This window comes from Equus przewalskii, chromosome 3 (genome assembly GCF_037783145.1).
Source record: "Equus przewalskii isolate Varuska chromosome 3, EquPr2, whole genome shotgun sequence".
Taxonomy (NCBI): Eukaryota; Metazoa; Chordata; class Mammalia; order Perissodactyla; family Equidae; genus Equus; species Equus przewalskii.
Window position 1 is genome coordinate 118,422,542 of NC_091833.1, and position 138,424 is coordinate 118,560,965.

At 57.7% G+C, this 138,424-nt stretch overlaps 3 protein-coding genes and 2 long non-coding RNA genes across 7 annotated transcripts; 3 read left to right on the forward strand and 2 right to left on the reverse strand.

Annotated features, from left to right (window-relative positions):
- Positions 1-13,226: 13,226 nt before the first annotated feature.
- Positions 13,227-29,566, reverse strand: TACC3 (transforming acidic coiled-coil containing protein 3). 2 transcript variants are annotated; one of them, XM_070613474.1, is made up of 15 exons: positions 29,361-29,566; positions 26,263-26,425; positions 25,958-26,100; positions 23,670-24,596; positions 22,754-22,829; positions 22,362-22,515; positions 19,912-19,964; positions 19,369-19,472; positions 18,777-18,861; positions 18,420-18,524; positions 17,333-17,453; positions 16,450-16,610; positions 13,912-14,018; positions 13,696-13,816; positions 13,227-13,446 (listed from the first exon to the last, which is right to left on the reverse strand). In XM_070613474.1, the coding sequence occupies exons 2-15, from the start codon at positions 26,422-26,424 to the stop codon at positions 13,381-13,383; spliced, it is 2,385 nt and encodes a 794-aa protein (XP_070469575.1). In that variant the 5' UTR covers position 26,425; positions 29,361-29,566; the 3' UTR covers positions 13,227-13,380. The 2 variants fall into 2 exon arrangements, with proteins under 2 accessions (XP_070469575.1, XP_008527554.2); XM_008529332.2 differs by lacking the exon at positions 29,361-29,566 and adding an exon at positions 28,332-29,087.
- TMEM129 (transmembrane protein 129, E3 ubiquitin ligase) lies at positions 28,542-34,686 on the forward strand. The gene is made up of 4 exons (XM_008529328.2): positions 28,542-29,529; positions 31,627-32,101; positions 32,824-32,983; positions 33,078-34,686. Exons 1-4 carry the CDS (start codon positions 29,325-29,327, stop codon positions 33,324-33,326), a joined length of 1,089 nt encoding a protein of 362 aa, XP_008527550.1. The 5' UTR covers positions 28,542-29,324; the 3' UTR covers positions 33,327-34,686.
- A 775-nt stretch (positions 34,687-35,461) lies between these two features.
- SLBP (stem-loop histone mRNA binding protein) lies at positions 35,462-62,667 on the forward strand. Of its 2 annotated transcripts, none has more exons than XM_070613476.1 (8): positions 35,462-35,816; positions 35,915-36,031; positions 40,169-40,273; positions 43,396-43,455; positions 43,726-43,863; positions 44,517-44,666; positions 45,818-45,899; positions 61,764-62,667. In XM_070613476.1, exons 1-8 carry the CDS (start codon positions 35,758-35,760, stop codon positions 61,776-61,778), a joined length of 726 nt encoding a protein of 241 aa, XP_070469577.1. In that variant the 5' UTR covers positions 35,462-35,757; the 3' UTR covers positions 61,779-62,667. The 2 variants fall into 2 exon arrangements, with proteins under 2 accessions (XP_070469577.1, XP_070469576.1); XM_070613475.1 differs by lacking the exon at positions 61,764-62,667 and adding an exon at positions 49,690-50,617.
- Positions 62,668-71,057: 8,390 nt separating this feature from the next.
- Positions 71,058-75,220, reverse strand: LOC139082414 (uncharacterized). Its single transcript, XR_011538387.1, has 2 exons — positions 75,009-75,220; positions 71,058-71,259 (listed from the first exon to the last, which is right to left on the reverse strand). It is a non-coding gene; the product is annotated as an uncharacterized lncRNA (long non-coding RNA).
- Positions 75,221-84,918: 9,698 nt separating this feature from the next.
- LOC103557000 (uncharacterized) lies at positions 84,919-87,763 on the forward strand. The gene is made up of 2 exons (XR_011538388.1): positions 84,919-86,145; positions 86,701-87,763. It is a non-coding gene; the product is annotated as an uncharacterized lncRNA (long non-coding RNA).
- Positions 87,764-138,424: the final 50,661 nt, after the last annotated feature.

Below are 138,424 nucleotides of genomic sequence, written 5' to 3' on the forward strand. Positions count from 1 at the left end.
TGAGGCAAAGGCAGTCGCCCGGGCTGCTAGGGTCCCACAGGACACAGCCAGCCCTCTGCAACTTCCTGGACACTCTGGGAGGGACCCTCTGCTCTGTGCCCATTTTACAGGCAGGGCACTGAGGCCAAGCAGTGGTAGGGCCAGGGACTGCCCGCAGCACTGACTCCAGAGCCCCTGATTTGATGGGTTGGAGCCCCCCAGCCTAGGCCAGCATCAGCAGGGCCAGGTGAGGGCTAGGCCGGCCCAGGGCCCATCCACCCTGGCCCAATGCTGCCAACAATCTGGAGGGTGAGGCAGTCCCACCTGCATGCCCTTGCATGCCACCCCCACGCCCTCCTCACTGCCGTCATTCTCCTGAGCCCCTGGCCTCTACCAGCAGGGCGGGGGTGAGGGTGGTCCCCAGCCAGTGCAGAGGCAGGAATGGAGTCTCAGCCCCTCCAGGCCCCTCGCTACCCCACCCATCCCCTGATCACCATGCAAGGAGCTGGGCCTGTGGCCGTCCTGAGCACTCAGGCTGGGCCAAGCTGGGGTGAGGGGTGCAACCAAGCAGGAGAAAGGGAGGGGTCCTGGGCAGATGCCGGCCACCGTCTCCACAGGAAGAGAGCCAGGAAGGCTGAGCGGGCAAATCTTATTAGCCTGCAGACTTCCGAAGCCCCATCACTGACCGCCCAGCGACCTTCCTCCTCCAGCGCCCGCCCTGTGTGTGCACTGCCCCTGGGTGCTGGGTCTTCCTGAGCAGGTAGAACCAGAGCCTCTGGCTCCCTGTCAGTGCCCTCAGCTGGGTGGCGGCCACCCTGCTCCTCGCCAGCTCCCAGTTTTCACTGCTGCCTCTGAGAAGGCAGCCGGGTCTCCAGGTACTTCCCTGCCTGAAGGGAGCTGAAGGGGCGAGTGGGAGGCCCATCCAGCTCTGGGTCCCACGCCGCAGCTGGAACACGGGAGCTCAGGCTGAGTCCCCGCTCACCTGGAGCCAGGACAGAGCTGGCATTCAGCAGCCAGGGTGGGCTTGACCCTTCCCCACGGAGATGGCACTTCCTGACCAGTGTGTGAGGGACCCACATCCCTGACTCACTGGGCTCCTGTTGGCCCCTACTGTGTGGTCTGGGCAGGCCCACCCGAGGGAGCTCCCAGCTTGGCGGGGCCCCAGGTCAGGGCACCAACATCCCTGCTTCAGGCTGTACAGCCCCGCAGGTCTGAGCCTCAGTTTCCCCATCTATAACATGGAAATCATGACCAATAACAGCCACTCCTGTCCTGGGAGTGAGCTGGGCAGTAAGCCTTGTGCCACAGGCGCCGCTGTCACCCTAGAGGGGGCCTGTCCTGTCCTGCTTTTCTCCTCCCACCCCAGCCCAGTGCAGAGCGGCTGTCGACGGGGTCCCCATCTGGAAATGATTGTGCTCGTGGCCCTCAAAGATATAATTAAAATATATTGGGTTTTTATGCTCCTTCCTCGGCTGGAGTGGAATCCAGGCTGGTTATGAAACCAGATCGTGCTGACGTTGGGTGTGGGGAGCATCCGACCCCAACCCCGGCTGCCTTCACGGCCTCCAGTGAAGCATGCAGCATGGGAGCCTCTGAGGCCCCAGGTGAGGGCTTCACTGTGCCCACTGCCCCTTGTCTCCAAGTGATCCTGTTCGTATGGAGGGCATCCTCTGCACCGGCTGCTCCCAGGCCTGCGAGCAAGGTCCCTGTCCCCAGCGGAGGCTGTTCTCCTCCAGCCAGGTCTCCTGCCTGAGTGGCCGGTGGTGAGAACGCTCAGCTTCGTCCTGCTCCTCCTCTCCCAGGAGCTCCCTTCCCTCTCCCGCTTCTTTATCCTTCAGGCTTCACCTTCCCCAGGAAGACTCCCCAGCGGACGCTCCCATCCTAGCATGGAGTCCCCTGCCCTGTACATCCCCATCTGTGAGATGTGAGGATCAGCCTGGTCTCTAAGAAGTGTGTGTGAGCCCAGGGTAGGTTTGGGGTGTGAGAGGGCCTCGGGGGGTGCCTGCTTAGCTGGGCCAGCCCATCCCCAAGCCCGGGCGCCTCCTTCAAACCACAGGCTCCAGGGGCCGATGAGCACTGCCCAACAAAGCCTCCGGAACTGGTGGCTCCTGCGGGCAGAGCCCAAGGGGCAGGCGCAGGGCTGGTACTGGGCAGGCCTCTTCCTCCAGGGAGCCCTCCCTGCCTCTCCGTCAGCCTGCCACGCCCAGTTCTCATCCTACCCTGAGCTCAGGTTCCGCCGAGGGGGCCAAGGTGGCCACAGGCCCTGTCCCCTCTCCCTACCTCAAGTAGCGGCTGCCCTCCTGGCCCCTCAGCTCGGGTTGTCTGTTGGCCTCTCCCTGGCCTGGGGCTGGCATTGGTGGTCAGAGGGGCAGCCCTGAGCATCCGGAGAGGCCTGCTGTGTCCCGTCACTGTGCAGGGCTCCACACCACAGCCCCTCCGGGAGGCGAAGGAGCAGGAAAGGATCGGGAGGCCCCCCAGCTCCCTGGTCCTCCAAGAGGTGGCTCCCACCTCGCTCCCCAGGAGCCCAGCCCAGGGACCTTCTGTGCAGGCCCCCAGGACAGGTAGCTCAGAATGGGTGACAGGCCCTGGCCTGGCTGTGCCCCCCACCTGCCCTCGGCAGCAAGGAAGCCCTGGGGGTGGATGGGGTGCTGGTCATCACTCAGGGAGAGCAGCTGGACATGGGCTGGACAGCATGCCTCCCGTGGGTTTGAGCTGAGGCCTGCATGCCTAGGCCTGGGGAGACCACATCACCCAGCCTCTGCCCCAGCCTGTGCAGGCTCAGAGACTGTCCCTGGCCATGATCACTCTCTGGGGCCTGGTGGCTGCTGCATTTTGGGCTCTCACCAGGCTTCCCCCAACCCGGCACCGGGGCCCACACCCCAGACCCAGTCCCCACAGCACCCCCAGCATCTCCCACAAGTCAGGCCCCAGAGTTCACCGTCCTCGCCTCCACTCTCTGAGATCCCTCCTCACCCCTGCTGTGTCTCTGAACTTGGGCCCCCAGGCAGGGTGCCCAGCCAGGCGCAGTGACTCACTGACCTTCCCTCCCCGCACCCTCCATCCACGTCCCCCAGCTGTGGGACCATCTCTGAGCCTCTGTCTCCTGGTCCGGGGAGTGGGGATGTGCCTGCTTCAGCTGCTGGGGGAGCCCAGGACTCACAGGCAGAGAGTGTTGGAAGGGCAGAGGGCCGTGCAAGCTGTTCTGGGAGGGCCTCCTCCCAGAGCCCCCCGCCCCCAGCAGATGAGGCCCCAGCCAATGTCGCCACACGGGGCTCAGCTGGAGGGACCACGCACAGGGCCTGCGTGGATGGGCCGGAGGCAGGAGTGTAGGCACAGCTGGCCTGCCCAGCAGGAGAGCTTGGTCTCACTGGTTATTGTCTCTGTCACCACTGCTGGTCTAGAGGGACGGTCGGTCCCTTCCCGCTGGTGGAGGTCAGTGGCCCGGGTTTGGGGGTCTGGGGACTTCAGAGTGAAGATGGGGTCCAGAGCCTGACCATGAAGGAGGGGACCGTGAGAGAGCGAAGCCCCGGCTTGGGGCCCCAGCTCTATGTCACTTGGTCCCCTCTGCTTTGTCTTTGCCGGAGGTAAGCCGTGCCCGGAGTCCTTGCCCACCAGCCACCACCCTGATCCGGCGTCCAGCCAGGCCCAAGGCACCTCCTCCAGGAAGCTGGCCTTACCCAGCGGTTCCTGGTCGGGGGAGGGGCACGTCAGGCTGGGCCTGGTGGGGCACCTGGGACCAGACAAGCCTGGGCTCGGGGTGAGGGCACATTCCTGCTTTCTGAGCATGTGGGGAGGGGGTTCCCAGAAGCGCTGAGGAGGCCTGGCCGGCAGCCCGCAGGGAGAGCCCCCGGCGCTTCCTGTTTGGCAAGAGGGTGGCTGCTGGAGCTCAGGAGAAACATGTCAACAACAACAATAACCATAACTGCCCTCCCTCATGGAGCCCTCCCTCTGCCCAGGGCCGGGGGTGGCCTCCCCTCCCAGGGATCCTGACCAGACGAGGCCCAGCCCCTGGTGTCCCCTGCCCTGGGCACAGCCTGCACCCTGTCACTGCATCTTTTGGTGCCACCGAGCCTGGGCTGGGCCCCTAACCATGGTGCCCGCTGGCCGCCCGCTGTTCTCGGCTCCCCGTCAGGGCTCTGCCCTGGGTTGTCACTGTCCATACGAGGACATGGGGGCTTGGGAACCCTTGGGGCTTTCCAGGAAGCAGAGGAGGGCGGATGATTGGGGCAGGGTGGGGAGCTGCCGAGATGGCTGTGGGACCTCGGGCAAGTCACGTCGCCTGTGGGGTGGGGTACTGCCACGGCCCGCCCTGCTGGGGTGGGGGGGACGGGGGTGAGATGAGATCATGCTGCTGGCAGGCGCGCAGGGAGCGCTCCTGGAGGGAAGCCGCACAGTGGGCACGTTGGGGCGGGTGCAGATCCGGCCCATGCCCGCCTGGCTCAGGCGGCCCTCGGGCTGGGAGGGGCCTCCCCGGGGGGGACACAGCGACCCCTTCAGCAGCTGAGAGGCCGGGCGTGTTGGGCACTGAATGGTGTTCGAAGCCTCCTTGAAGAGAGGCTCCCGCCTGGCAATGCCCACTCCCCCTCCAGAGCCCACCTCAGGAACCCCTCCTCTCAGAAGCCCCTCAACCCCAGGCTGGCCCACTGTGGTGTCCCCAGGGACAGGAGGGGTGAGCAGCATAGCTCAGTCCCCAGGCCTGGGCCTCATCAGCAATGTGGGGCGACCAGGCCTGGACACTGGGCCCTCTGCTCCACAGGCTGCAGGCTCAGCTCCATTTGCTGAGTGTCCTCCAGCGAGAGAACCCCAGAGCCTGCCTCCCGGGCGTTGCACAACCAAGACACGGTGGCTGGGGGTGGGGGGGTCTTTGATTCATTCCTTGAAGCCCAGCGGCCCAGGTCCTCCAGATGCCAGGCTATTGGGCCAGGAGGGGCACCCGCCTGTGAGCAGCCCTGACCGTCAGGCACACCCTCCAAGGGCCCACCTTAACCCGACAAGGTTGGGTGCAAAGGCATGAGGTGGAGGAAGCAAGCAAGCCAAACCGGGTGACGGAGGGGCTGAGACCAGACAGCGTGTCCCTGGTGCAGACGGGAGAGTGGGGGCAGGAGGGCCTAGCGGATCCCTGCCATCTGGGTCTGCCCTGGCTTGGCTCTGCTGGTGAGCTGCCTGAGGGCTGGACGCAGGGACACAGGGACGCTGGGCCGGCCTGGCCATGTGTTTCTGATTCCTCAAGGCCTCCCCAGCATGGCACTTATGCAAGAGGTGCCCCCCTCCTCGGGCCCACCCGGTGCTGGGTCTGCCTGGCCTGGTGCAGGACAACCCGGCCCATCCTGGGTAGGGAGCTAGCCCCTGGTGGGAGGCCGCCTTCCAGGTCCAGAGGAGCCTGAGGGTCATTGGCCCACAACCTCTGGCAGCACAGAGAGGGCATGGGGCCTGCCTAGGGTCCCAGAGCAGGGGCAGAGCTGGGCCAGCCCAACTACCAGCCTCCCAGGCCCACTGGTAAGCTGCTGGGCCAGTCAGGGATGGGGCTGCCTGCACCCCGTGGGAATGTTGGGCCTTGCCAAGGGACAGGGGCCGGCCCTCTCCCCAGGTGGGAGTAAGACCACCTTGGTCCCTCTCCTGTGCTCCCTGCTGCTCTGGCCTTGAACATACCAGGGATCCCAGAGCTTCTGCCTGGCTGGCATAGGTGGGGAGTGAGTACCCCAGCCCAGGAAGCTTAACGGAGGTGGTGAGCTCCATGGTGTGTAGGGGTTGGGGCAAGGGATGCTGTGAAGAAGCAGGCAGACCTTCCTGGCTGCAGAGAGCACCTGGAGCCCCCCAAATGACCTCTACCCTTTCCTCCCCACTCCTGCCCCCTCCCCCATGGCACTGTCCCCACCTCTCCAGACATGTTCTGATTTTGCCTGTTTATTTCTTCACTGTCTGCTCCCTTCACCCTACCCCCAGCCAGGAGGTCAGGTCCACCACAGTAGGGACTGGACCCGTCTGTCCCCCAGGGCCTGGAACAGTGCCTGGAATTGAGTAGGTGGTCAGCTCCCCTTTGTCATGAATGACTGAATCAAGTGTGCGAAGCAATCTTAAGAGTCTCAGGGTCCCACCCCGCCATTGACTGATGGGGACACTTGCCTTGGGGGCTGGTAGGAGTCTGGGTGGGGGTCTACTCAGTGCTGACAGCCGCTGCCCCACCTCATCCTCAGCACCACTGCTGCCTTCTGGAGCCGGCCCTGTGAGGGGCAGACGGGGCCTCAGCACCTGGGCATGGGCCGGGGGTGGGGGGTGGGGAAGGGGGCAGACGGCTCTGGACAGGGGCAGGCAGTCCCGAGGTCAAGAGATACTCCAGGGGCCAGCCAGGTGGCGCAGTGGTTAAGTTCGCACATTCTGCTTCTCAGCGGCCTGGGGTTTGCCGGTTCGGATCCCGGGTGTGGACATGGCACCGCTTGGCAAAAGCCATGCTGTGGTATGCGTCCCACATATAAAGTAGAGGAAGATGGGCATGAATGTTAGCTCAGGGTTGGTTTACCTCAGCAAAAAGAGGAGGATTGGCAGTAGTTAGCTCGGGGTTAATCTTCCTCACAAAAAAAAAAAGAGAGAGAGACACGCCAGGTGGAAGCCCTGGGGCCCATCAGGCTTCCCTCGGCCCCCTTGCTGCTGTGTCCCCTCAGGCCAGAGGGTCATACCCGCCTGTGGGACCTCCTGATTCAGCCCGAGGCACTGAGGTTGCCACGCCCCTCCCCATCGCCCGCAGGCGGGCATACCAGGGAAAGGGCGCCCTCTGGTGGGACCCCAGCTCGCTGTGACCCCAGCTCTCTGCCCTCAGGCTCTCCCACACTGTGTGCAGGACCCCCCCACCCTGCCCCACAGACCCCTGCCCCCTTGGAATGCTGCCCACAAGGTGGCTGCTGCCAGAACAGCGCCCAGGCAGGCCCGGGCCAGCCCCACGAAAGGATGGACACCGCGCCTTTGAAGACCCAGCGGGTGGACGCAGGCCCAGGCCATGCCCGTCAGCAGGCGAGGTGGCCCACTCAGCCCCACACAGTAGCCCTTTCTTCCAGGTCTGGAGACCCCTTGGCTGAGTGTCTCACATGAGCGCCCTCCCCCATAGTCCTACCTGCCCCGATCTCTATCCCTGCAGAGTGGGCTCCGGGAGCTGGCTGGGGGGTCCAGACAGTGTCCATGGGGCCAGGGAGTGGCGTGGGGGGGACGGACGGGCCTCCAGTGGACGAGGAAGGGCTTGCAGGGGAGGGACAGGCCTCTGGCAGGACGGGGTGCCCTGAGGACGCCACAGTGGGAACCTGGCCACTGCCACGCTGGGCACACCCCACTCACTCGTTCGCCCACTTGCCCACTCGCCCACTCTCCCAATTGCCCACTCACTCATTCACTCATTCACTCACTCACTCACCCACTCATTCATTCACTCACTCACTTGCCCACTCACCCACTCATTCACTCACTCACTCACTCATTCACTCACTCACTCATTCACTCACTCACTCACTCATTCACTCACTTGCCCACTTGCCCACTCACTTGCCCACTCACTCACTCACTCATTCACTCAGTCACTCACTCACTCATTCACTCACTCACTCACTCCCTCTCTCACTTGTTCACTCACTCTCTACCTCCCTCCCTCCCTCACTCATTTACTCACTCACACATGCATTCAAATGTCCTGTTATCCCACCCACTGTGGGCAGGGGGCATGACGCTGCCCTCATCTTACCCGCTGCCCTAGAGCAAGGGGGCCTGATGGGGGCCCCTGGTGTCCGCACATCCATCCATTCATTCATTCACCCCATGAACACCAGTGAACTGTCCAGCTTGGTGCCCAGTGCCAGGTTGGGGACAGGGTGTGTGTCTCTGATGAGTCTGGCTCACTCCTGAAGAACTCTGGAGGTGGGAGCCATGAGCCCAGCACACTCTGTGCTGAGTCCCTGGCTGGTGGTTCAAGGGGTCAGGGTGCAGCGTCCACCCCACCAAGGGGTTTCTCCTCAGAACATCACTGGACAAGGACTGGGGCAGGGAGGGAGGGGGCTGAGGCCCTGCCATGGACCTCGTCCAGCAGCCCCGCTTCCAGGCTTGCCTAGAGCCTCAGTGGGCAATGGTGGCTAGGGTGACTGGCCCCTCACCTGCCCTGGGCCTGGGCCCTCCTGCTGGGCTCTCCTACAGTGGCCAGGCCTGCCCTTCATAAGCTTGGGGGAGTCTGGGTGGTACACGGGGGTCCACTAGACAGAGGAGAGCTCGGCGGGGGGGAGGACCATTGCCCCTGACAGCCAGGCAGGGCCCAATGGGGAAGTATCCCTTCACGCCCCAGGGTAGAGATCTGGAAGACCCAGAAGACCCTGGCGCAGGAGGCCAGGCTGGACCCTCCCCAAAGGGCTGCAGCTCAGCCGGCCCATCGCCCTCTGCAGCTCAGCCGGCCCAACATCGCCCTCTGCAGGTCACTTGGCCCAACAACTCCTGGGCGGCCACAGCAGCCTGGGCCAAAAGCGTGGGGGCTGGGGCAGCTGGCATCTGGGAGGGCAGGGGTCCTGGGATATGGGGTCGGAAGGATAGAGGCTGCTAGGAGCCAGGGCCAGGATGCACTTTCCCATCCCCCACACATGGAGCCCCTATAGGCATGCTCTCCCCGTTGTGGATACACCCCAATGTGTGAGCCCCACACCCCAACACCCAAGAAAAGCCTCATCTGTGTCAGGACCCTCTTCTCTGGTCTTGTCCAGCAACTGCGGCGACCAGGCTGGCTGTTCCCCAGCACGCTCCTGTTTTCTGAGTGGCATGGCAGCCTGCTGGGCTCTGCCCTTTGGGACCTTCCTGACAGGACAAAAGGGGCATGAGCCCAGCCCCTCCAGGGCAGCCTGAGGGGCCAGTGAGGGAGGTCGGAGCCCAGGTTTGAGTGCCCAGGTCACATGGGCACCTGTGGGGACAAAGGTCACCAGCGGGTCCTTCTCAGAGGGTGGCGTGACATGGATGGGGTGGCCAACCCCTGGAGCCATCTTCCTTCACTGGGACTCTGAGGGGCCAAGGAGAATTTGGGGCTCAGCTTAGGCTGGGGGCAGCTGCTAGTGGAGGCAGCACTTGACTTTAGGGGGAGGCAATGGCTGGGGGTGACCTGCAGGTGGGCAGGTAGTGGGGTGTGGGTCCAGGGGAGGGGTGTGGCAGGAGGTGCTGTGGTTGGCCTGTTCTGACCCATCTCCCTGCACCCCATCCCGCCCCCACCCAGGGCACTCAGCCAGGGAGGGCCTGGGTGGAGGAGGGCGTGAGAGGATTACCCATACCAGCTCGGCCTCAGGGGAGCCTCTCAGAGGGGTGGGGGTGGACAGTGGTGCCCCGCAGACCTGGGCTTCTCCTCGAGTGGCTGGAGCCCCCCTGGGCCACCAGCTCAGGGTGTGGATGGCCACAGCTGCAGGGACGACAGGTGGGCAGTGGGTGGGCCTCAGGCCAGGCAGCCCTCGTCTCGGTGGGTGTCTTGGTCAGCTCAGCTGCTGTAACAAAATACTGACTAGCGCCTTAGGCAACAGACATTCACTTCTCACAGCTCTGGAGGCTGCAAGTCCGAGATTAAGGTGATGGCCAATGTGCTTCAGGGTGAGGACCTGCCTCCTGGCCTGCACATGGGAGTGAGAGATCTCGTCTCTTCCTCTTCTTGTAGGGACACTAATCCCGTCGTGGGCGCCCCATCCTCACGACCTCGTCTAACCCTGATCACCTCCCAAAGACCTGCTTCCTGACACCATCCCCGTGAGGGTTAGGGCTTCAACACACGAGTTTCGGGTACACAGACGTTCAGTCCATGATACGGGGACTCCACCGCAGACTGGGGGCCTTTGTCCAGGTCTCTGGTGGCCCAGGCCCACCGCGCCACGGGGAGGGGTTGGAAAGCCGCGCCTCCCATGCCTGGGCAGCTGGGGGCAGCCCTGCTCCTGGGAGGCAGCCCCTCAGAGGCTCGGTCCACAAGGCCTCCGAAGCTGTCTCACTGATAATTCTTCCCTCCTACTCAGCAATGGCGACTCCGAGGTGGCCCCCCAGGACAGCTGCCATTTCCCCATGTCCCCATACTGGCAGGAGGCCCCGTGGTGCTGATGGTGTCGCTGTGCAGGGCACGCAGGGGGGCGGAAGTCCAGACCTGCTGCTGTGTGCCCGGCTCGGGTCGTGTTTACCCGCAGAAGGCCAGTGCCAGGGCCCCCGCCCGGCCTTGCGGCCTGTTCACTTGGGCTCCAGGATAAACACCCATTCAGCCACACAAGGCCCCTTTGTCCCAGAGAGAGGCTCCGGCCCAGGACGGCTTGCTGGATGGCCTGTGTCCTCCGTGCGGCCAGACTCCCCTCGTGGCCTTCAACAGGCAGACTCCTGGCCCAGCTCAGAGAGGCCCCAGCAGGGGACAGGGCCCTGGACAGCTCTCAGAGTGGCCGGAGAGACCAGACAGGCCGAGCTGGGTGAGGAGGATGCCCCTCCAGGCCCCTTCAGAGCAGCCCTGACCCTGCAAAGGGAAGTGGGAGCCCTGTAGCCATGCCGCCACCCTCCCTCTGGCCAGACTCTCCCGTGGGAAGGTGAGGACCGAGGAGCAGTGGCTCGGCTGTCCACAGCTCTCCGAGCCACGGGGCAGCTGTTGAGCCCCAATGCTGCAGGCCCTACCGGCTCCTCGTCCACCCAGGCCTCTGTGGCTCCCCCGCACCCCAGGCAGAAGAGGTGCTGCCCGTTCCCTGAGCTTTGCTCGGTCCCTCCCCAGCCAATGGCGACTGGTTCCCGTAGGCCTCAGTTTCCTTGTCTGTGAAGTGGGCCTTTACAGGCTCTTGTAGTCTCCTCAGCTTCTAAGCTCCTCCTGGGTGGGAGTGCACCCTATTCTATTGAGAGGTGGGCTGAAATGTGGGGGTACCTGTCAGGAGTGGGGGGGTCCCTCTGCAGGGTGAGTGGGATGGGGAGGTTCTTGTTGAGGGGCAGGGGTAGGGCTGACATGAGGTGGGGGCAGGTGTGGGGCTACCAGGTTTGGGATTGTGTGGGCACTGCATGTTGAGGGCAGGAGCCTGGGTCCTTCTGGGGAGGGGCCCAGTGTGACGAGGGATCACAGAACCCTGAGCAGAGGAGCTGATCCGTCCATGTGGGCAGCCAGGCCTGCCTGCTGGGATGCAGTGAGGGCTAGCCTCCGCACGGGTGGAACACTTATGCCTTCTTTACAATGAGGACCCGTGTCCTGGGTCTGGCCTGGGTGGGGATGGTGGGAGGGGTCCCCAGATGCCAGCACCCCCAGCCATACCTGGTTTGCATCGGGGGTGTCAAGGAGGCCTCCCTGAGAAGTGGCTTTTAAGCAGAGAAGTGATGGTCCTGCTGGCCCAGTCCATGGGCTTGGTCTTTATACCTGGAGCTGGGAGCCATGGCAGGTTCTTGAGCACAGGAAGGATGTCATGACTCTGTTATCAAAGGACTCTCCTAGTGTCTGGACTGAGAATGAGGGCAGCAGGGGAGACCAGATGGGAAGTACCACAGGGATGGGGGAGATGATGGGGCTGAGGGGGACAGGATGGAGAGGTGGGAGAGGCCTGGAACTGCCTCTCCCAGAGTTGCCCCTGCCCCGGTCCCCATCCCCTGCCTGGCCTTTTGTCCCCATACCAGGCACTTTCCCCCGAATGCGCTGAGCACAAATGCACCCTCCACCCGTGGGGTCCTGGACACTCCACTGGCCAGCCAGAGCCCCACGGTGGAGCTCCCCAGCGAGGACGTCACCACAGGGTCCCTGTGCCTTCGCTGCAGCTCACAGCCCACAGCGACCCCTGGTGGCAGCTGGGCGCATTGCTTCTGTCCACCTGCGGGTCAGCCCTGAGGAGGCTGGTCACCAGCCCTGAGTCACAGCCAACCACGGCGGCAGGTCTGGGCCGGCACCCTCAATGGTGGGGTGACTGGGCGCGCCTCAGCCCAGGTCCCTGTGTGGGGAGGCCCCCTCCCCATTCCTGTTGATGGGAGACGACGTTGCTTTGGTTGGCAGTCGCCTCAGGCCTGGGGGTCAGCGTTTCCTTATCCGTGGCCAGGCATGTGCACTCGCCTGCACCCGTTGCCTGCTTCTTGAGGACAGCAGCACCAGCAGCACCAGCACCACCTGCCACGGGCTAGCAATGCAGATCTGTGGCCTGCACACACCTACCGGTCAGGCGCTCAGGAGGCCCCACGACCTCTGGCTGGTTCTGGAGCCACGGTGTGAGGACATGGCTCCAGGGTATGGGGCCACATCTCAGGGCCCCAGAGACCAGCATCCAGCCAACTCTCTGTCCGTCTGTGTCCAGGGGCCGGAGTCCCCTGATACCAAAGCAGGCTGGGCCTCTGCCCAGTCAGAAGGGCTCCTGGGGGCTGCCTCATGCCCCCTGTACCTGTCCCAGCCTGTGAGGGCCCCCTTCGGCCCCATGCCCTGTACCACGTGGTCAGTGAATGAGAGACCAAAGTAAGGACAGTGCTCAGGCCACTCAAAGGGTCCTCTGGAGCAGGCCCAGGGGCCTGAGATGCAGCCCGAATGCCCACTGGGGCCTGGGGTGTCGACTCGGAGACCCCGCTTGTAGAGATAGAGCTTTTGTCGTGAGTTACGAATGTCTGTTCTGCTCAGAGTTCTCCAGAGGAGCCAGATCTCCACAACCTCATCTGTCTTATCTGATCCTCCTCCAAGAGGCTTTTCTCACAGGAAGGCTGATGAGTGCACGTCTGGGGGGAAACCTGAGTCTGCCGGGCAGGAGCTGACAGCTGGAGACAGACTTCTCCTCCCTCAACGAATGCTCTGCTCTCAAGGCCTTTCAACAGACAGGACGAGGCCCACGTGATTGAGGATGGTCCTTATGACTGACTGTGTTAATTAACCCCAACAACAAAATACCTCAGCCAAACCTTGTGAGTGATCCATTATCGGGATCCTGCAGCCTCGCCAAGTGACACCAAGCCAACCACCAGCTCAGCTCGGTGTGGTTTACTTCTGTACACTACAGCTTGAGTCCCTTTGGCTTTTGCTCTGTGGTCACAAGGCAGAGATGCACCCTCCCCACCCCAGAACCATGCGGCTGATGGGAGAAGGCAGGGGCAGGCAGGGGCAGACAGGGCGGAACCGGAGCCCTTCAGGCCGTCCCTTGAGCAGGGCCGCCCGTCTGCCCACCCACTGGGCAGCTACGAGGTGCAGGGTAGGGCCGAAGGCACAGTGGGTGACAGCAGCTGTGGGTCGGCTCCGCCAAGGCTGGAAAGCTTCATTTTAATCAAAACCAGGGCAAATTCAGTGCTTAAACTTAACAGAAACTTTATTTAGTCTTCTTTTTAAAGCAAACTAGTTTAAAAGTGAGTTGAGGTTAAGAGAAGAAAGAACATGAAACCTAATAGTTGGACAGACACAGACAGACAGACAGACAGGATGGGCACGGGTCAGGGGCTTCCACGTCAGATCTTTTCCATCTTGGATATGAGGTCGTCACAGATTCTGGTCAGCTCATCGTTTTCTTTAGTCTGAAGGAGAAAAGTGGGATCCCCAGACTTCTCATGACACCCTCAGGCACAGCACCTGGCCAAGGCGCTTGTCTGGCCTGGCCCCGGGATGTAGGGGCTGAGGAGGAGTAGAGAGGCCCGGCCTGGGAGCAGGCCACAGAGGCTTTCTAGAAGGTACTGCCTGACCGTCCCTGCTACAGGGCAGGTCCCAGAAGAGGAGTGGTCCTCCCCTCCTGGTCAGCCTGGAAGCCTTGGGTCCCCTGAGCCCACCTTCTGCTCCACGGTCTTCTCCAGCGAGTGGATGCGCATCTGCTCCTTCCTCAGGCTCGCCTGGAAGGCCAGGGCCTCTGCTTGGGCCTTGCTCCGGACCTGGGCGATCTCCTCGTTTGCCCTGGAGAAGCAGAGGGCAGGGCCGAGTGCGGAGGCTCCCTCATCCTACCCGCCTGTCTCCTGCCCGCTGTGTCCTCCCCTCCCCGCAGCACTCACAGCTTGAGTTTCTCTTCCGCGTGGGCCTTTAGCGCGTGGTATCTCTGGCCTTCCTTTTCAATTCTCACTATGTAATCCTCAACGCACTTCTTCAGCGATTCTTCATTCTTTAAGTAACGCGCAGATGTTAATGGCTAACAGGGCACTATTCTGTTTGCGACTGCCCAGGCTTGGCTTGGGGGTCCCGGGGTCAGGTGTGGACAGGCCCTCTGGGACGTTAGTGGAACAGCAGCTCGAGCCTCCTCGGAAGATGAGGAAGGCCACGCGGAAACGCTTCCCATTTTTATTTTGTTAAAGACCCCTCCACACAGCCCCAGACCTCCTGTGGACGGTCCCCTGAAGCCAGGCTTGACACCAGACCCCTCGACGGCTGCTGTCACCCTCTACAGGCCCCCTGCCCATTCCCTCAGCCTGCCTGGCACATAGAGCCCACCTGTGCACCCCCCCACTATGCCCAGGCGCCGTGGGAGAAAGTGGGCCATGCACCAGGTCCACGGACAGTTCCCGCAAGCCCCCCACTTCAGGGGCCAGGTCTCCCTGCTGGCCCCAGAAGGGAAGACGACAGTAGGGAACATCTGGACACAGGGACACGGCTGTCTATCTGAGGGCCACGTGGGGACGGCCTCCTAGGCAGTCGCACGCCCGGCTACAGGTGATGACACCAACTTCGGGCAGAGGCAGAAAGTAGGCCACTCCATCTCCTTCCAAGACTCAGTGTGAAGGATCGCACCCCTGCCACCGTCTGCTCGTCACACTGCTCCATCTCTCAATGCCCTGCCCCCCAGCGTCCAGCACTTGCCCATCAGGTACCAGGTCTCAAGAACAGTGTTTGCTCGAGACCTGTGGCCTTGTCTCCGGGCTGTGGAACGTTCTCGGCCAGCTCTTTCAAAGTGAGCCGTGTGGCCCCACAGCTCTCGGTCACACGCGGGTCAGGCCTTCTCGTTGCCTAGCCCACCCCTCCCTCGTCTCCCTCCTCAGCCCCAGGGACGCGGCCAGGCCCTTGCTCGGCGGCCCCTCCCCTGCCCATGGAGAAGCTTCCTGGCGGCCAAGCTCGCCCGCAGGCGCCCATCTTAAGTTTTGGCATATTTCCCAGTTCAGAGCGTCCGTCTGGTTCTCCTCTAGTTTTGAGGTCTTGACTACAATACTCCTTTGAATACAGACAACAGCTATTTTAAAGTCTGTATGTGTGTCCTCCAAGACGGGATGAGGTGTGCGAGGAAGCCCTGGGAGGGAGCCCGCACCGTCAGACTGTGGCTTGGCCACCCCAGGACAGGGCCGGACGCTGCCAGCAGGAAGGCTGCTGGGGCGGAGCACCCTCAAGCCAAATGCACTGTCTGCCTCTCCCAGAAGGGGCCCGCTTCCCATCCCTGCCACGCACCCCAGCTGGGAGCACTGACAGACTTTGGGGCACAGCCAGGCCTGCCGACTGCTTGCGGCCAGAACTAAGGGCACTTCCACCACCGGCCTCCCCTGTGTACACTCACACCTGGAGCCCTGGGGCTGTTTCCAGTGACTATTTCTGATCTCCACTCGGACTTTCCTGTCTCCTGTGTACCTTGTTACGCTGTGTCGGACGTTATTTGGAAAGCTATCTTAGAAGAAATGGAAGGTTGACCTTTTCTTCCATAGACCCTTTGGGCTGGCTTCTGCCCGGCAGCCAGAAACGGCCACTGACCGCCCCCCAGACTCTGAGGTGAGACGCCATGAGCTCAGCTACAACCTTGCAGGGCCTGCTGGTTCCAGTCCAACAGACTTCCAGGGCCACCCAAGGGCCCTCCCCTTGTGGTGACAGGCACCACCTCAGCCGTACCCTCTGCAGTCACGGCCAGCTTCCTCCTCCCACACTTCAGGCAGCGTCTTGCAGGTCCAGCCCAGCCCTTCCCCAGGAGGCCGGGCTACTGTGCCTCTACCACCACTTCCACGAGCTCGCGCTCATTCCCCAAGCCCGGCTCAGTAACTGTGGGTCATCCCTGTGCTGCCCTCTGCTGTGTGGGTGCCCTCCCTCTGCGCTCTGGGAGGTGTATCAGCTTCTTTAGGTATCTCCCCTCACAGAGAGAACTGGAGCAATGCCAAGGGAGGCAGGGGTCCAGCTGGGGTCGGTGTGTGTGGGGAGCCCTGTCCTGGCCTCATGCCTAGGATGTGCTGTCCCTTGCCTGGCAGCCCTGTGTGTGGCCCCAACTGGGCCCAGGCCCTCCTGCAGAAGGCAGCTGCTGGCTCCTTGGGGCCCATTGCACATCTGGGCACTCCCTCAGCTGCTGTACCCTGTGGTTCCTCTGTTAACGTACCTGGCGCCTCCCCAGGCAGACGGCACCTCGCCAGCCCACTGGCCAGACTGGCCTCGCAGCCCTGGTGCAGGGGAACATGCGGCCAGGTGCCGAGTTGCGTTCCCTTCACAAAGGACCAGGGTGTGGAGACGGCCTCCAGCCTGACGGGGCTGGGGCTGTAACCCACAGCAAGTGAGGACACAGGGCAGCCCAGCACGGTCAGCGACCACTGCCCACCCAGGGCTCTGGGGAGGACAGGTGCGGCACCACCTACCGTGCGGTAGCCTTCGATCACCTCCTTCTGTTTCTCGAACCGCTTGAAGAGGTCAGAGAAAGACTTTTCCAAGGAGCTCAGGTCTGCAGTCAGTTGGTCTTTCTCTTTGAGAACCTTCTGGATCTCAGCTTTGGCAAGTTCCTTCTGTTTCTGAGCCTCCTCTTGAGAAAAGGAGAGCAGCCACTCGGGATTAGAGGTCACCCACACGCGGGTGCCGCAAACGACGAGCAGGAGGGGAGGGGAGTGGTGGTAAGGAGAGGCGTGTTGGCCGAGGCTCGCCTGGGATCCTGGTAGAGGCACGGTGACGAGGCCCCTCCCCCGTGATTCCCAGGAGCAGGGCCAGGGGCATGAGTGCCCAGAAACAGCCATCTTCTCAACACCAGCTCCAGCCGGAGCCTAAGGGGCTGGACAGGGAACCCAGGGCCCAACAGCAGAGGTCCTGAGGAAGAGGGGTGGCGCCGAGACCCACAGGGACACCGGGGGTGACTCTGCAGCTGGTCCTCACATTTGGGGGCCTCTGAGAGCCTGAGTGGTGCCTGGGGTAAGGGCCGGTGCTCCCACCCCCCAGCCCCAGCCTGGACACACCCAGTGCCCAACACCCACAGAGGCTGCAGCTGGACACACAGCCACCTGGCGGGGTGCGGGGGCTGAGCGAAGATGCAGCGCCCATGGAGGGACCCTATCTGCTTCCCACCACGGCCCCAGCTTCAGGGGCTCACCAATTTGGGGGCTGAGTAGTGCCAGCTGTATGGCACCACCTGACCGCCAGCCGTGCCTGCACTGGCCTTGGCAGCTCCTCTACAGGGGCTGCAGGCCGCGGGCAGCTCTCGCTCCCAGGGGGGCTGCTGCTAGGAAGAGGGGCCTGCGGGTGCCTGGCACTCACCCATCGCCTGGTACACCATCCTCTCAAACCCATCCATGATCTTCCCCATCTCCAGGTTCTTCGCCTGGAGCGCCTCACACTCGCTCCTGAGCGACAGGTTCTCTTTTTGTGTTGCTTCCACCTGCACAACCACACACCAAGTTGGTGCTGGGCACCCCTCCCGGGCCCCTGGTCTCTGGGGCGACGTGTCCGAGTCAGGTCAGGGGATGGGCTGCAAGGAGCCCAGTCAGGCCTTGTGCCTCACTTGGCAGATGTCCCCTTACAGGGTGGCTGCTGTGGTAGGGCCAGCAGGTGCCAAGTGAGAGAGCATGTCTCCTGGGGTGTCCACCTGTCAGAGCCCAGAGGGCTCCCCTTCGTGGGCAGGTGTGTACTAGGGGTCCCACTGGCTCCCAGGAGCCCACGCCTGTGTGTGGTGGGTATGGGTAGGGGAGGCCTCCTATTACAGGGAGGCTGGGAGAGCAGCCTGCAGAGGGGAGGGGCCCAGTGGCAGAGAGAACGCCAGACTGGACCGCAGATGGTCTGAGCTGTGAGCTGCTGGGCCAACTCTGAGCAGGCAGGTGGCCATGGGGCATCGAGACCCAGGAGGACACAGCTGCCAGTGGAGGCAGCCTGGGCGCTTCTGGGCAAGTGCATGTCCCAGCCTGGGCCCAGCACACAGGTCTACCGAGGAGGGGCCTGGTCAGACACCACCCAGGGCATCACTGGGGCAGTGAGGGGACTCAGGGGCTTGAAGCTCAGTCCTGCCAGCTGTCCTACTCTGCCATCCCTAGGGTGGCTCAGAGCAGTGCCTATGGAGGACACATGAACAGGGGCACATGGACGTTCAGACCCTCAGCATGTGAACAGGTTCTCCGTGAGAAGCTGGGTGGAAACAGGACTTTCAGCTAACTGGTTGATGGGCCGGGGGCTCAGTAAGTGGACATGCAATGGCACCTGCAGCAGCCTGGGAAAGGCCAGTGCTCAGAGCCATCCACTCCTAGCTCTCGATGGGTCTCTGGAGCAGTCCGTGGACACCACACCCAGGGCCGTAACCAACAGGTGGGGGCAGCACTCTGGGAAACCACCCTCCTCTACGCCCTGTCCTCACCACAGCATCCAGGTCCTTCTGGCTGTACTGTAGTACGTCCACGATGGGTCCCACGGGCAGCAGTGGACCCCCGGGCCCGAGGACACACAAAGGTGGGTCCAGCACCTGCAGGGGTGACAGAGACCAGCTGGGCAAAAGCTCCTCTTGCATTCACCTCTGTTTCCGACCTGTTATCAGGGAAGACAGGCCCTCGGAGGCTAGGAGGTTCCCGGGAGAGCACGGTGAGTGACCTGTGACAAGGAGCGGCCCTGCAGCCCCCAAGTGACCCTCTGAAACTTGCACATCCCTGGAAGATAAAACCCAGGCTCTTAAAACAACACACATCTCTTTACACCACAGAAGGGAGGAAGCACTTACAGGCACATCCGGAGGGCCTAGGAAGTCAAGTTCCACGAGATTGGCGGCAGGCGGATTTCCCGAGGGCGCGTCCACGTCCTGCACACTGAGAGACCAGACCAGAACATCAAGACGCCTTGTTTTCTTCCAGAGCAGGGCTCTGCTCAGGTTTTCCCCAAGGGCCAGAGAGCAAATGTTTTAGGATTTGTGGGCCACATGGCCTCTGTTGTGACTGCCTGTGCTCTGCTGCTTTAAGTGCTAAAGCAGCCACACAGATACGTAAAGGAATGAGTGAGACTGCGTGCCAATAAAACTTTATTTATAGAAAAAGGCAGTGGGCCAGACATGACCCACGGCCAGAGGGCTCACTCCTCCTGCTCACTGCTGCCTGCGCTGCTCTGACTGTGACTGACTTCCAGGTCAGAGCTCCACTGACTGTTCCTTTTCAGTCACCCTGCCTGCCCCCCAGCGGCCCCAGCTCCTCTGAGCCTGCTTTTCAGAGACTGAGCCACGAACATCCCCCCTTCACCTGGGAGTCTCTGATCGCCGGTGCACCTGGTAATGGCCGCCTGCTAGCCCGCCCACCCCAAGCCCCATAGACTGAGGGGCGCACCTGTCTGTCGCGGGGACCACGGGCGCAGGTCTCTGAGGGCTGTCCATCAGGAGCGGGTCGAACTTGAGGTATAAGGACTGCTTCCTCAGGGCTGACTCTTTAAACTGAGGGAGGCGGGCACGTCAATGGGTTTGTGGAGTCCCTGACAAACAACAGCCCCAAGGGTGTGGGGCCTCGCTCACTGGGCAAAGGGCCCGGGAGACTGTGACACACAGTGAGACCCCTCCCAAGGTGGGACTGTCCCCAGCAGAGGAGCAATGTGCTCAAGGCTGCCTCTGGGTGAGTGGCCAGCAGGGGACCCACTGGGACCACGGGATGCAGCTCAGGAGAGAAGCTGCAGGAAAAGGGGCCCTGCAGAGACCCAGACAACCATCATGGCACTGGGTCGGCCACATCCTGGTAGATGTGGACACTGCTGATGTCTGACCGGAAAAACTGCGGTGGCTGCTGAGCTGTGACAGTGGCATGGGGCGAGTCTAGAAAGCGTCCCTTTTGGAGACACCTCCTTCAGGAAGGGCAGCCGTGAAGGTGCGGGGCCCTCACCAAGCAAGTCCCGAACTGCTCCAGGTAGTCCACCTCGGCTCCTGCACCTAGAACTGAGAGGGAGCGCATCAGCACTGCCGCCACCAGCCCACACGTGGCGGATCACGGCTCTCCAGTGAAATAAATGCAAGCTCAGCAGCTTCCATGTCCACCTTGGAGGGAGCCCCACAGCCAAGTACTCAGCCTGTGCAAACACTGAGCTGTGACCCGCCCACTCCACCATCCATCCTGGACAGGGGTCTCTGAAGTGGGTTTTCTGGCCTCATGCTAATGACACTTGGAGTTGCTTGTTCTGTGGGTGGCACCCCCCAGGCATGACAACCAAAAGCGTCCCCTTGGGGGCTAAACTGCAGTGGTTGAGAACCACTGTTTCAACTACCATAGAAAAGGCCTTTAGGGGCCAGCCTGGTGGTGCAGCAGTTAAGTGTGCACATTCCACTTCAGCGGCCTGGGGTTCACCAGTTTGAATCCCAGGTGTGGACATGGCACCGCATGGCAAACCAGGCTGTGGTAGGTGTCCCACATATAAAGTAGAGGAAGATGGGCATGGGTGTTAGCTCAGGACCAGTCTTCCTCAGCAAAAAGAGGAAGATTGGCAGCAGATGTTAGCTCAGGGCTAATCTTCCTCAAAAAAAAAAAAGAAAAAAAAGAAAAGGCCTTTAATTTCTTTTTTAAGATTTTATTTTTCCTTTTTCTCCCAAAGTCCCCTGGTACATAATTGTGTATTTTTAGTTGTGGGTCCTTCTAGTTGTGGCAAGTGGGATGCCGCCTCAGCATGGCTTGATGAGCGGTGCCATGTCAGTGCCCAGGATCCAAACTGTCGAAACCCTGGGCCACCGAAGTGGAGCATGCAAACTTAACCACTTGGCCATGGGGCCGGCCCCAGGCCTTTAATTTCTGATACTGTGACCTTCGTTTAAAAAAACCTCAGGCTGCCTCATGCCATATACAAATGTGACCTTAAAACAGACCAGACCTAAAGGTAAGAACTCTGACTCTAAAGGTAAATCTTCATGACGTTGGATTTGGTAATGATTTCTTACATTTGACACCAAAAGTACAAGCAAAAGAAAAGAATAGATAAATTGGGCTTCGAAGTTAATATTTGTCCTTCAAAGGACAACACTGAGAAAGTGAAAAGACAACCCACGGGGTGGGAGAAAATAAAGGATTCTTATCTAGGCTGTACAAGAAACTCTTCTAGTAAAAAGACAATTAAAAAATGGGCAAGGATCTGAGCAGACATTTCCTCAAAGAAGACACAGGAGAGGCCGACAAGCACAGGAAAGGATACTCTGCATCAGTTGCCATGAAATGCAAATCAGAACGAGGGAACACGCACACCACCTGGCTGACTGGAATCAGAAAGTCAGAACAAGTGCTGGCGAGGGCGCAGGGATGGGAGCCCTCACGCCCTGCTGTAAAGCGACTGCTAAATGGGGCAGCCGCTTTGGAAGACAACCTGGCAATTCCCCAAAAAGCTAACCACACAGTTACCATATGACCCAGGAATGCTACATCTAGATATATCTACCCAAAATAAGTGGAAAACATGTCCACACAAAAACGTGAACACGAACCTTCATAACAGCACTATTCACGGCAGCTGAAAAGTGGAAACAGCTCAAATGTTCCTCAACTTGGGAACAAACAAACAAGCTGGGGTCCACCCACGCAGTGGAACACTGCTCAGCCATGAAAAGGAATGAAACACTGGCACATGCTACACCACGGATGAACCTGGGCTGCACTCTCAGTGAAAGAAATCAGACACCAAGCCCACACGTGTAACTTCAGGCTCCCTGTGGGGCAGGCCTGCCCTGGCGGAGCTCATCCACGGCTCCTGGTCCCACCTGCACCGTGAGGACCCTGTGCTTATCCTGCCACAGACAAATGCCTCGTTCCAGCCTGTCTTCCCCGTGCCTGCTGGATTTTAAGTGACCAAAATTGAGGTCCTGTTACCTTGCCTTACATCTTTTAAAGCAATTAAACCGCAAGTTCTCCCTGAATGCACCTTAGATTAGTGACTGTTCCATGTCTGTCGTACAGAAGCACCACACCTAACACAGCCTGCGTGGAAGACCTGAGCTGCTCATTTTGTCACTGTGGGCTCTCATCCCAGCAGCATTTCTGATGATCAGTGAGGCCCAGCTGTTCACTATGTGCCTGCAACTGCGCAAAGCCTCACTTGTGTCTTCTGCCTGTTTCTCTGAGTCTACAACTCCCATTTCTAGAAATCCCCTATATTATAAAGGTTATCAGTTCTGTTCTCCTGAAAATGCCCATCTTTTGATAAACCAGAAGTTTCTGTGTGCATCACTTAAAGTCTGGGAACAGAGCAGCCTGTAGCATGATCACCCACAAACGCCAGTGAACACACATGCTCACGGGACGTATTTTAGGCAAATTGACAGCGGGGACAGATGAGTCATGACCCAGGGGAAACGTACCCTCAGCTGGGTCTCGGAAGTGCTCGTCACTCAGGTCTGAGGCTGGCTCTGGCCCCTGCAGAGGTGGGGACGCCGGTTTAGTGGGTGAGGCCGTCAGCTCACTGCATGGACTGCTGGTGGGAGCCAATGTGCCCGAAGAATTCACAGTTCCTTCCTGGAAGGGAGGTCAATGTCACCTTGGGTGGCTCAGTTTGAGCATCTCGTGCAGTCAAGAGTCCTGGGTGGGGCCTTTGCCTCATCTAGTCCCATCAAGATGGGGGGGGGTGGGGGGTAGGGGTTGAGAGGCAGCAGTGTCCCACCTGGTCACCCTCTACCCTGTTATGATATGCAAATTGTGGTGACAGTGCAGGGATGTGCTTGTGCTTGTTCACGCACACGCATGCAATCCGTACCTTGCCGACTGCTCCTGAGGTCTCTGCTGCGGTCTGCACCACAGGTGTGTCATCTGCGGAGGCTGAAGGCACCTGCCTGAAGAGACGGGTCAGTAGGGCCTGTGCCGGTGTCATCCCTCCCTACCCCCTGAGCAGCCACTGGCACCGTGGACCCTCACCTAGGAAGGGAGGCACAAGGCCTAAGCTGAGTGGCCTATCAAAGCCACCAACCTCTCCTGCATGAGGATCACGAGCCTCGAAGGAGGTTTTGGAAGCAGGCAAGGAGCTCCGAGGTCGTTTCAACTCAGCAAAAAGCAAACCACAAGGATTCATTCATCCTTTCTACCAGGAAACTGGCAAAAGCCTGGAGGGTGGGGACCCCCTCACGGGGCAGTTCTGGGGTGGGGATGGCAGCCTGCAGGGCAGTCAGGGTCTCTGCAGAGAAGCTGCAAGTCTGAGTGCTGGCCAGCCACTGGCCAAGCTTCTCTCAGGACTGAGCACTCACAGCCACCAAGCAGCTGTCCCCAGAGAGCAGTGAGCATGTGAGGAGGTACCCACACCAGGAGACCCGACAGAGCCTTAGGAACCACGCTCAGTGCTAACAGCCGCTCTGTCAGTTTTGGAATTATATGTGTTTTTTCTTCTCTAGGTATCTTTCTAGAAATTCCAAATTCATTACAGATAGTGTTCTTAAAAACCATGATGACAGCCCCCATCCCGTGGCGGGGATGTAACAGGGTGTGGGGATGCTCTTCCCACTATTTCCCGCTAGCTGTGGCTGCTGTGAGCACCCTTCCTTGGTCTCGGGACTCAGGACGGGCCCACATGTGCCCCGAGGCCCCTTCTCAGGGGGCATGTAGGTGGCATTTCTGTTCTCGGGTGCTCCAGCACACACACCACGGAGCAGCCGCCCCCAACAGCGCCACGCCACACTCACTGGTTTGGAGGTGAGTTCTCCACGGCCGCAGGCCCAGTGCTCAGCTGTGCGGCCCCGGGCCTGGCGGATCCGTCCTGGGGGCGTTCTGAGGGCCAAGCCTCCCCACCGCCTCCGAACGGGCTGACGTTTGGGTCATCCAACTTGTCGCAGTCCAGGTTGTAAGACCCCCCGGGAGGGGGAACGGGACCCTCACCCACCTCCCTGGGGCTCTTTTCCTGCCTCCCCTCCGGCCTCCGTGAGGGAGCCTTGAGGCCAGGTCTCTTCCCCAGCTTCCTTGGTGGGGGTGGCCTTTTGCTGGCAGCCTCGTCGGAGAAGTCAAATTCTAGCCTTATGGGCCCGCTCCTCCAAGAGTCAGCCTTTTGGCTGTCGGCCTCTTCCTCCTGAGGACTTGGGGACGTGGTGCCTCCAGCCCCCAGAGGGCCAGCCTGGGTGGTATTCTCGGGGTCGGCAGGGGCCTCGCCAGGCAGGTCTGCAAGGGGCCCTTCTCCATGTGCTCCTTCGGGGGCACCTCCAGCAGGCAGAGTGGCCCCGGCTGCGGAAGCAGGGATCCTGTGCGAGCTTCCTCCTGCCACTGTGTGAGGGTCTGCAGTTCTATCTTGGGGCACCATCCCAGGAGGGTCTTCTAGAATTTCAGGGGTGGACATAATGCTTTTCTCTAAGGAATAAGAATGAACGTTTGCCTCCAAGTCTTGCTCAGGGCTGCCAGACATTCGTCCTGGAGATGGCACTTGGTTTTTAAGACTTTCCAGCGTCTGGGGAGAGCTTGAGGGATTCAAGAGGGCCAGGGGAGCTGAGGTGGGCCCGCCAGAATGCCTGTCTTCAGAGGCTGGTCTCATGTTCCCTGGAGGAGGGTCAGCATCCACCACTGCTGGTTTCTGGAGAATTCCATCGGTTGTTTTGGTGTCCACTTCTTTGGTCAACTGTTGGCTTTTCAGAAACAGACTTAGTTAATACTAAGGAACCGTGAAGTTTTTTAGCTTTTAGTCCACATGAAAACATTAGCTTAAGACAAAAAAAGAACGTTCAGTCAATCCTCTCCCTGGGATGAACTTGCACAAGTCTAGTCCCGTTAATCAAGGCTGGTGGGCAACCTAGGGACAGACAGGCTTCTGAGAGAGAGCAGAAACCTGACGGACAAATGACCCAAGTTAAGGTTTTCTGCCCTACCCTATTTCCCCCTTTAGGTTGGGGACTACTAGCTACACAGTCAGGGATGGTCAGGGCGCATGAGGGTCAAGCTCTTCACTGAAGAAGAGACTGAGAACACTGCCTTAGCAGAGCAGGGCCCCGGCTCCCAGGGCCACCCTCTCTGGGTCCTCCTGGCCTGGCCTCTACTTCTGCTCTGTGGCACTGCAGAGACCTGGCAGAGACAGGAACTGCCCTGGCCCGCAAAGCAGGTCAGATCCTGTGGCCAGGAGGTGGGGTCTGAGTGGCTGGGTTCCCTCCCTTCTTGAGGCCATTATAAAAGAACAGTATTTGAGTCACTCTAATCTCATCTAGCTGAATTTCAAAAAGGACAAAACTGAAGTTGAAAAGTAGCAAGGACACTTGGGGAGAGGGACAGATTCAGGCTCGAGGTTCTTCCACTGGGAGACAGGACCACAGCCCCAAGAACGTTTCACTTAAGTTAGGTGAAGGGTATGTTAGTGACACTTGATGCAGAGGGTCCCTGGGGGCCGCCGTCAGGTTAGTTCAGCACAATCTGGGGGTGAAGAGCTGCCACCAGGGCCCTCCCTTCCAGAGGCGGGAAAAGCCATGGCACTTGCTTAGTCGACCACCATGCCCAAGCCAAACACCAAACTCAGGGTGAGGCTGCCAAGAAGCTTCTCCAAGCCAGTGAGGTGTTTAAGACCTGGTCCCTGAGGCCACCCACATTCTGACCAGATCACACAACAGACAGCGCCTCTGCCTTTAAAAGAACACGGCTCAACGTGCAAGCAGGAGAGACACCCCAGTGGAACGAGACAAAAAAGGAAAAACCACAGAGCACCCTTCCTTGGAGACGTGACCAGGACATTCTGCGAAGCTAGAGAAAAATGAGCCCAACTTGTTGGCAAGGGTACGACAAAAGAATGGAACATGAATTTTAAACTTATTCTAAGTATTCCATTATCCATTTTTCCACTAATGACTTCTGATGCCGAATACTTGGGACCATGCACTGCACAAGCTCAGAGTAGAGACCAGGAGGAACCCAACCAGATGTGACAGACAATAAGACAGAATGTTCCTGCCAAGTCCGTCAGAGATGCTATAAATTGCAGGACACGAACAGCACCCACACTTACTTCTCTTTCTGCGTCCAGACGTGAGGAGGGTTTCCTAACCCTCTGGCCTCACCCAGAGCAAAGCAAGCCTCCGGTTTGCTGCTCACAACAGGACTTAAAACCCTGTGCGTCTGTGGGTCCCGCAGAGGCGTCTGAAAAGTCACCTGTTGGGGAGGGAGAGAACATCTGTTCAATAATTCAAGTCTTCAACCGCTATGTGGGTAGCACCCCGCCCTGCCAGCTCAGTCAAGTCACCAGGAAAGCAGGTTTCAGGGTGACCTGACATGTGACACACGGTAGATCTCACATGGGCACAACGCGCTCACCTTCACAGCTTTTGCTATGCTCTTGGGGGGCACATTTTCTTTCTGTGACAGACGAAGAACAGATGATCTTCCGGTAAGCTCTGGTGGTGAAAACAGGAAGTCACAGTTCTCTGCACTTTTGTCACCAGTGACATTTTCGTCATTGAAGATCTGCAGACTCATTCTGAAAAAGCAGACAGCCTTTGTCAGCATGACGGCAGCGACGCTGTGGTGTCTCGACGCATTAAGGTAAAAACAACAGAGTTGACCCTGCACTGCTGCCAGGAGGATGTCCACCTTCCTGTGCAGCTGGGTCACACCTCAGGCAGCGTATTCTACCAGGCGGTCCCTGTCCTGCTTCAGGGGAGCCACCACCTCCCAGGCCCAAGGGCTAGAAGGGCCTTCAGCCTTTAGGGCACAGGAAAAACAAGGTGCTCGCAATAAGTTGAACTTTGTGGGTAAGAGTCAAGAGACAGCTAAGTGGTGGCCTGGAAGAAAACCGGAAGAGGCAGAGGAGGCCAGGGTCTCCCACAGGCAGGCCTCCACTCGAGGTGCTGAGGCCGTGTTAGAATTGGACCAGGTGGCAAAGCTGGCAGAAGAAAGAAAAGCAGAAAGGCGTGGCTTGCTCTCCCCCCACGGCGCTGTGAAATGGGGACCAGCTGGGGGCGTCGGGATGGCTGAGGCCTAGAGGAGGAGCTGGTGAAAGCAGTGAGGCGCAGAATAACCGGGTGGGGAGCTTCTACATCAAGGCCTGGAGTCTGGAAATACACTACCCTCCAGTCTGGCCCAAAAGGCTCTAGAACAGATTTCCTCCCTCCCACAGTCCTCATGACGGTTACCGATGTGACATTCTCAATCTAAGTCGTCAGAGACCTGAGTATCGATCTGCCCAAGGTGGCACCATGGGCACTTGCTGGTGGCGGGGGCTGTGGCTTGAACAAGGCCCAGGTGTCTGGGGCAGAAGGAGCAAGGGGGGCTGGGACGAGTGTGAAGTTGGCGCTTTGGAGGGCATTGGGGGGTGCTCCTTGTTTGTGTGTAGGACAGGAAGTGGAGAGTCAGAGACTCCTGCAGCAGGCCTGGGCGGGCGGTCAGCCCTGGCTTGGCCAGCAGGCCCCCTGCGGTGTGTGGAAGTGGGAAAGATAGTCAGAAGTCAAAGGTGACTGTCAGGTTCTCGGCCTGAGCAACTGGGTAAAACAGGGGAGGGGGCTGGATGGCCGTGGGACACACCAGGGGGGCCTAGAGAACAGGTTTTTGGCAGTCCTCTGCCTGGGGAAGGAGGGAGAACACTGACGGTGGCCTCTGTCATGTTTGGCTTCTACTGACAATGGGGACCAGGCCGGGGCTCCTGAGCAGAGGCCGCCCCGCTGCTGAGGACTGTGGTGGGGGCGGAGTGGGAGGGGAGGATCAGCAGAGCTGGGAGCTCCAGCCGCTCTGTGGGACAGGTGCAGCGGGAGGCGGGGACGGCGCACAGGTGGGGCTGGAGGAAGCAGCACCAAGCAGCCCCCACTGGAGGGAGGCGTGGCCACGCAGAGCCGGGAGGGGCTGGGCATCAGGAATCCCGTCTTGGACACCCGGGCGGGGGGCGGGCAGCGAGCCGGGCGGCATTCGGTGTCGGAGACGTGCATTTGCTAAACCACAGCTAGAGGTGGTATTTGAGGCTGGACGAGGTCACCGAGGTGGGGGGCGGCCCGCGGGCAGGGCCCGGAGGGACTCTGACACATGGACCTTCTGGAGGACCACCCTCCAGGAGGGTGACAAAAGGGACGGCGGAGGAGCCAGGAGGGCAGGCGCCCGTCAGGCGTCTCGGGAGGCGGGGCAGAGCTCAGCCGGCTCTGCTCCGGGCTGCGGCGGGCCGGCCGGTGAGCGTTGACCCGGCGGGAAGGCGGCCCTGGGGGAGGCGGGAGGAGCCGACGGGGCGGTCCCTGGGAGGGGGCGCGGGGGGGACACGCCAGCGCCGACCTGTCGCCGGGAGGAGGGCGCGGGGCAGGAGGGCGGCGGCCGTTCCAGGACGGACAGAGGCACGGGGCCGGGCGCAGGGTGGGGAAGAGGCTGGGATGGAGGCCCGGGCCGGGACCCCGCCGCCGCCTTACCTGCCGGCCACCGCGCGGAGCCGAGAGAGCGGGAGGCGCTGAGTCCGGGAGCCGGTCCGCCCGCCGCGGTTTCAAACCCCGACGGTTGGCGCGCGCGGCCAATCAGCGGGCGGCTGGGAGCGCGGCGCACGGGACGCCGGTGGCCAATGGGAGGCCGCGCTCCAGGCCACGCCCCCGCGCGCCTGCGGCTCCGCTTCCGGAGCGGGGGGAGGGCACGCTGGGCGAGGGGGCGCCGGAACCGCGGCGTGCCGAGCGGGCGGAGGGGAAGGGCTGCTCGCAGGCGGGCGGTGATGGCGGCGCTGCTGTCGCCTGGGGCTCTCGGGCTCTGCAGACGCGGCTAGACTGCGCGGAAGGCCCGGGGCCTGAGAGCCACTCGCCTGGGTCTCGGTTTTCCTAGCTGTGAAATGGGACTAGGTGTGGCGCCGGCCCCACGGCCCCCAGGGACGCCTTCCCGCCGGGTCAACGCTCACCGGCCGGCCCGGCAGCAGCCCGGAGCGGAGCCGGCTGAGCTCTGGCCCGCCTCCCGAGTTTGTGACAAACGCACGCCTTTGTTAATTTGTTCCTGGAGTCAGAGGACGGGTCTGGAGGATCATTCGAACCCTCGCGAGGACTGTTGCTGCAGCTCACAACTTCTGGCCGTGTGCTGGGAGCGAGAAATCCATTTCCCGTAGTGCCCCCCGGGACTCGATCTCTCACAGCGCCCTGCGCCGACTTGGCGGCGGGACTCCATCCCATCTCTCAGAGCTCTCCGCGGGCGAGGACTCCACCTCCCACAATGCTCCATGGGGACGCCCATCTCCCAGAGCGCCCCGCGGGCGGGGACTCCACCTCCCAGAGTGCTCCACGGCGGTCTCCCATCTCCCAGTGTGCTCCGCGGGCCCCATCTCCCAGAGCGCTCCGCGCCCACCGGACCGGGACGCTGGGGCCTGTTCCCGGTGCCGGGGGCTGCGGGACTGTCCCGGACGGCTCCACGGCGGTGGCGGCGGCGGCGCGATGGACAGCCCCGAGGTCACCTTCACGCTGGCCTACCTGGTGTTCGCGGTGTGCTTCGTGTTCACGCCCACCGAGTTCTACTCGGCCGGGCTCACGGTGCAGAACCTGCTGTCGGGCTGGCTGGGCAGCGAGGACGCCGCCTTCGTGCCCTACCACCTGCGCCGCACGGCCGCCACGCTGCTGTGCCACTCGCTGCTGCCGCTTGGTGAGCCGGCCGCAGCCCGCTCGGGTCCCCGCCCTGTGGGGAGAGTCGGGGAGGGCGCCCGGGGAGAAGCGGCCGGCCCCGAGCGTGAGGCTGCTCCGCCCGCCGGCCGCTCGCAGGGGGCGGAGGCGCTGGCTCGGACCCCGGGGGCTCCTGGGCGACGAGGTGGCCCTGCCCCGGGCCTTGGTCGTGGGCAGGGCAGGCAGAGGTGGGTGACCCTGGGCGGGGTTGTCACAGGTGCGGAGGCCGGGGAAGGCGTCTCTGAGGCCGGCACGCTCCCAGGTTGCCCAGGGGCTGTGCTGGGCAGTGCCCCAGGGGCTCGCTGGCCTCTGGGCGGCCGGCCTGTCACTGGGTGGACGGGGACTGGCTGGAGAGTGGGGGGCAGGCGGGGGTCTGGAGGACCCGCGGGCAGAAGCCGGTGTGGGAGGGTAGCGGCTTGGCCGCGTCTGCAGCTCTGTGGTCACGGGGGAGTGTCCTCCTGGCGACGGATGCAGCAGCCTGGCCGGTGTGGAGAGCGGCCAGAGGGGCCTGGGGCGAGGCCAGCCAGTGCATGGGGCTGGTGCCTGCGGGGAAGGTGGGCGGAGAGGAGCCCACGTCAGGATGGAGACAGGGCCAGCGCGGAGAGCTGGTGGCCATGTCCCCTGGGCCGACTGGTTACTTTGCCTGGTGTTGGGGTCACCGCCGGGCTCCTTCAGCCTGAGGACCCAGCACCCTGTGAGCAGGGCGGCCAGTTAGACTGCTGCCCAGACGAGGAACGTGTGGCTCAGGGCCTGGGCTCCCATGAGGATTGTGGGCTGGCTTCTGCCCTGGGAGCTCAGGAGCCCTGCAGCTTTCTGGAGCCCCTCTAACCCACCCTTTCTGAGGGCCTGTAGGGGGCTGGGCCTCCATCCACGGATAGACAGGGAAGTCGGAACTTACGGAGCTGAGTGACTCACAGAGGCCACACCTAGAGGAGGGCATGGAGCCTGGCCTATGGTTGGACACGGGATTTTGTTTTATTTTCCCACTTGTTTTGAGAAGTATTTTTTTTTTGGTGGGGAGACTAGCTCTGAGCTGACATCCTTGCCAGTCTTCCTCCGCTTTGTACAGGGGATACCTCCGCAGTATGCCTGATGAGTGGAGTAGGGATCTGAACCTGCGAACCCTGGCCATGGAAGTGGAGCACGCGGAACTTTAACCACTCGGCCATGGGGCTTACCCACCACCCCCACCACTCCCCCTCCGCCAAAGGCTTTTTTTTTGTTGAAGCTTTGAATCCTATTTATTGGCACATGGCAAATTATCTTAAAACATGATTTCATCAACAGCAAACTTTTATTATTTATGCAATCTCAATCCTGTCTCTGCACCCCCTCGCTATCTACTTCATTCATTTTTTCTGTTTGTTTGTTTCTGAGGAAGATTTGCTGTGAGTCAACATTTTTGCCAGTCTTCTTCTATTTTATATGTGGGATGCTGCCAAAGCATGGCTGATGAATGGTGTAGGTCCATGCCTGGGATCCGAACCTGCGAACCTGGCTGCAGAAGCAGAGTGTGCCAGACTTAACCACTATGCCACAGGGCTGGCCCCTACTTCATTCATTTTGATGTGCAAAGTGGCCTCAATCTGGCCAGCAGGGGCCCCAGAGCTGGCTCCTGTGTCCTTGTCATGGCCCCCACCATCTGGCACATGATGTCCCAGGCCTGGGATGGGTCACACTCAGAGGGTGGGGTCGAGGGGCTAAGATCCCACCCTGGGGAGGGCGGCTCTGCATTTGGTGACACTAGATCCTTGCATTTGTTTTTCCCATTCTAGGTTTTGTTGCTTTTTCTCAGTACTCACTCTTGTGTAAAACTGAAGTAGTGAATTAAAAACGTTTCACTTCATGTTGCGTCACTGTTGGTGGCAAGGGCTTAGTTGGGCCATTGTGGAGGTGGGTGAGGCCCACCTGCTGTGGGTACTATGGCCTCGCCCTGGGAGCTGACCAGGGCAGAGGGCCAGGACCAAGGGTGGGAACAAGTGAAGTGCTCTCCCCCCAGGTATAGGGACAGCACTGTGGCCCTCACTGGGAGATACTTGGTAGTCGCCACCTTTGCTGAGGCTCACTCTGTTCCTTACAGGCTACTACGTAGGTATGTGCTTCGCAGCCTCGGAAAAGCAGCTCTACTCCCCAAGCCAGGCCCCGGAGGCCTGGCAGCTCTTCCTCATGCTGGCAGTGACCCTGCCAACTATCACCTGCACCCTGATCTACTACTGGTCCCGGGACCAGTGGGCCCACCATCCACTGGCCCGCACCCTGGCCCTTTACGCCCTTCCACAGTCGGGGTGGCGGGCCGTCGCTTCCTCCGTCAACACTGAGTTCCGGCGTATTGACAAGTTTGCCACGGGGGCACCAGGAGCCCGTGTGATCGTGACAGATACGTGGGTGATGAAGGTGACCACGTACTGTGTGTACGTGGCCCAGCAGCAGGATGTGCAGCTGACTGTGACGGAGTCACAGCAGCATGAGCTCTCGCCGGACTCCAACCTGCCAGTGCAGCTCCTCACCATTCGTGTGGCCAGTACCAGCCCTGCCGTGCGGGCCTTTGACATCCGGTAGGCGTGCCCGAGGGAGGGCTTTGGGGGCTGGGGCTTGCAGGAGAACGCGTGCCCAGCCAGCGCACAGGTTCGTTTTTGTGCCCCTCTGGGAGGCGATGATGCGTGGAGTGGCCACTCCAGCCATCCCTCCAGCGAGACTCTCCCTCTGAGCGCCCTGCCCACCCCAGGCCCGTCCTGGCCCCTTGGTGCCTTGCCCACCTCGCACCCTACAGGTTTCCTCTGCTTCCCCTTTCTCCAAGTCTCCTTTCTCAGCTTCTCTGGGGAGCATGCTGGGGACGTTTGGGAGTTGTACAGGGTAGAGGCTTGGTGGCTGCCTCAGCTCTGAGGTCGTAGCCCGAGCTGAGGTCTTGTGTCCCATTCACGCTGTGGCTGTCCTGCCGTGCCCCTCCTTGGACACATTTTGGGCCTGCTGAGGGGCCAGCCACTCTGTGTCTCAGTGGCAGTTCTCCCTGCGGCCAGTGGGGTCAGGTGAGCGGGTGGTGTTAGGTCTGTGGGCTCTGGCCTCAGGGCTATCTCAGTAGGCTGGTTTTCATCAGGCAGCTGGGCTGTCTGAGTCCCCACGTTCTGTTTGGTTGTGGGTGCTCCGGTCACCATCACAGCTTTGGCCTCTCTGCCACCTGCCCCAGGATCCTTGCCTGGCTGCTCGGGCACAATGGCCCTGCCCTACAGAGGGGCCTCAGTCCAGTGGCCCCAGCCCAGCAGCCCCCGCCTTCTTGCAGGCTGAACTCCACGGAGTACGGCGAGCTGTGTGAGAAGCTCCGGGCACCCATCCGCCGTGCGGCCAACGTCGTCATCCACCAGAGCCTGGGCGACCTGTTCCTGGAGACGTTTGCCTCCCTGGTGGAGGTCAACCCGGCCTATTCAGTCCCCAGCAGCCAGGTGGGGGGCTGGGCAGGGGCGGGCAGGGTCCCTAGGGTGGGGGATCCCATGGGGCCATCCGGCCATGCTCCCTGTGATCTCGGCCCACCTGCAGGAGCTGGAGGCCTGCATTGGCTGCATGCAGACACGTGCCAGTGTGAAGCTGGTGAAGATGTGCCAGGAGGTGGCTGAGGGCGAGTGCCAGCAGTGCTACTGCCGCCCCATGTGGTGTCTCACCTGCATGGGCAAGTGGTTTGCCAGCCGCCAGGACCCACAGCACCCTGACACTTGGCTGGCTAGCCGTGTGCCCTGCCCTACCTGCCGCGCACGCTTCTGCATCCTGGATGTGTGCACCGTGCGCTGAACCGGCCAGGCCTGGGCGAGGGAGCAGCCTTGGGGGTCCTGGCCAGCCCTTCCAGGGCCCCTGCAGCCACCTTGGGGAGCAGCCAGGTCCCCAGGCCCAGAGCTCTTTTCCCAGCTGGAGGACTCACCTCTGCCCTGAGGCTGTCAAAGAGTAGGGGTGGGGGCCCTCCCTTTAGAAAGGTGGGGGCCCTTCTCTGTTGAAGGCATGGCAGTGGCAGCGGGGTGAGTCTTTGGCACCTCTGCCTCCTTCGCTCCCGTTCCTCAGGGTAGGGGCTGTGTTGGACACAGGGAACACAGCCTTGAGCCCATCTCCAGGGCATTCCAGGGCCTCTCGAGCTGTCTTCTGGGAAACCCCAGGATCTCTACCTTGGGCCATTTGCCTTATTTTTACTGAGCACACCTACCGCTGAGTTACTCTCGGACCCAGATTCCTCCAAGACTGACTGAAGCCTGTCTTTCTGCTCCTGTGTCCAAGCCAGCTGCTGGCCCTGTGGTGTTGGCGCCTCACCACCCCTCAATCCCCCAAAGGCTGCTCTGAGCACCCAGGGCAGAGCCTGTCTGTGGAGGGGGAGACCTAGGGTACCACCACTTCAGGGTGAGAGCACCACCCAGGGCTTCCCCTCAGAGGCTGGGTGAGGGGCTGGTTGCTCTTAGCTGCTGTTCCCTTAGCTGTGTGTTCGTGGGAGCCGCCCACCCCCTAGAGGCGCATTTACTCACATGTCTTTTGCTGCCCCTGAGTCCAGGGAAGGGCCAAGCCTCAGATTCCCAGCTAGGGGTGCGCATTGAGCTGAAAACCAAGTGCCACTGAGACATCCTATATCCAGACAACAGGGCTGTTGGGACACAGCACAGGGCTGGCCAGAACCCCCCAGGGTCCATCTGCTTCAGAAGGGGATATGCCCAGTGGTCAAGGGGCTGATGGGTGTGATCCCAATTTCTAGTGGCATAGGTGGGGAGGGGAGGGCAGTGCCAGGCCCCAGGGCCCAGCTCTGACAGCTGTGGCTGCTGGAGGGGACCCTTGCTTGGAGCCCTCAAGCCCTAGGGGGCCTTAAGTCCCCTAAACGTGGCTGGCTTAAGCAGGACTGATGGACCCAGTGGGCCTGAGTCACCCAAGGCCATACTAAACCCCGGGAACTTGGGAGCGGAGAAGGCCCAGCTCTGTGGGCTCCCAGGGCACTGGGCAGATGAAGGCCACCAGGGCTGGCAGCCAGGAGCCACGCCCCGCTGCAGCCTAGAGTTCCTGTGCTGCTAGGGGAGGGCTGTGTCTGGGGTAATTTTTAGCACAAAAGGTTAATTTTATAAAGAAACATCTGTTGTAGCAAAGTGATACAGTATTTAATAAAATGTTAGTTTGAAGTTTATACTACCTCTAAGTGGAATATTCTGTTTTTCTGATATACAAGCCGTGGTAACAGTTGCGGAGAAGCCATCTTCGACGTGCGCTGTAGGAACTTCCCGGCTACTTTCCCAGCTAGGGGCTGGTGGCTCTAGAAGCCTATTTCTAACACACCTGCAAGAGTGGGCGCGGTGGTCTTGGGCCTGGTATTTTGGTAGAGGGCAGTGGCCAGAGCCCTGGGGGCCCACGGGCGCGGGGCCTGCTGGTGGAGGCCTCCATCCCCGGCTGTGTCCCCTGAGGCGCGGGGCTGGCTTCGGGGGCCCTGGATCTCTGCCGGGTGAGCTCCCCGACAGCGTGCTTGCTGCTCTCACGGTGCTGCCGACCTGACGTTTCTAGGAAAGTGGTGCATGTAGCCGGCTGAAGCATGACAAATGGGGCCGAGGGCGCGGAGGGCCCGTAAGTGCAGGCGGGGCCGGGGGCGCGGAGGGGCCGTGGGCGCGGGCGGCGTCAGCGCGGGAGGCGGCAGAGCCCAGAAGGGACCGGCGTTCGCGGCGCGGGCGTCTCAGCGCGAACAACTTCCGGCTGAAACTGAAGACAGCGCTCCGCGCGGCCTGACGCTGCCGGCCGCCTCCCCTTCCGGGTTCCCGGTTCCCGCCAGCGCGGAGGCCGCCCCCGCCGGGCCGACCAATCGGAGGCCGCCCCGGCCTGACCAATCGGAGACGCGCCGTCTGCCGCCTCCCAACGCCCGCGTCGCGCGCCTCCGAATCTCCCGCCAATACCCCTCCCCCCGCGGGGCGCGCAGGTGGCGTCGGCGGGCTCGGTGCCGGCCGCCTCACGCCTCACGCCCCTTCCTCGCGGCCTCTCCTCCGTCCCGGCCGGCGTCCCCCTCCGGCGGCGGCGTCCGCGCCGCGCTCGCGCTCCCGCTCCCGCGCCGGCGGGCTCCCCGCAGGGGCCGATGGTCGCGCCCGGCGCGGCGCGGGAGCGCGGGGGCGGGGCCCGCGGCGCATAAAGGCGGCCGGGGCGGGGCGCGCGCGGTCTGTCAGCGCCGGCCCCGGAGCAGCGCGGACCCCTACTCGCGCCCCGCACGCCGCGCGCCATGGCCTGCCGGCCGCGAAGCCCGCCCCGGGGCGGCAGCCGCTGCGACGGCGACGCCAGGTGAGGCCGGCCGCGCGCCGGGGCGTCCGCGGGGTCGGGCGGGTCGGGCCGGGCGGGTCCTTGGGCCGCTCCCCCCTGACGCAGCCTTTCGTCGGCAGCCCGCCGCCCCCCGCGAGATGGAGCCTCGGCCGGAAGCGCGGAGCCGACGGGAGGCGCAGGAAGCCCGAGGACGCCGAGGGCCCCGCGAGGCCGGCGGGCGACCGCAGACCCGACAGGTGGGCCGGCCTGGCTCGCGCGGGCGCCTCCCGGCGGGGCGAGCATCGGGCCCGGGGCGGGACGCGGCCTGCGGGGCTCCCTCCCTGGCTAGTCAACGCGCCTGCCCGTCACCCCCCCCCCCACTAACCACCGCCTGTGGGTTACCCCACCCCTGACTAGCCACGGCCTGTGGGGCACCCCACCCCCGACTAGTCACAGCCTGTGGGGCCCCCTCCCTGGCTAGTCAACGCGCCTGCCCGTCACCCCCCCCCCCCCACTAACCACCGCCTGTGGGTTACCCCACCCCTGACTAGCCACGGCCTGTGGGGCACCCCACCCCCGACTAGTCACAGCCTGTGGGGCCCCCTCCCTGGCTAGTCAACGCGCCTGCTGGTCACCCCCGCGACTAGCCACGGCCTGAGGGGCACCCCACCCCCGACCAGTCACAGCCTGTGGGGCCCCCTCTCTGACTAGTCAACGCGCCTGCCCGTCCCCCCCCCCCCACTAACCACCGCCTGTGGGTTACCCCACCCCCGACTAGCCACGGCCTGTGGGGCACCCCACCCCCAACTAGTCACAGCCTGTGGGGCCCCCTCCCTGACTAGTCAACACGCCTGCTGGTCACTCCCCCACTAGCAACGGCCTGTCAACCCCCCCACTAGTCAACACACCTGCCCGTCACCCCACCACTAACCACGGCCTGTGGGGTACCCCCACCCCCCGATTAGCCACGGCCTATGGGGCCCCTCCCTGACACTAGTCAACGCACCTGCTGATCACCCCCCAACTAGTCACAGCCTGTGGGGACCCCCCTACTAGCCAGGGCCTGTGGGTCACCCCCCCGACTAGTCAACGTGCCCGCTGGTCCCCCCCCCACTTGTTACGGCCTGTGAGTCACTCCCCCCACTAGTCAATGTGCCTGCTGATCACCCCCCACCACTAGCCACTGCTTGTGGGGCACCCCCCCACTAGTCACGGCCTGTGGGTTACCCTCGCATTAGTCAACGGGCCTGCCAGTCACACAGCCCCCCACGCTGACTAGCCACTGCTTGTGGGTCACGACCCCCCCACTAGTCACGGCCTGTGGGTCACCCCCCCACGAGGGCACCTGTGGGTTGTCATCATCACCCCTCTCCCCAGCTAGTTAAGGTCTGCAGGTCACCACCCTGACTAGTTAGGGTGCCTGTGCCTCACACCACTTGATCAGTTATGGTTCCTGTGGGTCACCACCTTGGCAAGTTAGGTCACCTGTACCTCACCACGCTTGGCTAGTTAAGGCACTTGTTATCTCACCACGCTTGGCTAGTCATGGAGCTTGTGTTTTACAACACTTGACTAGTTAAGGTGTCTATGCCTCATCACACCTGACTAGTTAAGATGCCTGGGCCTCACTATACTTGACTAGTTAAGGTGCTTGTCTGCCATAACATGACTGAGGTACTTGAGGAGCCCGTGATGTGTCCCAGTGATAGGTGTCAACGAAAACTGGCTTCAACCTCAGTCACTCAGTGAGCCCTGTTGTGTTCTGGGAACGGCATCCTGAGCTACTGTGAACTTCTTAGAATGTTCCAACGCAGCTAGTCAGGTTGGCCTTTAACGGTCAGCTTAGAGAAGTTAGGTATCACACCAGAGTCGTAAAAGGTGGACACCAGGATGCAAACCAAGGTCTAAGCTTCAGGTTCCTCTTTCTGTCCTGACGCTCCCCAGGTACCCTTCACTGCAGCGTTTATGTGTGTTTGAGCATTTTCTAGGTAGGGCAGAGTGTTGGGGAGGTCGAGACACCTGCCCAACAAGATTTCCGTTTTTGTTGTGCCTCTGCCCTAGCGTGGGTGGGTCAGCAAGTCAGACGAGGTATTTCAGAGGGACGAGGAGTGGCTGAAGAAAACAAGCGGGAGGTGATGGTGGTGAAGGCTGGCGTGCTGTTCAGAGCCCGTGGTCAGGGAAGGCCTCTGTTGGGGGACCTTATGTGTGGTGACTGGGATGAAGTGGGAGGTGGTCTCTGTGAGGATCTGAGTGCCACAGCCCTCAGGTGGGGACATATTTGGCCTGTTTGAGGACTGACTAGAGGAGGATAAAGGGTGGGGGGGGCAGCTAAGTTCAGGTGAAGGGAGTGCTGAGAAATGGATGGTTCAGGATAGACTTTTTAAAGCAGGACTCGTACTTGCTGATGGGTTGGGGGGCTGAAGAGATGAGTCAAGATGATTCCAATTTTTTAGGCTTGGACTCCTTTGTCACTTGTGGAACCATTTATCAGGATGAAGAGGGTGGGGATGGAGCAGACCTGGCATGGGGAAGGAATCAGTGGTTAGGTCTAAGAAACTTCTCAGATGAGCAGGAAATATCAAGAAGTTAATGAGATCTAAGAGTCTGAATGGAGGAGGCCGCTCGCCTTAGGCACAGACGTGAGTTATCAGCGTATAGGGATGGCTTTTAAAGATTTGAGACTAGGGGAAATTATCCGGGAGGAGGTGTGAGTGTAGGAGAGGGCCTGTACAGCCCTAGGGCTAGATGTGAAGAGAAGGTAATCAAAGGTCATCACTGAGATCAAGCTCTGAGCCCTCCAAGTGGTCTCTCTTTTAGCTGAAGATAATATGTTAAATCGTTATATTGTTTTAAAAGTTCTTTGTATCCCCATGAGTACCCTTCTAGCTCACCAGTCAGCCACCTAGGCCTCCTTATTTTTCTAACATGGCAGGAAGGCTCATGTCCTAGGCCCTGTACACCTGCAGTTTGCTCTGTGCATAATGCTTTTCTCCCCACAATCCCCTGTGGTGATGAGTGGGGAATGCACGCAGGTACCTGGTGAGTAGAGCCAGCTACGTGTCCCTCACAGCATGCAAGGAGTAGTCCTTTTGGAGGGAAGTTAGTTCAGTGTGTAAAGTAAGTTTTGTTTTCCATTTGAGCAATTTCCCCAAAAGTACTCTTGTCCTAAGGTAGGGTAGGTGGTGAATATAATCTGCCTAATCTAAGAAATAGGTTTTAGTTCCACCAAAAGTATTTTTTATTATACTACCAAAATATGAGATGTAGCAAAACATCATTTGTAAGCACCTTGTAAAAGTTCAGGGATCTGTCACGGCTGGGAGACCCATCCGTGAACCTCTTGATCTGGTTGTCCCCTGTATCTGACACAGTTATTGAGTCAGTTTAACCTTTGGTTCATTAATTTGATTTCAGACCCTGCCAATTATTTTTAGACTCTGGAAATTTACTTTTAAAAATCCAATTTGAGTTTCTCTGGGTGGGGTAACCAGAAGGGAAGAAACGATAATTGTGTAAAAGGATTCTTCACTTGCTGTTGCAATTGCATTTTCAAAGCAGGTCATTTGGTTTGCAGCTGGAATATATAAGGTTGCTTATTGTTGTAGTTGAAGTTAGTGTCTAGTTTTGATATACCAGTGGTGGCCAATAGAAAACTGAGGAGAAAAAATAAAAATGTAAGTTTACATCTAATCTACAAATAACAGACATACCAGAAATTCTAAGTGCCAGAATTCTTGGCGTCAAGCCTTATGTTTCAAGTTGCCTGATATTGACTAAAGATGTCCTTGAGTTCTAGATAAAACTGAGCTCCTAGATTGAGTTAACCCAACTTTGGCAGAGAGGTACCTTTACTAGTGGACTGTCCTACTGCAGCAAGGATTCCCATGTATATTCTGCCCTCCATTTTAATTACAGTGTGATATATTATTGTTAATTGTGTGCATTTAGAAGTAAATAGTAGCCACTATTTATTAGGTACCTTTTATGTGCCAGTCACTCTGCTTAGCGTTAAGCATGTGCTATCTGAAATCTTTTTTAAAATCCTGAAAAAAATAACTTCTCATTTTGAAAATAAAAGAACAAGTTGTATTAGGCACCTTCTCGGTGCTGATGATATCTCATTGACTTTGTCTGCCTATCTCCCAGTGGTCCGTGTCCTCATGATTTAGCAAATGCAGGCACATGGTGGATGCACAGAAGTAGCTTATTGAATGAAGCCCAGAGAGGCTTTCAGCAAATTGCCCAAACTCAGTGAGCTAATAAGTTACAGAGCAGAGATTACCCTGGAGCCTATTTCCTTGGCACTTTCCAAACAACCTCTGAACGTTTCTTGATGTGTGATTTGAAAGGAAACTGAAAGTGTGGTTCCAATGTGCATTTTTGTTTTATTGCAGCTTTACCACTCCTGAAGGCCCTAAGCCCCGTTCTAGATGTTCAGACTGGGCAAGTGCAGTTGAAGAAGATGAAATGAGGACCAGAGTTAACAAAGAAATTGCAAGGTATACATTTCAGACCACTTTGAAATGTTATCCATCGTCTTTTTAATTATATATTAAATTGAAAGTATGTCTTAGAGTAGTGGTTCTTAGAGGTCTGGTCCCCAGCCCAGCAACATCAGCAGTTTCTGGGAACTTGTTAGAAATGCAGATTCAGCCGGCTCTGTGGCCGAGTTCGTCCGATCTGCTGCGGCGGCCCAGGGTTCGGATCCTGAATGCGGACGTGGCACTGCTCGTCAGGTCACATTGAGGCGGCATCCCACATCCCACAACTGGAAGGACCTGCAACTAAGATACACAACTGTGTACTGGGGTGGCGGGGGGAGTTTGGGAAATAAAGCAGGGGAAAAAAAAAAAAGATTGGCAACAGTTGTTAGCTCAGGTGCCAATCCTTAAAAAAAAAAAAAAAGGAAGATTGGCAACAGTTGTTAGCCTAGGTGCCAATCTTTAAGGAAAAAAGAAATGCAGATTCTCAGGCCCCTCCCCAGGCCTGCTGACTGGGAAACTCCAGGTGGGGCCCAGCCATGTTTTAAGAAGCCGTCCAGATGAGTGTGCGCAGTGAAGTTTAAGCACCACCGTCTTAGTGGCTGTCCTTCCGGGACGGCAGTAGGTGGGAGGTGGTACTGCTGGATCGCAGAGGACAGCCATGATGTGCTCTAACCTACATGCTGGGCGCGCTCACCCCAGCAAAGTGCGTGGAGGTGCTCTCCTCAGGTAGCATACTCTTGACTGACACCTGGCTAAGGTAATAGCTCGGAAATGCCAGAGCACAGGGAGGGCTCTCTCACTTGGGGTCTGTGAACTTGCACTTGTACCCAAAATTGTTGTGTGTATCCAAGTTCTCACCAACTCCAAGCCACTTCCCTGATTCATTACGGATCTGATGGTGCGTCCTTAACCACTACTTACCTCCCTTGATTAATTCTTGTGTTTTTAGGCTTTTCTCCCCTTTGATATCTGCCATCTAACCCAGCTGAATGAACTTAGAGTTAAAATATTGTGGCTCTTAAGTAGTTGAAGTATGTTGAACCAAGACTCCGTTAGTTCTTAATTCTGATGAGAAAATGTGTCCTCAGTGTCAAGCAGGGCCAGACTGCCTGCTCTGCCTCTGCAGTGGTTGGTAGTCTTTATAGTTGCCTCCTTTGGAAAGGCACGGGCACACAAGGGGGTTGGTTATGATCACTCAAGGGGCCACTTAATTTCGTTTAGGCATCAAAATGTATGTGTATGGGTAGGTTGTATGCCTGGGTAGAAAAGGTGGACTGGGAGTTGACAGACGTGGCCTCCAATGTTTTGAATGAGTTTTATTTATCTAGATCTTGATTTTTCCAACTGAAGTTAGGATGTTTGACTTGGTCTATGCAGTTTCTGTGTTCTACTCACAAGGCTCATCATAACTCTCAGCGTACCTATCTGTCCTGACCCCCGTCACCCCTTGCCAAGTACCTTCTGCAGCTCTTAGGCCACACGGGGAGACCCCTGTCTGTTGTGACCCTCTTGTCTTGACCCTCCTGTTGGTGGACCCCTCTTTTTTTCCTCAGTTGTCTCTGAAAATTGTCCTCTTTTGCAAAACAGGCCTGCTCTGTTTTGGGTCACTCTGTTGATTGCACCGTTTCTGATCGAAAGCTGCTGGTTTTAGAAACACCCAGGTGATTTGACCTGCTGAAGATGGTGGTCTGCCTTACTTCCCACCAGGAAGGGGGGTGTGAGAATTCAGCTCACTGTACTTCAAGGAGGGTAACACACACTACACATCAGCTGTCTGAAAATTTGAGAATGGGTTTGTCACACGTAAAGCCAGTCTTTGTCAGCTGGGGTTCTAGAGAGCATGAAGCCTGCAAAAAATGATTTGAGGGACTAGTTTCTCAGTTCTCACAGGATGGTACATAATCAGTGCTGTTCCACGTACACAGGAAATAACTTAGTTCGTTACTTTCTGATGTCCAGACTGCACTGGATGCCACAGCAAACTTGAGAGAGGTACAAGAATTTTAGATTTTTGAAGGAGACACAGTGATCTGGACATCTTTTAGATACTTGCATGAACTTCTAGCTTGAGATGGTTCATGGTTTCAGTGTTAGCTTGCAGTATGCTCCTTTGGTGACATACCTTTGCAAAGCTGGGTTTTGGTAGTTCTGTGATAGAAGGCAAATGCCTCATGAAGTCCGTGAGGCGCAAGACAGGGTGGGGGATGTTCATTCTCTTTTCAAGATCAGAGAAGGTGAGCAGTGCCCATCAGGCACACATGTCCCATTAATAAGTAATTGTGGTATTAGAAATAAACTTTTTAAATTCCCACGTATGTTTATTTTTTTCAAAAGGCTACAGGGTTTTGGGGGTGTAAATTTCAAGGTTGTTTGGATCTCACTACTTAAACTGAAAGTGTTAGGGTGTCTTTGGCCCAGAGCCCTCTGCGGTACAGACAGTGGCGCCTGAGGGCATTGAGGGAGGAGTGTTCTCTCTCAGCCTGGTTGCTTTAAGCACTATGTGATCTGGGCAAATAACCTTTATCTTCTTATAAAAGAAGGTGACAGAGGGAGGTTGAAAATACAGTCATGTGTCACCTAACATTTTGAGAAATGTGTTGTTAGGGGATTTTGTTGTTTTGCAAACATCATAGAGTGTACTTACACAACCTAGATGGTATAGCCTACTACACACCTCAGCTACGTGGTACTAATCTAATGGGACCACAGTCGTATACGTGGTCCATTGTTGACCACAACATCATTATGGGATGTGTGACTGTAAGAGAAACAACATGCTGTTACCCTAATCCACTTACCCAGACCACACCTCTCAGGAAGAAGGCTATTCCTAGTGGCTGTCTTTTAGCTCTAAGAGCATTAAATGTTAACTTTTTTTTTTCTTTTCTGCTTTTTCTCCCCAAATTCCCCCAGCACATAGTTGTATATTTTAGTTGTCAGTCCTTCTAGTTGTGGCATGTGGGACGCCGCCTCACTGTGGCCCAACAGACAGTGCCGTGTCTGCACCCAGGATCCGAACTGGCAAAACCCTGGGTTGCTGAAGCGGAGCATGCGAACCTAACCACTTGGCCACGGGGCTGGCCCCTAAGTTAATTTGTATACGTTTTTAAAAACAGCAACATTTATTTTGTTCCCAGATATAAAAGAAAACTCCTCATAAGTGACTTTGGGAGAGAGAGAAAATCATCATCGGGAAGGTAAATGCCATAGAAATGTTTCTTTTCTAATTGTGAACACAAAATACTGGTTGTCTCAATAGCATCTACTGACTGATTAGTCTGTTCTTCACTGATAGGAAATATTGTATCATGTACTAAATTCCCCTATATACAAAGGTTCTGGAGTGTTCTGGGGTTAATATGGTTTGGAATCTAGAGGACAAATACTCCTTCATTATTGTGTTTCAACATTTTCTTTCATAATCTTAATTGGGAGGCTTGTTCAGTTGTTAATTTCATTTTCTTCAGTTCTGATTCAAAGGAGTCTATGTCTTCAGTGCCAGCCGACTTAGAGACGGATGAAAGTGTCCTGATGAGAAGACAGAAACAGATCAACTATGGAAAGAATACCATTGCTTATGATCGCTATATCAAAGAAGTCCCAAGGTAGTCTCGTTGCATTGGCGTGTCTTGATCAAGTCGTGTGGCATTGTAGTCTAGAGAGTTGCTTACAGGGCAAATCTGATTCTGGGAATAGTTCACACCTGCTAAGAACTGTTTGTTAATGACTTTCAGGTGCTTAGGTAAATAAATAAGAATGATTGGTGACTGAAAAACCAAGGACATGAAGATTTTAAAACGTAACATTTTCATAGTTTAGAATTGTTAGGTAACATTTTAGTCCTCAAGCAGTCTTGTAAATGGAAAGTTATTAAAATACATGATGGGAAAAAAAGTCAAGTTCAAGTCACATATTGTGAAGATGTTACTGGAGAAAAAATGAGCATTGCCCCATTTTGCACAAGCAGCATGCTCTTGCCTGTCATGCTTCCTCACACACATAAAGATACAAAGAAGGCTTTAGAGAGTGCATCAACTTCTTGGCAGAATTGGGATTCGTGTGTACTTTTCTGGAGCACAGATTGCAAAAGAATAGTAGAGTCAGAGGTAGTGCTTTCTTATACGTGCCTTTGCTCAGTTTGTACAATCTCAGTTGATTGATAACTTTTTAATAACACTGATCTCAGAGTTTGGTTGTCTTCACACTAATGCGCACATGTGAAGGGCTTGTGCTAGGGTAATCTTTTTCTCTCCCGCAGACACCTTCGACAGCCTGGCATTCATCCCAAGACCCCCAACAAATTTAAGAAGTATAGTCGACGATCTTGGGACCAGCAGATCAGACTCTGGAAGGTGGCTCTGCATTTTTGGGATCCTCCAGCTGAAGAAGGATGTGATTTGCAAGAGATGTATGTCTTCATTGCATTCTTATCCTCGACTTCTGAGATGCGTGTGGTGACTGACATCGCTCTGTCACTTGTGTGGCAGGTTGTTGTGGTGTCAAGTCTCCCTGGGAGTGCTCAGGGAGCAGAGCAGCCAGTTATCACAACTGCTTGTCTGTTTTCTCTGTGCAAGTGTAAAAAGCTGGCCGGGTGGGCTCTGGAGGGAGGGGTGTGCTTTCTGGATTGGATTTGCTTTTTGTGGCTAGAAACAATAGAGCTTAGCAAACCTAGAAATAAGTGGGTTTTTGTTGGTTTTTAAGATAAATATTCTAAAAAGTATTGGAGTAATTGAACTATGGAAATTAAAGGCCTTTTCTTTAATGAAGGAAGCCTTTTATCTTTTCATTATTGGTTTTTAAATTTGTGTCTAGTTGCAAAGATCAGGCCTGAATTTTTGCCACATCGTTAGGATTCCGGTTAAACAAGGAGGTGGAACAAATGGTCTTGCACTTACCTCCCTCTGTGTGGTATCTCTTCTCATCTCCTCTGTTCACCTGAGCCTCTCTCTCTCTCAGAGACACATTTATTTGTTCAACAAATATTTGAGTTTCTGCTTTGTGTTGGGGAAATTTATTAGGAACTGTCATGTTTGAAGCAGTTCCTAACATGGTTTTACAAATTTGGCCTCACGGATGTCGTACTGATTTTTTTCCAGTGTGACACTATTGTCGCATTCTCTTTATAAGTAGAAAATTGGAAAAATGAATGATGATGTGTACTGTGGTTTGTTGCAGTGTTCATCTCATTCCCCCCAAATTGGTCTTATTATTGATGCTTGTACTTACAAGGATGCTCGTGGATGTGTATAAGTAGTTTCTCTGCAGTTGAGAATGGGCTGCTTGTGGTGCGCCCTGAACCAGGCGAATGTTTTCGCCTGCAGTGACTGCCACCAGCTTTACATCTGTGATCAATTTGCAGCGGTTCAGTGCGGCACATGGGGAGTCACTGAAAGCTGTTCCGTCCTCAGAGAGCAGAGGAGACACGTGTCTGTCCTCCTGGGGCAGCGTGGTGTTGATGGCGTTTGTTTTAATGAACAGACTTGGAGAACTTTCCTGTGCCCCGTGTCTCCTGGCTGTGTTAGGTGGTGACTGACACGCCTGTTTGGCTTCACTTCACAGACATCCTGTCGACCTTGGGGAAATGGAGACGGAATCCGTGGACAGCAGCTCTGAGTCCCAGGCGAGCTCTCAGGATAACTTCGTAAGTACCTTTCCTCGGTTCTCTCTCTTAGTGTGGGTGCTTCAGGTTAGTTGTTGACAATATATGCCACTTTAGAAACTGAAGTTTAAGCCGAAGTTTGATTCTAGTGCTTATGAAAAAGGGACTCCTTACCCCTTTCTCTAACATCATCGAAATGTCAGATTTGATGGAGTTGCTAGGTAGTGGCCTTAATTTAAGTTTTCGTTCAGTCCAACTAACCAGTCCTACCATTTCCATTTACACGTAAAAAGCCTTTTCCCCTCTGGTTCCAGCGTCTTCACAAGCATTGTCACTAGCATTAATTTTAGGCTGTATACAATTTGTGCTGGTGAATTGCTAGTAGAGGAATCATCTGCTAATTGTTAATAAATAAAGGAATGCTTTGTGCCTAGGAGTTTTCCCCACATTTGCCAATTTAAAAAAATTACATGTTTTTGAGAAAAAACTTAAGATTAAAAGCAGCGTACAGAATTGCTTCATCTCCATTTCTGTAGTCACTGGTTGGGTGCATGTTCTCCAGATTTTTCTGCATGTGTACAAGCAAACACACATCAGCAGTTTACAATAAAAGGGTCCTTTTATTTTATTTATTTATATTTTTTTGTGAGGAAGATTTGCCCTGAACTAACATCTGTTACCAGTCTTTCTCTCTTTTTTTTCCCCCCAAAGCCTGAGTACATAGTTGTCTATCCTAGGTGTAAGTCATTCTGGTTCCTCTATGTGGGATGCTGCCACAGCATGGTTGATAAGTGGTGTGTAGGTCTGTGCTCAGGATCTGAACTGGTGAACCCCAGGCTGCTGAAGCAGAGCGTGCGAACTTAACCACTTGGCCACAGGGCTGGCCTCCCTTTTATTTTATAAACGAGACTACCCCAATATTTACATAGGGAAATATCCAGCATATTAAGTGAAAAAATAGGTTAAAACCTATAGAACACAAATATTTGTTGTGAAGTACTCATCCTTTATATAAGATCATCCTGTACTGTTTGAACAGTTCAGAAGCTTATAAAACAAACGTTTATAGTTGCCTTTTCCTGCTCTCCTTTGATCTGTGTCACTCCTGGTGAGCCTGGTTTATGTCCTTCTAGTCTCGTGGAACATCTGCACACCACACACTCTTGTTACTGACAGTGTGTCACTGAGAGGTTAGAAATAACATAAATGTCCAACAATAGAGGAATGGTAAAATTATGTTGTTGTTATAAGGAATACAACTGTTACAGATTGGTTTTGAAGACTAATGACATGGGAAAATTGTTGAGATAAATAACAGGATATTTAATGAGAGGATGATCCTAGTTTTGTGGAATTTACACATAGGCAGGACTAAAAAGAAACCTATGAAGATCTCAGCAGGTCATATCCTCAGTTTGGATTAAGATTAACCCTTGTCCCGTCTCAAGAAATAGATTCTGAACATGCCACTTGCAGTATCAGAAGTTAGAGGGAGATGCACAGGCCTGAGGGGCCAGGGAGGGGGCTGAGACTGCACAGTTGTGTGCAGGGAGCCAGACCTTAAAGATGAGAGGCAGGGGTCCTGGTGGGAGATGCTGGGGGCAGCCACAGGGAGGGGTGGCTCAGAGACAGCTGGATGTGCAGAAGGAGGAGAGAAGGCTGGGTGAAAGTAGGTATTTATTTAGTACAGTGGACACCCAGTAGACAGAGACTGTCTGTCTGTCCCAGTGTGTGTTGCTTAACTGCTCAAAAGCAAGCTGCAGGGTGGTGGAGCTTCACCACTGAACACTGGACACAGCCACGATACAACTATCGTGCCCAAGAAATGTAACATTGATAATGTGCTGCTGTCTAATAAACAGTCCATATTCAGGTTTGTCAGTTGTCCCAATAATGTCATTTTTATGAATCTTTTTTTTTTTTTTTGAGGAAGATTAGCCCTGAGGTACTGCCAGTCCTCTTTTTGCTGAGGAAGACTGGCCCTGAGCTAACATCCATGCCCATCTTCCTCTTTATACATGGGACGCTTACCACAGCATGGCTTTTGCCAAGCGGTGCCATGTCCGCACCCGGGATCCGAACCAGCGAACCCTGGACTGCCTAGTGGAATGTGCCAACTTAACCGCTGTGCCACCGGGCTGGCCCTTTATGGATCTTTTTGATCCAAAATTTAATCAAGGATTATGTGTTTAAATTGCTGTGTCTCTTAATATCCTTTAGCTTAGAATAGTCTACCTACCTTTCCCCACTGACATTGACTTTTTATTTTGAAGAGTTCAGGCTAGTTTTTGTAAAGTGATATATTCCTCAATTGGGAGTTGTCATATTGTTTCCGTAAGAATTAGACTCAGGGGCCGGCCCCATGGCCGAGTGGTTAAGTTCGTGCGCTCCACTTCGGCAGCCCAGGGTTTTGGTGGTTCAGATCCTGGGCAGGGACATGGCACCGCTCGTCAGCCCATGCTGAGGCGGTGTCCCACAGAACTAGAGGCACTCACAACTAGATTATGCAACTATGTCCTAGGGGCTTTAGGGGAAGAAGAAGGAAAAAAAAGATTGGCAACAGATATTAGTTCAGGTACCAATCTTAAAAAAAAAAAAAAGAATTTGATTCAGAGTAAACACTTTGGGCAAGAATATTTCGATGCAGGGGTGGTGTATATCAGTTTGTCCCACTATTGGTAATGTTAAATTTATAATGTGACTTGGGTGGTATCAACCAGATTTCTCTATTGTAAAAATAGAACTCTTTTTTAACATTGATTTAGAACTTTGGTTTTAGGTCATATAAACATACTTCATCTGGTTTAAACTCCCTAAGTTGTAAACTGACATTTGAATGTATGACCTTCCAGTTAAACTTTTTTTTTTTTGGTGAGGAAGGTTAGCCCTGAGCTAACAGCCATGCCCATCTTCCTCTTTTATGTGTGGGATGCTGCCACAGTATGGCTCAATGAGCGATGCATAGGTCTGCGCCCGGAATCCAAACCCACAAACTCTGGGCCGCCAAAGCAGAGCACGTGAACTCAACCACTGTGCCACCGGGCCAGCCCCTCAGTTAAACTTTTTCAATGAAAAAAACAAAACCTGTTCATTAAAGCAATCCAGAAATATATTGAACTAAACGCTGTCACCTCCTGTCTTGAGAGTCACTGTTCAGCCTTGCCTGGGCCTTCAGCATGCGTTCTTAGAGAAGGTGTACATGGCGTACACATCTGGACTTTGTGTTCTTATACTGGGCCTTGTAAATAGTATGTACTGTCCCTTTGATGGTATAATTATTAGGATCCCTGCTGAGCCGAAGTGAATGCACAGACCTTGACGTGCATTCTCTCACATGGTTCCTGGAAGTTGTGGGCTGTAGGAAGCGGCCCCCGTTTTTGAGGTGAGATAGGCTCGGCCCCAGTGCTAGAGCTGAGCCGGGTCTGCCTCGGTTTGATGTGGTTCTGCTTCACAAGTCCCAGTAGGTGACAGTGTGCATCTAGACTACACAGCAGCTCCTGTTAGAGTTGAGTGGCTGCGGCTCAGAGGCCTTCAAGGGTCAAGTGGTTCCTCATTGTAGGGGGTGAGGGGCAGTGTTAGTGGATAGGAGTCGACACATCCAGCTGAAGTAAAGTTTGATGTTATCCTTCAATTTTAGCTAGCTAATTGCTTTGGATTCTGTCTTGTGTGTTCCAGCATTCATAGACCCTTGCTGGTAAGGATCGGTCTGGGTCCTGGGGCACTGCGGGTGTAGGAAGCGGCGCTCAGTCCCTCGGTGGGGCTTAGCAGCCTTGTGCTTAGTGCCTTCTGTATGTCTGAGGAACTAGCCATGACCTGGGCTTCTGTTTTCTAGGATGTGTACTCTGGCACACCCACCAAAGTTAGACACGTGGACTGCCAAGTGGGGGACGAGTTTGATTTGGAAGCTTGTCTAACTGAACCCTTGAAAGACTTCCCGGCTATGAGCTAACTGGGGCCACCTGGAGGCCACTGAGAACAAGACTTGCCTCCACCTGTCTGGGTGGAGGGCCAGCCAAGCATGTGTCGTGCATCGTAACTGGATGGTTTCTGTTAATAGTTCGTTATCTCATGGTGAATTGTTATTGCCTTATTTTCTTAAGAAACATTAATTTTATGTATAGTGAGTGTATTTTGCATGTTTTAACTTGTAAATGGAATTAAATCCAAGAAAAATTGAACTTGAAGCAATCTTGCAACAAACTTAATTGCTTAATTCCTACCATCTTTTAAGCTAACCTGACAAGCATATTTTAACTGGTTTTCCACAAGTATTTTAGATATTAAGTTGCCACTTACCAGATGGCTTGTTTGGATTTAACCATATATTCATGGGACCAAACTAGCAGCAGCTTTCTTTGAAGCATTCTCAGAATCAGACACCTTTAATATTTTCATGGAAACTTAATTTTTGGCCTTTCATCAATATGTCAAGGTGGCTTTTTTTTCCTCATATAGAGCACTGAATAGTCAAAGACGTTAAATTGAGCTGTTAATGGATTTTATGTAAGTTATACAGTCTTAATTTGGTACTTGTAAATAGCACTCAGTAGGCCTTCTACCCATAATACTCCGAGTTAAGGCAGCAGGATTTAGAAAGAACTTTTTTTTTTACAATCGATTTTCCATGTAAAATTGCTGTAAATGATAATGTGTACAGATTTCTGTTCGAATATTCAATTGTAAACTTCTTGTTAAGACTGTTATGTTTCTGTTGCTTTTGTATGGAATGACATTGCAAAAATAAAAAGAAAAGAACCTTCTTTAACTGATTTATTACATTGCTGGATGGGCTAACTGCCGTGATTCCTGTGTTTGGAGGGTTCGAGTCAGCATCTGACTTGATCATGTGGCGCTGGAGAGGATGGTGCATGGTGGTGAAAGAGTCATGACCAGACTCATCAGGCCCACCGCACCCTGTGAGGGGACCTCGTTTGATAGGTTCAGAGCTCCAACGTGGGATCTGGTTCGAGCTGGAGCCAGATGCAGAGCTCGGGTCAGTGCGGGGCCCAGCCACATTTGATGTGTGCTTTCCTTAGACCCAGGGTCTTCTGGTTGAAGGAAGTGGATGCCTGGCAGACTTACATAGGAAGCCGGGGACCTAGGCTTGATGCTTATTGAGCAACTAGAGTGACAGGGCCTTTCTCTGTCTCCTGAGACAGACCAGGGCTGCACAGTCTACCCTGGAGCCCAGTGAGCACTGGACCTGGGTCCCCAGGGTCTGCCCTGCCCATGGCGTGCCTTCCGCAGTCATTCACTTGGACGCTCACAGCTCTCCTGCAGACCTTGCCACCAGCCACGGCCATGGGCACACGCCCCAAGGACGCTCCCTCGGAAGTGATGCTGAACTCACTTCAAGCAAGGGATGAGCTTTGGCAACTTTGTTCAAGTTGTTTCAAAAGGGCAGAAACATTTCTTGCTCATTTAACACATTTGTTGAACCCATACTGTGTGTCAGGCACAGTCTAGCAGTCATTGGGGACACGGAGGAGACTGAGTGTCCCAAAGTCTGCAGTCACACTCTAATGGGGACAGAAGACAACATACGGTATCAGATTAAAGGGTAAGAGTAGAGAAGGCTGTCGGATGTGGGGAGTGGCTGGGTGGTGGGAAGTTGCAGTTTTTACAGGGCAGTTGGGAGATACCTGATAAGGTGGCATCTGAGCAATCGGGTGCTCTCGGGGGAGAACATTCAGCCCAGAAGGCAGCGAATGCAAAGGCCCTGAAGTGGGAGTGTGGTGAATAGACTGCCAACCAATCCTCAAGTGGGGGAGAGACTTTGTAGCTGGGCAGTGGGCAGGAGTTGAAAGGACCTTGAGAAAGCCTGAAGAGCTGTGAGGAGAGTGCTAGCTGGTGCCTTGGGGCTTTGAGGAGACTTCCAGTGAGGGTTGGTGGGAAGGTGTGGGAATACTGGGAACTGCACCAAAGCAGACCCTTACTCTGTAGTGACAGGAAGTAGCAGTACTGTTGCATGCGGTGTGGTGGTGGGAAATAGAAAGTATGACTGATGGACGGGGTGATGTAGGTAAGGATTTCCAGGCAGAGCGCTGACGGCACCTCTGGCTTCCTGCTGCTTCTGAAAGGCAAGAATAGAATGCAGTCTGTACAAAGGCTGAATATCATAATGTACACCTGAAACTCACAGTGTTAAAGGCTAATGTGACCTCAATAAAATTGTTAGAGTAATATTAAAAACCTTGTGGCAATAGACTGGTGATGTTTACACAAAACCGTGACTGTAATTAATGCCACCAAATGGTACATTTAAAAGTGTTTAAAATGGCAAAATTTGTTATATATATCTTACCACAATAAAATAGGTAAATAAAAGGCGAGAGTAGAGAAGCTAAAGGAAGGAGTATTTAACATGAAGGAGTGGCACTTACTGGTCTCAATTATTCTCAGCCTTTCCAGATGGCAAACAAGGCTAACATTAAAAAATGGCTTTGAAGCAAAGATCAAATCCAGAGGACAGCCAGGAAGACGATCTATAATGAAGCTGAGGCTGTGGATGGAAAATGCTTTGTTAAGAATTTAGGATGTTGACAGCCTTTCCATCAAACAATAAGACTTCTAAGAAGCTTAAGAGCTTGTCCCTCAGTAGAAGCCCCAAACAGAGAAGGGCTTATTTGAGGAGACCTGTGCATGTGACTTTTGTCTAATGAATTGAACCCCAGTAAGATTCACAGGAGACTCAAAGCTTTTGAAAGAATTATATTGGCAAAAACTGCCAGTTTGGACTGAAAGGGACAGGCAGTATGAAATGAAAGAAGACTTTGGACCCTCAGGATTCTACTGGCAGGAAGCAGGCTGAGAAAACTACACAGCTGCAAACACAGGCTACGTTTCATGGAAAAAGAAAGATAATTCAGAGGGCGGGACTAGAAGTCCAGAGGCAGAGCCAAGAAGCATGGAGAACAGCTGATGGAACTGCCGTGGCCAGTGCCTCCCATGTGCCTCCCCTCTCTGCCCGCCCATCTTTGGACAGAGTGTCTGTAGCACTTACCCCAGGCCTGGCCCGTTGTCCACTGTGTGGGGATGTGGCGGGGGCGGGGGACAAAGGGCAGATAAGTTGTCTCCTTAGTTCAGGGTCTTCAGACTGAGAGCAGCTCCACACCAGGAGCTGTGCTTATGGAACTCCATCCGAGGAGAGCCAATTTCAGTGACGAGATTCTGGACTTAGGGCTGGTGCTGTAGTGGAACGAGACTTGGATTCTTTGGGAGGACTGTAAATAGTGTGTGGCCCTGCCAGAGGGTGGACTGGGTGGTCTTACAGCAGGGCGAGGAGCCTGGGCTGGCTGGAGGAGGGGGCAGTGATGGGTGAAGTTGGGGTTGGGGTGTGTCACAGTGTGGACTACAGCTTTCCCCTGGGTGAGGCAGCAGCCGCGGAGGTCTTAAGCAGAGGCTGTGATATCTGACTCAGAGTCTGGAAGAATCACTCTGGCTCTTAGCTTTTGCTTCACATTTAAATTCTTGAAATGTTCTTAAGCACCAAGGAAATCAATCTTCAGACTTTAGTTCTTGCCTTTTAATGCTGTTAACATAATCTAGTATTTTCTGTATGTGTTACAAATAACCATAGGCTAGGATTGAGTTGTCTTTATTCTTGACTCTTGTACATCGAACCAAGAAGTGTCAGAACTAAATTAAGTTTGTCCAACATGATTAATTCTTCACAGTTCCAGGCTGATTGCTATCTCGTTCCCCTTGCTAATTCATTTTCCTATCTTCCTGTGTATAGACGTGGTCAGCTTATCAGGGTTGTCATCCTACATCCCCCAACTTACTTTTTTCCATGCATTGTGAAGCCGTTCTTGTTTCTTGCTGGTCCATCAGGATCCTGTCCTCCAGGTGCTCTTTTTCAGCACTTCTGCCTTCAAGTTGCTGATTCCGCTATCCTTTTGGTGGGGAGATGTCGACAGAGCCTGCCAGGTGAGTCAGCAGCCTCTGCCTGAACCAGAAGCCTGCACTTTTGGCTTTCTGGACCCGTGAGGGTGGCTCTTCTGATTAACGGAGAGGTTACAGGATTGTTTTTTTCCCCACGTGGGCAAGTTTGAAAGGTCTGCCAGGTAAAGTCACGTTACAGTAGTTGGCAAACCGGAAGCCACTTGCAAATGGATGTGTTAGCTGTCTTCTTTGGACTTGGGTTGGCTCTGTGCGTATTTGGGAGGAGGGGAGAAGTGAGCCTTTTTGATCATCAGTCTGCATATTAACTTTGTGTTTAAGAATCTTGAGGGTTTTTTGTTTTGGGTTTTGTTTTGTTTTTTGGCTTTGTTGTCATTGCTGTTGTTTTGTTTGCTTTTTAACATGCAGGCTTTAATTGGACCTAAGCCACTTTGTAAAACTTGCACTTCAAAGATGCATGTAGAGTCTTCCAGAAAAAGACCCCCTCGGAATAGGAGCCCGGAAGCAGAGTCTTCAAATGTTGGCACGAAGGGCTCAGTGGCTGGTGTTCCACCAGAGGCGCCGACTGTGTGCGGTGCCCCTAGAGCGCACTGCCTGGCCTGTGGAGTGCGGAACACAGACCTGCCATCCAATCCCGGCTCTTAGCTGTGTGATGGGGCCTTCACGTCCCCGTCTAGAAAACTGGAATAATAACGTCTACCTCATAGGACGGCTTTAAGGATTAAAGGAGAGGATGAATGCCACACGCTTAATAATGCTCCATAACGGCAGCTGTTATGGTTGCTGAGGGCCCCATTTAAAGCGTTGACAAAGCCCTGCACGTCCATTAATTCCTTCACTAACAGGGAGCATAGGGATGGGCTTCAGGCAAGAGTAATAACAGCAGGCACTTAGGAAGTGGGAAGTCCACTACAGAGGCTTAGCTGCTCCACGGAGGCCCAGATGTGGTCGGGTCTCCCAGGGAGGGGTCCTGAAGCCCTGCCCAGTGCATGCTACTCCCCCATGTGAACACCAAGCTGTGCGAGGGCCATGTAGTATGTCCCCCAATGACCCCGAATGTGATTTTGAAAAGGGTTTTCGGGTGTGACAGCCATCAATGCACTTGCTGTGCTCTTTAGGGAAAAGGCAGAATTTGAGTCTCCAGAGCCACCTCCCTCCCCTCCTTAGGAAGAAGTGCCAAGGAGAGGCTGCCGTTGGTAAAGGCAGGTGGAGCAAGGCTGTATTAGTTATCTACTGCGGCATAACACATTTCCCCAAAACTTAGTGGCTTATGAGAACGGTATTTATTGTCTCAGTTTCTGTGACTTAGTTGGGTCCTCTCATTCAGGCTCTTCAAGGTGTGGCTGGGGTCTCCTCTGAAGGCTCAACTGGGGAGGATCCATATCCAAGCTCACTCACGAAGTTGTGGGCAGGATTCAGCTCCTCACAGGCTGTCGGCCAGAGATCGCCCTCCCTTCCTTACCAGGTGGGCTTCTCCATATGGCAGCTTGCTTCATCAGAGCAAGCAGGCAGAGAGAGCAAGAGCGAATGCCAGCAAGAAGGAAGTGACAGTCTCTCATTACCTGATTTTGGAAGTGACACCCTGTCCCTTTTGTTGGTTAGAAGCAAGTCACTGGCCAGCCCACTCTAAGAAGAGGGGATTACACAAGAGTGTGAGTACTGGGAGCGGGCCCGTTGGAGCAGTTTTAGAAGTCAGACCACTGCAGAAGCCCTTTCTCCTGAGCAAGGGGACATCCTTAGGCACACCTCTGAACTGCAGCCTGAATCTCACACGGCACAGAGTTAACTTAGAATGTCCCTCAGACTGAAAGGTCAAGTACAAAATTACAAAACTTGTAGAAAGTCGTGGGATCGGGGGCTAGACAGAGTTCTTAGACTTGGCACCAAAAGCATGATCCATCAAAGGAAAGTTAAACTGGACCTCATCAAAATGAAAAACTTTTGCTCTGCCAAAGACCCTGTTAAGCGGATGAGAAGGCAAACTGCAGACTGGGAGAAAATCTTTGCAAACCACATGTCTGACAAAGGACTTGTATCTTTAATATATAAAGAACTCTCAAATCTCAACAGTAAAAAAAAAATCCAATTAGAAAAAGGATAAAAGACATGAAGAAACATCTCACAGAACAGGATGTGCCAACGACTGATGAGCACATGAAAGATGGTCAACATCGTTGGTCATTAAGGAAATGCAACTGAAAACCACCCGTCAGAATGGCTAACGTAAAAAATAGTGAGGACACCAAATGCTGGTGAGGACTGGAAGAAACTGAATCCCTCATGCATTGCTGGTAGGAAGTAAAATGGTACAGCCACCCTGGAAAATAGTTTGACAGTTTCTTGAAAAACTAAACATGCAACTGCCATATGACCTAGTAATTGTACTCCTGGGCATTTATCCCAGAGATGAAAACATATGTTCACACAATCTGTGTGCAAATGTTCATAGCAGTTGTATTTGTAACAGCCAAAACTGGGAACAACCCAGATGTCCTACAACGGGCGAATGGTTAAACAAACTATGGTACATTCATACCATGGGATTCGACTCAGACTCAGGGCAGCACGCGGGATCCCACAGGGATGGGCAGTGTCAGTGTCAGTGTCCTGGTTGGGATAGTGTACTGTAGTTTTGCAAGATGTTATCCTAGGAGGAAATTATCATTCATGAAAACTTTCCTGAAACATGAAAGATTTGAAACCACATATTGAAAGAGCACACCACATTCCTGAATATATTGGCCCAGAATGACCAACACCAAGACAGTCTAGCAAAATTACTGGAGTTTAAAGAAAAAGGAAAAAAATCCTTTGGGCATCTTGAAAAAAAGCACGTTATTTATAAGAGAAATATTAGCTTATCAGACTTTTTGACAATACTTTATGCCAAGAGATAATGGATTAATATTTTTAAGATATTTGCAGACAGAAAATGTGCGCCAGGGAATTTAAATCCAGAAAAATTGCTTTCAAATATAAAGGACTGTGAGACGAATAAGAGGAACTTATCCTAAATTGGAGTCAGGAAGGCCTGTAGGGGGAGCCCTCACACATCGTCAATCATACCTGCCAGGAGGAGACCAGGCCACTGCTGAAGGAAGACTTCTCTACCCACCTGGCAACAGCACAGCCAATGAGAAACACCACAGCTCAGCCAATGGGAAATGCCACAGCTCAGCCAATGGGAAGCCATGGCCGTGCTGAACTGTTCCTCTCCCCCAATGAACCTTCCTTTAGAAGAGGCCCCCCCCCACCATTTCTGTATAAAAGCAGCTCCCTCCTTTGTTCCCTGGATTTGTCTGTGGTTCACCAGAGCACGCACATTCTGAACTGCAATTCTTTTTGCTATTCCCGAATAAACTCATTCTGCGGATAAAATAACAGGGGAATTTGCTTTTTAAGTTGACAGGGCACAGAGAAATTATCTACATGGGAGAGCTCAGAATTCTGAGAACTTGTTCCTGTGAGCCCTTCTTAAGGAATCCACTGGAAAATGAGCTTCAGACAGCTAACATGATCGGAGACATCAATTTAAGCACTGACGATGGTGTTACATGTGCGTTAGCTGTAGGGCTAAGGCAAAGTGAGGCTAAGATGGAGCGAGTGCAGCATGGAGCAGCTGTATGCTCTGGTAACTGTTGAAACAGATAGGGGAGAATGGGAAACGTGCCACAAAAATGTTTCCTGTTTTTAGTGATCATGTTGTTGGTATTAGTATTGCTATTCTGATACTGTTGGGAAAACCAAATGAGTACTTATAGGATCTTCTGATCCTCACGTCTCCTGTGTCCTCCTCAGTGTGGGAGAAAGAAAACACGTGTAATAAGTGGAGAGGAGCTTCTGGAGCTCTGTCGTCTCGGATCTGTGTTTGTAATGCCAAGCTGGGGACCATCCAGATGTCCTTCAACAGGTGAGGTTAAACACACAGTGGCACCAGCAGATCGTGGATCCTACTCCGCAACAGAAAGGGATGAACTACTGAGACACGCAGCCCTGACAGGTCTCCAGAGAATCACGCTGAGCGAATAAAGCCCATCTACAGGGTACACATTGTGTGGTTCCTTTTATATAACATTGATGAAAAGACAGAATTATAGAAATGAAGAACAGTGGTTACCAGGGAGTCCGTATATATATTGTGCATCTAGATCTAATCTAATCCAGACCTATATCTAATCTATATCCATCTGTCTGTACGTCTATATTTATATCATCTTTAGCTCCCCTCTAGCTCTCTCAGCTGAAAGGTCTAGAAAAAGTGACCAAGCCACAGCAATGACCATCCCTTGACCCCATATTGTGGTCTTGAAATACCCTTTGTCACTGAAATCTGAACCTGTGAACCCCAGGCTGCTGAAGTGGAGTGTGCAAACTTAACCACTATGCTACTGGGCTGACCCCATTGATTTTTAATCAGCATATTTAGACCATTTGTATTTAATGTAATTATCAATATAGCTGGGTATCTACTATCTTGCTATTTATTTTCTGTATTTCTGTGTCCCGTCTGTTCTTTGTCCCTTGTTTACTTGTCTCATGCCTTCTTTTAGAGTATTTTTTTATTATTAGGTTTTAGCTCCACTTTTGGATTATTATTTGTATTTGTTATGTGTGTATTGGATTTGAATTGGAGATATCAATTTAAACTCTGGGATATTTTTCACACACACACACACAATTTCCTACCTCTGTCTTCTGAAAGGACCTGGAAGTAATGATAGCCCAACAGCAGCAAGCACGCTTGGTGCCCAGATCTTGGTTTCTAAATACCGTTCCCCACTGAAGGGACCAGGGCTCCGTGGAGAAATGGCTGATTCCAGGGAGGGAACGGTAGGTACAAGGTGGGCTGGAGCATCTTGCTGTGACAAAAAGTGAGAGTGTACACATCTCCCAACACAGGTGAGCTTTGAGGACATTATGCTAAGTGAACTAAGCCAGACACAGAAGACAAATACTATATGATTTCACTTATTCGAGGTACTTAGTCACAATCTAGAGACAGAAAGTAGAATGGTGGGTGCCAGGGCTGGGGAGAGAGGGGATGGGGAGTGAGTGTTTAGTGGGGGCAGAGTTTCAGTTTTGCAAGATGAAAAGTTTCTGGAGATGGATGGTGGAAATGTTTACACAACAATGTGAATGTACTTAATGCCACTGCACTATACACTTAAAAGTGGCTAAAAATGGTAAATTTTATGTATATATTTTATCACAATAAAAAGAAAGAAATCAAAAAAGTTGAAAAGACAATCCTCCGACTGGAGAAAAAATGTGCAATGCACATCTGATAGAGGCCTGACATCCAGGATGGACAAAGGACTCCTACACTTCAATAACAGAATGACAAACAACTGGTCAAAACAGTGACCAAAAGATCTGGTCAGACACCTCTCCAAAGAAGATATATGGGTGACAAACAAGCACATGGGAAGATGCTCAACATGAGCAGTCATCACGGAAATCCAGGTGCAAATCACAGTGGAACACCACTACACACCCACTGGGAAGGCTGCGATCAAAACACAGGAAACAGCAAATGCTGCAGAGGGCGTGCAGCACCCGGCGCTCCCACGTGTCGCCGGCGGGAAGGCACAGTCATACACCCGCTTTGGAAAACCGTCTGGCAATTTCTGATAAAGTTAAACACATATTTAGCACATGATGCAGCAATCCCACTCCTATGTATTTACCCAAGAGAAACGAAGATTTGCGTTCACAGGAAGACTTAGACACAGTGCTCGTAGCAGCTTTACTGTAACAGCCCTGAACCAGAAGCAGTCCAAATGTCCATCAGCAGGTGGATGCATAAGCAAACTCTGGCACACCCATGCCATGGAATCCTACTCAGCAGTTAAAAGGAATGGATTACTGATACATGCAACAACCTGATGACCCTCAAAAGCATTATGCTAAGTGAAGTAATCCAGCAGAAAGACTAAACACCATAGGATTTCATTTATGTGAAACTCTAGAAAAGTCAAAACTATAGAAAGCAGCTTCAGTGATTGCGGGGGGGGGCGGGGGGGGAGGGTGAATGTTAACGGCACAGGGGCACGGGGGAAGCTTTTCGGGGCCATGGAAATGTTCTATAGCTTGATTGTGCTGGTCGTTACCCAACAGTGTATGCTGTCCCAATTCATTGAGCTGGGTGAATTTTCCAGCATTCAGAAAGGTTTCCTCAGAGAAATTACCTGCTCGGGCACCCCTTCTATCTGTCCCCTCTGACCCGTCGTAGGTGACCAGCTGCTGCTTTCTTATTTATCCTTCCTGCAACACAAGCAGACAGATGTCTACTTTCTTATTTCCCCATCTTTCTTACACGAAAGGGAGCGTTTAGGGACACTCTTTTGCACTTTGCTTTCTCAGCTGACTGGCGTAGCTGGATGTCACTCTCCATCCCTTCCAGAGACCCTCCTCCTTCTTCCTGTGCCCTTTGGATGGTCGCACCACGGGTTCCTCCACCCATTTCCAAGGAGGTGCTTGTAGGTTGTTTCCAGTGTTTTGCACTGATGATAATGCTGCCTGGAGTGAACTTGCACAGCTGTATTTTGTGCACATTCAGGGTCAGTTCCTAGAACTGGGTTTGCTGAGGGTGAATCATATGTGATTGTGGAATCAGTACCAAGTCTCCCCTCCCAGGGTCACCAGTTGGCACTCCCACCAGCAGCGTCTCACAGGGCCTGTTGCCCTGCAGCCTCACCAGTGCAATGAGGTGTCAGGCTTTTCCATCTTTTCCAGGGACCTTGCAGGTGTAGGTGTGCCCTGGAGATTCTTGGCCACCTTTGGGGTGAGGACCACCCCATAGAGCAAAACAGGGGAGCACAGACCGAGCTTGGGATGAACAATCTGCTCTCCAAAGGCCTGTGTGGCTCTTGTCAACAGCAGGTGTCTGGCCGGTGTCTGTTCATCTGTCTTTCGTTGTGAGAAGCAAAACCCTTCCCATACATCTCACTGTATCGTCCCACCATCCTATTAGGCTTTCTTTTAAAATGCTCTTTTGTGTCTTTTCCTGGCTTTGCTGCATTGGCTGGTTTGTTTTCTTTTATCTTCTCTCCTCCCATCCTGATATCTCATCGGCGGAGCTGATGGTGGAGAGACAGGCTGGGGCAGGGCGCCTGGGCACCTCTGCACCTCAGTTTCCACGTCTGTAGATGGGGACAGCAATGATGACCAGCTCACAGTCAGGCTGAGAACTGACAAGGCTGTGCGTGTGAGGCCCTTGGAGCTCCCCGGGCAATGGCAGCTCCTGGTGTTCCTCCACGGCCCCTGCTGTGAGCCCGACTCCTTCCTTCAGCGCTGCATTGAGAAATACACGTGATGTGTGCAGAAAAGTATAGAAAATGACAGTGAGAGCCCCTGTATCGACTACAAGTTTTATCAAATCTTTGCCCAGATGAATTCCAGATCCTTTTTGTTTCTTTGTTTTTATTGAGGTGAAATTCACATAAAATAAAATGGACCATTTAAAGTGAACAATTCAGTGGCATTTAGAGCATTCACAGTGTTGTGTAACCGCTCCCTCTATCTAGTTTCAAAACATTCCCATCACCCCACCTCTGTTAGCAGTCATCCCCCATTCCTCTTGTCCCCCTGCCCCTGGCCACCATTAATCCACTTTCTGTCTCTGTGGATTTGCCTATTCTGGACATTTCATATCAATGGAATCACATGATACATGGCCTTTCATGTCTGACTTCTTTCACTCAGCATCTTGTTTCCGAGGTTCATCTGTGTCGTAGCGTGGCTCAGTCTTTGTTCCTTTTTAAGCTGGATAATATTCCATTACATGGACAGACCACATTTGGTTTATCCATTTATTGGTTTTTGGACATTGGGTTGTTTCTACCTTTTGGCTGTTGTAAACAAGGCTGCTGTGAACACCTGTGTTCCTATCCACGAACATGGCACACCTCTCCATTTTATTCAGGCATTCTTTAATCGCCTTCAGTAATGTTTTGTAACTTTCCCCATAAAGGTCTTATATAACCTTATTGTGTTCACTCCTAGGAACCTGATTTTTGAGAATGGCACTGTGGAAATTAACCAAAGAAACCTTAACTAAATTGGATTTGGGGAGGCCTGCAAGGGGAGCTCTCACCTCCATCACCCATCCTCAATGACACCAGCCAGGAAGAGAGGGTCCTGGCATCTTCCACGGGGGGTCTAACTACTTGAGGATGAAGGAAGATTTCTCTCTCCACCTGGCAACAGCTCAGCCAATGAGAGACGCCGCAGCTCAGCCAATGAGAGACGCCGCAGCTCAGACAATGAGAGATGCCGCAGCTCAGCCAATGAGAGACACCGCAGCTCAGCCAATGAGAGGCCGCAGCTCAGCCCATGAGAGATGCCGCAGCTCAGCCAATGAGAAGCCATGGCCGCCTGAACTGTTCCTCTCCCCCCGCGGACCTTCCTTTAGAAGAGCCCCCCTCCCCCATTTCTCTATAAAAGCAGCTCCTCCTTTTTTCTGCACATTTGCGGGTGGTTTGCCACAGCATAGCATCCTGAACTGCAGTTCTTTTTGCTATTCCCGAATAAACTCATTTTGAGATAAAGTAACAGACAAATTGCTTTTTAAAGTTGACAGCACTTTTCAAAAAATTCCATCTTCTGTTTGTTGTATGTGAATAGAATCATAATGGATTGTTGTAGATTGATCTTGTTTCCTGCTCCCTTGCTGGATATTATAACCTATTCATTATCACACATTGTATATTTTCTTGGTATTTATATGTAGAAAACCATACTGGATATAGATAATGGCAGTTTCAGTTCTTCCTTTCCAATCCTTATAACGTATTTGTTTCTTGTCTTATTGTGTTGATGATGACCTATAGTATGTCCTTAAATTTTTAGTGACCATATTTGAACTTATATTTTTCTATCAGTGTTAAGAATGAATCCGTATCTATGATGTGCAGGGTGGTTATCTTTCATTTACTCCCTGGATCTGCCCTCCAGCCTTCTCCATCCTGCTCTGATCCATGGGGACTGTATCAGTGGGCTCCTCTGTCCTCTCGAGGACCAGGTGGGAGCCCAGCAGGAGGTGAGAGGAGGGAGGGGAGTGAGGTCAGGGTGTGTGCCCTTGGGCTGCCTCTTTCCTTCCTCTGTAGGAGGTGTCTCTCTGCCGGGGCTGGTACCCACTCCTTCTCCTGGTCTCTTTGGTCCTGGTGGTGGTGACAGTGCCAGAACACTGCACTCACCCTGTGGTTTCTCCACATCTGCCCATGCTTTGTAAATACTCTGCGGAGCATCCTGATTTGAGCATGCCGTGTGTTTATAACCTTTCTCTCATTTCCTGGATTTTGTTGAAAATATCCAGAATTTTAGTTACAGGCTGCGGTGGGCTGAAAGATAGCCACATCAAATCCTGGAACCTGTGAATGTGACTTTATCTGGAAAAAGAGTCTTTGCAGGTGGGATTAAGGATCTTGAGATGAGGAGATCATCCTGGATTATCTGGATGGGCCCTAAAGCCAATGACAAATGTCCTTATAAGACAAGGGGCAGGGAGATTTGACAGAGAAGAGGAGAAGGCCAAGTGACATCAGAGGCAGAGACTGGAGTGATGTGACCACAAGCCCAGGAAGACCTGGAGCCACCAGAGGCTGAAAGAGGCAGGAGGGACCCTCCCTGAGAGCCTTTGGAGGGGCAGGGCCTCTGACACCTTGATCCTGGCCTCTGGCCTCCAGACTGGGAGAGAGCACATCTCTGTTGTGCTAAGCCAGCCAGTTTATGGTCGTTTGTTACCACAGCTCTAGGAAGCTAATACAGATGTGAGGAAGCTCTTTTGTCCAAAGTTTTAGGAATCCTTTCTACTGACAACTAAAAGCCTTCTGAAGAGTCTCGAAGAGCACACAAGCAGGAGCAGCATCCCCAGGCAAACACTCCCGCCCTGGGCATTGGAGAATCCAGAGGAGGCCATGAGGGGCTGAGCTGCCCTTTGGCAGCTGGTGGGGCCGCCTGGGGTGAGACGCTGGTAAACCACGTCCCCCCGGGGCTGGGACCCCATGAAAGGTCCTGGAAGCAAGGGTCATCTGATGCAAACCAGCCCCCCAGATGGCCGCAGAGCCTCCTGGTGGTTCTGGGAAACACAAGAAAAGTCTTTCTGGAAGGAAGACAAGATGATCCTCGGCCTCCGGTTATTTCTGTGTTTGTTTTGCCAAACACTGGGTTCAGCCCGTGATGAAGCGTGACCAGGCTCAGAACAAAGAACTTGGTGGCTGTGTCTGACAGCGGAATAGACACGGCTGAAGAAGGAATCAATGACCTGGAAGCTGGGTCTGCAGTGGCTTGAGCCACCCTCTAGGTGTCCTGAACAGCCATGGAGTCTCCTCGTCATGTGGCCGTCCCCTTTGGACAGAGGTCCTGGATGGGGTCTCCTCAGACTCTGGGGCCCACCACCGTGGTCTCCTGGTCAGCAGGCTTGGCCCAGTGATGTCCATGCATCTGGGGCAGAGGGGCTGGCTCTGGGGCAGGTGCTGGGCGAGGCAGAGCCGAGGTGCAAACCCCAGCCTGGCCCAGGGGGCTCTGCTCTTTGTGCTCACAGAGAGCTGGTTTTGGGGCCTGGCTCTCCCAGGACAGAACTGCAAGGGCTGCACTTACCCTGTTTACCTCGTGGAGGCCTTGTGGAGGCCCCCTGCAGTCTGACCAGCTCGCCCTGGGGGCCCTGGGCAAGCGTGGGCACTACCTCGCAGCCCGCGGCCGTCTCTGAGACCACCCTCCCCATCTCAAGCACAGGGGCTGCCCTGGGCCCTGGTAGCGTGTGTGCGCTGAGCCCTGGCCCTGCAGGGAGGGGCGGGCCTGGAGATGGAGGCTGCCTTGGGAAAGCCGAGCTCTGGGTGGCCAGGTACCACGAGCCATGGGGATGGGCCCCTCATGCCACCTCCGGGAAGGACCGAGGCACCTCCTTCATGATGGCTTGAGGAGGGAGGAGCTGAGTCTCCACGTTCCGTGGGACCCTCAGGGTAGAGGCCGTGGGTTTCGTGGGGTCTCTGCCTGTGCTGGCTGGTGGGCAGGGGGAGAACCGAGGCCCGGGGAATAAGGCTGCTGCCGATGCAGGCAGCTCAGCACAGACGCAGGAGGTGCCCCAAGCTGCCCCTGGTAGGCGGCCAGCTCCAGCCCACAAGTCCCAGGCTCGCTGGGGTCACGGGGGCTCCCGAGGCGGGTGTGGTGGGGAGCACGTCTGCACTCCGCTTGCCCCACAGAATGCCAGGCCTGGGCATGTCTGCGCTGCCCAGCCAGCGGGTGTGGGGAGGGAGGCCAGGCTGCCCACTCCCCTGCCTCTGGTCTCCTCACTCCCACTGCTTGGCCCTGGGCAGTGGCCACTCCTGTCTCTACTCATCTCCAAGTCTCAGCTTCCTCACCTACAAAACCTGGGGAACTTGGTCCGCTCTGCAGGGCTCCTCCCACTAGCCCTAAGTCCTCCCTCGGTGGGCACCCCTGGGACATGCGCAGCCCAGCGTCACCCACCCTCAGCCTCACCCACCACCTGGTCCCCTCGCCCACCTTCCCTGCCGCTGGCCCGATCTCCCTCCAGCCTCTGAGCCCCCGGCTGACCGCGCCCTCACTGCGGCCCTGGGCTCCTTGCGGTGTTTCAGCAGAGTGCTCTGCCCGCCCTGTCTGCACCCCGGGCGGCAGGCCTCTGCGCTCTTCCTGCTGGGAGGTGGCCAAGGGGGTGTCCCTGAGCTGGTCCCTGCACAGAGGCCAGGCCGTGCTCAGCTCAGTGTGTTGGGTGGAGCTTGGGCCCAGGAGTGAGAAGGGGACACTGGCCCTGGAGTCCTGGCGCCCAGTGCAGGGAGGTCAGTGTTGAGCGAGGGGTGAGTGTGCCTGGGCTGGGTCTCTGTGTCCTATCTGCAGAATGGATCTGCTAATGTGGGGAGGACGTGAGGATGAGCTGCCATGCCTCTCACTCGCAGCAAGAAGTGAAAGTGGCCGGCAGGTCTCTAGCAGCTCCTGGGCCTCTGGTGTTGGGGGTCCCGGTCACAAGATATGGAGGTTGGCCTTAGACTATAGCACCCGGCCCAGGCCTCGGGGGCCCAGGCGCAGCACACACCTGACGTGCTTGCTCTGCAGCCCTGCCCGGTGGGCTCCCTGCCTCTCCCTTCCCTCCTCGCCATTTGTTCTCTCACCCTGTCCTGCTCTGTCCTCGGAGGCCAGCTGCCTGTCCTTCAGCTGGATGCAGGGTCGTACCTTCCTTCCCGAAGCTTGGGGGCCCCGGCAGGGGCAGGCAGGGATGGGACGCTGGCAGGCCTAGCTGGAGGGCACTGGCTGCCCTTCTCCTGGCCACGAGGCTCAGCCTGGCTGTGGGTGCGGTCTCCACGCTCCAGGCTCCCTCCCTCTTGGCCATCCCGGGGAGCGACCCCTGGGGGTAGGCCCAGAACCATCCTCAGAGCCCAGTCTGGGCTCAACTGCCAACCAGGGAGGAGATGCAGCCCTCAGCTTGGCAGGCAGGCCACCCCTGGGGGACCTGGTGTGGCTCCAGCCGAGGCGCAGTCCCCAGAGGGATGGGGACAGGCGGAGCACCTGGGAGGCTGGGCGGGCACGTGCCCTCGTGCACACTCACATAGCTCCCGCTTCCACGCCCGTCCCACAGACCGCGTGACGGGGCGTCTCTTGGCAGTTCTGCCGGTGGGGTCTGGAGTCAGAATGGAGGGTTTGAAATCTCCCCTCCCCAGCTACTCAGTCCCCTCATCTGTGAAACGGCATGAAGACATTAGCTCAGAGGGCTGTTGGGAGGACTCAGAGTCGGGAGACCTGACGGGCTGTGAGTGGGGCCTGGCCCGCCAGAGGTGGCTGTTACTGTTCTGACGCATGGAGCCTCGCCCCCGGCTCGGAGCAGGCGGAGAGCGAGACTGGAGGGGCTGCTGCCGGCCCGGCACTCTCGCTGGGGAGGACATGAGGACAAATCAATGAGCCAGAGGATTCAGACCAGCTAGGCAGGTGCGAGGCCTCCCCGGGGCGAGCAGGAGGCAGCCACGGTTCCGCATTGGTTCAGCTGACAGCCAGCAAGGGCTCACCCCGAGGGGCTGGCCTGGAGAGCTGGGCACAGGGACACCCCCACCCCAGGGACAGGACCAGGCCTCAGGAAGGGCCGGCCCAGCTGGGCAGGGGCAGAGCACGCCTGTTCCTCCTAGCTGTGCCCATGGTGGTGGCTGGGCCGGGGTTGCACCCCAACAGTCGAGTTGGGATGAGGGCAGAATCTGCTTTTGTCAAATCTCCTGGATCCCGGGATAAGCCCCCTTACCAGTCGCACTGCCGCTGACGGGACGTGCGCTCTGCCACAGGTAAAACGCGTGCCTCCTCGGTTGGTGCCCTTGTACCCCCCAGTGGAGGATGAAGCTGAGGCCGTGTGTGGGCAAAGGGGCTTCCCCAAAACCACAGGAACCCCTTCGATGGTTTTAAGTCGTGGTTCGGGGCTGCAGGCCTGCTGGGTCCTGGACCACCTCTGCTCAGGCAGGCGCCCCTCCAGGTGGTGGACAGCTGGCAGCCCAGGCCCTGCGGTCACAGCCTCATGATGCCCAGAGAGGGGCCTCCTTCCTGGTCCCCAGGCTCACGGCCTCAGACCAGCCTGAGTTCGGGGACTGTCTGAGCCACCGAGTCATGGGCGTGGGACATGGGGGTGGGTGCTCCATGGGCTGGGCTGACCATGGCTTCCTCCTGAGCCCGCACGGGGTGGGGCAGCCCCACCCAGAACAAGTGGCAACATGTGGCCTGGGAGATGGGGTGCAGAGGACGGCCACGTCACTGCCCCAGACACCACTCACCCTTCTCCCTTTGTCCTGTGGTGACAGGATGTTTAGCTCAGGGCCACATTTCCTGGCGAGCAGTGGTCCTATGACTGGGTCTTGCTCAGAGGCATAGGACCCACTTCTGGTTATGCCCTGAAGGGAGGGGTGTGCCCTCCACTTCCCCACTGGCTGGAATGCAGAGGGGACAGCAGGGCTGGGCATCCCCTGGCAGCACAAGGCAAAGCCACAAGTTGGACATGACAGAGCAAGAGCAGGAGAAACCCGGGCCTGACATCCCAGCTGCGTCAGGATTCTGCAGCGACAGAGCCAATGTGTGTGTGCGTGTGTGTGTGACTGGTGTACACATACCTATGTGTGTATACATGAATATATAGAGAGAGATCTGTTATAAGGAATTGGCTCATGGGATTAGGAAGGCTGGCGAGCACAGAATCCGCAGGGTGGGCTGGCGGGACGAAGACCCGGGAATTCCAGTCTGAAGGGCGTCTGCAGGAGAATCCCTCTTGCGAGGGGAGGCTCGTCTTTTTCTTCTATTCAGGCCTTCAACTGATTGAATGAGGCCCACCCACATCAAGGAGGGCTTTACTCAATGTCCATCCATGTGGACGTTAATCTCATTCAAAAACACCGACCCGGGAAAACCCAGAATAACGTCTGACCGCCTGCGATCCAGCCAAGCTGACACACGAAATTCACCATCACACCAGCCCTGGGCCGACACGGAGGCCTCTCCTTCAGGGCAGCTGGGCCGCGTCCTCGGCTCCAGCGTGAGCCCACCGGGTCGCTGCGGTGCCACCTGGGAGACACCGATTTCTTGCTTCCCCAAAATGCTGTGTCAGAGCCAGGGCAGCCTGGAGCCGCCTATGATGGCTTGGGGGCCCCACTCCCCCGCCGGGACCCCCTCCTGGACAGAGGGCCAGTGTCCGCCTCCCTGCACCCCGAGCTGCCAAGCTGTCCAAGCTGGCCTGGCGTGCGGTGAGGCAGGCAGCACCCCCACCGGGCGCACAGCAGGCTCTGGGCTCCACGGGCTGGGCTCCCTTCCTAACTGGGCTCTGGCAACACTGCTGCTTCCCCCTCGGCCCCAGGGCTTCACTTGCCCCAGGGCCTTTGCCCCACCATGGGGTCCAGACCAAATCAAGGCTCCTGCTGTTCCCTGGGTGTCCCTGCCTCCCCCGTCTGTCCAGGGTGCAGGCCCTTGTCTCAGCCTGGCTGGCGGACCCTCCTGCCCTGGAGGAAGGGTCTTTCCCCAGAGGATCGCCCCTAAGTTCCTGTGCCCACTCCCCCAGAGCACAGGACACGTGCAAACCGAGGTGGCATGAAAGGCCCAGAGCCCAGCGCTCCAGGGGCGGCAGGTGGGCGTGGGTGGGGCTGCCACGTGGCACGGGGGCTCGAATGGCGTCCTGGAGTTGTGGCTGGCCGCCGGTCTCGCCTGACCCCTCTCTCGGTCCAGACGGTGGCCCACCCCAGGGGCTGACGAGACTGATGCTGGGCCTGAGCAGGACCCAGACCCACTTTTGGCACGAATGTCACCACCTCTCTGGGCCTCAGTTTCCGCATCTGTAAAATGGGAGCTGAGCATGACCAGGCCTGACGTGAGCCCGAGGGGAGAGATTGGGCGCACCGGCGCTCTGAAAGGCGGGCGGCTCCATGCACGCCAGAGGCGTCGACATCAACAGACCGCTGGCCTTGCACCAGCTCTGTGGGCTGCTCCCACGGGCGCTGGGGACTCCAGAGGTGTGGGCAGCCCGGGGAGGTTCTCGCTTCCAGAGGTCACCTCCTGAATCAAACGAGGAGTTCTGTTCCTGCTGTCCCATCAGAAAACCATCAAGGCCCCTCATGGCCCACAGTGGCATTTCTAAAATTCTTCGCCGAAGCCCAGCCCAAGAGATGCTCTGGGATCAGAATGTCTAACTCTCTGGGAAATGCTGCATTCCACATGTCCTCCTTAGAGCTACCCAGACATCAGCACATGAAAGGCTCTGATAAGTCCTGCAACTACAAAGCCCGTATAGTATGGAGTTGCCAAGTGTGCCCACACTTATTGGATGGCAGGACTTTTTTTGTGAATGTCTGTGGACAGCACACAGAATGAATGGCAAAAGATGCCACGTTGTGGCTCCTTCTGGGACAAGATGGGGCAAGTCACTGGAAAGGCCACTCTGCCTCACATCCTATTTGCATCTCCTTTCTTCGAGCCCCTCGCAGACTTGCCACTTAGAGGCACGACACAGCAGAGCCAAGCGACCTGACTCACCGCTTCCTGGTGAGTCACGGCCTTGGCAGTTTTGGCGGGCGGCGGCAGTTGGCAGACTGGGACTCCTCTCACCTTGCCCAACTCGGCTTCGTGTCTCCCGGTGAGGGCTGGTCTGGGTGAGGGAGAGAGCGTCTGGCCGGCAGTGGGATCGCAGGAGCCACCAGGGCGAGCTGAGTGGTGGCCCGGGTTGGGGTCAGCTTCAGGCGGGGCCCGGCCCCACTCTGCCCTTCTCGGGTCATGACCCCAGCCTGCAGGGTCCCGGCTTCCTCTTTGAATGGGGCTTTTAATTCTGTGTGGAAGGTCAATGGAGAAGACACCCCAGGCCTGGAGAGTTACTAGGGCTGTGAAAACGTGGGGTGGGGACGTCTGACAGCCTGAAAAGCGGCTTGAGTGGTTTTCACCCTGTGTGCGCTGCCTGTCCTCCACAGGCCCCCACTCCAGGGCAGGTGCAGGCAGACATGTTCCCAGATGGGTGTCTGGAAACTTCCCTAGGAGGGGGGCTGTGCAGGGGGAGACGAGGAAGAGGCCTCTGAGTGTAGAGGGGCATCTCGTCCACGGCAGGAGCGGGGAGGCCCATGCCTGCTGCCCAGAGGCGACAGGTGCCCCTTGGGGCCCGGGGATAGGCACAGCGGCACGTCCAGGTAGGGCCGCGGCCCTGGGGACCATCCCCACAGGAGACGGTTGGCCTCGGTAGGGCGGGCTGTTCCCGTAGCTGTGTGAGTCAGGTGCAGGCCCTTGACCTGGGCACCCACGATGGCCTCTCCACGCCCGGCTGGTGTGGTGGGGGGCCGGGGCACTGATGGGCTCGGCCTGCCTGGCACCAATTCCCCGTGTGTAGAGACTGCGCTCCATCTTGGGGTCCAGTACCAACGCATCCATCCAAGTGCTCCCTCGGGATTGCCCGGCAGCTGGGTGTCACGAAAGCTGGGCTTTTCCTGGTGACCAAGGGAGACGCAAGACCAAGCTCGCCAAGGAGGGAGCTGGGGGAGCCTGGCCTGGCGTGGTCAGGCCTGCTCTGGTCCCTGCCACCCAAAGCCACTCAGGGAGGAACGGTCTCCCCAGAAACCCGCACAGGACAGTCAGCGCAGCGTGGGAACGTGTCGGGGCCGAGGCCAGGCACCCTTCTCTCAGGGCTCCATCGACGGCCCGGCCTCTCCCCGATGGGAGTGGAGGCAGCCAGGAGTACGGGTGACAGTGACACCACTGATTAGGTTAAACTCAGTGCAACAAATACAGAGTGGGGTGCATTCCTGGGGAGCCCCGCCCTTGGGGAGCCCACGGTCCTGAGTCAACACAACCTGCTGTTACAAGCACAGTTTAATTTCTATAATCTCCACCCCCTTGAGCCCAGGCTGGGTGACAGCCGCGGCCACAAAACACGGCAGAAGCGTGTCAGGAGAAGCACGCAGCTTCCCCCTGGCTGTCTTGGGAAGCCAGGACCCCCAGGCCCAGCCCCGTCTCTGGTCCAGTCCTGCAGGGCCGCATCCTTCAAGGGTCTTTCCTCCAAAAAAAAAAAAAAAAATTAAAAATGACACTTTACAGTTGCACTGGTATAAAGACAAATAGGCTAATATATATTAACACTTTCTTTGATCTAAAGTTTCATTTTTTTCTTCTGATTTTAAAGGAAATGACAACATTTTTGTGTCCCTTGCAGGTCTCCCAGCCCAGGCACCGTTCCCGCTGTGCCTCCTGGAGTGGTTGGCCACAGCCCAGCCCTGGGCCTGGAGGGTCAGCCAGGGGGCGACCCCAGAGACTGAAGGTCCTCCCACAGGAGGGTCCTAGGGCCAGAAAGAGCCACTTTGCGTCCAGTGACCTCCTGTGCCAGCCGGCAGGGGGCCTCCTAGCCTCCCCCATCAGGCATGGGTGGCTGAGGCCGGGCGCTGCAGCCGGGACACCAGGTGGCCCAGGGTGGGCGTGGGGGCCTGCCCGAAACAGCTGTCCGGGCTTGGCACAAAGGGGTGTCAGAAACTGCCCTCCCCGTTAGGGCCCTTTCCTCCACGCTGGGGGCCGAGAGGAGCAGAGACATGAAGTGGGAGGTCAATCAGATCCTTCTGCCAGTGGCCACCAGGAGCTGGGGGTCCCAGGGGCAGGGAGGGGGGAGCCAGGGCATGTGGGACGGGCACCCCAGGCCCCTAAGGTGGGGGAGGGAGCTGGCCTGTTTGTGGGAGGGGTCCCAGGGTCTGGAGAGGAGGCAGGGGCTGGAGCCTTGCGGGGCTCTGGGTGGCGGGTGTGCAAGGCCCTGCAGGCGTTGTGGAGAGGAGCCTCCGGGAGACTCCCCTCGCAGGGCCCCCTCCAGGCCTTTGCCCACGCTGTGCCTGCTGCCTGGGGCGCCCTCTCCCGTTCTTCCTCTCACCTCCACCTGGCTTTAAACCCCAACATGGGCATCGCCTCCTCCAGGCGCCTTGCCAACCCAGACTAGACCAGCCTGCCACCCGCCCGGCCTTTCATTCAGGGGTCCGCTCCACGTCTGTGTGCCCACTACAGCACACATCTTCCATGTCTGTGTCTGTCTCCAGCTGGCTGCAGGTCCCAGGCCTCAGGGCCCCTGATGAGGACACAGCATACGGTGGGCATCCCACCCGCGTGTGCTGCCCTGTCCACCTGGCGCTGTCTCTCCCAGTGACAGCCCTGCTGTCCTTGAGACCAATGAAGACAGCTCCAGTCCCTCCTCCTGGAAGGTGCCTGCCACACGCCTCTTCTGGTTCCTGGCCCCTCGGGTGGGGTTAGGGGGTGCTTGTCTCCACCCACAGGGGGCAGGGAGCATATGTCCTCAGGGCCTTGAGAGGTCCTGGCACAGGGAGGACAGAGGCCAGCACAGCGCTGACAAGTGCGCGTTCTGCCTGGAGGGACAAGCCCCTCGGCCCTGAGCTCCAGCTTCCTCATCTACAAGATGGGCGTGATTCCAATGCCTTCCCGCAGGCTGGTCCCAGCAGGGGTCTGATGAACAGCGCTGTGACTGGGCGCCCAGCCAATGAGGGCCCAGCTCTCAGGACACAACACCACAGCGGGCTGAGCTCGTGTTCCAGCATGTTCCACACAAAACGTGGCCCTGATCTGACCCTCCCACACATGGCAATAATAATTACTATTATCCAAATAAGGGCTGAGGGGCAGGTGGATTTAACTTAATCAGCTGCAAGGCTTTTGACAGACACAAAGGTGACCTTGTTGACTTGAGCTGGTTGTCAGGGGTCCAGATGGGCCAGGAAAGACAACCCAGCTCCCCCTGCCCTGCACAGGTGCCCCCAGGTGTGTCTTGCTCTCGTCCTGGGTAACCCAGCCAGCACCCTGGACACTGGGCGGGGATTAAAGATGGCAGTGCAGAGGCCTGTGGGGCCCTGCGCCCTGGAACGTGCCCCGCCCCCAACCCCCTGTGCCTCTCCCACAGCCCCACCTGTTGCTGGCTGCACTCCCTGCACCAGCCAGGCTGTGGCTCTGCTCTTCAGAGGGCAGGGCACCTCTTCCCACCAGTCCTGGCTACAGGGGGCTCGGCTCCAAGCCTTTACAGGACCTGCCTCACCGGCCCAGAATCCACATGGAGGCCTCTGCCTGGCACCCAGGAGCTGCATCCCGATGCGACCCTGGCACTCACTGCAGGGACACCTGGGAGCTCAGGCCTCACCCACTTTGGGTCTCTTCCTGCTGCCACTCCGTTTTCTACCTGAAATAGCTCCCACCCAGCCCCCTCGTGCCTCACGCTGCACCACCAGGCCATCCCGCGTTTGTCCAGCCGCAGGACCACTGCAGGCCCCTGCCAGCGTGCAGCCCCTGCCTGCGCCCAGGCTCAGGGTGAGCCAACAGGACCCAGGGGGCAGGTGGCTTTGACCCCTTCTCACCACCCCATGTAAAGCTCGGGGACTCAAATGACGGAGGTCGGATCCCGCAGTCCGAAGGCCCTTCCCGGGGCGAGGACCGCCCCCGGCCCTTCCGCCCGGCGGGACCATCGGGCCGGGAACCAGCCGCACGAGCCAGGTGACCAGCAGACGGCCCCGGAGGGACACGCCTAGCCCGCGCGCTCCCGGCCCGGCGCCCGTCCAGCCAGGGCTGCCCAGGCCGCGGAGGGAGGGCTGCAGGGGACGTCCTGCCCCCGCCGCCGCCCACCTGCTGCAGAGCCCGGGCCCGGTCACCGCGGGTCCCCACTGCGGACACACGCGGCCGGTCCGGAGGGAGACGGGGCCAGCCACCGGCTCAGGGTCACAGGCGGGTCACAGGCAGGGCTCCAGCCGGACTCGGCGGGGGACGGCCCGGGGGTGGGGACCCCGAACGGCTGGGCCGCCAGCCCCCGGCAGAGGCCACCCTCCAGCCGGCTGGGTTCGCGGCCGCCGGCCTTTGCCGCCCGGAGCCCGACGTCGCGTGGGGAGCAGGCAGGCGCGCGCGGGGGCGGGGCTCCTGCAGGGGGCGTGGCCAGCACGGCGTACGCGCCTGGAGGCTCCGCCCACCCGCCGGCGCCGGCCTCTAATCCCCCCGCCGGCGCGGGGCCCCGCCCACTTATCAGTATAGGCCCGCCCACTCCGCAGAGCAGGCCCCGCCCCGTGCGCGCGGCGGCGGCGGGAGGGGGCCGGAGGGGGCCGGAGGGGGCCGGAGGGGGCCGGAGGGGGCCGGAGGGGGCCGGAGGGGGGCGGGGCGCCGGCCGCGCTCAGGCACCTTCCCGGCGTCGGCCCATGGGGCTCCGGCTGGGTGCGCGCGTGCGCCTGGCCCGCCGGGGCGGCTTCGGTCAGTGCGCTTGCCCGCCCGCGCGGCCCGACGCTTTTTCCCCAGCGTCGGTGCCCAGCGTTTTCGCCGCTGGGCCGGAGAGCGCGGCGGGCGGGGCGCTGAGGCGCGGGAACCCCCGGGCTCGCGACCCGGGTTGGGACTTGCGCCGTGCGCACGAGCCCCGGGACCAGCCCCGACCCCAGGAGACTCCTGCATCCCGGGATCCCCGAGCGCCGTCCGTACCTCGTGTGTCCCAGCACCCCCGCACCCCAGAACCCACCTGCAGCCCGGGGACCCCACGTGCACCACAGTACCCCACCTGCAGCCCGGGACCCCACCTGCACCACGGGACCCCATCTGCAGCCCGGGGACCCCACGTGCACCACAGTACCCCACCTGCAGCCCGGGACCCCACCTGCACCACGGGACCCCACCTGCAGCCCGGGACCCAGGTGCACTCCGGGCCCCCATGCACCTCAGTATGCCACGTGCACCCTGGGACCCCCGCGCACCCCAGTACTCCCGTGCAGCCACGTCCCCGCGCACCCCACGCACCCTCGGGGGGTGACGGCCGCGCTGCCGCTTGTTGCAGCGACTCTCCGTGTCGCCGTTGCGAGGTGTCGCGGTGCTGAGACCTGGGCTCAGGCGCTTGTCATTTTGTAGCGGAGAGAAGCAGGAAGATTGCCGCGATAAACTGCGCATTGAGGGCGCCCCAGAGGCGGACCCGGACGGCGCCAGTGCCTCCGAGGTGGATGCGGAAGCTTCTTTCTCTGCCTTGACCGGAGGGTGAGTCTCTAAGACTTCCTGTGAGCCGAGAGGCGCCTTAGGTGGATATAGTCTGTTCTATTTTATTTCTTAGTGCAGTCGCAGATCTGAAACATTACACAGTCTGTTAAACTGGCTTGAGCTTTTATTTTTATTTTTATTTTTTTGAGGAACATTAGCCCTGTGCTAACATCTGCTGCCAATCCTCCTCTTTTTGCTGAGGAAGACTGGCCCTGAGCTAACATCCGTGCCCATCTTCCTCTACTTTATATGTGGGACACCTACCACAGCATGGCTTTGCCCAGCGGTGCCATGACCACACCCAGGATCCGAACCAGCGAACCCCGGGCCACTGGATCGGAACTATGCACTTAACGGCTGCATCATCAGGCCGCCCTGGCTTGACTTTTAGATTTTATGGTGGGGTACCTCTACTTTGACTCTAAGCTTCCATAACTTTAAAATATGTATATCTTAACTCGAGCTTGACCTGTTACTTAGTTGAGTTCATGGTGATCTCAGCATGGAGCACTTTTGAAGATGGTTTAGTTTGATTTCAAGACTGTGCTTCAGTTTCACAATAATTAAGAACTTTAACTCGAGCATGTAGATTCCGCTTCTTCAAACAAGTCAGCTGTCCCCTCACTGTCTCGAGCGTGTCCCTGATCAGAGCAGGTCTGGGAAGGAGGGGTGCAGCCTCTCGCTCTGATGGCGGAAGGTGGGGAAGGTTTGTCTTGGTTTTGAAGTTCTTGAATATATCCCGAAATTGAAACTGAAATTGAAATTTTTTAGAAACAGGGGCTTTCCTTCAAATGGGCTGGTTCGCGCAGGAACTCAAGACAGAAATCCTTTCCGACAACTAGACAGTAACTCTGGCATTTTCTCCACTATGTATTTCCAGAGCAATGAGAACTGTTCATTTCAGTTTCTCTCCTCAGTTGTTTCCCAGGTCTGGCACCATTGTCCCCCTCTGGAGTCCCCTTTGTGCTGTGGGCTGTGGCAGTCCTGGTCCCCTCCCGAGGCTTAACACACGATTCCCTCACTCCCCTCGCTGCCCCGTCGACTTAGAACCTGGTTCTGGAGCTCTCTCCTCTGGTGCCCTCTGTGATGCCCCTCGAGGGCCACCCTGCTAGGGTGGCAGTGTCGATGGAGCCTTAGGTTTTCTTGGCTTACTCTGGATTTGGGGGCCACAGAAAGGAGAACAGTTCTCGTTGCTCTGGAAATATGTAGTAGAGAAAATGCCAGAGTTACTGTCTTTGCTTTTTTTTTTTTTGAGGAAGCTAAGCCCTGAGCTAACATCTGCCAATCCTCCTCTTTTTTTCTGAGGAAGACTGGCCCTGAGCTAACATACATGCCCATCTTCCTCTACTTTATATGTGGAACGCCTACCACAGCATAGCGTGCCACGTGGTGCCATGTCTGCACCTGGGATCCGAACTGGTGAACCCCGGGCTGCCGAAGCGAAACACGCAAACTTAACCGCTGCGCCACCGGGCCGGCCCATCACAAGCTACTTTTAACATTCACTGAAACAGAGCAGTAGTTTAGAAAGCCAATTTGTCGCATTAGAATAGAAATTGAAGTTTTCAAAGGTGACTTACAGTATTTTTATGGCAAAATCTAGAGGTAAACAAGAGTAGAGAGTTGGAAACCTGCGCGTCCCCACGCCTGGCCTTGCGAGCGGGCACGGTCAGCCCCCGCCCCTGGTTCCGTCCGTACCTTCCCCCACAGCCCTCTGGTGATAGTTTTGCAGCAAATTCTAGGCACTTCGCCTTTGTGGATATTTCCACGTGTATCTCTGAAAGACATCTTTTCACGCATCCCCTGGCCCTGGCATATTGGGCAACTTGCTAATTGGAGCAGAGCTGTGCTGTCCTATATGTACTCTAGTCACATGTGGCTTTTTCAATTGAGATTAAAGTTAATTAAAATTAAACAATTAACTCTGCTGTTTTTCATTGCACTAGACACATTTCAGGTGCTCGGCGTCTTTGTGAGGCTAGTGGCTACTACAGTGGACAGTGTCCATCATTGCACAAAGTTCTACGGGACGGTGCCAGGGGCTCGATCAGACTCACGCTGAGCAGACTGTTTTGTCATCCATTTGTCTGTTGACTGACATTTGGGTTGTTTCCACTTGTCAGCTGTTGTGAATAATGCTGCTGTAAACATTTGGCACGAGTGTTTGTGGACAAGTGTCTTCATTCCTCTTGGGCACATACCTAGGAGCGGAGTGGCTGGGTCACGTGGTCACTCTATGTTTGACCTTCTGAGGAGCCGCCAGACCGTCTCCCACAGCGGCTGCACCACTCGACATTCCCGCCAGCATGTGCGAAGGTTCTGATTCTGCACATCCTCGTTAACGCTTGTCACTGTCGGTCTTTTTTAGTAAAGCCATCCTCGTAGGGGTGAGGTGGTATCTCAGTGAGGCTTTTATTTGCATTTCTCTGACGGATAATGATGTTGAGTGTCTTTTCATGTGCTCATTGGCCATTTGTGTATCTTCTTTGGAGAAACTCCTGCTGAGGTCCTTTGCCCATTTTAAAATTGGATTACTTGTCTTTTTATTGTTGAGTTGTAATAATTCTTTATATATTCTGGATACTAGTCCCTAATCAGATATACGATTTGCAGAAAACTTTTTGCACTTGGTGGGTTGTCTTTTCACTTTCTTGATGGTGCCCTTTGAAGCACGAAACTTTTTATTTTGGTGAAGGCCAATTGATCTCTTTTTTCTTTTGTTGCCTGTGCTTTTGGTGTCCTATCTAAGAATCCTTGGCCGAATCTAAGGTCATGAAGATTGACATCTATGTTTTCTTCTAAGAGTGTTAGCTCTTAAACTTAGGTCTTTGATCCATTTTGAGTTAATTTTTGTGTGTGGTGTGAGGCAGGGGTCCAGCTTCATTCTTTGCATGTGGATGTCCAGTGTCACAGTGCCATCTGTTGACAAGACTGTTCCTTCCACACTGAATAGCCTTTGGCGCCCTTGTCAAAATTTACATTTTTAAAAACTAAGTCTTTGAAACCTAGCGTGTCTTTTACACTTTGAGCAAATCTCAATCTGGGTGCCAAATTTTCCTTACAGAAATATTTGATCTGAATTTAGATTTCATGAAATTTATAGTTGAAAAAGTAGATTCATATACTCAAATTACCAAAAAGTTTGCCAAAAACTGAATCGCGTCTCTGTATTCAAACTAAAATGTAAGATAATTAAATGTAGATAAAATTAGAAATCATTGGTACCTCTGTCACTCTAGCCATGTGCTGGGCTGGGTCATTCGTCCAGCCCTCCCCAAGCCCTGCCATGAACTGAGTGTCGAGTGAGGAGGTCATTGGGTCAGGAGGACCCAGCAAGTGCTGGGAGCTGGGAGCCTGGCGGGGCCACCAACCTCAGTCCCAAGGGCTGGAGGCGGAGGCAGGCCCGTCAGACAGGGAGCAGACGCTTGTCTCGGGGTCCGTGTCCACCGTGCGCCATCGCTCTGTCAGTGCAGACGTGGTGAGCGCTCCGTGCCCGGCAGTGCTTGGCCCCGCACCTTCTTGTGGATGTCCTCCCACCTCGCCCCATTCGGTGTGGCTGGCTCCGTCATTTCATGTTCCTTCCTCTGGCCTCGGATGCCCTCTTGCTTCTCCCAAAGGCGCCTGCTCTCTTACGGAGCCTCCTGGCTGCCGGGGCTGGGGCAGCTCTTCCGGCCTTGCCTGCGTGGCCCCTGGGGGACGTGGGCGAGTCCAGCTGTGGCAGGAAGGACCTGGACGCACATGAGGCTGGGTCCGGTTCCCACTGCCCCGCCCCCGCCCCACTAGGACAGTGAGTGCCGTGAGGACCGCGGCCGTGTCCTGAATCTCCTGGTATTTCCACAGTGAGCGCACCGAGTCCGCATGAAGTGCTGGCCCAGCCGCGGTTTGGACGCGGGAGCTGGAGCAGCGCCGTCCCGGGACCTTTCTGTGGAGACGGAGGGTCCCCACTGTCCAAGCGTGGCAGCTGCTCCCCACACGGGCTTGTTGAGCGTGAGACGTGGCCAGTGCCATGGGGGAACTCGCTTTGTATTTTATATAATTTAAGTTTAAATTTCAGTAGCCGCCTGTGGCTGCTGGCTGTCAGCGCAGAGGGAGAGGCACGTCTCCGGTGGTGCCGATAACCTGGATGTTGGGGTGATGGTCACCCCTCCCCTCCGTCACCCCTCCATAGCCACGCCCCCTCTCCTCCCGCCAAGCTCTTCTCCGTCTCCGTGATTTTGCCGCTTCAGGGATGATCTGTGAATGGAGTCGTGCAGGATGTACCCTTTTGGGACGGGCTCTTCCCTCAGCACGATGCCCTAGAGACGCGTCCAGGCAGCTGCGGGGTTCAGTGGCTGCTCCTCTCTGTTGCTGAGTGCCCCTGTGTGAGGGTGTCCCGTTCGCCACGGAGGTGTCATTGCGGTTCTGGTAAAGACCCCACCACGACTTCCGTGGGACCCGACGGGCTGATGCTGGAGCTCTCACCTGGGCTGCAGGTTCTCTGATTTGTTCGTTCCTTTGCTCTGCGAGTCTAGGCCGGGTGAGGTGCTGCCAGGGACGAGGAGACACATGCTGCCCGCCTCGAGGGGCTGGTGTTCTCGTGGGAGGACAGGCCCGGCCGGCCCTGGGACCACAGGCGTGATGGCTGAGGAAGGGGCGTGGGCTGGGGCCTCATCCAGCTGCGGGCGCAGCAGAGAGGGTGGGAGCTGTAGTGGGGGGGAAGGTCTTTCCGTAGCTGGGCAGGTGAAGGCCCTTGGGGGCCATAGGGAAGGAGCACCAGCGGGCAGGGCAGGCGGGCCCTGTGTCACACCACGCTCGGGTTCAGGGCTGCCCCAGAGAGTAGGGACAGATGGCCAGGAAAGGGCGTCAAGATCCGATTGTGCTTGACGAGGTCATTCAGTGAATGTGGGCGTGTGCTCCGTGGTGGAGCTGTTCCAGATGCCCGGGAGGGAGCGCAGGTCTCCGCGGGGAGGCAGGCGGTGCGCGGGGTCTCGGGCAGTTGCTGTGGTGCGCCAGGGGAAGAATCGAGCGGGGCGCGGGCGTTGAGAGTTGACACAGGGCGGCCAGGCTGGACCTCAGTGGAACTGACATGGTGGGTGGTGAGCCGGGTGGTCCCTGGGGAAGACCTCCCGGGGCGAGGACCCACTGGGTGGAGAGGGGGCTGGGGTGCCGGGCGTGGTGGGGGCCAGGTGAGCAGTGAGGAGGAGCGCCACTGGGAAGGGTCAGAGGCCCAGCCTGCCGCTGGCCCCAGTGGACGTGGCATAGGCCATCAGCACGCTGTGTGTCCTCCTGCGTGTCCAGCAGTGCAGGTGCTGGCGTGGGGTGGTGGAGAGCTTGGCTTTTAAAGACCCTTAGTGTAGAAACTGCTTTCTAGAGAGGACGCTTCACGTCCGTGAAATGTGCAGATTGGTGTGACGTTCAGTCGGTCGAGTTTCGCCAGTTGTGTTCACTGGTGACCTTGTCGCTGCCACTGAAAGCAGGCCGTGAACGTCTCCTCGTCCCAGGGTGTCCCCTGTGGCCCCACGTTTGCCCGTCCAGGAGTGATAGATGCACAGTTGTGCAGGGAGCACCTTTGGAGTCTGGTTTCTTTCACTCAGCGGGAGCACTCTGGGATCTTTCAGTGTTAGTGGTGTGTCCGTAGTCTGTTCCTTACTCTGTTGGATGGTATTTGTTTTCCTGTTGATGGACACTTGGGTTCTTTCCCGTTTTCAGCTGTTAAGAGAGATGCTGCTGAATGTTGGCTCAGGGACAATCTTCCTCACCAAAAAAAAAGGATGCTGCTGCTGAGCACGTTTGTGTGTAGGTCTTTTGTGGCCATCTGTTCCCACTTCTCTTGAGTGGAATGGATGCCCACAGGTGTCCACTGGTGGCTCCCCTGGCCTGCACCTTTTCCTGGCTATTTGGTTGGGTGTGGTGGTGGCTCCTTGCGGCTCTGACCTCATTTCCCTGGTGACCAATGAGATTGACATCTTTTGCTCTACTAATTGGCCATTTCTATGTCCTTTTGATGAATGACTTCAAGTCTTTTGCTCATTTTTCTTTTGAGTGGTATGGCTTTTTCTTATTGATTTGTAGGAACTCTTTATATATTCCAGCTATGAATGTTTTCTTGGATATGTGTTTTGCAAATATTTTTTCTTCTCCTGTGGTTTGCCTTGTCACTCTCTTAATGGTGTCTTACAGTGACAGAAATTCTAAATTTCAATGTCGACAAACGTATCAGTGTAACTCAGTGCTTTTTTGTCCCATTTAAGAAATCTTTAGGGGCCAGCCCCATGGCCTAGTTGTTAAGTTCGTCCCACTCTGCTTTGCTAGCCTGGGTTCATAGGTTCGGATCCTGGGTGCGGACCTATACCTCTCGACAGGCATGCTGCGGCTGCAACCCGCATACAAAGTTGAGGAAGATTGTCACAGATGTTAGCTCAGGCCGAATCTTCCTCTCCAAAAAAAGAAAGAAAGAAATCTTTGCTAGCCTGAGTCTTGCAGAGATTCTCCTGTGTTTTCTTCTAGAAGAATCACTGTTTTGCCTTTAGCACGAAGACCGCACTCTTCAAAGCTGAGTTTTGTGTGTGGGACGAGGTGGGCTGGAGACTGGATTTTCCTTTTCCCTTTGCATGGATGTGCGGTTGACCCAGTGCTGTTTCTGGAAACGACCGTCCTTTCTCCATCATTGATCTTGTGGGTTTCCTGCATTCTCATGAAACCCAGCAGCAACCCTGCATGAGCGTCCCACTGTCACTCCTGATCTAGGCGGGGCTGGCCCTGGGCACAGGATGCTCACAGGGCTTGCCCAGCCCCAGCCCCACTGCTCAGCCATGCCTTGCAAGGGTTGTTGCCCGGTTCTGTGGTGGAGGAGGCGATGAGACCGAGTCCCCGCGAGTGTGGTGGGGCCAGGCCTGCCTCGCGGGAGCCTGTGGCCTCAGCCCGCTGTGGTGCGCCCCATGGGTGCTCAGAGGCCGTCTCCTCATCCGGGCTCCTGGCACGGGCTCCGTCCATGGAGCCAGCGTTCCTCAGCCGCCCCACCTGCACTCACACTCAGCTGGACCTGGGCCCGGGTGGAGCCATTGGTGCTGGAGGGCGAGCCCTTTCTGGCTGGGTGCCCGCCTGGCATGTGGCAGAGTGCCATCCAGGCTTCCTGCCGCCCGCTGGGGACGGTGCCCAGGAGGATGGGATGGGCTGTGCTTGAAGAGAACCTGGGCCCCTGTGCTGCGAGGGGTGAGGGGAAGTGGCGCTGACCGGGCCTGGGGGCGGCTGCCCATGGCTGGGGATCTGCAGCAACAAGGGGAGTGTCCAGAGCTGCGGCAGTGATCCCCACGGCCACGTGAAGCATGTGACAGATGGCTCGTGCATTTGCCGTGGGTTTTCTGGTTGTTACAGAGCTGCTGTCTCATCTGTTCCATCTGACCCGGGTCTCAGGCTTGGAGAACCTGATGGTCACCCAGTTCTCACACCTGCGCTGGGCTCCCGTCTTCCTGGGGACGCAGGACTCATGGCCCCGGGAAGCTGTCCGTCTTTGCACAGTCAGACCGTTGATGGGCATCTTTCTTCTGGGTCACAAACCCAACTTTTAACTTATTCCCTTTATGAGAAGCAACAAAGGGTTTCCTTTTTTAACTCCTGAGGTTGGAAATCATGTACAGCAACCCTTAGGAAGCAGGCGTAACTGAGAGGTTCTGTGGTGTGGTCAGGAAAGCTCCAGAACTGAGAGGCAGAGAGAGTCAAGCAGCCGCTGCGCCCAAATCTCATGCCTGGGCCCCGTGAGAGGGTCCTGTGTCCTCCCAGTGTCAGGGGGCTCGCCTGGGTGCCCAGCCTGATGGTGACGGCTGCACGACCCTGGCAGGACACGCCCCGCCTGTGTGCAGCCCCTGGTTCTGGTGGGCTCAGACCCCCAGTGCGCCACGCCCCTGAGCCTGGGCCGGGAGAGCGTGTGAAAGCAGACAGACAGATAGACACAATGAGTCGGAGCCGACTGCGGCTCGCCAAGGAGTCCCTTGGCCTTTGAGGGGCAGCGCGAGCCAAGAGAAAACCTTCTGTGGCTCCAGCTGGAGGGCAGCGCCTTCCTGCAGGCCCCTTGCTGCCGTGCCCTGCGGCTGTCCTGCCCTGTGGAGGAAGTCCCCGCGGCTGCTCCTGGACCAGGGCGCCCTCGGGGAGCCTGGCTTCGGGGCGGGTCCGTGTGGAAGCTGCCGAGGGTGAGAAGGGCTCCGGGGGAGTGGCTGCGTCGGGGGGTCATAGAAAAGGAGCAGAAGTGGACACACTCACGGCTTTTTGTTTCCTTCTTGCAATTGAATATTGTTAGGCTTTTAAGAATCTTGATTAAGAAAAAGTGTATTATGGGGGTCAATGCTTTTCTTTCTGATCACCGAGAAAGACAGCTGGGAAACAGAACTCGTTGTGGGATAAACGCAGGAGCATTTGTTGACCCAGCGCCATCTCCTCATCCTCGCGTGAGTCCTAGGCCCTGAGACCTCTCTTTCTTGTCACTTGCAGTATTCTGCCCAGAAACTGAGAAGCTGGGGCCATTTGATCCCTTTTGAGACCAACGGTAAGTGTTTAAAAGCCGGGCAGGTCTTCCTGGACTGCCCTGGCCACGGACTGCGAGCAGGGCTGAGCCGTGCTCCGGGCGGGAGGGGTGTGGGCAGCTCACCTTAAACAGGAGACGGGCTTTCGGAGCAAAAGTCCATGTACAGCGTGTCTTACGCGGAAGGTGGAAGGTCACGTGGCCATCCTCCCTCTGCTGGTCTGCGGGCCCGCCCAGCCAGGCCGCTCCCTCCCTGCGGCGATGGGCCTGGGGCTGCCTCACCCTTTCTGGAGAGGCACCTGGCAGTACAGAGATAGGATGCCCGCCCGTGGGATCCTGCGGCCCCTGGAGAAAGAACAGGATCGGGCAGGCGGCGCATGTGACATTTGCGCAGCTCCGGTGGTGCACACTGGGCCAGTGGTGTGCGGCGGGGGACATCCACGCCCTGGAGCCAGTGGGTCTGCTGGCTCACCCTCCCTCCAGCGCGTGTCCCCCGCACGTGCGCCCTGCAGTCTGAGCGGGAGCAGGCCCCGAGCGTGAGTGTGTGCAACAGTGTGAATGTGTGCATGTGAGTGTATGAGTGTGTGTGAGTGTGAGGGACTGTGTCAACGTGTGTGTGCGAGTGTGGTGTGCGCAAGTGTGAGAAGCTCGCTGGCAGTGGTGCTCCTGACAGCCTTGGCTTGTTTGTCAGTGGTCACCGTGAACTGTGTCTGTTGTGTGACTTTCGGGGTTGGACAGACCCAAGTCGAGTCCCAGGTCCTGCCTCCCCAGCCGTGGTCTCTGCGGTTGCGTGGCGGCCCTCAGCAGCTGTTGGCAGTGCTACCGTGTCGAGCGGCTCTCCCGACTGCCGGACTGCAGGGCTTTACCAGGTTCTCTCATGAACAGATGGAAGTAGGAAGTGTGGGCCCCACACCTGGCCTTCGATGCTCTGTCCTCACCTGGAGTCCATCCTGCACACGGGCTGGGCCTCAGTCACTTCCTGCAGGGCCCATGGGCTCAGCCCTGCTGTCCTCTCTGACGTGCCCCCTGCCACTCTCCCTCAGCCCCCCCAGTGCCACCCCAGGGCCTTTGCTCCTGTCTTTTCCCAGAGCGGGGCCTGGCCTCCTCCCTTGGGCCTGCGGCCTCGCACCCGGGTCCCTCAGCTGGTGGTGACTGCGGAACAGCTGGGGTGGCAGGGCTGTGGCCGCCCTCTGGGCCGGGTCAGCGGGAGTACTGGCTTCACGGCGGCCCTGACTCCATGGGAGGAGACCAAGGAGACCCCATCACCTGGTCTGCCCCCGACGGTGGTCAGGAAAGAGCGTGGCCTGCGATGGCGGCCCTGATGGGTGCTTGCCAGGTCTGGGCGCCCAGGGGTTTGTGGAGGAAGCGAGGCTGAGGAGGGGTGCGGGTGGGCTCCTGGCGGTTCTGGAGTTTGTGTGGAGTTGCTGGCGCTGGGTCCCTGAAGACCCTGGCCCGGGGCAGTGACCTGCTCTCCGGGTGTCGGAGGGAGGGAGGTCGGGGGAGCCCCCATGCCGCACTGGCACCGCGTGCTGTGTGCGTGTCAACCGTTTGTGGAGTGCTGCTGACCCTGCGCGCTCGGGTCTCCTGTGACCCTCACAGCACCTGCTCGATGGTGAGGAAGCTCATGGTGTCCCAGTGTGCAGTCCCCGCCCCCCGTGCGGGCTGTGGGCTGAGACCTGAGGGGCGGGGGAGGCGAGCGCAGGCCTGGGGAGAGGAGGGCTCTGCTTGGCGCACCGTGAAGTGCCATCGGTCTTTGCCCACGTCCCTGAAGCAGACCCGGCGGCCGTTGAAGGGGCGGCTGTGTGGGACCTTGCCAGTGGGCTGCGCCTACAGGACCACTTGGCCACGAGCGGAGGACAGGCTGTGGGTGTCACGGAACAGGTGTGTTCTTGAAGCGGAATCAGGAGCAGCTCTGGTTGTTTTCAGGGAGCACTGGGGTGTCAACGCCTCCTTGGGACAGGCGTCTCCTTCCAGGAGACGTGAGGATGGCGCCAGGGCGGAGCTGCCAGGGAGGAGGCGGGGCTGGCGCTGACTGCGTCTGCACGTCTGCACTGTGGTGCTGGGTCCCACAGACGGGGAGCCCCCGTCTGTGATGGCATGGGGAAGAACTGGCCGTGGGGGATGGAGAGAGGCAGCGGTGGCCCATCTAGAGCGCCAGGTCTCAGCAGGGGAGTGCCTGAGCCGGCCACTCGAGGCCACTCCCAGCGGCACAGGCTCTGGCGTGGTGTGTGTGTGGGCAGCGGAGGGCTCGGCCTGGCTGGGAGATGCCCACCTGGCACCGAGGGGGGTGGCAGCTCGGAGGAGGCTGTGTGTGGAGTGTCTGTCTTGGGTATTTTAAGAGAGGAAAGACTTCTGCGTGTTTATATTGAAGGAGAAGAACCATTGGAAGAGGAAGGCTGTGCAGACAGGAAGGTGGGGAGCTGGGTGAGGGGGGGCCCCAGCACAGGGGAGGACGGGGATGTGGGGGACTCGCCTGGCGTGAGCCGCAGGGGTCTGATGGGGTTCACCTGAGGGCTGTGGAGGCAGCCGTGGGGTCGTCTGCCCGGCGGGACCCTGGGTGGGGGCTGCTGTTGGAAGTGGACCTGAGGTCCTCCCGGCCAGTCCTGTCCCGAGTGTGGGTCGGGCTTGTGGACACAGCTCCACACTCAAGCTCTCAGGCATCCTGGGGCTGGGTCACGTGTCAGACACCTGCGACCCTGGTGTGTTGGGTCTGAGTGGGGCCAGGACATGAGTCCCCCTGGGCATCTGCCGGGCAGTGCCGTGGACAGCCGCAGGCCTTGTTGGCCACCTGGTGGCAGGGGGGTGGGTGTGCAGGGCTCTGAGGAGATAGCCCCCGAGGGAGGGCGTGTGGCTGATGCCCAGGGGACAAGCATGCTCTGTGAACTTGGGGATCCCTCTCAGGGTTGGCGTACCCCACCTCCCATGTAACCCTGGACCTGCCTCAAGTCGGTATCTTCTCTGTTGCAGACTTTAAAAAATTCAAAAAGCCTTAGCTCCCTTGATTATGAAGATGAGGATGAGGATGACACCCGAGTGAAGATGACCATGTCTTCCCCATATGACCCACACAGCCTCACACGCATCGTCACGCTCGGCTCCAGCCCATGGGCCCTGTGGAAGTGGGCGGCTGCTAAGGGCAAGGGCGAGAGAGGCAAGGACCCCAGTGACCGGGACATTGCCAGGGAGGAGGGCGTCTTCCCTCTGGGCTGCAGCGAGCTGGACCTGGAGCCGATCGAGAAGAACTGACTATCATGGTGGGAGGAGCCAAGGGCAGGCTGTGGCCTCTGGTCTGCGCGCCCTGTTCCCACGGAAACTGGTTATGTGTTGCTTTGAACATCAGATGTAATTTTTTTTTTTAAAAGATTTTATTTTTTCCTTTTTCTCCCCAAAGCCCCCCGGTACATAGTTGTATATTCTTTGTTGTGGGTCCTTCTAGTTGTGGCATGTGGGATGCTGCCTCAGCGTAGTTTGATGAGCAGTGCCATGTCCGCGCCCAGGATTCAAACCAACGAAACACTGGGCCACCTGCAGCGGAGTGCGCGAACTTAACCACTCGGCCGCGGGGCCAGCCATCAGATGTAATTTTGATTCAATCTTTCCTCAGGAAGAATTTCACGTTTGCGGCTTTGATAGTTCTGGAGCAAGCTTCTCTGTTTTGAAATGAGCTTTCAGAAAGGCGTTCTATGAACTGGAATCTATATACAGATCCCAGGCTGGGTTTGCGTCCCTTTTGTAAAACACCTGCCGGGCAGGGCGCCTGGCTGCTTGGAAACCTCGGGCGCTGGCGGTCCGGGCCCCTGGGGGACTTTGTCATCCTGTGCGCTGACCCACCAGCCCGCCGCCTCCAGGTTTATGCCTGCTGTTTGGAGCAGGGCCGAGCCATGGGGCTGCGGCAGGCGGTCGCTGCTCCCTCTGCCAAGGACGGTGCATGGGGCCTGGAGCTCCCGGCTGGGCTGTGAGGACGGCGGCTCTGGAGGGCGCTCCTGGCAGCGCCTGGTCTGTGACTTCAGTAAAAGGCATTTGCTCTGCACGTGTGACTTCTGCTTCTTGATTTTCATTTCCGGGTTTAAATAGAGTCTGAGGACACAGCATGGGATGTCCTATGTTTTTCTTTTTTAAAACATTGGCACCTGAGCCAACATCTGTTACCAATCTTTTTTTCCCTTCTTCTCCCGAAAGCCCCCCAATACATAGCTGTGTATTCTAATTGTAAGTCCTTCTGGTTCTGCCATGTGGGACGCCGCATCAGCATGGACTGATGAGCGGTGCTGGGTCCAGCCCAGGATCTGAGCAGGTGAAACCCTGGGCTGCTGAAGCGGAGCGCGTGGACTTAACCACTCGGCCATGGTGGTTTTATTCCTAATTTAATAAAATCACAGGGATTCCCACAGGAGACGTTGACCTGAGGAACTTTGGGGCAGAAGAGGGAGTTTGTGACAGCGAAAGAAAACATTAATAATCTTTGGAGAAATTTTCTTAATTGTTTTTCCTGACAAAATTTGTGTAGGTCGCTGTCATTTATGGAAACCACTTTCAAAACTGGTTTCTGCTGTAGATCAAGGTGGGCAAAGGTGGGAAGTGGCTGGGCCAGAGCAGCCGTCCGCCGCTGGGTGGTCCCCTCCTCCAGCAGGCTACCCCTCACAGCCTGACCTCGTGCCAGCAGCCCTGGTCCGACACTTCGACTTTCAGAGTCTGAAGTGGCCATGCGAGTGTGTTTTCAGGTTAAAGGATTCTTTTTCCCTTGATGTCTAGGCTGCAGTCTGAGGCCTGACACTTCCCGAGGTGCTGGTCAGTCTCGTTCCCTCACCGACTGGACTCCTGAGGAGACAGGCCGTCGATGGGTGTCTGTGTGGAGGGGCAGCCGGTTCAGCAGGCAGATGCCAGAGAGCCTCCTGCTTTGTTCTAGAATTGTCCACTGGTCCAGCTGGTGGCTCTCAGCTGTAGGGGAGTCTAACAAGATGCTGGTGGCCAGGACCGTCTGGGTGTCACCCAGACAGTGGGGTTTTGGGAAGCTGCCCAGGGTTAATTTAAAGAGGAAGATGGGCATGAGGTGCTGGGGGGACCCTGCGAGCAGCCGTGTGCTGGAATGCGGAGCTGCGTTTGTCCTCAGTGACATGTGAGCGAGTGGCCCGCCCCCCATGTCTGGATGGAGCCAGTGCTGCTTGACCCCCAGGGCTATGGTAGACTTTGGCCGAGTGTGGGCTGTGTGTGGACAGGAGCCTGTGGGGCCACCTGAAATGCAAGGGAGCCTCGGGGTCACGCCAGCTCCTGCAAGTGTCACCGCCCCCCCAGAGGCACCACCTGGCTACAGGTGCAGGAGGGACCTGAAGAGCCTTGGGAACCAGGGGCAGCAGGTCCTCGGACGGGGGGGTGATTGGCATCCTGGGCCCCCTGCCCCTGCCCCCAGCTCAGCCCTGCCCCCTGGAGGCAGCCCCTCCCCTGCCACTGCAGAGTCCCCACCTGTTCTCCTGGCAGAGGGGGCGTTTCCTGAGCTGAGGACACAGGGGGGGCCCGGGTGGGCTCGTTCTGCGCCCCCACCCAGCAGGGGGCCTGCTGCCCCCACACACCCGCTCTGAGTCAGGCCCTGGGGAGGTGGGGATGAGGGGCTGGCGCTGCGTGTCCCAGGGTGCCCCCAGCTGGTGTGGCAGGGGTCTCTGCACGTGAGGTCACTCCCCCCCTCACTGTTCAGTGGCTCCCGGTGGCTGCTGTTTAGTCCTTGGACAAAATCCAGCCCCAACAGTGGCCTCTGGGTCCTGCCAGAGCCTCTGTCCCCTTTGCTCACCTCCAAGCTCTTCCTCCCTCCTGGGGAGGCTCCCCGCCCCTCCCCAAACTCTGCCCCTTTCCTGCTCCACCCGCCTCTCCTGACGCCCCCAGCTCACGTCCAGGCTGCACCGCTGCGGGGGGGGGGGGGGCGGTGATCCCCTCCTCCGTCTGTGATGGCACCTGACTGGACATTCAGGCTCGCTTCCGCTGCCTCTCCCCGACTTCCTGCCCCCCAGTTCTGCAAATCCTCCTTGTGTGTGCCCCACCTCTCACCCAGGCGCCCACTCTGTGCCCCGCTTTCCACTTAGGGGTCCAGGAAGACGTGCCCCGCCTGGCCGGCCTGTCTCTGGCCCCGACGTCCTTCCACTGGCTGTAGCCTGCTTTCCGTCCAGGGAAGTGGAGACTGGGGGCGGCCCCAGTGCTTCTGCACCCCAGCTGCGGCCTGCAGCCCGTGTGGGGTCCACGTGGCAGCCTCGGGTGTGTCCCCAGCCCCGGGAAGTGCCTGGGGGGGAGCTGCTTTAGCCTTCTCACCCACCGAGGGGGGCCTGGTGTCGGTGACAGCCCTTCCCCTCTGGATTGGGGGCAGGCAGGCGACCCCAGGGCCCTCTCAGGAGGCCCCAGAGCTGTGGGTGGGCAGCTGGGGACTGGCCCGCGGTGCAGGCCAGCCTCGGGGGCCTGGGGGCGGGTCCTTGGCATCTACCTCACCACTCAGCCCCCCATGGGGTCCTCTGGGTTGGGGCAGACCCTGCCCAGTCTGACACCTCGGCCCTGGGGAGTGGGCATGGGTCATGCAGCGGCCTTGGGGACAACCGTGTTCCTGGGCTGGGGGCCTTGAACGACCCCTTCTCTACCCAGAGGCTTGGGCTGCTCCAGAAAGTGTCCCCCCCACCCCCGTGGCCGCTGTTTTGGCCGATTGTGCACTGGCTGTTTCCTCCTCCCGCTGGCTCTGGGTGCTCCGAGGGAGGGGCCGGCAGACGGCTTGGGGCCTCAGCCACCGTGGGCAATGCAAGACTGACAGAGACAGCCTCCCCACCTCTTGTCCCTCGTCCTGGGTTTTTTCTGGCTGCCTCTGCCTGCGTGCCAGTGCTTGGACCCCATTGACCGCTCGCCTCCCTCCTGGCTGGAGCCAAGGGCCCAAGGGCAGTGACAGCCTGGGGTGGGGGATCTGCAGCCCCCAGCCCCGTCCTCCTGGCCGTGGCTTTCACAGCCCCCGCTCACTGGACGAGATGGTGAGTTCTTTGCTAAAAGCACGGTTTGTCCCCTCCTACTGGGCCCTCCCCTGCCTTTCTGGCCTCCGGGTAGAGGGGGCACTCCCTGGAGGGCCCTGAACCCCATGCTGGCCCTGTGGCCTCCTGAGGCCTGGCCTGGGCCGAGCAGATGCAGATGCAAACCCTCTACAGAAATGTCAGAAACCTGGGTGTGAGGAATCTACACACTTGCTCGTTAGGCAGATGCTGTTGGCCAGTCCTGGGTGCTGGCCGCTGCCATGGGCTTGGGGAGGCGAGAGAGGGGAGGGTGTGTGGGGAAGCGTGTGCCATGCAGAGGCCACAGCCAGCACAGGGCCCTGAGGCAGGAGCGTGCCTGGGCTGCTCGAGGGCGGTGGGAGGTGACGGGGCTTGGTGGCGAGAGAGAGCGAGGAGAGTGGGTCAAAGTGAGATGGTGGGAATGAGTTCAAATGTGTGGGTTAAGCCTAGTGAGTGAAAATAGACTAAAATCTCCTGTGAATGGAAGGGAGACCTACAAATTTAATTCTGCAAGTTACACGCTACGGCAAAAACCGGCAAAATTACAAGCAGAAAATCACAAATCCACTGTCCTAGTTGGAGATTTTTTGACAATCCTCTCTCAGTAGTTAGTTGGTCAAGTAGACCCAGAAAAAACAATATGGATGGAGAAGGTCTGGTCACCCTGGTTAGTGAGCTTCAGCTGGCGGATGACCAGAACGCAGCTCCTGACAGCCGGACGTCACATGACTTCACGCACACGTGAGGCTGCCGAAGGTCGACCACGTATAGGCAGAAAGAAAACATCAGTGCATTTTAAGGTATTGGTTATTACACAGATCGTATTCTCTCACCACAACTCAGTAACAAAAAGATGGCAAACAAAACCTCATATGCTTAGAAAATTGAAAAATGCACTTTATGTAACTCACGGGTCAAAGAGGAAGTCACAATACAAGTTAGAACATCCTTAGGACTGAATGATAATGACAATGGTCCCTGTTAAAACTTGTCAAATATATCTGAAGTTGTAAGTGGAAGGGAATTTACAACCCTGAATGGTTATATTTGAAAAATTAGACGTGAAAAACTGATGAGCTAAGTGTCCGATTTTAGAAATTAGGCAGAAGTCAGCAAACTTTTTCTTTTCCTGCTGAGGAAGATTGGCCCTGAGCTCACATCTGTGCTGGTCCTCCTCTATTTTGTATGTGGGATGAGGCCACAGTGTGGCTGACAGTGGTGTAGGCCCACACCCGGGATCCGAACCCAGGCTGCTGAAGCAGAGCACACTGAACTTGACCACTAGGCCACTGGGACCCCAGCAAACTTCACCCTGAAAGGGCCAGATTTTGGGTCCTGAGGGCCGCAGATGGTCTCTGTCACATGTTCTCTCCCTGCTCCTCCTCTTCCCAACCTTTCAGAAGCCGTTCTGAGCGCTCGGCTTGTGCACAAACGGCTGTGCACTGACCTAGTCCACAGGCTGTCGGTTGCTGACCCCTGAATTCAGAGAATAAAAGAACAAAGCCAAACAAAAAAGATGGGCAGAGATAAGAAAATAAAATCGGAAATGAACAAAGCTGAGAACAAAAGCAGGGCAAGAAGACCCACAGCGTCTTCTGTTTGATGGACTCAGAGAACTGACCAGTCTGGTGAGCTTGACTGAGACAAAGAGGGAATGAGCAAGTCGGTACCATCAGGAATGAACAGAGGGACCCCGCTGCGAGGGAGCAGCAGAGGCCATTGAGACAGTGAGGGAATGTTAGGAACAGCATCAGGGACGTGGATGCGCTCCTGGAAGAGTATTGCCAAAACTGACTCAAGAAGAAAGGGAACACAGGGGTAGTCCTACAGCCATGAAACGAAACGAAACAGCAGTTTAACATTTTCTGCAGAGAAAACACCAGCCCCAGGTGGCTTTACAGGCAGGTTCTACAGAATAGACAAGAAAGGGGAACTTCTGGTCATTCATTGTCTCTTTCAGAGAAGAGAAACCAGAAGCCACTCTCCGAGTGTTGCGTGAGGCCAATGTAATCCTGACATGACAGCCAGCTGAGGGACAGGGGCAACTGCTGAGGGGTGTCAGCTGACCGCTGTGGCCGAGGTCGTGGAGGAGCCCCCTCACACAGGCCTCCATGGGCCACTCAGACGCAGGGGCTGACGTCCTCCTCTCTGTCTCCCTATCTGGATGGGACCGTGGGGGCGGGGATGGGGCACACAGGGTAAGTGGGAGGCTCAGCTGGGCCAGGCAGGGCAGTGTTCCCCTGCAGCGAGTCCTTCCCACCTGCCCGCTCTCCATCCGACCCCCACATAAGGGGGTCCTGTTTGCATGAAAAAGCCCAGGCTGCTCCTGACGCTCCCCAGGCTCAGGGGTCACAGCCAAGCAGGATGCAGCTCCTCCAGCCTCACCCGCTTGGGATGGCCAGGGAGAAGGTCCTGGGCCCCCCACAGGGGCCACCAGCCCGCGGGTGCTGAGCCCCTCACTCCCTCCCCCTGGGCCCCCTGTGCTGAGCGGGCCGGCCCTCCCAGTGGTGCCCACAGCCCTGGGGCCTCTTGCAGCCCAAGCCTGGTTGCTGCCATCTGTAGGCTTCTGCCCTGGGGTCGTGTGGGATGGGAGGCAACTCCCCACAGCCCCACATCACACACCTTTTTCTGTTTTTTCGCAGTTATGGATATAGCTTTTTAAAACCTCTTTAAGTTAATTTCGGTAATTCATATTGTCTTAAGAAATTGTCCATTTCATCGAGAATATCCAGCGTCTTAACTTGTCACTGATATTTGCTGCCCGGACGCCCTCCTCTCGGGCCTCACGGGCGCCGGTGCGCTCACTCAGTCAATCGAACTGGTCAGAGGCTTGTTCATTTTATTTACTTATTTTGAGGAACCTGCTCTTGGATTTACTGACACACTCTCCCATTTTTCTTGTTTCCAATTCATTAATTCGCCTTTATCTTTACTCCCCGCCTCCTGCCTCCCGTGGATTTACTTTATTGTTCTGTTTTCCCTCCTTGTGTCGAATGTTTAGTTCATTTATTTTCAGTCTCTCTTGCTCAGTAATAAAAACATTTAAGGTTGTGAATTCTCCGCCAGCTCCTCCTGACGGGGCTCCGGGGACGTGCTGAGGCGCCTTCCGTACGGTTGTAAACGCGTCTGTCGCGACAACTTTATTTACTCTCTGACGTGGAGTTACTTAGGAGAGTGTCTGTGAATTTCCAGATCGTCCGGCTTCTTTTTTAGGTTCTCTTATTAATTTCATTGCATTGGTTAAATAATGAGGCCTGCAGATATTTCACCATTTGCCATGTAACGAGATACGTGAGCATGTGTGCATACCCATGTGCATGCAAATGCATGCACACAAGTGCACACACCGTGCTCGCATATGTACATGCGTGCCCACATGTGGATTCATGTGAGCACTTGTGTGTTCACACGTGTCTATCTCACGTGTGCAACGTGTGTGACGTGTGCCTGTGAAGGTATATATATTGCATGTGTGTGCAACGCTCTGTGGTTTCTGACCAGGGCAAGTGCCACTGGGTCAAAGGCATCCCCGAGAGGACTCAGGCCCTCGTCCACTTTTGTGCACCTGATCCTGGGTCTCTGGGCCAGGGTGCTGTCCAGGGTGGTCTGACTGGCATTCCTCCTCGTGGCCCTTGGCTCCCCAGGTGTGCTCATGGCGGACGCTCCAGACTCACACCCCCGTGGAGGTCTGGATGGCCAGGACTGCTGGCTCTCAGGGCGCGAGGACGTCTTTGAGGCCATCCGTGGTGGCCTGGGAGGGGCTAGTTGGGGAATCCGAGGGTCTCGAGATGCTGCAGCAGAGGCCTCCTTCCAACCTTGAAGATGAGGACTGGGGCGCTGGGGAGGACCCGTGAGATTCTCAAACAGAGAAACTCAATTTTAATCCTAGTTCGCTAATTGTAAAATATGAACGGCTGTTGGATTTTATTATTTTTATTCGTCTATTGAGATGATCGTATGATGTTTCTCCTGTGATCTGTATATTAGTCCTGGGGCTGCTGTAACAAGCACCACAGACTGGGGGTTTAAACAACAGACATTTCTTCCTCACAGCTCTGGAGGCTGGAAGTCTAAAATCAAAGTGTGGGCAGGGCTGGTTCCTTCGAGACCCGTCTCCTTGGTGTGCAGACGCCAACTCCTTGTGTCCTCACGTGGTGGTCCCTCTGTGTGTGTCTGTGTCCTAATTTCCTTTTCTTATGAGGACTCCAGACAGATTGGATCAGGGCCCACCAGTATGACCTCATCTTACCTTGATTACCTCTTTAAAGACTCCATCTCCAGTTTTTTTTATTACGGTAAAATACATATAATGTAAAATTTACCATCTTGGCCATTTTCAAGGGTATAGTTCAGTGACATCAAGTCCCTTCACATTACTGTGCAGCCGTCACCATTATTCATCCGCAGAACTTCTTCATTGTCCCAAACTGAAACTCTGTCCCATTAAATGCTAGCTCCCATCTCCCCTCCTCCAGCCCTGGCCCCTCCATTCTACCTTGTGTCTCTGCGATTGGGCTCCTCTAGGGACCTCACATAAGTGGAATCACACAGTATTTGTCCTTTCGTGACTGGCTTATTTCACCCAGAATAATGTCCTCGAATTTCATCCACATTGTAGCTTATTGCAGAATTTTCTTCTTTTTTAAAGGCTGAATAATATTCCATTGTATGGATGGACCACGTTTTGGTAATCCATTCATCCATCGATGGACACTTGGGTCGCTTCCACATTTTAGCTATTGTGAAAATGCTGCCACGAACATGGGTGTACAATATCTGTTCAAGACCCCGCTTTCAACTATTTTGGGTTTATACCTAGAAGTGGAATTGCTGGATCATATGGTAATTCTATGTTTAATTTTTTGAGGATCCTCCATGCTGTTTTCCACAGAGGCTGCACCATTTTACACTCCCCCCAACAGTGCGCAGCGTTCCAATTTCTCCACATCCTCACTAACACTGGTTGTTTCTGTTATTTTGAGAGTAGCCGTCCTCCTGGGTGTGAGGTGGTGCCTGTGGTTATTTTTCTATTTTGTTGCTGATGTCTAACTTACCTGCATTATAGTAGGAAATTTGTTGAAACTTTATGGCCCCAAATGTGGCCAATTTTCGTAAATAGTCCTGTTCTTGGAAAGAACGTATGTTCTGAGGAAGTCTGTGGCGTTCTGCGCATGTCTGTGAGATCTGGGTCTGCTGGACCAATCCTCTCTGTCCTTGTCGAGTCTTCTGTCACCTGGAACCTCGCGTGTTGGCCCCTGTGTTAGATCTCTGATGGCTGGTTGTCGTCTCTCCTTGGGGTTTTGTAGGTGCACGCAAGTTTAGAATTGTTTTATATTTCTCTTGAATTGAACCTTTTACAGTTACAAGTTGCCCCTCTGTCTCTGGTGGTCATTCTGGTTGAATTCTATCCTGTGTAACAGGAGCGTGGACACGGTCCCCTTCCCTCGTGTGCCATGTACCATTTTTGACCCCTTTGTTCCTTCCAGTAGGTCTGCGTTTCCCTCAGGTATCATGTGTCTTCTGCCCGAAAAACTTCCTTTAGCATTTATTGTAATTGGGTATGACGCTCAGCTTTCATTTGTCTGAAAATATCTTCATTCTGCCTTAATTTTGGAAGGATAGCTTTGCCAGGTAAAGATTTCTGGTTTGTCTCTAAAGACACAAGCCCGCTGTCTTCTGGCTGGCGCATTTTGTGGTGGGAAGTCAGACGGGATGTTGTTTCCCTGTATGTAATGTGACATTTGTTCCCCTGGAAGCTTTTAACGTTTTGCTCTTTGTTTTGGTTTTCAGGAAGTTGGCTGTGACATGTCTAGGAGTTGTTTTCTTTGTATTTGTCTTGCATGGTTGTTGTTTCTTTGGTGGAGTCCCACTGGACCTGCCAGGTGCCCGACCCCGTACACAGCCAGCTCGTGAGGCTCTGCCCGCTAGGACAGGCACGTCTGCCCCGAATCCAGGCCTTCGAGGCCTCCCTGCCTGCTCTGCTGTTCACTGCGGCAAAGCAGGGCTCCAGTCCTGAGGGACCTTTCCTGTTGTTACTACACAGCCAAGGGCTTCCACGTCCCGGTGTTCTAACCAGGAGTGGAAGTCACCGGGCACGTGTTTGTACATCCTTTATGTTACTTTTCCTGTAGCCTCGTACGTTAGGGGTCGCGGTTTCTTGACCCCGCTTCAGCTTTGACCAGGAACATCTCAGTGCTCTCACCATTCTAATTCCTCTGTGCCTCCGTCTCCTTTTCCTATCGTGACGCTGTAAATCCCGTTTCTGATCTGTAAGCTGGTGCCCTAGAGATTGTAACAAATGCCCTTACCTTATGAAGTCCACAGCTCCCACGGGTCTTGACGCTCCTCCTGGACAGACGAGGACCCGGGTGGCCTTACTGCTGGCCACTCCCTCTTGGTTTTGCTGTCCTGTAGTTGTGACCTGGGCTGTTTTATTTTTTCAACCCCACGAGACACTATTCCTCCCGTCGTGTCCCCATGCGTCTCCCCCTTTGGTTGCTCTTTCTTGCCCTTTGCGTGGTAGACATTTCCTATGGGGTCACTCTCGGTTCCCTGCCACATGGGCCTCCACAGGAAGCTCACACGTGGCAACTGGCCTCCCTCGGGCGGGCCAGCCAGCAAGTGTGAATGCACACAAAGTGGAAGCCACTGTCTGGGAGCCTGCTCTCGGAAGTGACCCGTCCCCTCCGTCATTCTGTTCACTGGAAGCGAGCCACTGCTTGCAGCCCACACTCAGCGTGAGTCCCAAGAGGTGGGGATCGTGGGGCATCCCAGAGGTTGCCTGAAACACCCTGCATACGGAGCCTTCCCTCTCTGCCGTTAGTACCCACTGCGGTGTGCCGTGTGCTGGGCTCCTCTCCCCTCCGAGGAGCTCCCCACATAGCAGGGGATCCACTCAGGCGAACAGGAAGCCATGATGCCAAACGATAAGTGAAACCTGACAGCACCGTCCCTGGACCCTCAGAGGGTGAGAGCACGTGGTCCAAGCCTGGGTTGAGTGCTGGCCCTGCCACTCCCAGCTGGAAACCCCGGTGCGTCACGTCCACACCTGTGAGGTGGGGCTGACGGAGACACTGCCGTGGACTGCAGGAGGGGGGCCACCACGGGCTCCCTGGGCAAGGCCACTGGGGAGCCCCGAGCAGACTGGAGGGCGGGGCTGGGCCTGGGCGGACATGGCAGCCATGGGACCGAAGCCATCCTCTCTCCGTTATTATTATTATATTATTATATTATATTATTATTATATATTATTGTTATAATTTATTGGAAACAGCATTTTCATTGTTAATGTATAAGATAATTATTGATTTGGGTATTCATTTTATATATTACCATAATCTAAACTATCTGTCTTTCTCTAAACTTTTTATTGAGGTGAAAGTCACACGACGTTAACCGTTTGGAAGTGGTGTTGAGCACAGTCACACGGTGGTGCAGCCGCCCCCTCCGTCTAGTTCCAAGACATTTCGCTCCACGGCCCAAATGAAGCCCCTACCCTTGGCTATCACTCCCCAGCCCTCAGCCCCTGAAAATCACTAATGTACTCTTTTTCTGTGGATTTTCCTATTTTAGACATTTCATAGAAATGTACTCTTGCAACAGGGCGCTTTGTGTCTGGGAGAGGCAGACCGAGGGAGGGTGGAGAATGTGGGTGCTGTGGCCTCGTGACAGGCTCCAGGCCGAGCATGGTCTGCAGGTATATGTTCTTTAAACCTTGCTCCTGCTGGGTGTCCCCAGGAGATCAGTGGGACCCACCCCGCTGCTGATTCTGTAAGCAGGGTTTTACCAGAGCACCATCGCCCTTTTTTTTCTTTTTTTTATTGAGTTATTGATAGGTTACAATCTTGTGGAATTTCAATTGTACATTAATGTTTGTCAGTCATGTTGTAGGTGCACCATCGCCCTTTGTTAGTGTGATCTGTGGCTCACAACAGAGGTGAGGACGGCAACAGAGGCCGTGTGGCCCAAAAAGCAAAAATACTGATGTTGGCGCTTTATAGAACTTTGCAGACCCTGCATCAGTGCCCTGTCCTTCCAGCCCCCCAGACTCTGCCACCGACAGGCCCGGCAGCCTCCCTGGATGATGGCCGTGGTGCAGACCTGGCTGTGGTGCTCGCCAGCCACAGGAGAACACAGGGAGCTGGACCAGGGTTGGGAGGCCTGAGGGATGGCCTGGCCCTGTGGTGTGACCTGGGTGAGCCCCAGTTCCTTTGGGCCCCAGGATAGCTTGTGTCCAGGGGGATGGACAGCCATTCTTCTGGCTTCCTGGGAATGACGTCGGGGTGCTGGGCACCCCCATGGTGCAGCCCAGGGCAGCTGGCAGGGGGCGGGCGATCCTCTGTGTACGAGGAGTTGGTCCCTTCAGTCTCCGTTGTCCAGGCAGGGACCCTCACCACCCCCGGCAGACAGGTGGGCGGGACGACCTGTCCGTGAACAGATCCCAAGGCTCCTCCTGCGGGGGGTGACATGAGGAGAGGAGCCCCGGCCCCTCTTCAAGCTCCAGGACCTTGCTCTCCCTCTTAGCTGGGGCCTCTCCTCTGAGCAAACCCGGGGCCTGAGGGCGAGGCGGGCTGTGGGGAGCAGGGGTGTCGAGTGGCCACGGTGTCCCCCTCTGTGGTGATCAGCGCGTGGGTGGGGACCCCTGTTCCCAGAACTGCTCGTAAGGACGTCCTGCCTTTGAGGCTCGGGTGGGTCTGCTGCGTGGGGTGGCCCCCGCGGTTCCCTCTCCCTGAAGGGCTGCTCTGGGCCTGAGACACCCACTCTGGGAGCCCCACAAATACGCCCCTTGCTAAAGCCGGGCATTGGCAGGGCCCTCCCTGAGTGTCTGTGGCCTGTCTGCCGAGGGTCCACTGTGTGCCAGGCCCAGGTGGCTGCCCCACGCTGGGCAGAGGCCGCACGGCAGAGGATGTGGGTGAGGCCCGATCTGGGTCCTGACAGGTGTCAGGATGTCTGGAGCACAGAGTGGCCACTTGAGGGGGATTGTGTGGCCGTGGGGGTGGCTTGTCACTTTGGGGTCAGGGAAGGAGAGGCTGGGCCTCGCCTCCCCGGGTGGTGTCTGCTGTCGTGTGCTCCCCACCCACCACAGCCTCCTGAGCAGGGCTCCGAGGCCCTGGGGCAGAGGCCTGAGCTGCAGCCACGTGAGGCTCCCTCGAAGCTGGGGTTCCGCAGTGAATAAGGGACCACACCAAAAGGTCACCAGGCAGCCGGTGGATGGCCTGGCCCTTCAGGCCAGGATGCGGGTGAGGCCGGAGTAGCTGGGATCACGGGCAGGAGCTGATGGGGGGCACCTCCCTCCCCCAGCCTTGACCTGGGGACGCAGTGGCAGGGACAGACAGCCCTGCCTTGTGGCGCCTTGGCCCGGTGACATCCTGAAGTTGTGGCTTTGGGCCTGAGGGTCTGAGAAGGGAGTCGCTGTGGCATTGCAGCCAGGCCTGCACAGGCTGGGCTGAGGGGGGTTCCAGCCCCGGGAACCCGACCCTTTCTATCAGGGCCTCCATGTTTCATGACCTGAAGCTGCATATGTGACACTGGAAGCGTTCCCAGTTGTGGTGACGTCAAGGGTCAGGGCCTCCGGGACCTCAGTCCTGGGCTCAAGGGAGACCGGGCTTCACGTGCAGGAACAGAGGATGAAGGCCCAGGACAGCAGATAGCTCACCTTCTCCTCCTCAGAGCCTGTGGAGCCAGGGTGGCCCCAGGCCGAGGCCGTGATGGCAGTGCCCCCAGGGGGAGTGGCGTCCTGCTCTGCCCAGACAGGCCTGACCCCTCTTGGCCCCCAACTGCCCTCTGGCAGGGCCTCACGTGCATGGTCCAGGCCCAGCGTGGGGCTGGAGGCCCAGCGGCTCTGCTTTCTCTGGCGTCCCCTGGTCACCTCACAACACACGGGTGGTTCTTCAGCAGCCCACAGCTCCACCCACGCTGCTCCTGGTGGCCGCTGGGTGGCAGCAAAGATCGCTTCTGGGGGTGGCTGAGGCATCAACCTGCTGCTGGTGGCTGGGCCTGCCGGGAGCCTGGAGCCCCGGAGCACGGGCTCAGACGCTGAGCCGAGATGTCAGTCCCGCCCACCCCAGTGCCCCCAGGTGCCCGGTGGCTCCTTCCACTTCTCAGCCAGGGTGGCTCCAGGGAGCGGATCCAGGTGCCGTCACCAGGAGAAAGTGCTGGGTACCCTGGGGGATGTGGACGGGGAAGAGGCACCCTCACCCAGGGAGGCCCGGCCATCTGGGGGCTTGAATGAGTGCGGGAGCCCATGGTCGGGGGAGCCAGGTGGGGCGAGCCCAGCTGCACCTGGGGGCTGGGGAGAATGCTCTCAACATTGGTCGCTCCAGAGCCCAGCCCCTTCCCTTGGGCTGGGGGTGGAGGATCTGGATTTGCAGCCCCCTGCAGTGGGGGTTGCCCCGTGGCTGGTGGGCAGAGTGGCAGCAGCTGATGGGTCTGTACTCATGTGGTGCGCTTTGTCCCAGCCACCTCTCTCCCTGTCCAGGGGGCTGTGGAGTCCTCTACCCCTGGTCACTGGAATTCAGACAGGACCCTGAGCCCAGAGGGGTTCCATGCCTGAGGCCGCACAGCTCACAGCAGAGCTGGAATCTCCAGGGGTCACTCCATGTGGGTGGGTGGGGAGCTGCGGGGCCTGGGGGTCCAGGGAAACTGAGGTTGAAGCCCCAGGCCCCCAGTGACTTGCTGCATGACTTGGGAGGAAGCACCTGCTGAATGGAGACCCCAGGAGGCGCCGTGCCTGGGATCAGCGCTGGACGGGTGAGGGGCGAGGGGGCCCTGGAGGGGGCATCAAAGGGAAGATGCCAGTGGGGGCCTGACACCCCCTTCCCTTGTCTCCCTCCCCCAACTCCTGCCTCCAGGCTGACCTCGGCTGCAGTTCCAGGCTGCCCGGCCCAGCAGGGATGCTGGCTCTGACCCTGAGAGTCTGGCACAGGTGGTGAGAGGACAAGCAAGACAGACCCAGACCCTATGAGGGTGCTTGGAGGGTGGAGGGTGGGGTGACCCTCAGGGTCCCTGGGTCTGAGGCCCCCGTGCCATCGATCCCATGGTTTTTAAAGTGACTGTGGCATTTAAGGGTCCTGGGAAACACATCCAGTGACGGGCAGCTCAAGGCTAACCCCGGCCGTCACCAAGGGTTCGAGCTGGTCAGGGACAGCACCAACAGCTGAGCAGCTCTCGTGGCCTTGGCAGGTCAGGCCCAGCCTTGGGGTCAAAGAGTAGAGGTCGTGTCTCTTCACCTGCTGGACTAGGCAGGGCCCTGTGTCCCTGGTGCTTGACCTGCAGGGACCTGGGTGGCCAGGGAGGCTGTGTGTGGGACGAAAGGCCAGGCCAGGCAGGCTTCCTGGGCGAGCACTGAGGAAGGAGGCCATGACCCCTGGCGGCCTGGTGGGGGCCAGAGGCAATGTCCGGGTGGGGGCACTCTCGGGAGCTTGGGGCAGACTCGGCCCCCACGGCCTCCCTGCCCAGCGCTGGACACCAGGGCCTCCAGATGCTCAGCACTGCCCCTTTCTGCACCCAGCGCTGGGGTCTCCCTGACACCCTTGGAAGACGAGCTGGGTGGGGGAGATGGCCAGGGCCTCCCAGGACCCCATGCAACCACAATTGCAGCCCCAGTGCTGACCCCAAACCCTTCTGACCCTGAACCCCAGCCACAACCCCCACCAGCCTGAAGTCTCAAGCCCAAAGTGCCCCCCGAAGAATCCCACCCACAGCTCTATAGGGAGGCGGACCCCTTGCCCAGCACCTCACCTGACCACACCTGACCCCACCGCCCGAGCACTCGCTGGGACCTGGCACTGCAGCCCCTTGCTCCCATGGGAGGTGAGGGCCCCTGGGCCCCTCCCAGCCCCTAGCCTCCCGCAGCCTGAGGGCTGAGGGTCCCATTCACTTAGGTGCCGGCTCCCATCAGTCTGATTAACAGTGAGGATTTGCGACTCGGCCCCACAGTGGGGGCTCCCTGTGTCCTGATCGGCTGCCGGACTGGGAGATGGACTCAGGGTGGGGCGTGGGGGATGGGGCGGGGGATGGGCAGAGTTGCCCCAGGGGCCCCGCTACCTGTTACCACTGGTCCTGCAGCCTCGGCCGGCCTTGCTCTGCTCTCTGGGGGCCGCTCAGGTGCCGGTCCAGTCCCGCAGCCCCTGCCTTGGGTGGCCTGTCCACCTGGAGTCCGGGGGAGGGCTGGCCCCGCCCCACACACAGGCACACAGAGCCCCTAGCCCTGATCCGGGCTGCGTTAGCCTCTGTCGGATGAACCGTGTGTGAGGGTGAGCCTCTGTGCTCACGGCAGCCGCTGTGGCCAGGACGTCCTTTGCGGGTTTCAGAGACCCTGTGTGAGCTGCTCCAAGTCCTGACGGACCCTCCCGAGCGGTCCCCATCTGGATTCCGTGGTGAGTTTTTTGGGTTCGGCCCTTGAGCCCAGGCAGCATCTCGGGTCAGCTCCAGCCTCTGCCTTGGGTCAGCTTGGCTTCTGCTGCGATGCTGCTGCGTGACTAACAGCCCGCTCCCCAGGGTGACAGGAGCGAGCATTTACTCATCTCCCCCGGGAGGTGCAGGGTGGGTCCAGCCCGCCACCATCTCCGTCTGGGGTCAGTGGCTCCCGGCCGACTCTTCTCCTGGCACGGACAGAGCCCGAGAGTCAAGCCCGCCGTGCAGCACAAGTTCCCTCACATCCTGTCGGTCACATCAAGTCTGATGGCCGAGCCCAGAGCAAAGACACTCAGGCAGCCTCCAGGAGGCTCTGCAGGGCGACTGCCAGAGATGCAGCCGTGTGATCCCATCGTGGGGGCGGCAGGGCTGGGAGCAACCCACCTCCCACGTTCTTCTCAGACTCACCCTCCACCCGGGCTTCCCCGGCCCTGGCCGCACTGGCCGCAGTGCTGGGCATCTGGTGCCTCCTGGGCCAGGGCAGCGGCCTTGAGCGACTCCTCTAGGAAGGGCGCTGGGTGAGAACACAGGTCGCAGATCGTTTCTGCTGTCATCTGACCCAATTTCAGGGCCAGCCTTCTGGGAAAGACCTAGGAGTATGGTGGGGGCCCTGCAGTGGAGGCCAGGGGGCCTAGGCCAGCCCGGTGCTGTCATTTCTCTCCTTTTTGTCTGAGCGTAGGTTCTGTTGTTGCCTCTGAGGACGTAGGATGTCCCCCGTGGGTCTGCGGTGGGAATCATTCTGTAGGTTTTCACCAGAATCCCAGACCCCCTCAACCCCCCTCTCTGGCCACTGATGGTTTACCCAGTGACCCCAAGGTTACATCTGGGGCTCAGGGGGTCGAGGTGCTGCCTCTGGAGCCCGTTTCCTCCTTGTGCAGTGGGACGCCTGTGTCTCCCTCACAGCCCTGCTCTCCTGTCACCCGGGGCCTGAGCAAGGTTTCCCAGGGACACTGGCCACCTTCGGGCTCCAGCCACCCTGGCCACACTGAGGTTGCACTCTGGGGACCTGCCCCCTCTCTTTGCATGTTGAAGATAATTTACTGACCCTCCCGAGGGGCCTCAGGGGCGCCTGACCTCGGAGGTTGCTGTGTGAGCCCTGCCGTGGCCCTCGGCCGGCAGCGTGCTGGGCTGTAGACGCCACCGTCCCCTTTCATGGAGAGACCAGGCCCAGGGGGTGGGCCAGCGTCCAGGAGGAGACGTCACCCTGCCAGCCCCTCCCCGTCCTGCTGGGCAGAGGGGATTTCCACTCCTTAGCCTGGGGGGAGATCTGGGAGGAAGTGACTGGCTGGCCCTGTGGACAGTGGAGACAGACGGTTGGACAGGCCGCCCACCTTGGCCGGGAGCCACTGGGGCAGGAAGGCCAGGCCTCACTCCCCTTCCCAGGCGGGTGCCAGACCCTGAGTGTCCTGGGGTCCCTGGGGAGGGCATGCCCTGTCTCCCGGGCCGGGGGCTGCGCCCAGCCGGGCCCCGAGCTTTTCACCGCCTGCCAGAGACGGAGCCCGTCATCGCTGCCCCCCTCGACTTTTTTCTCCTCCCCAATTAATTAATTTAAATTGACCATTAAGTCAGCCGAGTTTTTGATTGATATTTTCATTAGCAGCCCTGTCCGACGCCCCAGGAATGTATGGTAATGTCCAATCTGCGGGCGGGCCGCGCTCCTCCTCGCCGCGCGCTGAGTTATGGCTGGCACCGCCGCGCGCCTCCCGGGGTAATTTGAATTCAGATGAGCTGCCGCAGTGTTCTGGAGCCTGGCGGCCGGCCGCTGACGGATGGCACTCGGGTTATCACAAGGTCACTGGCGCAGCCGCCACCCGCCACGGGAGGGGCCGGCCAGGCCTCCGGCGCTGGGGAAGGTAGGCGGCTGAGTGGACTCCCGAAAACTGCCCCGCTGGCGGCCGGCAGAAGGGAGCCGCCTCCAGCACAGCCCGGGTGAGCTGGGGCCTGTGTCCCCCGAGGCCGCTGTCCCTGGGGTGGAATGAGAAACCCACCCTCGGTTGATACCAACGGCAGCCCCTCGGTAGCGGGGGCAGGGGAGGGGGCCTCGTCCCTGGGAGAACGTGGCCAGCGCGGAGCAGCGCCGTGTGTCCAGGAGCTGGTGGTGACGGAGGCGGGGACCTGCCTGCAGCCGCATGTCCCGTCCTGGGGAGGCGCTGTCCCGAGAGTGGACTTACCTTGCCCTGCACTTCTGAGTGTGGGGACGGGACACCAGGCCGGTGGCCACCGTGGGAAGCTGTCCAGCTGTGTGACCATGGTGGGTTACTTCAGTGCTCTGTGCCTCGGTTTCTCCACCTGTACAACAGGATAACATGGTGCCCCCTCCGGTGTAGGGTGGGGCGAAGGTGCCAGTACGGGTCGAGTGTGCAGCTCTCCTGCGCGCTCGCGCCCCTCCGCGGGCCTCTCCTCCCAGCTCGTGCCCACTGGGCCTGTCCTGCTGCGAGTTCATCTGTAGGGCAGTGGGAGCTCCCGCCCCGCCCCTGCCCTGGGCCCTTAAGGTGACCTCAGGCCTGGTCGGGGGCTCTAGGGGATCCCAGGGAGCTTAGAAGAACGGTGCTCACAAACGGAAAGCCTGCAGTCTGGTGCCTGCTCTGGGCAGGGAGGCAGGGGGCTGTGGACGGGATCTGTGTGGAGGGGAGCAGGGCTCTGGGTGGGGGGCAAGGAGGCCCAGCTGGGACCCCCAGGGGCCAGGATGGAATCCCCCCACTGAACGGGCTCCTCCAGGCAGATCTGTCTCTGGCCCAGGTGCCCAGGCCTGAGCTTTGACTGTCACATGGGCTGGACAGTGTGACCTGAGCTGGGCTTGTGTCCTGAGCCGACTGCAGGCCGCCAAACCACAGGGTCAGCCAGACATCGCCCCTGGACACAGTGACAGGGACTACACAAGCCCAGACGTGTGCCCCAGTCCGTGCATCCTGCTGGCGCCTGCAGACCCGCCGGGGTCTCCAAGCAGGAGAGGGTGAGGCCTTGGGACAATCAGGGAGAGGGCTCTGGAGCCTACCCAAGTCTCATAAGGAGGGGCTGGGTTGGCTCCTTGTCCTGTGCTGAGACCCAATGGGGCTCATCCCGGCCCCTGTCCTTACTCTCTGCTGAACAGAGCTGCTATCCAGCTGGGTGAGGGGTAGACTTGCTTCACACAGCCCCTGCCCTAAGCTGCTGGGGCCCCTGCTTGTCTGGGCCATGCCGGACACCTTCCCTTTTGCAATCATCCTTGCAGCTGGGCATGGCCATGTGACTAAATTTTGGCCGATGAGATGTGAGTGCTGGGCAGAACTTTTGGGAAGACTCCTTAAAAGTAGCTGACTCACCAGGGAAAAGCACCCCTGTCCTTTACATTTCTTCTTACCTGCTTTCTGAACAGAGTTGTGATGGTTGGGGCTCTGGCAGCCATTTGAACCATGAGGTAACCTTGAGGCAGGAAGCCATGTGCAAGGAGGTGAAGCAGAAAGGCAGAGGTGCCTGGGTCTCTGATGGCTGTGGACACCCAGATCAGCCCTGGTTTGGCCCCCTCCAACTCTTGTTTCTTGAGGGAGAAATGAGCTTCTAACTTACTGAAGCCATTTTTGTTGTTGGTGGTGTTTTTCGTGGTGGTGGTGGTGGTGTATGCAGCCAGCACAATTCCCGACCAAGGTTCCAAGGAGAACCCTCCCTGTGTGGACACAGCGCCCTGGAGAGGCCGCCCTTGTTCCAGGACACAGTGAGAGGAAGGAGCTTGGGGTGGATCCTGTAGGAGGTTCTGCAAAAGGAGGGGTCGTTTCATTCAACAGTGGTGGCCGGGTGGCGGGAGAGATCTATGCTGGGAAAATAAGATAACGGTTTATGAGGTGTCGACTTGGTTTTTAATATAATATAAGGAAATGTGGAGACTTGAGACAAGAGATGGGAGATCAGGTGACCACAGGAGAGAAGGAAGTGGAGGGGAGCTAAGCCAGAAGCCAGAAGCCAGAGCTGACCCCGAGGCCACCAGGACAGCTGGCGTGGGCCCTTTACACAGGGGTCCACTCCAGCCTCCTCCGTCCAGCTCACCTGTGTGGACTGTCTGGTCTCAGGGTCCTTTGCCCACTGGTGTCCCGAGGCTCACTCCCAAGGGCCCCTGGGCCGGCCCCCATGCCCTGCTTCCCCTTTCCTGGTGGGAGGTCCCTTAGTAAACCCTTCTTCATCATACGAACGCAGGCCTGTTCCTGCCGGGCCCCAGCTGGTAAGGACCCACGAGATGCAGGAGGAGGATTTGGGTCTTAGGAAAAAAGGACCTGACCAGAGATGCTGGGGGCGCGGGTGGGTGGTCACTCAGCTGCAGCACAGAGGCCAGGTCCATGAGGGCCCCAGAGGGTCCGGGTCGATGGGAAAGCAGCAGAGGCAGCAAGCAGTGGTGCAGGAGGAGAGTGAGTCTCAGAGGACACAGCCCCACGTCCACAGGCCGGAGTCGCACGAGGGCAGGAGCACTGTGGGAGGGGTCAGCCAGCCTCGGAGTGCGGTGCCCCAACACTCAGCCCCAGAGCCCTGGAGCCCTGGGTCCTGCCCCTGCCACACCCCTCACTGCATGTCCTCCGATGGCCACAGAGGCCTCTGCCTTGCCAGTGTCCAGGCGCGGGCAGTGGGTGGTGGTCCCAGCCCTACTTCTGGCTTCTCCGCTCTCCTCCCTTATTCGTTTGCTCAGCTCGGGGGGCGAGGGTGGAGCCTCCAACCCAAGGGTGCCGTCTCCAACCTGGAGCCTGTGGGACGGTGCCTTGGGCGGGTCCCTCGATGTAGGGTGGGGAGAATAGTAGCTTGTGCCCCAACGTTCGGCTAATACTAGTGAGCTGTTTAGTCTGGAAGGTGCCAGAGCACAGGAGGGGTGGGTGAGTGTGCGCGGGGCCTTGCTGATGGCCCCCTCGTGTCCCTGACCTTTTGTGGGGACTGGGCACAGGCCCCATGCAGCTGCTCTGACGCCCGACGCCCATCTGCAGCCCAGGAGTGGACAAGGGTCCCCGCTCTCCCCCCGAGCACAACCCATGGTCTTTCTGTCCCCTGGGGTGGGGGCGCCCCCGCAGACCCCCAGCCCCCCTCGTTTGAACCCAGGTTTGCGGGCAGGACCCTGCTCCTCTATCGTGTGAATTAAGGGGACGCTGGAGGCTGTGGGGGGCGAACCCCACGGTCCCAGATTGTTCCTCGGTCTCAGCACCGCCCGGCAAGGGCGCCCTGGTCAGAGACCTGGAGACCCGGTTCCTTCCATCGCCCTCGGGAGACTCCCAAGTTCATGCCAGGGTGTCCCAGAAGGGGAGGCACAAGGAAGTTTGCGTGCCTGGTTTTGGGGCTGCATCCGTCCCCGGCCACATTCCCCTGTCCAGGCCTGACGGCAAGTCGGGCTGCAGGGGACGCACAGGAGCTCCATGCCCAGCGGAGGGAGGCATTCTCTGACCACCTAGCAGCCGGCCGCAGGCCGCCCGCAGGCACCAAACAGCCTCTTCTCCGTCCTCCTGCACCTCGAGGCCTCTCCCTGCGCGGGGCCAGCCCGGAGGGGCACCGCCCTGCCCGGCTCCCAGCCCGACCCCCGCCGCCGGCTCTCCTGGTTCCCGGGTCGGGCATCGAGGTGGGCAGCGGGTCCACCCGCGGACGTGGAGCTGAGGCCCCAGCGGTCCGCAGGTTTTCCGTCGGGGTGCGCGGGGTCCCGCCGCCTGCTGCCGGGACAGCCCACCCGGGCCGGGCCGCCTCCACGTCCCCGGCAGCCGCTGCCTCCGGGCCCCGCTCACGGTGGGGGTCGGGGTGGGGGTGGGGGTGGGGGGCGCACGCTGACGCGTCCCTACTCCGTGGGCCTGGCCGCCCCCATCCCTCCGTCCGCGGTCTGTCCGCCCGGCCCGCGCTCCGAGCGCGCGGCTCCATCCGCCTCCCCGCCCGCGCCTGCGCCCCTGCGGACAGGACCCCTGCTCCGGCCTCTCCGGTCCGCTCCTGCCCCATGGTCCGCCTTCCGTGGCCCCGCGCCACCTGGTTCGCCAAGTGCCTGGAGGCTGCAGCGCGGTGCCCCTCGCGGCCCTGCTTGGCTCGGGAACCGGAGCGCCGTTCGTGGGCTTTCCTGGGGGGCGTGCCTTCCTTCCTGGGGCGCGCCGTCCGTCAAGTGGTCCTCCCCGGCTCAAGCGCCGAGAGAATTTTACATCCTCGGGCCAAGGGGGAGATCAGGACGTTCTTGGGTGGAGGAAAACTAGGAGAAGTTGGTGCAGCCGGCCGGCCCTAAAAGCATAGCTCACGACCTAAAAGCATAGGTCTCTCGGCACATGGAGACGATGGGGGAGGAGCCTTGGGACGTCAGGGGAGACGGACACAGCGACAGTCACGGTGAACACGCAGGGCCCCCCTGAGTTCCAGTCCATGTGATGGTTGAGCGAAAATCTTCACACGATCCTTGGGATTCTCCATGAACGAGGAGGAAAGGGTTGGGACAATCGTGTTGCACGTGGGGAAGGCGCAGAGCCTGGGCGAGCACTGCAGGGCCTCTGGGGACGAGCCGGAACTAGAGAAACTGTCTGGACGACACCCAGACCTCTGCGGAGGGCACCCTCACATCACCGCGGACAAACCCATAGCGGATCCCAGCGTCGTGAGACAATCTCCTGCCGCTTTCTTCTAGGAGATTAACACTTTCGGCTTTTAGCCGTCGCCCTGTGCTCTGTCTTGAATTGATTGGGGTGTGTTCTGAGGTCGAGGTGAGGCCCCCTCCCCCATGCCTTTACCGGCTTGCTCCAGGACCATTTTTGGAAGAGCCCTTCCTTCCCCCACTAGCCAGCCTTGGTGTCCTGTCACAGTGCACCTGCCATGCAGCTGCCTGGGGCTAATTCTGGATTCTGTTCTGTTCCATTGATCCGTTGGTCTGTCTTCATTCCACCTTCACAGTGTCTCCATTACTGTAGCTTTGTAGGAACTCTAGAAATCAGATACTGTAATCTAGTTTTTTCCCTTCTTTCAAAAATTTTAGGCCATTCTAGACTTTTTGCATTTCCATATAACTTAGCAAGTTTTACAAAAAAGCTGTTGCGATTTTGATTGGGATTGTGTTAAATCTATATATCAGTTTGGAGGAGAATTTACGTCTTAACCTGACTGAGTTTTCCAATCCACAGACATGGTCTGTGTCTCCATTTTTTTGTCTAAATTTCTCCCAATTATCTGTATAAAGGTCTTGCACGTGTTTTGTTAAACTTATTCCCATGTATTTTATTTTTGGTGCTAAGTTAAATAAATCTTAAAAATTCATTTTCTATGGGCTGGAGACACGAACAGACATTTCTCCAAAGAAGATATACGGATGGCCAATAGGCACATGAAAAGATGCTCATCATCGCTGATCATCAGGGAAATGCAAATCAAAACTACACTAAGATATCACCTTACACCCGTTAGAATGACAAAAATATCTAAAACTAATAGCAACAAATGTTGGAGAGGTTGTGGAGAAAAAGGAACCCTCATACACTGCTGGTGGGAATGCAAACTGGTGCAGCCACTATGGAAAACAGTATGGAGATTCCTCAAAAAATTAAAAATAGAACTACCATACGATCCAGCCATCCCACTACTGGGTATTTATCCAAAGAGCCTGAAGTCAGCAATCCCAAAAGTCCTATGTACCCCAATGTTCATTGCAGCATGATTTACAATAGCCAAGACATGGAAGCAACCTAAGTGCCCATCAACAGACGAATGGATAAAGAAGATGTGGTACATATATATAATGGAATACTACTCAGCTGCAAAACAGAACAAAATCATTCCATTTGCAATAACATGGATGGACCTTGAGGGAATTATGTTAAGTGAAATAAGCCAGCGAGAGAAGGATAATCTGTGTATGACTCCACTCGTATGAGGAATTTAAAATTATGGACTAAGAACAGTTTAGTGGATACCAGGGGAAAGGTGGGGTGGGGGGTGGGCACAAAGGGTGAAGTGGTGCACCTACAACACGACTGACAAACATTAATGTACAACTGAAATTTCACAAGATTGTAACCTTTCATTAACTCAATAAAAAAAAATTTATTTTCTAATTGTTTACTACTAGCTTGTAGAAATAAATAGAATTTTATATGTTGACCTTGTATCTTGCTAAATCCGTTTCGGGGTTCTAGTAGGTGTTTTTTGAATTCTTTAGGGTATTAGTTATCTATTGCTGCATAACAAATTACCCCCAAAACTTACTTGCTTAAAACAACAGCTATTTATGACCTCATAGTTTCCGAGGGTCAGTAATCCGTGTGTGGCCTGGTGGGGGCCTCTGCCTCAAGGTCTCACAAGGCTGGAGTCACGGTGTCGACTGGGGCTTGGTCTCACCTGACAGCTCCCCTGGGGTGGGTGGGGATCCGCTTCCACCCTCTCTCACCAGAGACTCTCCTCTGGCTGCCCCTTGACATGGCAGCTGTTCCCACAGGGTGAGCGAGCCAAGGTGGAGTGGGGACGGGGGCAGAATGCCTGAGGACGGAAGTCACTGTCTTCTGTGGCCGAGTCCCAGGAGTGGCGTCCCCTCACTCTGCTCTGCTCTGTCCCCAGCAGGGAGCCACTAAGTCTGGCCCACAGGAAGGGGCAGGTGAGATGAGGAGGTGTGAGCGTCGGGCGGGGGCCGTTTAGCCGGTAGGCACCAGGTTGGGGTTTTCTGCATAAACAATGATTTTGTTGATGAACCAGCTACAAGATTTTGAAACAAGATTATGATTTAATCATTCTATGTAGAATTGTTTCCTGTAAGATGTAAAGATACTGAAACACGTTCTCAAATATGAAAGGACTCTGAGAATATCCCGCCGTCTATCTTTCCTTTAAAAACTACTTAAAGATGTTCTCCTGAGACAGGAATCGAAATAAGAATAGTTGATAAGTGGAGAAATTGAGTTCAAGTTTATGTTTTTAATACAAATATAACTAATATATATAAATTTTAACACACAGGATGTGTATTTACTCTTAAAATCAGTAATGAGAAAAAAGCAAGAAAACATAACTCTTAAACTGATGACAGAGCCAGAGAGACAAGGAAGCGAGTATAAAAAACAATGCATAAAAGAAGATTGTAGCAGTGAGAGCAAACACGTTACAATAATAAGTGTAAATGAGTTAAATACTCCTGTGAAAACATAGCAGCTGCATTTGTGCCCAGAGCTGCCTCTGTCTGCCGTTGCACAGGGTGCGGCCGGGCTGGGGTTCTGTTTGCCCGTCTACGCTGTGCTAACAGCTCCTGCTCTTGGCCGGCGGGGTGCTGCACCCACACTGCTGGCCCGCTTGGCCTTGCCTGCGCTTCTGTAAATGGTCCTCCATTCCAGTCTTCTCCTTAGAGCCTGGGTTGCCAGCCGCTTCCTGCGGCATCCTGACATTTACACCTAAAATGGAATTACACTGAGAGGTTACAAACAAAGGAGGGGAAAAACACGTTGAGTAAATATTGAGCCGTAAAGGGATGAGCTCTCCTTTGCTGTGTAGTAAATCACCCCAAAACTTAGCAGCTCAAACACTTCTTACCTCAGTTTCCGTGGGGCTGGAATGTGGCAGCAGCTTAGCTCATGCTCTCTCACAAGGTCGCAGTCGGGCCGTCAGCTGGGGCTGTGTCATCTAAAGCTTGATGGGGCGGAGGGTCTGCTTCCAAGATGCCTCGCTCACATGGCTCTTCCTTTCTATCTGGGCCTTTCCGAAGGTTTGTCTGTGGCCCCACAATCCACGCTCACGGTGCTTCCGTGGTCTTTTGGGGACCCGCACGCTCCCGGCTGAGGTGGACGGGACGACGCTCTGCCTTCTGGTTTCAGCTCACGTGTCAACAAGTGTCCTTTCCCGCCTGTTTAGTGCCACGTTTTCCACACCTTTGTGCTTTTTGTTGGTGAAGACGGCCCGAGGCCTGGAGCTGGAGTTCCGCTTGGTGTTCTAAGCGCAGGAGGCCGGACGAGCCTGACGGAGAAGATCCCGCGTCACGTGGGCTCCTGCAGGCCGAGGGCAGTCTGCCGCGGGCTCGGCGTTCACGCATCAGCCACGTGCGTGCAGTGCGGTGTCTTTCAGCAGAAGCACACGCGGAACGAGGCTCTGCCGACCCACTGAGGAAACCTGCGGCTGCAGCTCGCGGAAGCTGGCGCTGATTTCCCCAGGAGCAGGGCTTCGCGATCCCTCACTCAGTAATTCCGTGTTCTCGGTGACTTTATGGAGCAGAGCAACCGCGAATAGCGAGAATGGACTGTGCACTCTAAGCTTACGTGTGGCGTGGGGCCCCACTTTCCTGCTCTCCTTGTAACCCTTGCGTCGCGATCTGCTGCATGGCTGTGCCTCCCTCTGGTGTCCTGGGTGCCTCCTCTGTTCCCCTCGTCCCTTCCCCTGATGGCAGCTCCCTGGGTGTCCCCCAGCTCCACAAACGATGCTGTGACTCCGCCCTTGGCAGGGACCCCTAGGAGCCTGGCCTGGGGCCCAGGGGTCTGCACGCACCCCGTTTCCCTGGGCCTCCAGGATTTGCAGAACGGCTCTGCCAACACCAGCTGTGACCTGACCTAACGTCCTCTGTCCCCAGGGCACGAAGGGGTCTGTTTCCCGTCGGGTCGGCCTCGGTACGGCAAGTTCGCCTGCCTGCGCTCCTCTCGTGATTTGCGAGCTCGTTTACTCTGCTGGTTCTCCAAGGCTTTGTGTCAATTCCCGCCCCTTCCGGGGTTGCAGCTCTGTGCTTCTGCATATAATTATCCAAGCCTCTTTCATTCCTAGTTTTGGAGAGAAGAAAAGAAAACGTAAGTGGTGGTGGACTTTACGGAGACGCTTCCTGCATGTTTTGCGGTTATCGGGGGGTTGTTCTCCTTTAGGCTGTTGGTGGGGCTGAATGACGCCCACGCGTTTTCTGAGGGACGCCGTGGACCTGCGTCACCCGGAGGTGTCGTTGAGAACACACTGCTGCACCCAGGTAGAAGCACTTCATGTAGAAAGTGTGCACCTGTCCTTGTGACATGCACACACACACCTGTGTATACACACACACGCCTATACATGTGCACATGTCTACACACACGTGTATATGCACGTATGTACACACACACGTGCACACGTCTCATCCACGTGTATGGCTTTCTTGTCCGTGCTGTCTGCGTGTGCTTCATTTTGGCATCAGGGTCTTCTGTGCCTTGTGATCTGAGGTGGGAACTTCCTCTCCCTCTGCTTCTGGAACCGCCTGTACCAGCAGGCGACCTGAGCGCGAGAGGCTGCGGGTGGGGGTTCTCCTGGGGGTTGAACTTCTTGAAACTGCCATTTTGCGGCATTTTCTGGGTGGTGCTCGAGCACTCGCTCTGGTTGCTGTGGAGTGGATGTGGGAGGCCAGCGGGGCGAGTGGCTGCGGTGGGCGGTGAGCCTGGGGTGTGAGGCCACGGGGTGGGGGGTTCTGGGAGGGCTGGTCTTGGCCTGAGCCGGCTTGGGGCAGAGAATCAGCCTGGGCTGGATGCGTTGTGTTGGGGGTGCCGGCTAGCTGTGGCGGGGGTCTGGGGCAGCTGGACACGTGTGCCTGAGCTCTGCAGGACTGGTAGCAAGGCCCAGTGCCGGGGGGCACTGAGGCCTGAGTCTGCAGAGATGACCAGCCTGGGGAGGCTGAGGAGTTGGTGGCGTGTGACACAGTGCCCGGCGTGAGTGGCCAGGCTGCTCTAGGCAGAGAGGACGGAGAACCCCCAGCACTCGGAGGGGCCGGTGAGCGTGGGCTCAGAGAGGGAGGGAGGGGGCAGAGGTAGCATGTGCAGACTGGAGGTCTGACGTCAGGGATGGGAGCTCCGTCCCTTCCTGGGGGAAGTCCTAGCCTCTGGATAAGTGTTTGGGGCCCTGGCCCCACCCTTCCTCCCCTCCGCCTCAGTTTCCCCATCTGATATTCCTGGTTCCCACATCACCGGGTGGGAGGGGGCACTGTGTGGCCCTCCTTAGGGGACCTCGTTGCTGCTGGCAGACAGCCAAGCCCCCTCAAGCCCAAAAGGTCAGCTGAGGGCTGGGAGCCCTTGAGGCTCCCCCATGGGCATGGACAGAGGCCAATGGCATGGACGGGCCTGAGAGAATTTCTTGCAAGGTCGTCTACCTAAGATGTGCTCACTGGCCTAGAGCCCCTCCCCTGGCCCCAAACCAGAGAAGAGAGACTATGTTCATCCCCTGGGCTCAGCACTGGTGTCACCTCCTCCAGAAAGACTTCCTGGATGCCCAGTGGACGTTATCTATTGACTCAGAGTTTCCTGGTGCCTGAACTGACTCTTCCCGGAGGAGACAGTATCCTGGAGCGTGGGGACCACAGGGAGCAGGAGAGCATCTGTGTGTAGGTGCCCCCAGCATGGGCGGGAGCTCAGGACCGTGATGCAGAGGCTTCTCGCAGCCCGCAGAGGCCCAGACTGGGTGGGGGTGGAGCCCACGATGCCAAGAAGGTGCTGTGACCTGAGGCAAGGCTGGCTAGATGCAGCTCCTGCTCCCACTGCTGCTCGGAACCTTGGTTCCCGGGTAGAGCCATGTGAGAGCACGTGTGTGCACTTGTGTCGAGCATGTGTGTGCGTGTGTGAGCATCACACTGTGTTTGGGGGTATGTGTGTGCGCATTCCTGCATTAGTGAATTTGTTCGGTTGTGTGCATCTGGCCATCTGCCTTGTGTGTGTTTGGTGTGTGTGTGCGTGTTGCAGGAGAGCGTGCGTGCGTGTGGGCACTGTGCGTTCATGTGTGTCCATGTGAGACTGTGTAAACACGTATATGTGGGTGTGTGTTTGAGCTTGTGTGGCCTGCATGTGTGCACACTTTTGTGCAGGATGATGCAGGTGTGTACATGTGCGTGTGTGAATCTACACTGTGTGTACACATGCCCAAGTGCATGTGCTAGTGTTTGCATGCATGTTCATGCATATGCGGGCATGTACACACCTGCATAAGTGTGTGCACATACATGCAGGTCACTCAAACACATGATCACGTGTGCTTGTGTACATTTGCACGTGTGTGTGCACAAGGGTTGTGGGGTGTGTGTGTGAGACCTGTGTGTGGCGTGTGTGAGCACGAGTATGTGCTCCTGTTCACGAGTGTTGGGGGGAGGGGCTTCACCCGGCCCCGCCTGGGCTCCTCTGGAGGGTCCTTGCAGTGGGACCCCAGGGGCTTGGTGTCTTTAACCTTCACGGGCAGCGCCATTGGAGGCCCCACATGGCCTGGTGTGAATACAGCAATGCGCACCTCAGATGAATACAAGATGCATCAAAAGATTTAAGGCACCTGTTGTGTATTTAAAAGAATTATATCTTGTTTATGGTTCGGTATAAAACGCACAGCTGATTTATACAGCGCCTGGTCCATCGCAGAGGAAATCTCATTTCAATCATAAATGGCAGGGTTTGATTTAAGAATTCATTCTTTAATGGGTCTGCAATGTTCAAATTTAAACTCATTCAATTCATCAGCCAAATATTCAATATGGGGCACAGGGAACTCATTTAGGCAAACAGAGACTTTTAATATAAATTTTCCGGGAGATTTCTCCATCGATTCCGCAGTTTAGTGCAAAATGATTTGTGCGATACATTCTCGGGGATCAATGCTGCCGGTCAATGGCTCCTATAAAATGCCTCCCCCGCCAGGCGCGGGTCAAGGAACTTTGGCTCTTGGGGAGCTGCTCGGCTGGAGAGGGCGCTCGGCTGGAGTCCTCCCGCCTCTCTGCATGTGCCCACGCCCACCTGGGGGCAGGGGCCACCCCTCCCACCTGCACTGAGAATCTTGGGCTGATCCAAGCTGGTGTGACCAGGGGCAGACAGGTCACACCACTGCTCCACACTGGCCTGTTGTCCACCAGGTGGACGAGACCCCGGGGCGTGGGAGCCAGGCCTCCACAGTGGCCCCGCTCTGTGGCTGACGCATGGTGCCACCTGGCGCAGCGACTGCCCCTTGGGCCTCGGTGCCTGTCTGTGTCTCGGGGCCCAGCGAGTGGACGCACGAGACTCTGTTTAGCCAGGGGAGCTGCCTGTCCTCTCACTGGCCTGGGGTGCCCCAGGAAAGGCCCTGTTGGCTGTGCCAGCTGAGGCCCTGGCTGCTGGTAAAGGGGTGTTTGGGGCCAGGCCAGAGCTGCCCTTGGAGGTGGGTGCCTGGGGAGCCGATATGAGGGACAGACAGGGGTTTAGACTGACCGCTGACATCAAGGCACCAGACAGGGGTGGCCTGGAATGGGGTCTGCTAGCAAGAGGGCCTCCGGGACCCAGAGGCTGCACCCCGCAGCCCCCATGCCTGAGCCCAGCCTGAGCAGGTGAAGTGGAGGGGGTGCTTCTGCCCCAGAGACGAAAAAAATGTCCATCTGTGTCACATGCTTCCTGTCTGCCCGGCGGAGCTGAGCGCGAGAGCCATCACCAGCAGCGGGGGCTCTGCTCTGTGTTCCTGCTTTCCAGGCAAGGCTCCTGGGCCTTGAGGACCTGGAGCCGGTACAGCTGGGAAGGCATGTCCAGGTGAGGCTCAGTGGGATGGCCTCGCTGACTGTGGACTCTGAGGGGCTCCACCTCTGGACCAGCTGCCACTCAGCAGTACACCAAGCCCTGGGGTGGGGCGGGTCCTCAGGCTGGCCCTCCCTACCCTATCCCATGACCTGACTCACCCCACATGGGGCGTCCTGCTCTGGCCCCGGAAGCTGTCCACAGGTTGCTGTCTCCGTGGACCCTGGACAGCACTTGCGTCCGTTCCGTCTGCTCACGTGTCCTCTCATCCATTCATTCACACACCACTCACTCGGCTGTCTGTGCCCCGAGGGCAACTGGCTGTCCTGGAGAGGCTCCGGGTCGAGGAGGGGCTGCGTCCACAGGTGTCCTGGCTCCTCTCCAGACGAGAGTCCCTGTGTGGCCATGAGACGAGATCTGGCAGGTGAGAGAGGAGTGAGGGGCTGAGGGGGAAGCAGCAGGGGTGCGCCTGTGGGCTCTGTGCATGTCGGGGGAACACGGGGGTAGGACTCACAGGGCAGCCAGGGAGGATCCTGGTCGAGGGCCGAGGAGCTGGTGTGGATGCAGCCCCAGCCCCTGAGTGCCACGATGAGGAAGGGTGCTACATGAGCCGGCGGGTAGCTCAGTAGTTATGATCTGGGGGTCACAGGTGACCACAAGCTCAGGGAAGCCCTGGTGGACACGGCTGAGCCACCTATCTCAGTGGCCTCAGTGACAGCCAGGCTTTGAGGGAGACCTGGGGTGGGTGCAGATCTGGACCCCCCTCTGACAGTCGAGCTTGTTGGGACCCAGGGGGACGTGGACCAGGCCCACGGGGGCTGGTGGTGTGGGAGCCTGGGGACCCAGGCCCTGCATCCTGGGGTGGGTGAACAAAGAGTCTCTGCATGGACCCCAAGGTGAAGGCTCCCTGTCACCAAGCCTACATGCAAAGGCTGGACAGCCGCCCGTCACCGAGAGGCGTCATGGGTGATGAGTGAGAGGTCAGGCGCCAGGGGCCTGCAGCCCTGCGTGCTTCCGCCCTGCGGCAACTTCAAGGCCAGTGTAAGTCAGGTCAGCAGATCTGGCTCAAGGCTCAGCCACCACAGCCCCGCCCGGTGCCCTCCGTCCGAGCAGGCCAGCAGCCCCAGCACGTCCCCGCTCACAGGGACAATCCAGGAATGGAAAGCGGAGTCCATATTGATTTCATTTCCAAATTATTAATCAACTTCACAGCTCAACAGAAATATTGTATTGTTCAGCTTGGGCAGATCCGAATGGCTCTCCCTCGGGCGAGGAGCCGGGGAACGGTGAAGGACAGCAGGTGATAAACGTCCCAGCCTCTGCGGAGGCCGCTGGTTGCTGACGGAGCTCCGTGTCAGCCCCACCCACCCGCGACCTTCCTACCTGGCCAGGTGAGTGCTGGGAGGGCACTGGGGTGCAGGAAGCTGAGCCTCGGAGCTGCCAGACCCGTGCGCCTGGGACCCGACCAGGGGCCTCTGCTGCCTCCCGGGAAGCTGGGAGGGGCCGTAAGGGGCAGGGTCCTGCTCGAGCGTGCCACTGGGCACCGGTCACCTTCCTCTTGGGCCCCGGCCTGGCCTCCCTCCCCTTGTCCCGCTGGCCTCCTCTCCTGGTCAAGTCCCGCCTGTGGCCAGGCTCAAGGGCCTCTCTGTCCACCTGTCCACCCGTCTGGGGGTCCATCCCCACTCCCCCAGCGCTTGCCAACCTCTCCTTGCAGCCCAGCTGCGTCCCAGCCTGTGGTTGTCCGAGGTCTGAAACCCTTCAAGGCAATGTCGGAGCTTCACACAGGCCGTGTGCGTCCCAGCTCTGGGCCTCGCTCCGCGGCTGGGGGCCTGCTCTGGTTTCTGCTGGTTCCGATCTTGCACTGTCCGGTCTCTGCTCGCTGGGCCCTTCCCCTGGGGGTGGACTCACCCATTGCTCACTGGGCCCCCTGCCCCCAGACCAGCTGGGCAGCCACAGGGCAGAGCAGACAGCAGGCGAGAGGGCAGAGCCCCATCATGGTGGCACGCAGGAGGGACGTGGACGCAGCAGCGCCACACAGTTCAGGGTGTGACAGGGGCACTGGGGGCTGAGGGATGTTGTGCTCCGGGTGCGGGGAGGGTGTCGGTCGGGGGCTTGGTGGGATTCATTTCCCCGCGGCATGTGCATCAGGAGACACATCAGTGGAGGGTCACCTGGGCCCCACTTAGTCCTGATGAGCGAAGCCGGCGTCAGGCAAACACCGCAGAGACGCCAGGCCGGCCCCACTAGGTACCTCCTGCTGCTCGGGGTTAGTGGGTCATCATTTTCTAGTGAATGATGCTTTGTGGTTGTGTTAAAAGTCTCATCATTTAGTAACACGCCCTGAAGGGCATAGGGAGAGAGGACTTGATGCGGAGAACTCCCTTTCAGACAACCTGGGGTGGGGACGAAACAGAGTCCTGAAGTGATGATTGTTGAGGGACCATGGGCGTGCGGGGTCCCCCGGACCGCTCTGCTCCCGTGTGTGTGCTAACATTCCCACGATAGTGCAAACGACGCAAGTCAGAACCACCAGGACACATCGCCTTGTGGGAGGAGCACCCAGGAGGACGGCTGCTCGCAGAAAAACAGAAAACAGCACGTGCTGGCGAGGAAGTGGAGAGACTGGAACCCCGTGCACTGCTTGGGGGAGTGTAAACTGGTGCAGCCACTGTGGAAAACAGCGTGGAGGTTCCTCCAAAAATTAAAAACAGAACTACCATATGACCCAGCCATCCCGCTTCTGGGTATAAACCCAAAAGAACGGAAATCAGAGTCTCAAAGAGATATTTGTACACCCATGTTCATAGCAGCGTTGTTCACAATAGTTAAAACGTGGACGTGACCCAAGTGCCCAGCAATGGATGGATGGATAAGCAAAATGTGGTCCACCCATACAATGGAATATTATCCAGTCTTAAAAAGGAAGGAACTTGTGCAATAAGCCACAACAACTCAGTACACTATGCTGAGTGAAATAAGCCAGTCACAAAAGACAAATACTGTGCGATTCCACTCATATGAGGTCCTTAGGGTTTTCAAATCCACAGAGAAAGACAGAAAGAATGGTGGGTGCCAGGCTGGGGAGAGGGAAGAATGGGGAGCTGCTGTTTCATGGGGACAGAGTTTCAATTTCACAAGATGAAAAGATATGGGGATGGATGGCGGTGATGGCTGCATGACACGCGAATGTATGTAATGCCACTGAACTGTGCATGGAAAGATGGTTAAAAACAGTAAATTCTATATAATATGTATTTTACACACACGAAAATAAATATATCAAAAACCATTGGATTATGTAGTATAAACGGGTGGACTGCATGGTATGTGGATTATATCTTGATGAAGCTGTTTTTAGACAGTTAATGTGTGTCTGTATGTTGACTCACGGGTCCAGCTTCTGCGTCAACAGCCTGCGGGCGCGGAGGCCGACCCAGCGACCACTGTGCAGACGGAGGCCGTGGGAGTGAACAGTGACACTTGGGTTTCTGGCTGAGGACGTGGTGAGGGGTATTTACTGTGGGAGGAGGCTGGAGGAGCGGGTGTGGGGGAACAGGGACCAGGAGTCCCCCCAGCCTGTAGGACATCGGGGGGGGGGTGGTCACGCAGGCAGCCAGGCGGGACATCCAGGTCCAGGTGCCACAGCCTGGGGCAAATCCACACCTCAGTAAAGCTGCACCAAGAAGAAGACAGCACTTCCGGTCCGGACTGGAAGGGCAGAGACTGCACAAAATGAAGACTCCTCCGGCCGGAACTCCGGCAGGAGGAAGCCATGTGAGGGACCCTGTGGGAGCCAATGCTGCTCTGTCTTAGAGAAGTAGGAGGCGATGGGGAGGCTGAGCGGCTGAGAGCCCTGGTGACCCCTGGCGCCTGGTGAGGGGACCTGGGGAGGGACCAGGAGCCACCTGGGCACTGGGACCACCGACGATTCCAGAACAGTGGGGCTGGGCGCTGCCACCGGCTTGAAGAGGAAGGTCCGTGTGCCCGGTGCCTGCCCTGCCATATGCTGGCCATGCGGGGTGTGTCTCCTATCCCTGAGTTTGCAGGGTTGCCAGGTCCCCAGGAAGGAGTTGGAGCTGCCCCAAGAGGCACCCCCCCAAGGGGGACCCATGGAGCCGTCAGGCCCTGAGCCTGGAGCCTGACCTGCGCTGTAATGGGGCGTCTGGGCAGAGGGGAGGTCATTTTACACGGAGGATGGGGACTGTGACCAGAGGGGGACTGCGGCAGGTCACAGTTTTTAGATGGCTGCAAGGATGTTTTGCAGCCCACACACCTATTTTCCTGTGGGCCCTCCACACTCTCCCTCCGGGCGGAGGGCCCGAGTTCCTGCCCCCTAAGGCAGGTGGATGTGATGCTGGGTGACTTCCAAGGCCGCTGGAAGTGAGACGGCTCCTAGTCCTCCTGGGACCCTGCTCCTGAACCCGGCCGCGTGCTGGGAGGAAGCCCTGGCCATGTCGAGAGGCCACGTTGGAAGTTCTGACTGGCCCTCCCGCCGAAGTCCCAGCCACAGCCGCGTCAGCCGCAGAGCTGGGGAGACACCCCTGAGGTTCCGACCGCCTTCGGTTTGAGCCAGCCTCTGAGCTTCTCTGGTTGAGGCCCCGGCCCCATGAAGCAGAGTTGCCTGTCGGGCCTGGTCCACACTCCTGACCTGGGTGTCTGCACCTGCGTCGGTGGTGGCAGATGCCACAAGATGCTGGAGCGGCTCCTGGGCTGCGTGGATGCTGGAAGGCCGGGGTGGGGCAGACGGAGAGGAAAGGGCTGGGAGGAGCCGGCGGTGTGCTGTCTCACTGGGTGGAGGAGCGTCCAGCCAGGAGAGACGGGGAGGCAGGAGAGAGGCAGAGCCTGGTTCCAGAGGAGTGGGGTCACCTGGAGGGAGCCACGGTGCCCTGTGTCCCAAGGCCGTGGAGTGGGAGAGGGCGTGACTCTGCTGCACTGGCCGTCAGTGTTGGACAGGGGCCAGGGTGTGGAGTGCGACAGGACGGAGCTGAGAAAGCAGCCCAGGATGCAGACAACTCCTCGGCCTGAGGGGGAGCTGAGCGAGGGGCGCTGCCCAGGTGTGGGGTGCACGGGGATCTGCTCTGTGTGGCCTTAGGCTGGAGACTAGAGCACGTCAATGTCGCGGAACCAGCTGTTATGGAGGGGAGGGGGCTGCAGGCAGGACAGGCGGCCGTGGGAGCAACGGCAGCCCCCACGGGGAGGGCCCCAGAGGAGCCCAGGGCCGTGGGAGAAGGGGGTCACTGGCGGTCACTGCATAGTTCTGGCGCCACAAGCACTTGTCGGGGGTGACGGGGCCCACCCGCCTCAGCTCCAAGGTGAGGGCAGCGTGTGGCTTGTGCATGGGGGGCTGTCCGGGGTTCTCGTGGGGATGCGCTCACCTTGGGTGCTGCTTCCTCCCCTGGTGGCCGTACCCCCAAGCCAGCACCAGCCCCACGCTCTCTCCCTCCCCGGACCAGGCCTCTGCTCCCATGGCATCAGCCCTGCAGGTCGCAGCGCCCACCCCTTTGCGCCAAGCCTGCGCCCTCTTCCCCACAGTGACCTCCCCATCTTCGTTGTGCGGACTGGGGGCGCCAGGCCCCTGCACCAGAAAGCTCATGACACCGTGGGCCTCCTTCCAGGTGAACCCCCATCCAGGCCCAGCTGGCTCTCCTGACGCCTTTCCCCCTGCGAGGAGCCCGCACAGGCAACCTGTGCCTGCGGGCTTGGGTGCGAGGAAGTGAGGCAGCTGGAAGGTAAATGGGGCCGGACTTCGAGCCGGCCTTTGGTTTGAGGCCGCCGGGCTTTACGTGCCATCCAAGTTGGCCCTCAGACGTCAGCACTTCACCATTTAAACCAGCGCAGCCTCGGCCACACTTGCTCTTCCTGCGCATTGTCGAGGAGCTGTCCTGGGTCCCCACAGGCCCTTCCTGGGGCTCTCACGCCCACCCCCATGTCTGGACAGGATGAGGAAGACCCTGCCTTGCACCATCCAGCCACCCTATGGGTCCGGCTTGGCCCTGGGCATGCAGGGGGCTTGGGTGGGGGTCCCTGACAGCAGCTGGGGGGGTCTCCTGGCAGGATGTGGAGGCACTGGTAGTGCTAGACACTGGTCAGTGCCAGGGCATGTGCACTGGGCGACGGTCGGGACCTGCTGGCCTGGTACCACGTTGGCCTGATGTCAGTGACTCTAGGTGGTCTGCTGTCGGCTCTCCTGTGTAGTGACCACCCGGGACTTGCACAGGTGGCCTCTGGGGGCTCCACACGCCTGGTGGCCCCTGTCCTGACATCTCTTCTTCTCTTTAAATTTGCTTTAATCCTTTCTTCTGGGTCACATCTCCTGGCAGCCAGGTCTGTCTGCAAAGCCATGTGTGGGAATGACCCCTACGCCCATAGGACGTCGGCCACGTGGGCCCGGCTGGTGGACAGTGGGGCTGGTGGGGGCGCCTGCCTTGAGGCCTGAAAGTCACGGCTCCGTGAGCTGGTCCTGACACATCTGGCTGGACCCAGGGCATCTGCCACCCCAGGACTGATGCCACGGGGCGAGCCTTCCACCCTGTGGACTTCCAAAGCCACACTGGTCCCACGGCCGCATGCCAGGCCTGGGAGGGGACTCCAAGATCAGGTCTCTCCAGGGGCTGCTGTGCATTCGGGGAGTAGAGGTGCACGGAGGCCATCGTGGGAAGGCCTCACCCCGGGGGAGCCCCGAGGGTTGCCTGGGGTGAAAGAAGGGAGGTGCGCACCCTGGGGGCTCAGCCACATGGCCAGTGAACCTGGGGCCGGGCACAGCAGGCAATGGGCATGGGTTGACCCAGGTCTGGGCCTTTGGCGTCCTGGGGAGCCAGTGGTGGTGGTCTCAGGTTTACGCAGTCCCTGGGCTGTCACCATCGCCCAGGGTGAGGCCCTCCCTTGGGCTGGGGATTGGGGAGGCAGCCCTGGTTTCAGGGGGCAGCCATGTGCCCGACTGGCTCTGTGGTGGGGGCCCCTGTCTTTGGAGAGGACCGTGAGGGCACCGGGTGGGATGCAGGCCCCATAGGACTGGGCGGGCAAGCAGAGGGCCGGCCAAACCCGGGGACACGACGGGCCGTCACTCTGGTGGGCCCATCTCTGTGTCCCGCAGAGAGGTGGGAGGGCCCTGGAGGCTGCCGCTTCCTGAGACCCAGCGGAGGGGTGTGTGGAGACGACCTCAGGGCATCCGAAGGCTTTGGGGGGCTGGTTCCCTCCCCTGACATCGAGTCCTACATTCTGGCCTGGTTGGCAGTCGAGGGCCTCTTGGAAGGGCCATCAGGCCTGGGGATGGCAGGCCAGGGCCAGCTCCCCAAGGGGAGGGGTCCACACCGGAAGGGAGGGATAGAGGAGGAGGTGCCCAGGGCAGGTGCGGGGACAGAGGGCTGGCCACCAGGGGAGCTGGGGCCTTGGGGGGCAACGTCAGCAGTTACGTGCAGGTAAGATGGGCTGTAAGGGACTGGGGGCTCCTGTCGTGGGAGCTCTGCCAGCAGGATCGGGGACCCCTGGGAGTAGCGGGGAGGCCTCCTGCAGCCAGAAGGAGCCAGACTGGACCCCTCTGGGGCCAGGTCTGGGGCTGATCCAGGGAACTGGGCCGGCTCTGGAAGGGTGTCGGCGGGGAGGCAGCCGCAGAGGGACTGCTGTGCTCTCGCCTGGGCCCCTCCCAGTCCCTGAGTGGCCACAGGCTTACCCCTGCCCACCTGCACCTCCTGCTCCTGCCTGCCCAGGTCAGAGCTGGGCTAGCCCACAACTGGGGCCACCCAAAGCAGCGCCTGCCTCGGCCCTTCCCACTGGGCCAGAGTCTGGTGCCGATGGCAGAGCCCAGGGCTCTGGGGACAACAGGCTTAGTCAGCCCGGCCCTGCCTCCTGCCTACTGTGCCCAGGGCACCTGACCCCTGGAGTCTGAGCCCCGTGCTCACCTGCAGAGGAGCCATCCTCCCCTCTCGGTCACTGTCGCTGACCAGGAGGGTGCTCGAGTGCACCAGCTCTGCCTCCCAGTGTGTGACAGGGACATGGTTACAGGGTGCACCTCCCCCCAGCACTCACCACTCAACCCTCCTACCAGCCCCACGCCTGAGGTTACTGCCCCGTGACTTACTCAAGGACACTGAGGCACGGAGAGCTTCCTCGCTGGCCCTCGTCCCCTGCTAATACTGGGAGCTGGGCTGCGAACCAGGAGGAGGCCCCGGTGCTGGGCTCTCGGGGACCTCTGCCCTCAGAGCCCCAGCCTGAGAAACGGGAGCTGGCCCCAGGGAGGTGGAAGGTAGCGGAGCCGGTGGAGCAGCCAGGATGGTGGGCCAGGCCAGGCCTGGTGACAGCCCTGCAGCGTGTGATCTCTGGAGCATGTCACCGCATGGACTCGCAGCAAGACCGTGTCCTTCTCCCCCTGACCCCTCCTTCACACAGTGGGCGGCCCGAGGACCCTGGGGTCCCAGTGCTGACGCCCTTCACAGGGTCTCCTCGAAGCCTGGCCTCCTGCTGCCAGGAGGGGAGGGGACAGTGCTGCGGGCTCCACGCGACGGCCCGAAATAATTCACTCTCCCCCAGTGCTGAAGCGAGCCAATTTTTTCAAACCACATTTGCTCTCTTATTGTTTATTTTCGGGCAGCAGCAGCAATTTTCGATACCCACCTCAGATATGGCGCGGGTCACCTGTCATTCCAGAAAGGTCAGCGATTCATTTAAAGTTTCATCACTCTTCACATAAGCAGGCAGATACCATTTCATTTGCCGCAGCCTTTGCGTGGGCCAGAGACCCAGCCTGTCGTCTTCTTCCTGGTCTGGGAACTGACAGCCAGGCTGTCACCCCCCTGCGGGTGGGTCGCACCCACCGCCCGCACCGCGCGCCCTGCGCCCCCCACCCAAACAGACTTTCATTTAGAGGCAATTCCGGGAGCGGACCCGGCCTGGCCTTTCCCAGGCCCAGTCTCTTAAGATGGAATTATCCAATTACGCGCCCTGCCCTGCGTCTTGGCCGGCCCATCTGTCCCCTCGGCCCTGGGCCCCCCCGAGGCTGATGCAGGCGGGATTGGGGGTCCGGGCCTGAGGGGCCGTGAAGACCCTCCCCACGACGTTTAGCCGAGGCCCAGCGTCACTATGGTGGCAGGCCAGGCTTGGGTGGACAGCCCCATGGTGAGGCCCAGAGCAGGTGTCGTGGGTCCCAGAGGATGGCCAGTTCCAAGACCCGGTGGCCCTTGTCGGGCTGCACCCCAGGTGTGGCACTGGGTGGTCTCTGGGGTCTCCACTTGCTGGGGTGGAAGTCTCAGCCCTCTTCTTGCCTCCCTGCAGATAAGGGCCCCAGGGCAGGGCTGGGTCCTGGGCCCCTGATGCCCAGCGCCTGGCACGCCTGAGCCTGACAGACCTCTGTCTGTCTGTCTTGTTTACATCTCGCTTGCTCCAGAGGGGACTTAGGGCAACATGCACAGATGCTTACAAGACAGGAAGATGCAACAAAAGTGGGGGACTAGGGCAAGTGGCGGGGTGACATGGGGGGCGCCGGGGCTGGGCCAGACTGCGGGGATGGGGACACGGGCACCATGGTCCCCGGCAGCCGGAGAGGAAAACCCAGCAGGCCAGGGTGACCCCCGACGACTGGCGAGGTGGACTCAGCTGGACTTGGCCTTCTTACCACCTGGTGGGTGATGGTCCTGCCCCCCAGGGCTGTGGGGGGATTGAAGGCGTGGTGGGTGGGGATGCATGTGGGATGGGGGGCCTCCTGGAACAGCATTGCCCTCAACATCCTTCACTGAGTCCCCCTGGGACTAGGGGGTGGGGTGGGATGGGGGCAGAGCCGGGCTGTTGAGGGCTGTTCCTCTCTCAGCCCCATCTGCCTGTAGATGTGGTCTTTCTGGCTCCTTCTGGTCCGGGGGGCTGCTGTGCCCACTTGTTCACATGAGGGCCGGTCCCCTTTGGCTCCTGGGAGGGAGGGTGAATTCACAGCTGCTGCCCCCCACCCTCCCCGGCCCAGGCCGCAGCCCTGCCCAGCAGAGACCCTCCCTGACTCTGACTCCTCTGGGGTAACGTGCCTGCTGCATCCCATTTCTAGGTTCCCCAGCCCTCCACTCCCCTGTCACGCCAATAGGGGGCACAGCTCCCCCAGCTTCGAATGGGGGCTTTCCAGCATGGGGCAACCAGCCCACCACCTTCACCTGGGTCCTTTCAACTCCAGTTAGGTGGTGACCAATGCAGCCTTGGCCACCAGGCCTGGTCATTGACAACGGCCACATACTGCAGTGACCAGGCCTGCACCCAGAGCAAGGGGGTGTCACCCTGGGCCACCTGGGGGCTCCGAGATCAGCTGCCCAGTGCCAGGTGCTCTCGGGAGGCAGGTGAGAGCTTTTCCTGAGAGTCCTTCCCTGGGGTCAGCAGTGTGGGGAGCTGCCCCGAGACATGGGTCCTACCCACACTTCTTGGGTGACCCTGGGTGGTGACCGCACCTCTGGGCCCCCTAGCCTCGTCCCTGCACTGCCTCATCTGACCTGGTCCTCACGGGAGCCACGCAGGGGCCACTTAGGCCCCTCACCACGGGGCTGCAGCTCAGGGGTGAATGTCTTCAGGGCGCCCACCTGCCAGGCGCACGTCAGCCTGGCGGAGCCTGCTGCACCTCGGCCCTGGTTGGCCCCACCCACCTTGTCCTCGCCCCGCCCCTCGGCCCCGCCCACTGCCCCCGCCCCCAAGCAAGAAGGGCTGAGAACTGGGGCTGAGGAGAGTCCGTCCGATATGTCTGCGGAGGGGTGGCCTTGGGTAGGGGTCCGGGTGGAATGAGCGACCTTCAACCCTGGCCGGGTTGAAGAGGCCGAGGGGGGGCCCCCCCGGTGCCTCATGGCCCCCAGGGTCCTCAGCTCGGCTCTCTGCCCACCGCCCCCACCCCACCGGCCTCCCTCTGCTCCAGGGACCCTGCAGCTCTGCCTTCTGGGGAAACTGTTAAGACCATGGGGCTCCACAAAAAAGAGGGAAGACGGGAGCCGCGCCCGGCCTGGAGACGCCTGGTGGTGTTTGGGCGGGAGGGGGAGCCCCGGGCCTCGGGGTCCACGTGTGGGGGCGGGGGGGGTGCGGTGCGCTGGCGTCTGTCTGTCTGTGGTGTCTCTGTGTCTGTCGCATCATCTTTGACGTGGGCTGTGCAACACGCAGGACGTGTGTTCTCATCGGTGTCCCTCTGGTCTAGCCCAGGGGGCAGTCCAGGCAGTGGGCTCCCGGCTGGCTGGCCCAACCCTCATGGGGTGGAGCTTCGAGAAAATTCCAAGTACCTCAGTGGGGCCTGCGGTGGGGCGGTGGGGGCGAGCTGAACCTGCTGAGGTCTGGCTCTGCTGCCCTTTCCCGCCCTCACTCCCACCACCTCTCATCTCTGCCGTGTGGCCTGGCTGGCCCGGCCTCTGCACCTGCTCCCACAGCTCGCCTGCTCCACGGCCAGGGAGCACCTTCCCCACAAGGCCGGCCCTTGGGTGCCCCAGTAGATCCCTGCCAGTCTCTGCCCCGTCCTGGAGCTTGCGTGTCTGCCTCCTCATGGACTGGGGAGCAGAGTGCTGGCCGGGGGCCAGGCTAGAGTGTGTGCAAGGAGAGAGGAGCTCCGAGTGGTGGTGCAGGGAGCTGGACTCCCAGCAGGTGGGCCCCACGAAGAACTGGAACCCCAGAGGGAGAATGGGCCTGTGGGGAGAAGGCCTCTGCCCTGGGGGGAGGGGGAGCCCCTCCGGGTCTGAATCAAGGCCCCCCCAACCTCCTTGCCTCCACAGGGCTGCTCCCGGCCCAGCTGTTGCTCCAGGTTGACCCTAGGTGTTTCATAGCGCTGCATAATGAGCCTCACTCTCTGCCTCCACTGCCGTCCCTCCCTCGACCACCACCCACCCATCCACGCACCTGCCCAAATATCCAGCCAATCCTGCCCTCACCATTGCTCCTTCCTTCTCTCCCTCCACCACCCGCCATCCACCCATCTGCCCATCAACCCATTATCTGTCCATCCATCATCTGTCCATCCATCCGTCTATCCATCCATCTAGTCAGCGAGTCCACGACCATGCACAGGACGCTGATGGGGCCAGGCCTTGGTCTGGGCACTGGGGACACCCAGTTCTGGGGTCTCAGCTGCTGTAGGGAACACAGTGCTGCCCCACGATTCCACCTTCGCCTGCACGGACAGGTGACAAGGGAGGTGGAGGGCAGATCAGAGGCAGGGCTGGGCCTGGTGGCCTCATCCTGGGCTCCCTGGAGTCCCTCCTGGGGTCCCGCCTGAGCCCCTCAATTCAGCTTCAGTGGGTCTCCCTTAACACTGCTCTGGGGCGGAGCCTCATCCCCCCCCAAGCCCCTGCCCTGCTCACACCCACCTTCCCCTCCTGCCTCACCTCACCAGCACCTTGGGTCTCCCACCAGAGAGCTGAGTGAGGGGAAGCCTGCTGCAGGCTGCCCCCAGGCCCTCCCTGGAGACCCCACAGGGCACCAGAAGGGCCAGCCCCACCCCCCAGGGAGTGAGGTGCCTGTCACGGCCCTTGGGGTCATCGGAGAGCACCCAGCCCCCCGCACTGGAGGGACACCTACCCCGTGTGTCTTGCTCCTGGTGGAGGCCGAGTACCGGGCAGGGTTTGAGCGGCTGCCTCTGCCCTCCAGCCCCTCCACATCATCTCCTCTCGGTGATGAAGGGTCTGCCAGGTGAGGAAGGGATGGAGGGGAGCAGGGGGAAGAAGGACAGGGGTGGGAGGGTGGCGGCGCACGGGCACGCATCCCCACACTGGCCGCACGCGCAGAGAGGGGAAAGAAAGATAACTGATGGGTAGTATTTTAAGGCATATTAACCCAATTACAAGTATATTTTTACAATCGTGGCTCCGACATTTATCACGCAGCGTTTATTAGCCCCCGGAGCTGGGCTGTGTCAGATGAAGGCTATGAAACAGGAGCATTTCATTACGCGCTGCCCGCACCGGGCGCTCCATCCTGCGACTCTTAAACCGCATGATTTTATCAAAATCTTCGGAAATTGAAGCAATCACTAAAAGGTGTCGGGGAATTAAAATGTTCTGTCTCGGTGAAAGAGATACACTTCTCGTAACATATATCAGTGGCTCTTTTTTTTTTTAAAGACACATTACTATGCAGAGAAAAGGCATCAAATGCAGGGGGGGCATTCCAGAAGGATCCGCGACAGCAATTCTTCACGCTTAAAAATTGTCTCTGAGGGACGCGTTGCCTGGGACGGCTCCTCTCCGTCTCTCTCTGTTTTTCTGATTTTCTTTTTCACCCTCACTCTTTGGGTGTCGCATCTCCCCTCGATCGGCCTCGGGTCTGAGGAAATGAAATCAGAGCAGCCGGGAATGAGTGGGGGTCCCGGCCCCTGGCTGCACCCGCCCTTGGGGCTGGGGAACCTGGCGGGAAAGTCTGCCTGGAATCTCTCACTCAAATGCAGCTGCCTGATTTGGGGGATGGTGCTGTTTTCCTGTTCCTGCTCCAGAGCCTCGGGTTTCTCTCATCCGTATGGCCCATGGCCGGAGCAGGGCCAGGACGGGGCTCTGGGCACAGTGGGGACAGGCCCAGGGCTTGAAGGGCCTAGGGCTGTGGAGCTGCCTGTGTGGCTCCCTGACCCGCCCCCACGAGATTCTGTCAGTCAGTTTCACAAATCCTCGATTTGGTTGGGGACAACCGGCTGGGCACTGCCCAGGTCACTTCTGACGCCTGGAGGGCGTGGGGAGGGTTTTGGGGTCTTGGCTTGACTGGAGAGTGGCATCTGCAGGAGCAAAGGCCCTGGAGGGTTGAGGCCCCCAAGGAGGTTTGTGCCCTCCCTCGAGCCCGCCCTGCTGCAGAGGTCATGCATCGTGGGTGTTCCGTCAGTCCTGAGGCAGGGCGGGGCCCGGCCGGCTGGGTGGGCAGATGCCTGTGTGGGGCCCTGTGGTCAGCACCAGGTCTGTCCCGGCTGTGTGCAGGGCCTCCAGGCTCCTGCCCGGCCGCAAGGAGGAAGCCGGTCCCACGGGCAGGTGTCCACGGTGGGGCAGGCAGGTCAGTAGTGATGCAGTGGCCAGGGGTGGTGGGGGGGGCGGTCGGCGGGACTGGGGCTTGCGGCAGAAGGAGACAAGGCTGGATTTGGGTCTAGGAAGCCCCCCACCTCCAGGGCAATGGTGGGGAGATGCTGTGGATGGAGGGGGCAGGAGGGAAGCAGGAGATGTGAGAGCGGCTGAATGCTACCCCTCGATGGGATCCAGGTGGCCTGGCCCTTGCTTTGAGGTCCCTTGGAGCTGCAGGGCTGCTGGGATGCGGGGCTGTCCCGGTGCTGCTGGACCTTGGGGGCCTGGCCTGCGGGGCACTCTCAGAGGAGCTGCCAGGCCACCCAGGGCTCAGGCAGGGGCTGTCCCCTCTCTGAGCCTTGTTAAGGTGGGGTGACAGCCACGCTGATGGACACTGGACGGAGCACCTGGCAGAGGGCAAAGTGCTGCCCAGGCTCCAACACCGGCCTTTGGGGCCAAGGAGTGGTCTCTCCCTGTCTCTATCATTCTCTCCCTGTCTCTGTCTCTGTCTCTGTGTCTCTGTCTGTCTCTGTCCTGTGTTTGTCTCTCTCTGTGTCTCTGTGTCTGTCTCTCTCTCTCCCTGTCTCTATCACTTCTTGTCTCTGTCTCTGTCTCCCCTTTTTAAAGAAGTGCTATTTCGGAAGCAGTGTGGTTGAACAGCTGTAGGGGGAAGGCCCACACCAGGGAGGCGACCCCCAGTGAAAAGGAGCACGAACGGGCGGTCGCTCTCCAGGGAGTCGCGCAGCGCGAGCTGGTTCCAAGGGCATTTCTGGATGATTCCACCTGCCGACCTCCAGGATAGGACAAAATATGGGCATGGAGCACAGATCAGCAGTTTCCAGGGTGAGGGGCAGGTGTGGCTCTGAGGGCACATGGGAGCCTGTGGGGATTGGTGTCTTGCTGTGTGGATGCCGCGTCCCGGCCAAGGTTTGGTCATCTCGGGGAAAGCGGGGCAAAGTGTACATTGCGTCTGTTTGTTTGGTTTCTTATAACTTCATGGGAATTTATAGTTTTCTCAAAATAAAAAGTTTAATGAAAAATAAATTGTTGTAAAAAACAAAAAACAGGTTGTATTAAAACTGTTGAGATAAGAAAATTTGAATCCAAGGTCTGGCCCTGTGGCTGAGTGGTTAAGCTCGCATGCTCAGCTTTGGCAGCCCCGGGCCTCGCTGGTTCAGATCCTGGGCGTGGACCTAGCACCGCTCATCAGGCCATGCTGAGGTGGCATCCCACATGCCACAATTAGAAGGACCCGCAACTAAAATATACAACTAGGTACTGGGGGGTTTTGGGGAGAAGAAGAAAAAAAAAGAAGATTGGCAACAGACATTAGCTCAGGTGCCAATCTTTAAAAAAAAAAGGAATCTGGAATGTTCCAGCCCCTCCCCCAGCCCACCTGGCAGGGCCCTCCCCACCCGGCACTCACACACCCCTGGGGGGCAGGCACGTGGACCCCGAGTCAGGACTCAGCCCGGACCTGACCCTCGGCTGCACTGGCTGCGGCCTCTGCCCCTGGACAGCTCCCACGTGGTGTGCATGGGTGTGCATGGGTGTGCATGGGTGTGCTTCCTCTGTCCAGCTGCTGTGTGGGGCTCTGGAGGTGTGGACCAGCCCACTGGTTCCTACGGGACTTCAGGCGCTGTCTCTGCCCACAGTGGGGGTGCTTTTGGGCTCCTCCCACACTGTCCCCTGTTTGCATCTGATCCTCACATGCTTTGGGGACTCCTGGAGCCCTTTCCCAGAGTCACCGTGGGAAACCCAGAGACAGTGACTGGCAGTGGTCAAGGCCAGTGCAGAGCGGTGTGGGCTGCGGCTGGCCTGGGGGTCCACGGTGCGGAGAAGGCTCAACATGGCTGTGCCTGAGGCCTTTGGTGAAGAGCGGGGCTCGGTCGTCCTGCCCAGGCCACTCCCTGAGGCCTCCTGCCACTGGGCACAGCTTCCCCTCAGCAGGGAACACACGGCCCCATGGCCAGCGGGAGGAACAGGGGGTGGATGAGGCCCCGACAGGAGTGTGTTGGGAGCATGGGGCCCACTCCAGCCTTGATGCTGCAGGCTCAGGCTCAGCCATGGCCCTCGGTGGTGCGCAAGGGCGTAGATCTTGGGATGTGGCTTGGGGGTGGCTCTGGGGTGGCCCTGAACCATTGGGTATCTGCCCTCCCCTCATGGCTCTGCCACTGTGTACCTTCAGCCTGGCTCAGGAGCAGGGACCCCATGTGCCGCATCAGCAGGGACAGGTGCTCAGCCTGGCCTGACAGTGACGGAAGAGCCACATCCGGTCCTGTGGGGCCCACTCAGCATTTGGGTGGCCAGGAGGAACAGCCTGGCTGCTGGGGTGCGGCTCTCCTTTGACAGGTCAAGGGACAGGAGGAGACAAAGGGTCCTAGTGGACCAAAGATGGGCCCAGCTGAGGCCCCTTTAGCATCTTCCCAGTCTGGGTTGGGTGGGGACTGGGCTGGCTCCTGGGAGCTGCCCACTGCTGCCCCAGGGGGTGTTACACTCCGACCCTGGGCAGCCTGTGGACTCAGGAGAGTCAGCGCTGGGCTGAGGCCTGCTCAGGTGCCTTTTCTTTATCTGCATTCAATGCCACTGATTTACACCGGTGGGCCATCTCCCAGACCCCATCCCACCTGCCCCTCACAGTCACCTGCAGCGTCCACTGGTTCCATGGTGCCACAGCGCCCACGAAGGCCAGGGGAGGGGCAGCTGTGTGGTCATGTGGCAACGGCAGCTCCAGGGTGAGGCCCAGAGGAGGGACGGACCTGCCAAGCGCACCTGGCCCAGCACAGGGTCTGCTCCCCCGCGGGCCCCTCCCCAGCCTTCAACCAGCACAAGGCCCTGTTTCTGCCACCTTGGTGACCAGCGTCTCCCCTGTCTCCACCACCCCTAGGGCCCCGCGTGTCCTGTGGGGCACTCCTGAAGGAGCCGCAAACCTTCAAGACATTGAGTACCTTTCAAAATGATTAAGCTGTGGATCCACATCACTGGAAGTTTGAGAAGGAGAAAGAGAAAAGGACCCAAGTCATAACTGTTATGATAATAACAACCCCCCACAGCCTCGGGGGCTCCTGGCCCAGTGTTCCTCCCTGGTGGGCAGTCCTACTGTCAGCCTCGTTCTCATGATGGGAAACTGGAGCTGAGAGTCATTGGCCTCTGAGCCCAGAGCCCCCCGAACCTCCCCAAGGGTCACATCCAGCCCTGAGCGTGTGCCGGGTCCCTTGTCTTCCTTCCCCCACCCCCCACCCCATCTGTCTGCCCCTCCAGGCCGGCTCGCCCACCTCCACCTCCAGGAAGCCTTCCAGGCTGGACCCTGAGTGTTTGTCTGCCCACCTCACCTCGGGAGCCTTGTAGCGGGAGCTGAGGGCCCGAGGGAATGGAATCCACCCCGGGAGGGCCACTCACTGTGGTGCTCGCTCGCTGGGCTGGTCTTTGGGGGGTGTGCGGGGGCCCTCGGAGGCAGCCCTCCCCATGGCCAGGCCCTCCCGCTCCCGCCCCAGGCCCACGAGACTGCAGTGGCTGCGGTGCGATGGCCAGCGGGCGTTCCCCATCCGTAAATTTCCAGTGGACGGCGGCCCTGCCGAGACTGTATCTCCTGCTTGTTGGTGTCACAGACTTTGCCACGCTGGGGTCAAGAGTTATCCTGCCCCGTCTTTTGTGTTCTAAATTTAATTGTTGTGCTCCTTTTCTCCCTTAAAAAGATCAGTAAAAACTGTTAATTTGATCAATACTTAATTTTTTCACCCGGAGCGCGTTTCTTCTGCTGGCCCGTGATAAGCAGGCGGCGGGGCAGAGGGACAAGTAAATTGTCAGGAATTTCTCCACTCTCCCGCGGCCACTCCACCACTTAGAGCCGTGTAATTTATACCCCGGCAGTCGCTCTGCAATTACCCTGTCTATTGCTGTCGACAGTATCGCGCTATCTTTTAAATAGATCCGGCTTGGCTGGTCCGGACGAGCCAACAGGACAAATGACGCCATCCCTCATCCCACAAGCCCTAAAGAGATAAGTCCCTTAAAGAGGGGCCCATTTATCAGCTGATACAAGCTGGGCACTTACAAGCCTACTTCTTTGTTTGGGCTCTTTTCAGATTCCAAAGCTATTGATCTCCGGAGGGGCGCCAGGCCGCGCGGTGCGGGGCGGGGTGCCTAGGGGCAGCCTCCAGCCAAGAGCTCGCCCTCACTGCGCAGAGCCCCAGGAGGGGCCGTGTGGCTCCCCCAGCCGCTGCCGGGGCAGCCTCTGTGGGCCTGGATGCAGGGGCTGGCCCTTGGCCACGCGGACCAGCTTCCCTCCTGCGGGCGGGCGGGAGGCGGTGCCGATGGGAGGTGAGATGGATGCCCCTGCTAACCCTCAGCCTCGCAAGCTGCACAGTGCCCGGCCGCCCCCTGGACACCACGAGGGCTGCGATGGGGCCTGGGAGGGGCTGACTGAGGTGGGCGGGCCCTGATGCCACTGGCCCCACATCCGGTACCTGCTCCTCTGCTCACCGCCACCTGCTCCCTCTGCGATGTGCCAGCTTGGTGCCCGGACGTGGGCATGTGGTGGCCTGTGGGGTCTGCGCTGGAGACCGACCGTCAGGACTTTGCATTAGGGAGAAAAGTGAACCGGGGGACGGGCCAGGTGCTGGGGGGCTGCTTCTGATCCTGGCCAAGCTGGGCCCATCAGCTGGGTGGGCTGAGATGACTGGGATCTGTGACCAGGCCCAGGGTGGTGGCTTTGCACCCTACCAGTGGGAGCCGCCTGACGGGGGGCACCCTCAGGGCAGGGGTGGGGCTGACGTGGCCCTTCCCCCCAACAGGCCCTGCACAGGCATCTGGGGAGGGTCTCCCATGTCCACATCCTCCCTCACTGTTCTGACTGGTCCGGGTTGGGCCCCTTGCCCCTGTGCTATAGAGGTGACAACACACTGGCAGCCACCAGCGTCGTGAGAGCAGTCCGTGTGCAGGGCCGGCATGGGGCAGGGGCGTCCATGCCCCCGTCCTACCCCTCAGCCCAGCCCTCTGAGTGGGGTGGGCTCAGTTTGGCCCCTCTGCCTTGTTGACGCCTGTGCCCACTTGGGCGCTCCCAGGACCTCGGGGTGTGGGCAGTGTGTGGATTGTCCTGGGTCCCCTGGAACCTTGTGTGGGGCCCATGGGACGATGAACGGTCCTGGCAGAGCCTGCCCACCACGCTCCTCCTGGGCTAGAAGAAAGAAAGGAGCCCCCTAAAGCTTCCCCGACAGCTGCTCCCACAAAGCCAAGGGCAGGCCAGGGCCTGGGAGAGCCCCGGAGGCCATGGCCTGACCCCGAGGGGCAGGCGGGATGGTGGGCTGGCAGCCTCTCCTAGCCCTTGGCCGTCCTCCCCTCCCCCTGCCACTCCAGCCCCCTTCTATTTCATCCCTTGTGGGCAGGGGAGGGGCGCAGAGGGGAGCTGCCGGGCTGGGCACCTGAGGCAGCGACTTCTCCTCAAGGTCCACGGGTGGGTGGGCAGGGAGACCCTGGGCTGGGGTCCCGCTTTGCATCCGTTACGCCAAGGGCCCTGGGCTCCGGCCGTAAGGGGCGCAATTCATACCCGCAGAGCCGTCCCAGGGTTAGTGGAGAGTAAGTGGGTAAGTGTCCAGCAGGGCCACAGCCCGCAGGCCCTAACACCTGCCTGCTCTGAGACAGGACGCGGCCCGGGAACCTCAGTAACTGAAGAAGGGGTGTGAGTGCTGGTGGTTTCTGGAACTGTTACTCTCCTGGCTTCTGGGTCCAGAGCTCTGGAAGCCTGCAAGAAGGATGGTGTAGCCGGGGGTGCTGTGAGGTCAGGGGTCCAAAGGGAGGCAGGAAGTGTGTCGGGGACCTGGGCACCTCAGGGAGGCAGATCGTGGCACCAGGGCACGTGGGGGCAACCTGGAAGCAGAGGCCAACCCAAGGGCCGGCCTCACGCAGATTCACCGGCCCTGACCTTTTTCCTGCCCCCTCAGCCTCCTTCTTGAGCAGGCTGGGGTCTTCCCAGGCTCCGTCCCCATGGCCCGTGGGCTGACTGCCACGGCCAGTGCCCTGGAGAGCAGTCCTGGCCTCAGTCATGGGTGAGGGCAGGTGGGGCACTGCCTCCCGGCCCCCTAGCCTCCGGCGCCTCTACAATGGGTCTCTCCTCCCTCTGGGCTCCCCCAATGCCTTGTGGCCGGGCCCACCTGCCCCTCTGACCCCATGGCTCCCAGACTGTGTGGGTCCTGCGGCCCGGCCTGATCTGGAGAGTGGGGGCTGAGCCCGGGGGTGTGGGAACATGGGCACCACTGGGCTGCAGGAGAAACAGGGACAAGTGGCCCTCAAGGGGACAGATGCAGGGGACCAGCACGGCTGCCGGCTGTTTCTAAGGGGGCTCTGAGCCTTCTGAGGACCTGCTCCCAAGTGAGCATCACAAGAAAGAGCAAACAGTGGCCCCACGCTGGGGCAGGCCCTGCTGCCTTGCTCAGGAGTCCTGGCCTTTTCCTGCCAGCAAATTTGGGGATGATCTGTGTGGTCTCCTGGCAGGAGCCAGGCCCTTCCTTCCACGCTGGACACGTCCCGGGCCACGTGGGGTGACAGCCGCCTCGTGAGGTGGCCACGTGGAGCCGTCACTCTGCGTCCTGGGAGACGGATGGGAGCACCGTGTTGGACGTGGCTGATGCAGGCGATACACTGCGGGTCATCCGTTTGGTCTTAATTTAGAAAACCTTCGCCAGATTATTACGAGGCATTTTTCCCCACGGTGCTCGATGGTATCAGGTGGGTTCAGGGCCCAGCTTCCCCGTTTATCTTCCTCAGAGAGCTGCATTAATACGTAGGCACAACGGCCCGGGCTAAACCCACAAAAACAAATAGAAATGATCTTTGCAGCGTCTCCCTTTAAAAACAGCATCCATTTATCACCCAGCCTATGGGGCTGGGCTTGCGCCTGTGGTCTGGGGTGACT

What these genes read in the sequence shown, in the direction of transcription:
- TACC3 (XM_070613474.1), bottom strand. Translation starts at nt 26,424, where the DNA reads ATGAGTCTGCAGATCTTCAATGACGAAAATGTCACTGGTGACAAAAGT. An exon ending in GCATAGCAAAAGCTGTGAAG is followed by an intron (nt 26,101 to 26,262) that starts GTGAGCGCGTTG and finishes CCTCCCCAACAG; the next exon opens with GTGACTTTTCAGACGCCTCT. An exon ending in TAGGCCCTCCGGATGTGCCT is followed by an intron (nt 18,525 to 18,776) that starts GTAAGTGCTTCC and finishes TCACCCCTGCAG; the next exon opens with GTGCTGGACCCACCTTTGTG.
- TMEM129 (XM_008529328.2), top strand. Translation starts at nt 29,325, where the DNA reads ATGGACAGCCCCGAGGTCACCTTCACGCTGGCCTACCTGGTGTTCGCG. An exon ending in CCACTCGCTGCTGCCGCTTG is followed by an intron (nt 29,530 to 31,626) that starts GTGAGCCGGCCG and finishes TGTTCCTTACAG; the next exon opens with GCTACTACGTAGGTATGTGC. An exon ending in ATTCAGTCCCCAGCAGCCAG is followed by an intron (nt 32,984 to 33,077) that starts GTGGGGGGCTGG and finishes GCCCACCTGCAG; the next exon opens with GAGCTGGAGGCCTGCATTGG.
- SLBP (XM_070613475.1), top strand. Translation starts at nt 35,758, where the DNA reads ATGGCCTGCCGGCCGCGAAGCCCGCCCCGGGGCGGCAGCCGCTGCGAC. An exon ending in CGCTGCGACGGCGACGCCAG is followed by an intron (nt 35,817 to 35,914) that starts GTGAGGCCGGCC and finishes TTTCGTCGGCAG; the next exon opens with CCCGCCGCCCCCCGCGAGAT. An exon ending in GTTAACAAAGAAATTGCAAG is followed by an intron (nt 40,274 to 43,395) that starts GTATACATTTCA and finishes TTTTGTTCCCAG; the next exon opens with ATATAAAAGAAAACTCCTCA.